General features: G+C 39.9%; 2 protein-coding genes across 2 annotated transcripts; one reads left to right on the top strand and one right to left on the bottom strand.

The window, feature by feature from the left end:
• The first annotated feature begins 12,578 nt into the window (after positions 1-12,578).
• On the top strand, positions 12,579-15,110 carry ATOH7 (atonal bHLH transcription factor 7). The gene has a single exon (XM_027530702.1). It carries the CDS (start codon positions 13,282-13,284, stop codon positions 13,738-13,740), a length of 459 nt encoding a protein of 152 aa, XP_027386503.1. The 5' UTR covers positions 12,579-13,281; the 3' UTR covers positions 13,741-15,110.
• A 9,612-nt stretch (positions 15,111-24,722) lies between these two features.
• On the bottom strand, positions 24,723-112,113 carry MYPN (myopalladin). The gene is made up of 20 exons (XM_027530670.1): positions 111,790-112,113; positions 102,248-103,150; positions 83,097-83,272; positions 79,922-79,973; positions 76,115-76,229; positions 74,849-74,920; positions 66,531-66,672; positions 64,665-64,688; positions 61,681-61,797; positions 60,534-60,903; positions 49,882-50,475; positions 48,961-49,099; positions 39,259-39,480; positions 37,939-38,088; positions 36,845-36,927; positions 35,544-35,670; positions 34,157-34,364; positions 32,312-32,477; positions 29,368-29,501; positions 24,723-26,453 (listed from the first exon to the last, which is right to left on the bottom strand). The coding sequence occupies exons 2-20, from the start codon at positions 103,147-103,149 to the stop codon at positions 26,284-26,286; spliced, it is 3,963 nt and encodes a 1,320-aa protein (XP_027386471.1). The 5' UTR covers position 103,150; positions 111,790-112,113; the 3' UTR covers positions 24,723-26,283.
• Between the last annotated feature and the right edge of the window lie 454 nt (positions 112,114-112,567).

Raw genomic sequence — 112,567 nt, 5'->3', positions numbered from 1 at the left:
CCTCCCTGGGCGGGTTTAATTTTATGGCTGTTTGCACAAACTTACAGCTCCTAATAGGTAGGGCAGAGCTCAGAGCATCCTCCCAGGGTTGTTCTGATGGAGTCTGATGTCTTCACTGCCCATCGATAAGCTAAATTAAAGTCTGTTTACTAGAGGTTAGTTTGGAGCCTGGCTATCAGGCCACTGTTTATTCCAAGTCCTGGAGGTTCCTCTGACAGGAAGGGGGATGGACCCCTTCAGGACTCAAGAGTGGGCTCTTGTCTAACACTCTGAAATGAATTGTCAGAGGAGATACATGTGCTGACAAAGCAAGAGACTTTATTGGAAAGGGCACTGGGCAGAGAGCAGCAGGTTAAGGGAATACAGGAGAACTAATTCAGTATGTGGCTCACAGTCTCAGGTTTTATGGGAATTCGATTCGCTTACAGGTTGTCTTTGGCCAATCCTCTTTCTTGGCCCGTAGTCTGACTCGGGATCCTTCCTTCTTGCACGTGCATCTCTCAGCCAAGATCGATTCCAGTGAGAAAGACTCTGGGAGGTTGATCGTCTCCTCTGTCTTTTCGTCCCTCCTAAATTCTCCTGGTTAGTTTGCTAAGCAGCACCACGTTCCTTATTGGGACCTCCTGTTAGGACACAACTCAGGCAAGTGGGCTGGGCCAAGGTGCTTGGTTTCGCTGCAATTTGAGAAAGCCCATGTGCTCAATGAAGACCCAGCACAGCCAAAAATAAATAATTATTAAGGAAACAGATAGTACGTTAAAAGTTTTTAGTATAGTGTCTGGCACATGGATGTAATTTTACTCCATCTTGGGTATTAAAAATGACAATAAGGATAATAATGACAATTCTGGCCAGATATGAACAGCATGCATGTGTGCATGCTAAGTCACTTCAGTAGTGTCTGACTCTTTATGACCCTGAGGGCTGTAGCTCACCAAGCTCCTCTGTCCGTGGGATTCTCCAGACAAGAATACTAGAGTGGGTTGCCATGTCCTCCTCGAGATCTTCCCAACCCAGGGATCAAACCCGAGTCTCCGGTGTTACACACAGATTCTTTACCACTAGTGCCACCCGGGAAGCCCATAAACAAAATAGACATGTTAAAATAGTCAGGAACAGAAGACTTGAGTGAGCAGTGCTGGTTTTAAAATCTTGAATTTTAACATTTTACCATTGAACTCCACCGTCTTAAAGTTATATGTAAATTCTTTAACTTGCTCATTTCTCTCTTGTTCTGACTCATTAGTCCTTATTTTTTCAAAAAGAGAGATAAAGATCCAAGCACAATGCTATATTTTGGTTCACCCTGAAATGTATGGGTTGTTGCTTTAGAAACATTTTATGCCAATCCTCACTCCTGCTAGGACCAGCACTCCAGGGAACCCAGCAACAGCCATGGCGACGACTTCTGTTGTGTTTCTCATGTGGATCATCCTCAGGAGAGATTTGGATAATCAAGATCAGATGCTGACTCATGTGGGAGAAAAACGTTTGTGTAGCTGAGGATGCAGTTACTTTCTTCAGGGCTGGACACTCTGGTGGTGTAAGAGCCTGCCTGGCCATACGAACCCTAAGCTCTGCTCTCCTGCATCAGAGCCAGTTTTATTACAATAGACAAAAAGGGCACAGGGGCGAGAAGCCCTGCTTCTGAGTGAGGCTGGGTGAGGAGAACAGGGGAGGAAGGGCCAGTTCTCCCTGATGAATAGAGAGCAGTGGTTGGCAGAGAACCGTATAATGGCCAGAATCAAAATTTCCATGAGACACCTGATTCCTTTTTTCCTTCATCTACAGTTTCCTCTGGATCTGCATTATTGGGGGCAGGATGAAAGGGTCACTCTTTATCTAACAGACACAAACTGCAGTGGCTTCTAGCTCACAACCAGTCTCCAAGGGACCATGTTCGTGTCCATCGAAGCAGGACTCGAACATGATGGTGAGGAGAGACAGGAACACACTGTCAAAACTCGTAGACATGCCCGACGAGTTGGTCAGTTCAATTCTCTCTCCCGGGTATTTGGAAACTTGACTGTAATGGACAAGTGAGTTGGAGCAGAGTCATCTCATGATAATGCTCCAGGGCCAAAAGCAACAGCAGCTAAGGTCCCAGGTCACTTTCATTTGCATCCTGCCAGAGAAAGGGTTGTCTAAGCTTTCTTTGATTTAAGCAGGCTTTTTGTTTTGTTTTGGCTATACCTTGTGGGCATGTGGAATCTTAGGTCCCCAACCAGGGATCAAACCTGAGCTGGCAGTGGAAGCTCAGAATCTTAACCACTGGATGGCCAGAGAAGTCCTGCTTCGTTTGATTTAGTGAGCTGCTCCTCATATCAGCTCATACATCCTTTTTGCTTAAAGACTGGTTCCATTTTTTTTTTTTTTCTGCTGCAAGAACCTTAAGTGGTCTTTCCTACTGAAAACTTGAAAAAAAAAAAAAAAGCAGAGAGGGATGAGTTTTGTACAGTAAGGCTGTGATGTTTTCAAATGGTTTAATCCAAAATCTTTGGGTTCTTCAACCTTGAGAATATCATCATAACATAAAATATCCCCCATGAAAGGCATTTTCAGCCACAAGAGCTATAAGGTTGCATGGAGATGTGCATGCCAGGTGGTCAGCCAGCTGGACCTACTTCTTGGCTAAGTGATTTACATCTACATCTAGTAACTTGGGATTTAAATTTGTGCCTACACAAAATGACTAAGTGCACTTTCTTAAGAATAGGTGACACTGGAGTGTTAATTTTTCAAGTGCTAAAATGTCTCTGAAAAAAGGTCCCTGGCTCATCTAAGCTGCACAAACTTGTACATTTGTGCTAAGTACATTAAAAACAAATGAACTATAACATTACCTTCAGTGATTAATTGAAATAACCTCAGCTGTGTGAATCATCTAGTGAAGCAAGCCATGGGTTTCTTACAGTTATTACTAGAAATGGCTTCTTCCATGGGTTGCATGCCTCTGATCCACATTTGGACACTAATTCAGACTAGGAGGGGCTTTCCAGGCGGCACAGTTGGTAAAGAACAGGCCTGCCAATGCAGGAGACACAAGGGACATGCGTTCAATCCCTGTGTCAGGAAGATCCCCTGGAGTAGAAAATAGCAACCCACTCCAGTATTCTTGTGTGGAAAATCCCATAGACAGAGGAGCTTAGCAAGCTATAGTCCATGGGGTGGCAAAGAGTTGGACACAACTGAGCACACACACACACACACACACACACACATACACTCAGACTAGGAAGGCTCTGGTCTCATCTTCTGAAAAAGGCTTCCTCTGAGGATCCACATGTCAGTTTGGGTCCATTTATCAGTGACAACTTTGAAGCTGGCCAAAATCCCTGAGCATGAGATCAGAGCCCCTTTTCTAGCCTCCTCAAATAGGGAGGTTTCCATAGGATGTCACCAAGGGGTGGGTAATTTTGTAACAGAGCTAAAGATATGAGACCTTGTTAGGACCAGTTCAATTTCTCTTCTTTTCTGGCCATAGAGTGCATGACCAGCCTCCTCCCAAAGAGCTTCTCTTGGCACAACCCATCTCACTTCTGCAGGAGCCTCTCAGATCATCAGTGGTCTTACTTTAGCTTATTAGACGTCACATAATTTACCAAAACCTCCACCAACTTTTTGCAGTTTTCATGTTTCCATGTCATAAGTTAGCACTCACAGCCTTCTCTCATGGAGCTTCCTGGTTGAGGACTCCAATGCCTTGCATTTGTCTAAGTCTCCCACTCTTCCTCTCCTCCCCACACAGTAGATAAAGGGCCTGGGATCAGACCATGGGGAAGCAGCTAGGTCTGTCTCTAGGCAGGTCTTGGATAAAACCAGAAAAGGATGGAATTAGCTTATGGGAACTCAGCAGCAGACATGGTAGTTTGACTGAACTGGGTCACCTCCTTGACTCCAGAGCAGTGATGCTACCCACGATCGTCTGAAGACACACACTGCTACTGTTATGAATTATGTCCCCACTTCTTTCTCTTCTTTCTTTTTATAAAAAGATAGCAATAAAACCAGTTTTAAATATTCATGAATGGAGAGATTTTTTTAATGTCGTCAGTTCTTTCTAGGGCCTACAACAGTACCTTGCACATAGTAAGTACAATAAACACATGTTGAATAAATGAATGAAAATTAGTTTGAAACGATGGAATAAGTTGGTATATGGTTGCCAAATGAATAGAAAAAAGTATGTATCATTATGGCTACCAATGTTGGACTCCACTTAAAGCCTAGGGATCTAGGGTACAGATGTCTGGTCAGCGAGGCATGATATCATTTTGCTCCCGACTTGGGATGTCAGAAGCAGGCAGGGAAGCAGGACTCGAACATGATGGTGAGGAGAGACAGGAAAATACTGCCAAAATTCAAGGACCCAGGGGTCTGAACATTTAGAATAACTTGTGCAGCCAAGGTCCTGAAATTGCACAAGGAAACAAAAAATCGGCACCAACTGGAATCAACAGAAATTCGCTTCCCCCTGGGGCAGGGAGCCAGCATCAGCGGCTGGTCTGGGCCAGAAGGGCTTCTGAGCTCTAACTCTGTGCTGACTCAGGTACTGCCTGAAACCTGGGTTGCAGTGAGAGCCACCCTTTGGGGGAGTAAGCCACTTGCTCACTGTGAAACAGCAGATACCACGATTTCAGAGCAGAAACAAAAGCAGCAGGCCTGTGGTCCCTGCCTTTGGACGGCACTGCTGCTGCTGCTGCTAAGTCGCTTCAGTCGTGTCCGACTCTGTGCGACCCCATAGACAGCAGCCCACCAGGCTCCTCCGTCCATGGGATTTGGACGGCACAGTTTCCCCCAAAAGAGTCCTATTAGCAGGAGGAAAAAGGGCTGTGATGCGAGGGGGAAAGTGTCTATTCTCCCTTTGTGTGTGGAGTCCTTCCATACACCTTTTCCTCCTCCCTTCTTCTCCTTGTTTCCTTCAACCAGTATTTATTGAGCATCTATAATATGCTAGACACAATTCATTAAATACTGAGATACAACTAGGAACAGAAGAGAGGAAGCCCCTGAATTCCAGGAATTTCCAAACAAACAACTAAGGACATACAACATGGATAGAACAGGAGCTGGATGATCCAATGGAGCCAGCCAGGGAAGGTCTGGGGCAGTGGCATTTGTGAATGCGGGAGCAACCCGTGAAGAAGCCCCAAGGTGTGGGTGAGTGGGCAGTGGAGGAGGAGCAGCCTTTTGAGGGGCAGCAGTAAGAAGTGATGTCAGAGAGGTGTGGCCACCAGCTGAAATCCTTATCTCCAGAGCACAGTGGCATCTCCTTGCTCTGAGCTCCTAATGGTACTAATTGTGTACTACCCCATGCCTAAAAGGATGAGCCCAATTTTCCCACTCACATGTTCCTATCAGTAAAAATAAAACCATTGGTGTGGTCTTTCCAAGTGACTCAGTGGTAAAGAATCCGTCTGCCAATGCAGGAGACAAAGGTTCAATTTCTGGGTCAGGAAGAGCCCCTGGAAATGGCAACCCACTCCAGTATTCTTGCCTGGAAAATTCCATGGACAGAGGAGCCTGGTGGGCTACAGTCCACGGGGTTGCAGAGTCAGACATGACTGAGTGACTGAGCATGCACCTACACACGGGCTTCCCTGGTGGCTCAGTGGTAAAGAATCTGCCCGACAATGCAGGAGAGAAGGGTTTGATCCCTGATCTGGAAAGATCCTGCCTGCCTCTGAGCAACTAAGCCTGTGTCCCACAACTACTGAGCCTGTGCTCTAGAGCCCATGCTCTGCAACGTGAGAAGCCTGTGCACGGCGACTAGAGAGTGACCCCTGCCTGCCACAACTAGAGAAGAGCCTGAGCAGCAGTGAAGACCCAGCACAGCTAAAAATAAATAAAGTAATTAATTAAAAAATCGGTACATACTCATGTATAAATATATGTATTTATATTTTGTACTCTATAAAACATACCTGGAGATAGAAATGAAAAGAATGACATAAAATGAGGGTCAACAAAATTTCTAATCATTTCCTCTAACTCTAATGGACTATCCTGTGCCCTTCTTGGGGAGCAGGACTCTGGTTTACTACTCAGTGTAGTTTCATTTCTTTCTTTTTTTTTTTAAAGTATTTTTATTTATTTAGGTTGCACCACACAGCATGTGGGATCTTAGTTCCCAGACCAGGGATCAAACCTGTGCCCCCAGCAGTGGAAGCACAGGGTCTTAACCACTGAACCACCAGGGAAGTCCCTCTTTTCATTTCTTTTTAATATTTGTTTGTTTATTTGGCTGCAATAGGTCTTAGTTGTGCTGCACAGGTTCTTGCTTGTGGCGAGCAGGCTTCTCTCTAGTTATGGCTCGAAGGCTCTTGAGCCGCAGGCTTAACAGTTGCAGCTGGCAGGCTTAGCTGCCCCTTAGCATATGGGATCTTAATTCCCCGACCAGGGACGGAACTTGTGTCCCCTGCTCTGCAAGATGAATTCTTAACCACTTAACAGAGAAGTCCCTCAGGATAGTTTCTTGATGTGCATTGGATCTCCACAAGTAGATGTACATTCCTTTAGGCTGAACACTACCTTTTTCTTAATGTTGCGTGGTACAGGGCTGAACAGATGAAAATACTAATTACTGTCCAAGAGTCAAAAGCTCTAATTCTGGTGGACACACAGTGGGGCACCGGCCTGGAGGGTCTCCAATGGGAAGGAGGGATGGGTCCCATGGCCTCTCTGTAGTCAGAGGAAAGATTTCTTGTATTAGTCAAGATTCACCTAGGAAAGTAGAGCCACTGTGTTAGGGAAGAAGAAATTTATTGTAAGGATGAGGCCTTACACAACTGGGGAAGGAGCTAGGGATGTAAAAGTCCAAAAAGGATTGTTGGAGGATGAGAGAACAGTCGTTAAGCAGCCTGGCTGGGCTGAATGAGTCAGAGCTTGCAAGGGAGTCTGGAAGCCAAGTGCCTCTAGCTGCTGGAGTAAGACCAGGTGGGAGCACTGATGCAGAAGTCAGCTTCTCTGTGGCCACCGTCTCTGAGTTCACGTGAAGCATCTGATTGTAGGCCTGAGGCTGCTCTTGGTCAGCAGATCAGGAGATCTTGCTGGTGATCAGGAGGGAGCACTGGATACACAATGAGGAAGAGCAAAGACAAGAGCGAGGTGCTGGAATCTACCGGTACCTTTGTGTCTATCTCTCACAGCCTTTGACCTACAGTGATCTTCAGAGCATGGTGGCTTCACTTCTGCCTCCCAAAGCTCATACAGATTCACTTTTGCCTAACTCAAACCCAGAATCACACAGGGAAAGGCATTATGAGAAACATAGCTTCCTGGCCAAGTTTAACACAGAACAGTCCAGCACATCCCTGAAACTGATTCTCTGGGTTCTGCATCTGCATTCATGAAAAGAAGCATCATGATTATTGATTTGTCTTCTCAAATACCTTAGTGCGAGGAAGGGAAGGACCTGGGGAAGTGAATGCAAATATTTTGTGTTTGTTGTATCAGTCGTATCCGACTCTTTGTGACCACGTGGACTGTAGCCTACCAGGTTCCTCCGTCCATGGAATTTCTCGGGCAAGAATACTGCGTTGCCATTTCCTTCTCCAGGGCATCTTCCCAACCCAGCAATGGAATCTGAATCTCCTGCATCTCCTACATTGGCAGGTGGTGGATTCTTTATCACTGTGCCGCCACCTGGGAAGGCTGAATGCAAATATTTCAGTCAATGGAAAGGTGGAGCATCTCCTGAAAGTTAACACTTTAAAATATGTGTCTGTCAGTGAGAGACTGAGCCTCAAACTACAATGAAACCACAAAATCTGCTACCTAGTAAGGCCTGGGGAGCATTTTTTTGGCTTCTGTCTGTGATATTCAAACTTAGCTGGCTCCAATGTGAAAGGCAGAAGGAACTCCTTTGAATTTACCTTCTTCTCCTTGTCCCTGATCACTCTGTGGGTCAAGCACTGAATATCAGGGAAATAAAGCAAAGATGAGAGAAGGAGAGGTAGCTGGTCCGCATCCTGGATAACTGCAAGAAGTGATTTTATTTATCTAAACAAGCATCTATATCGCATTAAATTGTATGCCAGGCATAGGTCTAAGCGCATTACAAAGGGTAACTAACTCAATTGTCATATCAATTCTGTAAGATCTTTCTATTATTAACCTTCCTTACAGACAAGGTTGTTGTTGAAGCCTGGTGGGCTACAATCCATGGGGCCACAAAAGAGTCAGACACAATTTAGTGACTAAACAACAGCAACAACACAGATAAGGTAAAAGGCTTAGAGAGGTTAGGTAAATTGTTCAAGATCACACAGTTGGAATTCACGTCATGCTTAATTGTAGCTTTATGTGTAAAGGGTTAAAAAATTATTCACTGAAATCAAAAGCTGTAGAAAGTGATTAGTTCATTTTTGTTATCACTTGTAAAAACTATCCAGAATATGTACTATTAGCTGTCATTTAAAGAGTGACCTTTTTTAAAAAAAATATTTACTTATTGGAGCATAATTGCTTTACAGTGTTGTGTTAAGTTTCTGCTGTACACAATGTGAATCAGCTATGTGTATACACATATCCTCTCCCTCTTGAGTCTCCCTCTCACTCTGCCTCCCAAAAGAGTGACTTTCTTAGGGACCAGGCAGAGTTCTTTATTTCATAAAACTTGATTTAATACTCACTGCTGCCCTGTAAGGTACGTATTATGATTCTACTTTGTACTTGGAGAAATCAGAGAAGTGATTTGTGTGAAAGCACATAGTTGAAAGGAGATCCAGGATTCTAAATTGACTTCAAAGAAGCTAAGAGGAGGCTAAGATCCATCATCCAGAGTCCAAACCCTATAAGTCATTCAGCTCCTGGCGACTAGAAACTAAGTCAGGGTCCCAAGCCAGAATTCTCAAACAGTGTGTAAAGTAACTGAGGGTTGGAGAATCAGCTGGTGATTTAGTGAACCTGTATTTTCTGAAGGTAAATGATCATTTCTGGAGTCTAGGACAGAGCATCCCATTTTTTTTTTTTTTTTCAATCTCTCTTTTGGCCGCATGATTTGTCTCTGCCCCTTCTTAGTTTCTGCCCTCCATGAGAAACCTGGGTTTTCTCATCCCTGGATCTTTCAGAGACAAAGGACAGAGATGTAAATCGTTGCCTCTCCTTTCCTTTCTCTAAACATATAAATCCTTTTGCAGGCTTCCCCCACCCCGCCCTTGGTAATTACATAGCACTTTATAAAATAACAAGAATTTTGAAGACCTTGCACTTCTGATTTTTTTTTGAAATATAAGTGGACCTCAACTTCACCATCCATTTGCCTTTGCTGGCTCATCTCTGAAGTTTTTCAGGGCCTCAAAGTCCCCCAGTTGCTACTCTCTCCAGAAGGAAGCCCTATTCCTCATTTTCCTTATTTTGTTTGCAAATTCAGAATGAAAAAGTGTTCTTCTCTCTTCCTTTTAATTGCATGTCTCTTTGGAGAGTGTTTATTTAAAAAATTAACACATAATTTTGGGTAATAAAAGAATGTTTATCCTTTAACCTATTCTATCCATTTTATACAATAATTTCTAATCATTGATCTTTTACTTTTAAAACAATGTTTCTCCTAGCTTTCTATTCCTACTGGTATAAGCTCTTCCTATCATCCCCTCTGTCTCATCTCCATCTGCCAGTTTTGATTTCTGGCCAACTCTAGACATATAGTAACTGCCAATTCACTTGGTAAGATCATGCCCTCAGTATAGAAACACAATAGATATTAGTCTGACAGGCATGTTCTTTTGGCTTAAATGGCTAAGGATGTGTTTTTTGATAAGAAAGAATCAATTATGGATTTAAAATGTGGATCTAGTGTGTGATCTTTACAAAGTAAGGAAATGTAAATTATTTGTCAGAGTCATTTTCAACAGGAATGCACTCATTCTGATTAGCATCTATCTAACTATCATTTAAGTAACTTTTGTTCAGCCATTCAGCCTGGGTTGCTTATTACTTGCTATTTTCTAGGCACTGTGCTAGATACCAGTGTTATGAAATAAATGACACCATCCTTTAAGCACAAAATTTCTAATTCTATTCCTGAAACTTTTACTAGTGACTGCTGACTTTGGGAAAGCATTAGTGGATTTCAACTGCCCCAATATAAGCTGAGGAGCTTGTACTAAGTGATTCTAGTTTTAAAACCTCTGAAATCAGTGGCTACAGGAGATGTGACTTCTCGTTTTAATTCAGTCGTTAAGTTGCTCAGCATCTTTGCACCTATTGTTAGTCTCTGGATTTCAGTCCTCTATAAAATAAATGGAAGGTATTAGAGGAGGTTTAAAAACGTGTATTCCGAGGAACTTTGTTAACAGAACTTCGTAGAAAAAAGGGTTCTGTGTTCAAGAAGGTTTAGGAAACTCTGGAGTCAGAAAGTTTCTTTGCTCCAGCGCTGCTCAGAAATTTTAGTATAGCAATTTTGCTTTATGACTCTCTAAGTAGGTTATGGCAAATGTGTTTCCCAAATTTACTGACAGCAGAATTTTTTCCCCAGAAGCATCTTTGTAGTACTAATAAATTGTCCTTCAAAATACATTTGAGAAATAAATGACTGTATACTTCCTACTGCCCTCTGTTGCAGCAATGCTGTTATTGGATCAATTTCACGTCACGTATCTGTTAGTTTATATTCCAGCATAGCTGAGCTGTGTGCATGCTGCCAGACTTCCTTTTTCTCTTCAAGTTGTGTTTACAATTCTCTTGGTGCACAGGCAATTATATCACCAACCCTGAATACATGGCCTGCAAAATCATACATCTCATTAACGTTTTGGTCAGTAGTGTCCAAAACAGTGTTTTTTAAGGGAAAAGTTCCTAAGAGTAGCATAGAGGAGGCTCCTTGGGGGAAGGATGAGATAAATGAACATGAGAAATAATAGCATTAGTCAGGCTGATTTCCATGAAAACTCCGAGAATTGTATTCGACATTTTGATGACTAAACACAGTCTTTCCTGTCATAGGAGTGCTATTCCTGACCAAGACTGTTAAGAATCAGAGTAATAGAGCTGAGTGGCTCCATGGAAAAGTCTGTGTTCAACATCTGTCATGTTGCAGATCATTAATGTTCAATTGAATTCTATTGTCTTCATGTTACTCAGCTTCATTTCATTGTCATTGCTTCAGCTGGGGATTAATCAACTATTTATGGGAAGACAGGACTTGGAGTCAGGGCAGTCACAAAGGGGTTTTAGTCTCAAGCAATGGTAAGAGAAGACACAGTTAAAAGACTCCTGATTTGTGGGAACTTGTTAATAATTTGATTAAACAAAAATAAATGAGAATAATGCCAACATAATCCATATCTCAAAAGGAGAAAGAACATACTTGGTCTTCCTAAAGAATTCAGAAATGATTCTGGCTTGAATCTATTTGAAACTGGTTTATTTGCCACTTGACTCTTCCTTAAGAGCTAGAAAGAAGCTGAGATAAGAGAATCAAGTTAGCAATTTCTCTACAAATCAGCTCCTCATTAGCAAGAGTGGAAATCATGTTTCATTATTGTTTCTGAGGACAATTGATACAACTGAAACAGGGAAGTAGTATGAGATACTTACAACTTTATGAGGTGGGGGAAAAAGTCTTCCATTAGGAATTATTTTTTAAAACTTCACAAATCAGATTCCCTGGTGTTCCAATGGTTAAGACTCTGCGCTTCCACTGCAGGGGGCATGGGTTTGATCCCTGGTCCATCCCTGGTTGGGGAACTAAGATCCCACATGCCACACGGCATGGGCAAAAAAAAAAAAAAAAAACACTTCACAAACTACTTAGATGTTTTCATTTTGCATATATATGTGCATCATGATTAGTTTTATTAGATTTAAAAGTCAAATGAAATAATTATCATCTCAATATACATCCCCCAAATATTTATAAACCTGTGTTGGGGGAATGTGCTATAAATTCTGAATTTGCCTAAGTATCCAAACTCATGCAATCCAATTATATAGTAAAATAATATACATTTTTACATATATGTTAATCTGTTTTTTAAACCATTTTTGATTGAAGTATAGTTAATTTATAATGTGTTAATTTTAGGTGTGCTGCAAAGTAATTCAGTTCATATATATTTGTATATATACATTCTTTTTCAGATTCTTTTCCACTTAGATTATTCTAAGTTCCCTGTGCTATACAGTAGGTCCTTGTTATTTGTCTGTTTTATATATAATAGTGTGTATATGTTAATTCCAAACTCCTAATTTATCACCCTCCACATCCCCTTTGGTAACCACAAGTTTGTTTTCTGTGTCTGTGAGCACACCAATATCTTTTGATATGCTATACTAAATTATTCTTCAGAAAACAGCCAAATTATTTGCACAGTAAAATTCCATGTCTGAAATAATGTTATGACCTGCTGTCTGTCCCAACTTAGTTAATAACTAAAATAAAATGAGAATATATTCAGTCAGCATTGTGAGAAATTGCCACACATCTTGACAAAGCAAAAATTTCTATCACTGAACGTGTATATATCTTACAATTCCAAGACCAACATATTCACACAAAACCAACATAATCACCAAAGTGATTTCTAATCATTTAAAAACTATGGTTCAATTTTTGATCTGTAAGCTGCACACTGATATGGAAAAAGATGAGCCAAATTCTCCCCCACCCCCACCCTGTTATTCTTTTGGGCACAGACCGGCCACTCCAGATGGTGTGTTAGTTAATGCTGGACATAGCTTTGGAGAAACTTCCAACAGACGAAGCCGGTGATGTCAGGATTTTGCTGTGCGTCGTCCCCCTTCCCCCCTGCGGTTCCCAGGGTAGGAAGGTGCTGAGATGGAAGCCGAGGGACGCCCGCCCACCTGCCACCACCTGTTCCCTCCTTCAGCCTTCTGCTATAAATTCTCCTCCTTCAAAGATTGATCCAGCACTCCCACAGCTACTGCGGAAGAAGCGCTCCTTTCCTATCTGAGCTTCGGAAAAGATTTTGTCTTCCAGAAGTCTCCGGTTTTCCCAGAGACCTTTCTCGAACCAGCCACACCAATTCTGCTGCAGGAAAGTTCCCTTCTCTTTTGCAACTTAACACTGGGAAAATGACTTTCTCTTTTACCTCTCAATTTCCTCTAAATTTTGGCAAGTGAAGAGACATCTATCTGGTTATCCAATAGGACACAAGGCGGAACCCCGGACTCCCCACTGCAAACTTCCATTCCACGTAGTTGCTTTGTGTATGACTTATTTGCTAGGAAGAGCCAAACTGCAGAGCGGGTTCATACAGCAGCCACGCACAACTCGTGAAAGGACCCGAGAGCTCGGCGCCTCCCTCCTGCCGGCGGGGAATGAAGTCCTGCAAGCCCTGCAACACGGCGGCGGGAGCGCGTGCCGCGCCCCCTTGCGCGGGTGGAGCCGAGTGCGCGGGCACGTGCTCCGGGGCCGGGCGACTGGAGAGCGCGGCGCGCAGGCGCCTAGCGGCAAACGCGCGCGAGCGCCGCCGCATGCAGGGGCTCAACACGGCCTTCGACCGCTTGCGCAGGGTGGTGCCCCAGTGGGGCCAGGATAAAAAGTTGTCCAAGTACGAGACCCTGCAGATGGCGCTAAGCTACATCATGGCTCTGACCCGCATCCTGGCCGAGGCTGAACGATTCGGCTCGGAGCGGGACTGGGTCAATCTCCACTGTGAGCACTTCGGCCGAGACCACTACCTTCCGTTTGCGGGCGCGAAGCTGCCGGCAGAGACCGAGCCCTACGGCCAAAGGCTCTTCGGCTTCCAGCCTGAGCCCTTCCAGATGGCCAGTTAGGTCGCGCGGCCCGGTCGGAATGAGACGCCCAGTGATCTGCGCTGTGGAGCCGTAGCCTTCCCCACTCGGCGGCATAGGATGGACACATTCTTAGAATAAAATTAGGAAATTTCCAGGTTACTTTTCGCATCTCTAGTCCTAGGGACGCAATGCTTTTATTGCTTTACTTTTTTCCTCCCTATTATGTTGTAGATTTCATTAATGCATCTTGGAATAGTTTTGATTGATTCCCCCCTTTCTGGGCGACTTTGAGGGAAAACAATGTAAGAAAAAACAGAATTGGGTTATACTTTAGGTTTAGTCCTCACTTCCTTAACCTTAGTAAGTCTGTCCTGTTAGGATGAAGTTACAGTATCTCTTACCTGTGTATGCTTAATACAGAGCTGCCTTCCTGTCTTGTAAATGCGTTTATGCTTAGTGTACTGTGTGTGCATGCATGAAGTAGACTTTCTTTTTTTCTTTGGTAGAATACATGGGTGTGAGTGCTCTGTATTTTTAAAAATTGTGTATACATTATTGTAATATACATTTTGTAAAATAGAATTAAAAACTTGGGTTTGCTTTTCATGCGAGGTGCCCTGCTAGTTTTCTGATGGTGCTAAAGGCCTATTTGTTTGGGGGGTGGTGACATTGAGTGCTTATCTGAGTAAAGATGTATTTAAATCTAACCCCAGCAATTGGCAAAGTGCTGATTTGTAATCATCAAAAAAAAAGACAAGCTGATGAGTGTGCAAGTAATTAATTTGAAAGTTTTCTCTATCAACTTGGAAATATATTTTTCATGGTTTTTAAAACGATTGAATTAATTGAAATAATATTCAACTTTTAAACAGCTAGATACACAGTTCCTTAATCTTTTATTTTCCTTATTAAGCCAGTTGCTAACTACTAATTCCTTACAAGTACTCAAATATATGTATTTGCTCATATATGTATTGAATATATGTATATTTGGCTTTTGGAAGTGATTTGCTTTTAATCAGTACCAGTTGGGCAATAAGGGCTTCACTACCACCAAGGCTAATCAAAAAAGCAGTAATAATAATACAGTAATGTAATAAAAAGCAGTGGTATTGGTTTGAATTACTTTTATAAGTTTGCTTAAGCATTGGGTGAATAAGCCAAGCCTTTAATGTAAAGAATGACTTGGTCAACAGATGCATGTTTTTCGGTGACTGTCTTACTAATAATTGGAAAAAGCAAGACTCTTAAGCCATCTGTGCCTTTGGAACTTGTCGCAAGTTAACAAAACAATGACATTTCCCAAACCCTTTTTATAATATTATGGATTCCAACACCTAATATCAGGCATAGCCACCATTTGCAATTTTTATAGTCTTCTTTAAAATTTTGTTAGTTATCCCTGATTATCAGATTCCTTTTGGTTTATCTTTCCCAGGCCATCATCTAAAATTGACAAAATCACAAGTGTATTGCTAGAAATTCTGACAGTCTAATGCTGCATTTCCCTTTCCTTCTTATCTAATTTTTTTTTGGCTGTGTGCTTCCTTGTGGGACTTTAATCCCCTGAACAGGGATGGACCCTGTGCCCCCTGCAGTGGAAGCTGAGAGTCTAAGCCACTGGACACCAGAGAAGTTTTTCCCCTACCTTCTGATACCTGTAAATAAGAAACTAAGGTGTGCTCAGGATTTTGCTTCCTCAGTGCAAATTAGAGAATAAAATGTTTAACCTCTTGACTTCAACAGCTCTTAGAAGACACAGTAGTCCCAGAAGACAACAGATCTAGAAGGGATTATGTTCAGACCTCTTTCTGGTCATACTCCGCTCTGCAGTGAGTACTTGGGCTCTGGCAAGATTCAGAGCATCTCCCATCCTATTTGAGCACAGTAGTCTACTTATTTAGACTTACATTGCTTCATTAGGAGCCCCAGGGAGTTTGTGGAGTTTGTAGAATGAATAAAATCAGCGCTAAAATAAAATAGGTTAATCAGAGAAAGTCTCACAGATGTATTAAGATTGTTAGTCCTTTTGTTAAGTAGGGTGCACGTTCCTCTCTCTGGACTATAAATACCTTGCAAAAGAGAACTGTACTTTTCATTTTATCTCCGTGGCTTCTAGCACAGAGATAAACATGCAATAAGTATTTCTTTTTTGGTTGTTAACAGGAAATGAAATCAAATGATTTAATTAAAATGTGATTTTAATCCTATGCCTCTTTTCCCCATCCCCATTCCCTGAAAAGAGTAGGAATCTGTTAACTATTATGCTTTAGTGGCTCATTTCTGTTGGAAATCTCTGGAAGCAACTTAGATCTTAGCAAATTCCTAAGATTTCCTAGTACTTGATGTACTTTTTTTTTTTTTCCTGAAAAGACAGTTGAAGGAAGAGTAAATGGGTCTCAGTGATCAAATGCAATCTTTGGTAAAACTCTTCAAACTGTATGTTGAGGAAGCTGTTGTGGCTTATGGATTAGGAGCTTGGATAAAACAAATTAAAATATTTTTGAACTTAAAGTTCATATATTATTATACATAATAGAATTTAAATTACCAAGCAACCTAAAAGTTGCTTTTGTTGTTTAGTCGCTAAGTTGTGTCTGACTTTTTTGTGATCTCATGGGCTGTAGCCCACCAGGCTCCTCTGTCCATGGAATTTCCCAGGCAAGAATTCTGGAGTGGGTTGCCATTTCCTCTTCCAGGGGATCTTCTCAACCCAGGGACTGAATCTGTGTCTCCTGAACTGACAGGCCGGAGAAGGCGATGGCACCCCACTCCAGTACTCTTGCCTGGAAAACCCCATGGACGGAGGAGCCTGGTGGGCTGCCATGGGGTCGCACAGAGTCGGACACGACTGAAGTGACTTAGCAGCAGCAGCAGCAGAACTGACAGGCAGATTCTTTACCACTGAGCCACCAGGGATTTCCTAGTTGCTGCAATATACTATATTGTCTCACCTTTGAAAATCTATGTTCTTTGTAGTTTGATAACAGAACATATTGAAATTTAAAAATATTCTTTAATCCATGACCCCTTTCCTCAGTAAATCACCATACATTATCAAGCATCTATTTATACCCTGGCTTACCGAGCATCATCTTTGTCCTTGAGTAGGCAGTCAAGAACATACATGTACTAATCAGTAAGTAGCCCTAAACAGGGTTTAGCTGAATGCTTCAATGATATGAAGTATCAATGATATGTGCCATAAGAGCTCCTAAGAGAGACATTAAATAATAAAAGAAGACCCACTCCCAGGCATCGTTTGAATTCCGTTAGTTATTTTACGTGGGCTTTCCCTAGGAGCTAGCTACAAGTTGAGGCCAGACACCAGGGTCAGAAGTCTTGAAGAACCATATACAAATGAACAGGGCTATCAAGATGGGGAGGGCCATCCAAGCTAGTGGTTCTCAGCCCAGCCTGCTCATTAGAATCACGTGGGGAATCTTGAAAAATATACCAATTCTCGGGCCCCCAGTTCAAGAACTGATTTAACTGTTCTGAGGTGAGGCCTAGATATTTTTTTTCAGTGTTCTCCCAGTGAGTCCAACTGGCTAATGGGGTTGAGAATTGCTTAATTAAACAATATGTACTATGACACCATTAAACTCATTACTCAAAACTGATTATATTGATGTAGCATTCTTTGTATTTATAGATCTTAAGAAGGATTAGGCTTTCTTAACATCTAGCTACAGCCAATTTCCTAATGAGGTGACCTTTATATTAATGAAGGTCTAAAATTTCCGCTGGATATGAGCCAGATGGGATGTATTTGGGTTGTGGCTGCAGGATTCAACAGTTAAAGCTCAGCTCACTTAATTTTGGTCTTATAGTAAAAGCAAAGTGTTGTTTTGGACTCATTTTGGCTCTGCTCTCTGGTTAGGTTTCACTAAAGATATCCCTTTTTGCTACCTGTGGATAAAAGAAATTTCAAAGCACATAATTACGTGACCAACCTTTTCACATGTATACCCATTCCCTTCTCTGGTCATGAATATACTAGATGGTGCAGGCTTAATGAGTGTTTTATTGAATGAACACAGGACTTTTGGATTGCTATTTCAAACTGGCAGCGAGTCCCCCAAAATACCCAAGCTGAAAAAAAACTACTGAGAGGAAGAACTTACCCATCTCACATACGAAGACTGGAACCAAAACACAACCCAAAACAAACCCCGTAACTAACTGAGAATAAATAAAATTTTATTTAATGAATAAAGAAACAGTCCATCACATTCTCTAAATTGGTTTTTAAAACATCCAGTTTGAATTAAATACTGGTACCATCCAGGTTGAATGAAATACTGGTTTTTAATTTTTCTTTGTTTTCTAATTGCAAAGTTTCCAAGCAAAACACAATCCCCTCAAATCTTCAAGAAAGCACAACTAGAAAACAGCAATGGGTGGCATGGAGACGATGTGGCCTACCCAGATAGAGTACCGTATACTTCTGGACAAAGACAGTGAATGCTCACAAACATTTTGGCTTAAGTGAACACTGGTTTTCAGTTCCAAAGAATACCCAACATGCATGATGCAGAGGAAAGGAATAAAAGCCAAGATCCATTCATTGCTTTCTAGTGATAGAGGCAAAATATACAGTTTATATAGTTCACACGTTTCAAAATGTTTACTATAATAGTTTTTCCATTAGGATTTCAATAACCAAAAAAGTACTTTAGAAATTAAGTTGACTCAAGCTTCCTGAGATGGAAGCATAGCATGTTTGTGAGCCTTCTGGGGCCTGGTGTATTTTTAGGTTAGAAGAAGTCATCATACAGGAAGAGAAAGGAAAAGATAAGATGTGTGTCACTTGACCATGATTGAATTGTTAGGTGTGTGTGTGTGTGTGTGTGTGTGTGTGAGTATTTGTGCTCACGCACACTCCCATAGAGTACATCCTTTGTCAGTCCTCATGGTTACAATGACTCATGAGGGTTGTTTGGGGCTTGATGGAGCTAAGAATTTGAAAACAGAGACCAAAGGTTATGCTCATTTTTGAGGGTCCTTATCTATCTGTTATCCTCAGGTTGATTCATTTAACATAAGGCCAATGATGTGCCAGTATGGAACGTTTCTTCATTAGAGCCTAGAACAGTATAACAGAGTTTTCCTGAACTACTTGAACCAGAAAGGAATACAGGAACTCGCTTGCTATTTCTCCGTGCACTGCGGAGCCATTATTTCCACTAGCTTCAGTCATAGATGCAGGAGTCAGAGTTCCTTAGGTTGTGTTGAAATTAATTTCCCTTGAATCTGCCTATAGAAAGCAGCTAGGATATTTCTTGAATTTATTTGATTTTTCTCCAGATTTTTTTTCAACTGCATAGAATCTTGGAAGAGGAAATTCCCCCATAGTGTATGTAGTACCCTTCTAAGGAAACGACATGGTGGGATAGGGAAGAAATGTGAACTTTTAAAACAAATCAACTACTTACTTTGGAGAAAAATATTCTTACCATTTTATTTGGAATGAAGAAACCCCTGCTATCACTTTTTAAAAGGGTCTGTGCAGTAAACTCTTCATAAATATTTATTTATTTATCCTACCCTTCATCCTGGGAAAGCCTCAAATGTTTTATTTTACAAATAAAGAAACAAAATCCAGAGTTATAGAAAAGTTAGAAAACATGTCTGAAATTTACCTGAATGCTTAAAAAGCCCTTGGAATTCCCCTGAGAATTCCTAGAAATAAGGAGCTCTCTGGATGCTATTAAATATTTTACAGATTTTTATCTTGACAAGAAGGTAATGAGAGAGAAGAGTAGGTCATGAAAAATGCTAAAGCTTGGAAAAAATAAGTGAAATTTAATCAGAAAAGATACAGTATCTCTAAAAACAATACTAAGTAAAAGTTAATTTACCAGTCTGCATTAAAAAAAAAACACAGTTGCACTCAAATTATTTCATTGGAATTATTTCAGGACTTTAACTCTCCTTAAAATACACAGTAAAATCGTTTATACTGTGTGTACATACATTTAGTAATCTTTTGGTAGTGACTGCTATGGGCAGTACTAGAACATATTTCACTGGATTCTTGCACCACTAATGGTGGAGAAATTACAAGAATCAGCCTCCAGTTTGCAGGTAACTCAATGAATCTGTGTAGAAATACCAAGTTCTTTGGAATTTTGGAACATCAAACAATTCTTTCTCACAATACTATGTGAAAATCATTCATGTTTCTTAGTGGGTACTAAAGTACTTCTTATTGTAAGAAAACTATACTTATAACTCCATTAATTTCCAGTTGAAACTGGTCAACCCCCCGCCCCACCCCATCTTTCACATCTTTAAGTCTCATTTTAATGTGTCTCTATTTTCAGTTAGGAGGTAGAATGAATTTTTATCTTAGAAAGTAAAAAACATTCTATGAGAGATTTATTGGGTTTGCTGGATGTTTTAGGAAGATTAAAACCCAGTTACCTTTCTGTTCCTCTAGGGATATCTGACCAGGTTATAGCATATGTGGTAATTTTTTCAATTTGAATAATTTATGACTTCCCTGGTGGCTCAGACAGTAAAGCATCTGCCTGCAATGTGGGAGACTGGTGTTCAATTCCTGGGTTGAGAAGATCCCCTGGAGAAGGAAATGGCAATCCACTCCAGCACTCTTGCCTGGAAAATCCCATGGACAGAGGATCCTGATAGGCTATAGTCCATGGGGTCGCAAAGAATTTGAATAATTTATACAATTGAATAACTTTTAAAAATCACTTTTAAGTATTGAATATTTGTATATTAAAAAATCAGCTTAATCATTAAAAAACAATTGATAAACCTGGAAACTAGCACTGTTTTCTGCATTTTAAAGAAAAATGTTTATGTATTTCAACCTTCAAATATTTATTGTCAAATAATGTTGAAATATTTTAATTTTTATTAGTAGGGGAACATTTTCTACTCACTTGTATGTTAAATCTTCTAGCAAATTAGCGAATATGCCTCTACAGTACAGCCATTTTCTTTATGCTTACTCTCAGCATTTATGGCACAATTCTCAGAGGATTGAAAAGTGAGTTCTTTCTCTATTTCTTGCAATTTCAAGGCTATTGTGTTTGAAGTGGCCATTATTTACATATTAACAAAAAAACATCATGTTTATGGTTTTACAACACCAAGTATGCTAACTAATATAATTAGACAGAAAAAAGAGGCAAACATATTTTTAACAAATATGCATTTTTTTTGCATCGCACAGATTTTTAAAAAACATGGTAGTAGCAACTTTTTTTTTTTAGCATACTGATGACCACTGCATTGTCAAAGTTTAGAAGATGCTAGGCATTCTTCCAGCAATGCTTCAGTAATTAACTTTCTGAAATATTGATCCACTTAAAACAAGGCAAGGCAATTAGTGGTGAAAAGGACTTCGACAAGCTCTATTGCAATCTAAGTAACTGTTCATCTTCCTGGTGAGGCACACTGATTTTCAACTCGACCATCATTGGAAATGCTTTGAGTCCAGGTTACCTGGGAAGAGACCTTGAATAAAGGTCATTATGAGTAAATTTGCCTTTGAGTTTACCACCAAATTATACATAGCCCACATACTCACAGACTCAGGCCAGGATCTCAGTTTCAAAGGTTTTTTGGGAGTTTTGTGGGGAGGAAGAGGACAGGAGGAGTCTGATCAACCAGGATAATTTGGGTGTCGGATTCAGTTTTTAAGACCTCCCCTCCCAACCTGATTTTTTCCCTTTTGCCTGCATTTCTATTAATATCAGAAGTTGATGGGAGTAAGAAAGCAACTGCTTTTAAAGGTGCAGCACCGCCATGAATTTAAAAGGCCCTCAGGCATTCAAGATTTGTTCAGTTTGGACTGGTTTCTTTTGAACACCAAGCCAAGATACATGGGGGCAGCAATTAGGTCATTGAGGAGCACGAAGCATGCTGGGAAAGGGGAAAGGAGGGGTGGGTTACAGCCTAGGGTATTACAGAACAGGGGACACAGGGCGTCTTGGAGAAAAACACAGAATGGGGGATAGATGTAGAAGGGACCATAGACAGTGTAGCTTGGACGTATCATGAACACAAAAATGGAGGAGGAAGTCGTCTTTTTTTGTTAGTTGCTTGGCAGTTCAGGTTTAATGGTGTGTTTTCTTTCTCCATTATCCTTCTCATCCCCATTTCCATGACTCACCAAGTTAGGAAAAGTCCTTCACTTGTTTGGTTAGAAGGGAGCTTATGGGATCGGCATAGCTTTTTGAAGAAAGGGCCAGAAGAATTGTCCCAACTTTCCCTCTTTCCCTGGTCCATTTTTGCAGATTTAGGGCTTCATGAATGCTACATGTCCAACGAGTGTAGTGCAAGACAGTAGGGTCTAATGAGGCCAAAGTGCATGTTTATTTCTGCTTTCCAGGCAGGCATTGCACGTGCAAAAGGGAGGAAGTGCATTCTTCACTGACACCAACACCATAGCCTATGCTATCTGCATCCCTTCCGACCTTCTAGGGTAAGTTCTGTGATCAAGCCATGATAATAAAATGACTCTTCTCAATCTCACTTGCTCACTGGAATCACCTGGGAAGCTTTAAACATACTGATTCCTATGCCAGAACCCCAGAAGTTATGACTTACTGATTGGGGTTGTGGCTTGGATATTGGGATTTATTTTTTCAAATATTTATTTATTTGACTGCACTGGGTATTAGTTGAGGCTTGTGGGATCTAGTTCCCTGACCAGGGATCAAACCCCTGCTGCTTGCATTGGGAGCTCGGAGTCTTAGCCACTGGATCTCCAGGGAAGGACATTTTGGGATTTTTAAAAGCTCCCCAGGAGATTCTAATATGCAGTCAAAGTTAAGAACCACTGCTGTAGACTGACTTCATTTTATATAGAAACATACTGACTTGCATAGAAATTTAAAGTTCAATTTAGATCAATAAATATTTATTAAGTGCCTACTCTGTATAAGACAACATTTTGCCATGGCAAACTTTTGACACAGTCCATACCAACAAGTAGCTAAAATCTAGTGCAGGCAAGACTGACAGGCAGGTATATAGAAGCTATGTTTTATACAAAGTTCTATACAAACTAATCTCTTTTTCCAGACTCAAGAAATTTGCTATAAGATTTCAAATAAAGTCAACTGTATTTTACTGGGGTGGTTGGGGGGACACCAGGAAAATATTTCATAGAGGCAGTAAAGTAGCCTTTGAGATGGCCTTTAAGCAATAGGTAAGATTTTCATTGGGATTGGGGAGAAAGCGTTCCAGGTGGAGGCAGAAAAGAGCCATATGGGTGGAAAGCAGGGGCCTGTGTTAATTTTACTGGTGCACTGGGTGTGTTTTCTGAGTAATGGATGAAAAGCTTTGGGATCATATTGGAGCAAGGCTTGAATAGCATGGGCAGAAGAGCTGGCCTGGGTTGGCTCCAGGGAATCTCTTGGGGTCCAAAAATTAGAGGAATGTTATGAATGAAGCAGTGCATGCTAAGTTGTGTCCAACTCTTGTGACCCCATGGGATGCGGCCTACCAGACTCCTTTGTCCATGGGATTTCCCAGGCAAGAATACTGGCAGGGGTTGCCATTTCCTTCTCCAGGGGATCTTCCTGACTCAGGGATCGAACCTGTGTCTCCTGCATTGGCTGTTAGATTCTTTACCGCTGAGCCACCTGGGAAGCCCAGATAAAACAGTACTTTAGGAAGAATGGTCTGATGCTGAGATCAGGGCTAGACTTGAGTGGGGATAAAAAGCAGGACTAGAGGCAGGAAGACCAGTTAGAAGTCTCTTATTATGGTTAAAGTCAGAAGTATTGAGGGAAATTAAGAAAGTAATGAAAGTCTGAGCTGGGAACCACAAGGGGGATGAAAGGAAGGCCTGAATATAAAAGAAATAAGAGTTAATATGATTTGTCAATTGATCAGATAGAAGAAACAAAAAATGACTTAAATACTCCATTTGGATTACTAGGACTGTGATGGTGCCACTAATAGAAATAATTAAACTAGGATGATGAATGGTTTATAAAAGGGAAGACCATGAATCTGATTTTGGATATGTTGAGTCCAAACTTACTCAGCAGAACTGAAATTTCTTATGTAAGTATTCCTTATTGTAACTGAATTCCAGTAGAATTTGGATTTGTTCAACACAGTAGTTCTTAACAAAGGGGATCCTGCCTCCTAGATAACAAGGCAATATCTGAGGACATTTTCGGTGGCCACAACTTGGGGAGTGGCTGCTCTACTACTGACATCCAGTGGGTAGAGGCCACGGATGCTGCTAAACATCCTACAGTGAGCAGAGGATTCCCCAACAACAACTAATTATCTGGCCCCAAGTGTCAACAGTGTCGAGGTTGAGAAACTTTGCTGTAACATAATCCAAAAGTTAAAATTCGAGGAATTTTAAAGCTTGCTATAGTTTAGGCTCAACAGTGCCATCTAGTGGTTAAATAGAATATTTATCCTAAAATCCTCAGAAAGCTAAGACATATACCCAGAAATGAAGAATATATCCTCTTATGGGAGAACTGTCTAGAGTTTACATTAATAGACGTGATGAGGAGGTTGGGTGTCCAATTGTGGAGAAGCAATCCTGAACTTATAAAGTTCTCTTTGGTCATAAAGAAATTTGATAATAGAAGCCAATATGGAAACAATGTATTCTAAGATGCATTCTGTATGAAATGCATTCTATATCATTACAGTTGCCTATTCCTTTACTATTGTTCCCACATACATAAGAAAGGAAGAAAAATCTAATAATTCTGCTAAATAACTGGCTGAAATCTTTATTTCTTAAGAATTAACCTATGGTATTTATTTAGAAATTAAGATTGAAAATAATTAGATGATTTTTAGAGTCATGAAAAATGTAGGATGAAGAGCACTAGAAAATTCCGTTTGACAAAAGGATTTTTGCTTCAAAGAGCAGAACTTGACATGCCTTTTATCTTACCTTTCCCGCTAGATTCTAAGCTTTCTGCAGGCAGGTACTGTGTCTTATCATATTTGTGTATGGCCCACAATCTCTAGCATAGCATTTTATACAGAGTAGACACACAAAATATTTTTTGAGTGAATGAATTTATTTTTATACTGGAAATCTTTGCCTTAAAGTGAAGGAAATTTCAAGCCTTTCTAAGTAATTACTATTTGTTCACTTGAGTAAGATGCCAGCTGAGGGTGTCTGGCTCAGAGAACACCAAAGACTTGGGCACAGGGAGTTGGTAACAGATACTCCAAATCATTTCCCTAGTGAATCTGGAGCAGACTGTGCCATGACGACCATCCCTAGGGCAATGTTTTGACTGGTTCATGCATTGTAGATTTCTCTAATGTAAAATTCATTCATTCAATGAATATTTATCAAAGATCTATTTTGTGCTAAGCAATCTTCTAGGCACTGGGCTATCACAGTGAATGTAAGTCTAAATATTCCTTAAGTGGAGAGGCAAATTCTGAATTGGTGAGTTAGAATAAAGAGGCACATTCCTTTTCCCTCCCACTTCTTCAGTTAGCATAGTATTTTCTGAATAGAAAATGCAATTTGACTAATGATTTCAAAGCAGTTCACAACTATTAAAGACCTCTCCTTCCACAACCACTGCTTTGCTCGGGGAAATGAAACAACAAAAACCATTCTCTCATCACCTCCTCTCCTTGTTTGCATTTTTTCCTTTCTCATTGCTTCATAGATGTGCAGACTTTGGGGGACGAGGGGAGAAACAGGAGAGTCATTATTCTATGGGCAGATGATGATGATGCCTGTATAGTTTTGCAAGTGGCAACTGAAGCTAGTAGTTTTAAAAGTGACCCCGCAGAAGATTTCCTTCTGGTTGGTTTATTAACAACACTTTAGTTATAGAATCTATGTATATATTCAGAGAGAAAAACCACTCACCATCATATTCAAAAGAAAATGGTGCAGGCAGGCTGGTGGGTCCCTATTTTGGCTATAGAATAAGTGCACTGTGCAATATTGAGCATTCAGTGATTTTTTTTTTTTTTTGGTATCTCAGGCACATTTTGGCACTTTATCATGTGGCTCAATATACCCAGGATAAGCACATCAAAAGTGCTTCTCTAGGTATGTGAGTTGTATAGCACAGTCTCCTAGTGCTAAGTAGAAGCTGATTTAATGAATCCAAAACTTCTGCTATGAATGCAATCAGTGAAAGGTGATGGACACCACCTCCCCCCGACCCCCTTGCCTTTTCCCTTTGCATTGTTTGGTGAGTTAGGATACCTAAGGTCACTACTATCTAACTCCTTTCAGCCCAAGCATCTGGCCCCTCATTGCTCTTAGGAGGGCCTGAACACCCCTAACACAGCAGAGGGCAGAGGAGCATGCTAACTTTTTCCCAAAGCAGTGGACAGCATCTGCGTTATATCTTTGGTTCATCCATATTATCTTCTCATTTTGTTGGAATCTTAAAAGGTACAGCCCTCCATCTCTGCCAGGAGAGATGCAGGAGTCCCCAGCTGACTTACTCAAAGCTCTCCTTGCCACAGGTCCGGCAGCATGGAAACTTACTCAAATCCAGTTGATTGGAAACCACCTTATCTGGTTTGTCCTCCTTCCCCCTCCACAGTCTGCCCCCTTACACAGCAGGCACCCAGACATTCTTAAAGTTCATCACTCTCCACTACACTCCGAGAAGAGCAGGAATACACCATCGTGCTTTCCATGGAGGAGAAAGCAGAGAAAATGTCAAGTCCTTTACTGGTGAGGGATCCATAGCGACTGCCACTGGGCCGGACGGTCATGGGTGGTGGGATCTGGTGATGCCACTGAGCTGGAAAATGGACCAAATCATGTGTTACAATCAAAAGAATACAGTCTAGCAGGTACACAGCAGGGGTGCGCTCTGTCCTCATGCCAGCACTTTGTGTGGGATCTCGGTAAATCATTGAAATATATGAATAGCGGGGTCTGAAATGCCTCATTTGTAAAAAAAGGAAAATAAAATCAATAAAATCTCTCCTGTCCTGCTAGGAATAGGGAAATTGGGCTCGTGATCTTTTGATTTTGTAATACCAACCCCCATGATTCTAATCCAGCAAAATCTGGGACTATAAGAAGGAAGAGTGGGTGATGAGTGTGATATCTCAAAATTATCTCCTGACCTAACATCACTGACCTAGCATGGAGTCTAGAGGGGCTGGGGTCGGGTGTGGGTGTAGAGAGAGTTGTAGGCTCTCAAGGGAGGGCTCCTCAGAAGGAGGAGATGAGATATCTGTGGAAATGGAAGACAAAAGATGAATCCAGACCTCTGACGAGTACTTACTGCTAATCCTAATCACCCTTACTTACCTACCTACTGCCCTAATCATGTTCTAGTTAGTTATAGCCAGAAGACCGAAGAGTAACATATGCAATCAACCAGGGTTGGGGGACAAAAGAGAACGTGTTAGAATTTCCATGTTCACTAAACACTGTCCAAGGGGGATCCTGGTTGCTTAGTCCTGGGCGTTGCCTCTGACTGAGAAATTACCAAGCAGCCCTCTCATCAGGTTTCCAAGAACCTGGTGGTGGCGAACAAGGAGCACCAGGTGGGAAACATTGATGCTCTGGGTCCTGGGGAATCATGGATGCGTGTAGCATTCCCAGTTATAAATGGGCTCTTTGTTGATTTCATTATTTCTAATTAGTTTTTCAGGGTCTAAATGCCTCTAAGTGAACTGATTAAAATCAAATTTGGAAAGCTACAAAACAGGACAAAACTTAATAGCGATTCCACAAGAGAGCAGGTAAGTGAAGCAACTGTGAACTAGTCAAGTCCCTCGCCGCGGCCCCTCTGCCTCTTAGCTTTTCCTCAGCTCTCTCGGCATCTTAACCTGATAGGAGCTACTCTTAGAAGCCCTCCTTTGCGGGCGAGGAGGGATGCCTACTGTCCCGGTTCCTCGGGCAGGTAGGAAGTGGTTGTGGGGGGCGAAGTGGATTGATCTCAGCCTTAGTCTTCTATCCCTTTGCCCACTCCCAGATCTGTGGAATCAGGACCAGAGTCTGGGAGATGTGAGCCGGGATGAACTGAAGTGGGGGCTCCGTCACGGAAGAGCAGGATCTGGACAAGTGTCATCGGTTTCAGGGCTTATTGGTAGCAGTTTCTTGGTTGGAGACTTGTTTCCTTCCGACATGGTGAAGTAGGTAAAATGGTTAAGGCATTAGCTTAGATTAAGAAACATATCAGTGGCTTCTCTTTGTCCAGACCCTTCCAGGGGAAAGTACATTAGAGTCAACTTCCTTCACAGTTGAATTTCAAGTCGACAGATTAGAGAGAATAACCAGAAAGCTATGTATTTCCTCTAAATATTAGATTGAGTGAAAATGGCAGGCCAGGACTCCTATGTGCTGTCAAAAAAAGGGGAATGCATCTGGTGTGTACCTATAAGTAGCAGGGGCCTCAGGATCTATGCATAGTTACTTTTTCTTCTTTGTTATTCTGGTTCATCATGTTAAATCAGTAAGGAATATTAACCCAACCAATTAGTTTTTTTTAAAGAAAAAAAGGATTACTCTTTTGGATTAAGAAATATTTCTTAAAAATGCCAGTTAATGTCAAAATTATAGAGGAGAATAGTAGAGTACACAAATACATTAGTAAATATTAATTTGTTAAATATTTAGAAACATGACTCGAAGGAATGATGTAAAAAATCTGAATTTACTTTCCAGCTGTGGTCACTTAACCTCTCTGAGTCTCTGTGTTTCTTTGGCATTTAAAGGAGGGTAACAACAATTACAGTAATCTCATGGGTTTGGGACTATCTAAGGGTGAAAGTCGGAGAAGGCAATGGCATCCCACTCCAGTACTCTTGCCTGGAAAATCCCATGGATGGAGGAGCCTGGAAGGCTGCAGTCCATGGGGTCGCTAAGAGTCGGACATGACTGAGCGACTTCCCTTTCACTTTTCACTTTCACGCATTGGAGAAGGAAATGGCAACCCACTCCAGTGTTCTTGCCTGGAGAGTCCCAGGGACGGGGGAGCCTGGTGGGCTGCCGTCTCTGGGGTCGCACAGAGTCGGACACGACTGAAGCGACTTAGCAAGGGTGAAAGTTTCCCTTGTGGCTCAGCTGGTAAGGAATCTACCTGCAATGTGGGAGACCTGGGTTCCATCCCTGGATTGGGAAGATACCCTGGAGAAGGGAAAGGCTACCCACTCCAGTATTCTGGCCTGGAGAATTCCATGGGCTGTATAGTCCACGGGCTTGCAAAGACTTGGACCTGTTGAGCGATTATCACTTTCAGGACAGCTCTCTGTTATTAATCTGGTTGTGAGATGAGAGTTAATAAATATTTGTGGAAGAATTAACAAATGAATAGGGTCTGGAAAATTCTGCCATGTGGAGTTATGACTGGGGAATTACAGGCATGGGGAGGGCTTCCTGTGGGTGACCCATGGCAGCAAGGGGATGGCATGAAGATGCTGGGTGATCATAAGTACAAGCCCATGTATGCTCTGAAGTAGCTGTATTAGAAGTACGGAAAAAAACTTCGTCTGGAAGAAGGTTAACCTTATAGTGAAATGGAAAAGTGTACAAAAGCCCTGAGGTGAGTAGAATAAAATGACTTAAAAAAATCCATATCTTAAGCACTAAAATAAAAACCAATTAATTCATTTATGAAAACATATTACACTGATCCTAAAAGAAAAAAAAAAGATTTTTAAGCTGCCTATCACATAGGTCAACCGATGCCTTATACCTACCGTATATATCCAGCCTGGCAGTGCAGGACACGATGCCCGCTTCGTTCTTGGCTGACAGTGTGTACCATCCAGCATCTGATTTCTTGGCTGGCTGAATGAGGAGGCAGACATACCCAGTTGTGTCCTGGTGCATGCTGGAGAAAAGAAAGAGTATATTGCATTGTATCTGGAGAGAGTTCAGGGTTCCCAGAAACTCATTTTTATATATAGTAGTTAATCCTAAGATCCTAGTTTATCCCTCCCCTTACCCTTTCCCTTCAGTAACGATAAGTTTTTCCTATGTCTGTGGATCTTTTTCTATTTTGTAAATAAGTTCACATATAATTTTTTTTAGATTCCACATGTAAATAATATCATATAACATTTCTTTGTTTGACTTACTTCATCTAGTATGGTAATCTCTAGGCCCATCCATGTTACTACAGATGGCATTATTTCATTCTTTTTATGTCTGAGTAATATCCCACTGTATGTAGATGTATGTATGTATCTATATCTATATATGGACACTTAGGTTGCTGCCACGTCTTGGCTTTTGTAGGTAGTGCTGCAGTGTTTCAAATGAGTTTTCATCTTTTCTGGATATATGCCCAGGAGTGGGATTGCTGGATCATATGGTAACTCTGCTTTTGATGTTTAAAGGCACCTCCCTGCTGTTCTCCCTAGTGGTTCCTCCATGGTGGTTGCACCAATTTACATCGCCACCAACAGTGTAGGAGGGTTCCCTTTTCTCCACATCCTCTCTAGCATTTATAATTTGTAGACTCTTTTTGGCTGGGTACCTTGTGGCATGCAGGACTTCCCTGACCTGGAATCAAATGTGTGCTCCGTGGAGTGGAAACACAAAGTCTTAACCACTAGACCACCAGAAAGTCCCTATTATTTGTAGACTTTTTGATGATGGCCATTCTGACTGGTGAGAGATGATAGGTATAACTACCTCATTGTAGTTTTGATCTGCATTTCTTTCATACTTAGCAATGTTGAACATCTTTTCGTGTGACTGATGGCTATTTGGATATGTTTTTTGGAGAAATGTTCATGTAGGTCTTCTGCCTGGGTTTTGGTTCAGTTGTTTGTTTGTTTTGATATTGAGCTGTATGAGCTGCTTGCATATTTTGGAAATTAGGCCTTTATTGGTTATGTTGTTTGCAAATATTTTCTCTCATTCTGTGGATTGTCTTTTCGTTTTGTGGTAGCTTTCTTTGCTGTGCAAAAGCTTATAAGTTTGATTAGGTCCTATTTGTTTATATTTGCTTTTATTTGTTGCCTTGGGAGACTGACCTAAGAAAACATTGCTATGATTTATGTCAGGGAATGCTTAGCCTATGTTCTCTTATGGGAGTTTTATGGTGTCCTGTTTTATATTTAAGTCTTTAATTCATTTTAAATTGATTTTTGTGTATGGTGTGAGGGAGTGTTCTAACTTCATTGGTTTACATGCAGCTGTCCAGCTTTCCCAACACTTGCTGAAGAGACTGTCTTTTCTGCACTGTATATTCTTGCCTCCTTGATCAAAGATTAATTTACTCTAGGTGTGTGGGTTTCTGGGTTCTCTATTCTGTTCCATTGATCCACATCTGTCTGTTTTTGTGCCAGAACCACTCAAGGATATCCAAAAGCATGGGATATCTTTCTATTTCTTTGAAGCATCTTCCTTTATCAATGTTCTGAGCATATAAGTCCTTGACTTCCTTGGTCAGGTTTATTCCTCAGTATTTTATTTTGATGTGATTTTAAAAGGGATTTTTAAAAACTTTCTGATATTTCTTTGTTAGTGTAAAGAAATGCAACATATTTCTGTGTGTTAGTTTTGTATCTTGCTGCTTTGCTGAATTCATTCATCAGTTCTTTTGCAGGGGGAGGATTTTTTTTTTAAGGTTTATATTTTGTATTGGGGCTTCCCTGGTGGCTCAGTTGGCTCAGGCTTGATACCTGAGTTGGGAAGATCCCCTGGAGAAGAAAATGGCAACCCACTCCAGTATTCTTGCCTGGAAAATCCCATGGACAGAGGAGCCCGGCAGGCTACAGTCTGTGGGGTTGCAAGAGTCAGACACGACTTAGTGACTAAATCACCACCAGAGCCAGTTAACAGACAACACTGTGATAATTTCAGGTGAACAACAAAGGGACTCAGCCCCTCCAAACTTGCCTCCTGTCCAAGCTGCCACGTAACACTGAGCAGAGTTTCTTGTGCTATATAGTAGGACCTTGTTGGTTATACATTTAAAATATATGATTCATTAGTTCTAATAGTTTTCTGTGTAGTCCTTAGGGTGGAGGGAGTGTTTCTTAATATAACCAACTAGGCATGGCAGCATTTGACTTAGTTCAGTTCAGGAGGAAATCTGCATGTCCTTTCCTTCTGTTTTCTCTATATCTGTAGTTCTCAACATGCATAGGCATGTAGTGACAGATGGAAAAGGAGTATTGCCATAATGTTTTGTTTTGCCTTTTTTTTTTTTTGCCTTATTTTATTTTCACTTTTTACAGTCAAAAGTTTTTGTCTGGGTACTAATATGACTCATGACATGACACATGACAAAAAGACAAATGACCAAAACATGCAAGATCTTTATAAATCCCTCAAACCTTTTCAAGCTTAAAAATTAAGGTTTTAGAGACTTTCCTGGTGGTCCAGTGATTAAAACTCTGCATGTTGACTGCAGGGGGTGTGGGTTTAATCCCTGGTCAGAGAACTAAGATCCTGCATGCCATGCAGTGCAATAATAATAATAATAATAATAATAAGGTTTTAAAATGGTGGGACATTGTACAATGGACGAACCCTCAGCAATAAAAAGGAATAAATTCTTGATAAGCACAGTTACATGGATAAAGCAAATGCATTATGCAAGTGGAAGGAGCCAGATTCAAAAGGCTGAAGACTTATTTGGGCGGCCTGATGAGCTTTGCTGAACTTGACCAAGTGTGGAGGCTGTACCTGATCCTCTCTCTGGTGAAAGGGATGGTCTCGTTGTCTTTCTTCCAGTAGAACACGGGCGGAGGCATGCCTATCACCCGGCATTCCAGTCTCACGGGGTGGCCTTCTGGAACACCGCTGTTCTGCAGTTTCTCCAGGATTACAGGTGCCTTCTTTACTTCTTTGGCTGAATGAGAGAAGAGCCATGCTAGTTTGAATAGTAAGTGCCTTGGGCTCCATGCCTCAAATTCAGGACAGTTCTGGAATCTGAGGGAGCACCCACCCACCTTTTCTCTTCTTTAGAACACTTTTCAAGCTTCTTAGTGAAGATCACTGCCTTGATAAAAGCTCCAAAAATGATTTTAAAAAGAAATAAGAAAATTGCCTCTGCTTATCTTAAAAAATTTTTTTTAAATTTTATTTTTTCTGCCTATCTTTTGAGAGAGAACGCTCAAGGATTTGGGTAACACACGTGGGATGCAAATGGTAGGTGTGGAATTAAGGGAGTTTCTTTTATTGCTCAGCAGTAAACGCTGAGAAATGATATATTTTATGTACTAAATATATTTTGTTTTCTTTTTTAGAGGAGGTTATTTTGTAGAAGGTATATTGATTTTCCCTCAATATTTTACCTTGAGAAATTTTATTGCTCCATAAAAATTGAAAGAAGTATACTATTTAAAAAAAAAATTATGTTTCATAAGGAGGCATTTTTATTTTCCCCAGCAGAATCAGTTAAGACAAAAACACCTCCTATCTCAGGGTTCCAGAGGCCATACTTTAGCAAAACAGTGGGAAAAAAGTAAAAGCTGCAACCAGTGTATCCTTGCAGAATGAGCTTTTCCTATTCTGTTGGGAGAGGGGATTGAGAGTGGAAAAAAAGAAGATAGTACAGAGGAAACAGCTACTAGCCTAGAGAGAAGGTTAACATTCTGATGCCGTCCTGATTTATTTCAGGGGCCATGCAAGGGAGGTAGCAGGAGAAAGTTCAATGGAAGAATTCATTCATTCTGAAAGCTAATTCTAGCTGGACTAACACCCCAAGGGGCTGACACCTCCCAGGGGATGATGACTGTAGGCATTAGTGTTTGCTGACATCATCTTGTAAGGATTCATTTGTTTAGTTATTGATTGAATGCCTTCCGTGTTCCAGGCACTGAGTCAGACATCAGAAATGCACAGAAGAACAAGCTTCTGTGGCCTCAGAGGCTCATAGTCTCTTCAGGGAGGCAAAGAGAAAATAGTTACACAGAAGCCATGAGTGCTGTAAGAGTGTCTCCTTTCCTGAGTGCTGTGGACATAGAGGAGGATGTGCCTGGTGGGTCTGCTGTGCCTTTGTGGTAGCATATGAAATAAGTCTTAGAGAATGAGTAGGAGGTTGCTAGGCAAAGAAGGGCATTCCATGTAAAGGGACCATTAATGCAAAGGCATAGAAGCTTGGGGTAGGGGGAGACCCTGGAGTGATGAACTGTAGGGCAAGTGACCTGAATTTCAGTTCAGTTCAGTTCAGTCACTCGGTCGTGTCCTATTCTTTGCGACCCCATGAATTGCAGCACGCCAGGCCTCCCTGTCCATCACCAACTCCTGGAGTGATAGTCAAATAATTAGTAATTAATTGATTGATTAATTATTACAATGACTATCATTTATTGCAAGCATGATATACACAAGGTACCGCATTTTGTTTTTGGCTTACTGATATGTTTTCGAGAGCAATGTATGGAACATGGCCCTTACTACAGAGAAGGGGAAACTGAGATGAGGCTCGGTGTGGCAAAGGACAAAGGAATTACGTCAGAGGCTCTGCATATTTGGGCAGTAGCTTTGGAGGGAGTCATGTTTAGGGGTTCCAGCAGCAAGCCTTACCTACTACAGTGAGCTCCAAGCTAAAGGAATTCTGCCCAGTTTTGTTGGTAGCAATGCAGGTGTAGGTCCCCGCGTCGCGTTGAGTGAGCGGGTCAATGAGCAGAGAGTGGACTCCGGTCTCCCTGACCAGCATCTTGTGGGAGGTGTCGGGGAGGACAGGCTGGCCATTGAGCAGCCACGTCAGCTCCGGGGGCGGTAAGCCACTCACCTAATAAACAAAAGGACAGCTGAGGCAAATGACAGACTGATGACAGGCAGATTTATTTGGTGGCTGACTTCTTCATCCTGATCTGGCACCACATAGATAGCGAGGGAATGTCAGTGGTGAGAAACCTCTCCATAACGTCATCAGGACAAGAGGGATCTGGATGGATGGGCGTGTGAATTTGAACTGTATAGTATTTGGACCCCAGTTCGGGTAATGATTATATACTAGATTAAAATGAATAAGAATTAAAAAGCTAAATAGATAAAATAGGCCTGTAGTGTCAGTTTCAGAGATAATATATTGCTTACATACCTAACGACCAAGAGGTGGCCAAGAAAGGGGCAGACATTAAACCAGTGTTCTCAAAGCTGGCTGTGTGTCATCATCACATGGGAATATTTGAAAATCCTGATGCCCATTTACTATATTAAATCAGAATCTTTAGGGAGTGGACCCAGGATGGGTTTCTTTTAGGATTTAGGGTGGAAGAAATTAACAGTCCATCCCAAATATTATTTAGGTAACTAATTTGAGGGCAAGATCCACCTAGAGGAGTGGATTCTATAAATATTTAACCTTAAACCTTTACTAATTTGCATCTTAATCTCCATAGCATTCTGCAGCGTCAGGGCAGAAGGAGAACTTAAGTTTCTGTTCATACTGAGAACTATCCATGCTGTTCAACTGAACCTATTTTCAAGTGGAAAAGTTAGAATATATTATAGACTAGTTAAAGGTGATGGATGTTAGCTAGTATTAGAAACCAGCTTCTGTTTTCATAAACTGCTTTGGAGCCAGTGACTAGAATTTTTTCAAAGGCTGTACCTCATAGCAGTTCATTTCAAGGATGTAAAAATCATCCTTATGTCTTTATGGTAATAAAGACTTTACAGGTACCATACGGAAGATGTCTGAACTACATCACCTCTTTGGTTGTCTTTTACAAACATAGAGTTAACTTGATGCGATACCTTCATCTGGTATTAAATGCTCCAAAAGAACCTTACGAGTGGAAAAAAGTGGTCTCTTTCTCTCTGTGTTCCTCAGTCCCCTTTCACCAAAAAAAAAAAAAGCCCCCCAAACCAACTATAAAACAAATACAAACGAAAATAGGTGCATACAAACAAATAAATACAAAATATGAACAGGTCTGGCGCCAAAGATGGTGCTAGAGGCTACCTTACAGTCCAGGCGGCAGAGGCGCCCCTCGTGAGCCACCATATCCCCAGGAGCCTGCAGGAAATGTGGTCGGAAAAAGCGTTCCTGTAGGGGCTCTTTGTCTCTTTCTTGCACTCGGGACCTTCCTCTAAAACAGCAAGCACGTTCAGGCATTAAACAGTAGAAACCAATTCATAAACATATAACGTATAGGTATTTAGACATGGCTATAGGGCTTGGAGAAAGATTTCTTTGGGGGGTGGGGGTAAGGGTTGCTGAACCATAAAGAAATAATAAGTAATAGCGTGGAGCTGATGTGAAAAAAGAAAGTATTAAGTATCTCACCACTGTAGGATTATCTTGTGAGATCTGTAATTAAATAAGCAGGCTTTAGCTTTTTTTTCTGTGAAGTCATTCTGGGTTTCTGGGTTAAGTGACTCAGCTCCCCTTGCCTTGGGTTTGGCCAGTTGTTCAAAAGTTTCAAAATAAACAAATAAATCAGTATTCAATCTGAACCTCAAATGAGAGCCAAAAGAGAAGTCCTGTTTTATTACTCAGAGCAAGGCAGCTGCGGTCCCTGTGTCTCTGAGTAATAAAATGTAACCTGGCTTATAAATTCTGCCAGACCATTAAAGATGATCATGAACCTAAATTGATTAAGACTGACCAACAGTAACAGCTGTTCTTGAAGAAGGGAAAAAAAAACTGAAGAAGAAGGTATAGTTGTAACGGTAGTGAAATACTGCATCTGAAACGTAGGTCACTATTTTTGTTTCTTTGGTAAGTCTAATTTAATTCATCCATGTCAGCAACTATGAAATGCTTTGCTAAGACTTTGTGGCACCATACTACTCAAGAGAAAGCCAGGCTCTCTCTTCTTAACATTAATAAAGTCAGAGAGGAGGAAAGTTAGTTGCTATGTTGGAGACAATTGTTATGTTGGAGATAATGACAACAACAAAAATCTTTTATTAGTATATATATACTCATTAACAGTTTCTGTTTTTTAAGGAAAAGGTAACTTAGTTCAGTCTGATTTATATATTATATGCACAGGTGCTAGGGATGGTTACAAATTTTGAACATTAAAAATGTGCTGTGAACCAATACTTCTCCAATTTAATACACTTGTGAATCACCTGGGGATCTTAGTAAAATGTACATTCTGATCAGTAGGTCTGGGTGGGGCTTGGAATTATGCACTTGCAACAAGCTCCCAAGTGATGCCAATATTTCAGTTTATAGGCCCCATACTTCAGTGCTCATTGCAGCAGGTACATGCTTGGGAGGGGCTGGAGAAGTGAGGTTCTCACTGTCTTTACCTGTGAGACTGACCAGCAGCTGTTAGTCGACTTCGGATGGGCAAACCTTGTACCATCAAGTGGCCAGAACAACTGATTCTCCCCTGAGAAACAGAACATGAAGGAGATTAAAATAAAAAGAACTCCCTACTTTTTCAATATACGTACATTTCTCTGGACCAAAATTTTATTAGCTTTTGGCTATTACGAGTTTTTTGGAGGGGGGATAAAAACAATATAACTCTTTAAATTGCTGTTAACATTTCAGGGGAAAGGATTTTTAAGCATATTGTGATGCCTTTCATTTTTAAGCTGAAAATGAACAGACACAAATGTAAAAAAATTGAGTTCTTATGCACTTAATATTATTTGCAGGCACATGCAGAGATCATGGCCAAGTGTTTTTATGCTTTCCTCAATAGAGATTATCTTCAAAACTAACATTTTAATAGGAGTTGGTGAGAATAGAAATCATAGTTCTGTACCTCCTAGTCTCATAGTAGTTGGAAATATTTATTCTGCCATATTTTTTTTCAGTTTTATACTTATTTATTTATTTATTGGAGTATAATCACTTTACAATGTTGTATTAGTTTCTGCTATACAACAATGTGAATCAGCTATATGTATACATATTCTGCTAAGGGGGATTTTAAGTCCTGATCTCTTCAGAAAAGGAAAGTGAAATATTATGACTTTCCAACTTTTACCAAAAAAAGAAGAAAAAATTTTATGAGTGAGGGCTATTCACAAGTAATTTGCTTATTCTCTAAAGAACTAAAAATAGCAAATCATTCTTTGATAGATTGATTTATTGACTCTTCAAGAGAGTCAATGAGTTGATAAACACAAGATGTACTCTAGAGGCTGAGGCATATAGTTAGTGAATAGATGGTACTAATGTCCTCTTCAAAGGCTGAAGAGTGGAATGACCCATCAATGGCTGACTAGTCGTGTAAATTGTGATCCTGTGCTCCAGTTACACACAGTCTCAGCGCTCCTCATTCATTTTCCTCAGCAATCCTTAGTAACTTGCACTTCTCAAGGTTTATTCACAATGATATCAACTGCTCCTTCCTCAGAATGCAGCACAGCGTGGAACCCTGAGTCTCCACCTGGGGGTTGGCTGCCATGATGGTATAGTTGCCGTCGTCGTCACTGGAGGTGGAGTTAATGTGCAGAGAGCATGTCCCGTCTCCTTCTCGCTTCATTTTGAAGTGCTCATTTCTCTTTGAAATCTGCTTCCCGTCTTTGAACCAGTAAACCTGAAATGAACAATAGACAAGGAGACTATGCACACTTCTGTACATCTTTAGAGGATCCTGATATAAGGAGTAGGATAAGGCCTGGATGGATTGCCATCTCTACAACTAGTAACCCATCCTTTACAAAACAGAGAAAAATTATCAGATGTATTACAATGACAGTATAATATGCTCCTCCACTTGTACATATAGAATATTTAAGTAAAAAACTACAAATAATTTAGGATGGAGAGAAAGCTTTTGATTATTTTTATTGTACTTTATAATTAAAAAGCCACCCTAAGGGCCAGGCAGGTCTTCAGAGGCAAAGTAATAAAAACTGGAATAGCTCGAAACTTTTCCTGCTAGAAGTCCCAGATCTCAGGGCCTAGAATAGCTGACCTTACTTGAAAGGATAGTATGGTGTGTTATACCAAGTGGAATGAGGCCAGGATTCACTTGCTGAATTCCTCATCTGACTAAAATTTAAGTCTACATGGTTTTCATGTTAAGTTCTGCATGTATCAAGGGGAATCTCTGAAAGACAGGTGAGTTAAAGTACGGTAGCAGTTGACCTTCTCTGCATTTCCTGGTTACCAAACCATACACGCTAATGCCATGTTAATGTTTGTGAAAGCAGAGTGAAGAGATTCCCTGCTGTAGACATTCCGGGTGTAAATCCTCTCTCAGCTGACTGCCAGAAAATCTGGTGACTCATAAGATTTTTCACCAGCCAGTGATAACGATATGACATTTTCTGCATTTACCAACCTAATAGTAATGATACAAATATAGCTCGCTTTGTTTAACAGGTTGGCTGTGGATATTCAGTAGATAATAAATAGAAAAAAAAAGTATCAGATTGGTGAATTTGATGGTTGAGAGGATCAATAACTCCAAAGAGAGGATTGTGACTAAGAAAATTTATTTTCAACTTTTACAAAAATTTTAACATGCCCATAAGTAATCTGATTTGTTTTGCCCATAAGTAATCTGATTTGTTTTCTGCCTACTTAATGATTCTATTCCTAACTGTATCTTTTTAGTCAGATTATCTGGCCTTTGTTAATTTTCTGGTATTGGTTTGTATTCTCTGTATGGATATTTCACTAGAGTCAGATAAGGCTTTCTTGAGGGCACTGAGTCTACAGATTTGTACTGTTGGTTGACTGGCTGTTCATCTTCCCCTACCTTTGGGACAGGTATCCCAACAATTTTGCAGGTGAATGTCACCGGAGAGCCTTCGGTGACCCGGAAGTGCTTGAGTCTTTTGTCAAAGATGGGAGCTATACACTTGCCCGTGGGGATCTCATCATGTTGGATTTCATCGTCTGATTCATCAACAGGGGTGCGTTCCAAGCGAAACTCTATTTCATTCATCAGCCTCTGCTCAAAGCTTGAGATTTTGTACTCCTGTCAAAATGGCAAACATGTTTTAATGTCAGTTTCTGTGGGTGAGGAAGAACGTGTTCATCAGTATAATTTGAGGATGAAACTTTTTAAGATTCAAATGTTAGGTTCATATCATGGAACCTCCATAAACTAGGCACGTTCCATTTCCACTTCCTCACGATAGAGCACTGAAGGAGATTTGGGTCTCTACTGCAATCCCAAAATGTCCTGATTCCTCACCTTCATCATGGAGTCCCAGTAGAATCTTGTAGGGAATGGAATGAAGATGGAATGTAATTTCCATAGCTACTAAAAGTGTCCATCTTGATATACAGAACTATCTGTATGGTGTTTTGGCAAAATTATTCTGAACTGCATTCTAGTACTTGCCTGCATCACCAACTTCCTGTCTCTACTGGGTTTTGCCATCAGAAAACCTGTCTTCATAACTCTCCTTTGACCCCATGCTTGCCTTCACAGTATCTCTGCAGCCCTCACAACAAAACTATTTGAGATAATTTTCTCTCTTATAGCTTCATTCCCTTGTCACCTTTTCTTTCACTAACACACTCCAGTTAAGTTTCTGTTCTCACAGTTCTCCTGACATTGCTGCTCTCAGGGTCTTCTTATTTGCCAAATCCAGTTGTCACTTATCTGTTCTTGCCTTACCTGACTTCTGAGCAGCATTAACACAGATGACTACTTTCTCCATTAAAAAAAAAAAAAATTATTTATTTGGCTGTGCCAGGTCTTAGTTGCAGCAGGCAGGATCTTTGATCTTCGTTGTGGTATGTGGGAGCTAGTTCCTTGACCAGGGATCGAACCCGGCCCCCTAACCTCTGGACTACCAAAGAAGTCCTTACTTTCTCCTTTGTAAAACATTTTTTTGTTGTTGTTGATTTCCATGACACTGTACTGGTTTTCCTTCCCTTTTCTCTAGCTGTTCCTTATCAGTTTCCTCTGCTAGCTCTTCCTTCTCTGTCCTGGATTGTCTCATCCAGTCCCACAGCTTTACCTGCCTCCTGTGTGCTGATGACTCCACATCCATGTCTCTCAGTCTGGTTTCTCTCCAGAGCTCATATACCCAATCATCTACTCTATAGCGTGAAAGTCATAAACCCATCAATTTATTCTGTGTCATAGCTTGGGCACCTCATGGACACTTGAAACGTAGCCAGGTCCAAACGATACACACTTGGTTTCTGTTCCCCAGAGAATATACTCCTACCCTGCTCGTTTCCATTTTAGGAACCGGCACCAGTATTCATCCACTTGGTTAAGTAGTTAAACTGGTGTTTCTCACATTAGCTATGGTGAAAACTAAATTTTAAAAATGGGTATTTTTCAACCTGTTCTTCTTGTAAAATAAAAATGAATTACTAGAAAAATGAAATATTAAAAGCATGCAAGATTATGTTTGATAGACATAAAATTTCTCTGTCAAATGCTATAGAAATTTCTTATTGGTTACTTTCAATTTCCATAGTTATCTCAAGGTGGAGAGATAACAGCTTGCAAATTGGCATAGGTTTCAGACCATGCTTTGAGTGCACCAAGTTAACTTAAATCTAGAACTTATCCTGGATTCTTGTCATTCCCTCTCCTGCCCTGTTCTATCAAGCTTAAATGTCACCTCTGTAAAACAGCCTTCCCAGGCATTTCATCTAAAGTAACTCCCTATTGTAATTCTCTACAGAGCATTTCTTGCCATCCAGTATTATTCTTTTTAAAAAACTTTTGAAAGATTTATTTTTATTTATTGATTTGGCTGTACCAGGTCTTAGTTGTGGCACGTGGGTTCTAGTTCCCTGACCAGGGATCAGAACCTGGGCCCCCTGATTGGGATCACAGCGTCTTAGTCACTGGACCTCCAGGGAAGTCCCTCTAGTATTATTCTTGCTTGTTTGTTTATTGGTTAAATGATTGACTCTCTCTAAGCATGTTAGTATCAAAAGAGCAGAATTCTTGTTTGTCTTGCTTCCCACAATGTCAACAGTACATATAATAGTGAGTGTGTGTCTCATGGCAGGTGCTCCTTGAGTACCCAAAGGATGGAAGAATACATGAGTGACCTGGAGGCTGTCATTTGTTCCTGCGCCACTGTATCTCTGAGGAATCCAGAGCCAGGTGCCTGGGGTGAGGGTGAGACCTTTGGTTACACTTGTGACTCTAGTTAACCATAATTTTATGATTCAGGTAGGTTCCCTGCGGATGATACTGGCATGCCCCTGAAGTGAATTTGGGAGCACCAGGCTGATTTGCATCTGCCCCTATTCATAGGCAGAATAATTGAGTTCAGGACTCATGAGATGTAATCTCAAGCTATTAAATCACATCACTCATGTCTTCTAGTTATTGTTTTATATATATCACTGCCTGAATTTGTGTAGAATTGGCACTTAGGAAACACAGAAACCAAATATTTCTTGGTTTTAATTTCTCAGAACCAATTTTAAATCTTTCTTCTCAGCCTCATCTTAGACTGGGTAAACAAAATAAATCTACAGCAGCTCTTTCAGAGTAGGAAAAAATTATGACTCTCCAGTTAAGTGTATTCATTTTTCATCAGATAACTCAAACCAATTAAAGTAAAAGATTGTTCACTTCTAATTTGAAACCTAATTTAGTTTAAAAGTATTATGACTATTTTCTACATTTGGGGAGTTTTTTTTATAGTTAATACTTAAAACTTCCAGCTATCTACCTATTAGTTTGAACCATATGAAATTGCCATTTTTTGAGGATTAAAAGTGGTAGAATATCAGCAATTTCAAATTATTCTCCCTAATACTATACAATGAGCATATTTTCCATAAATACCTTAACTAATCTTACAAATTTGAAATATTTCCTATTCTTCACAATTTAAAAATCCCACAAGGAGTTCATTTTTCATCTTTGTTGAATTGCATTCATGCTCCCAAATAGGTATTATTTTTCCTTTTAACAGATATGTTTGTTTTTTGGATGCTTAGGAATAAAAACAGTGAGTTATTTTATTCCCTTACTATGTGAGGTTGGTACTAAGTTGTTTTATTATTTTAAAAATAATAGTCAGATGAATGATTCTCATAGTTTGCAAACCTCACATGAGATCCTGGAGTTCAGGATAACCCAGGCTTTTTGTGAGGGTGGCAAGAGGTCTCAGGTTCTATGGCAGCTCATCTTGTTTTGTTTAAGTCCCCAGATGCCCAATCCATTCCATGCCACCTGTAGCCACTATTTTAGTGGAGTCCTTGATCCAAGCTAAAGAACCTTCTCTGCAGCTTCTCCTACTGCATAATGAGTGAGGGCTGGTCAGTTCCTGGCTTTCTATATTGAAAGTATGAACTAATTTTTCCAAACAAGTATTATTGTGCATGGTGGTAAGTGTTGATTATGTGTATACTTCAGGGACAAATAGGTGATAGATAAGGCTTTTAGTACTTGCCTGAGAATATAAAAACTGCATTGTCTCCATGCATTCCAATCTTTAGGAACTTGATTTTACCCAGTTGGGACCTGATTTTATGGAATTCTTAATGTTTGAATTGATTTAACCAAAGGAACCATGGAAACAACATAATGAAAATATGCACATTTTGTTTTGCTATAAAAGTACACTTATTGGTTATATATTTACTATTTTACCAGTGCTACAAATTGGGAGGTAATGAAAACAGATCACTCAGTGAGTTATCTAAATATACTATTTGTTACTTTGTACTGAGGATACAGTTGTAACCAGATCTTAACTGTAAGTTTCTCCTGAGGTAACAGAAATTTCAAAGCAGGTGTTCAAGGACAGGTTAGATAATTGAGATTCTTCATCAGAAATACAAAACAGTCAGGAAGGAGAATATCCAGTGAGATGACTTTGGAGAGAGCTAATAATGTTTGTCTCATACCTCCAGTCCCAGAGTACCTGCGTTTCACCTCCAGGCTATTGAGGGAGATTAAATAGACCCATCTGTAGCACTTACTGTTCCTCCAGTGGGTGGTATCTGACTCCTGCCTAAGGAATCTAGGGTGAGAAACAAGGTGGGTTATTGTTGATGGGCAAGTGATGGCTGCTTTCAGTGGCCCGCACTCCTGCATGGTGTCAGGTCAGAGGACTGTGATGATTCCTGTCATGCACATGCGGACCGCTATGAGAGAAAGCCAGCATGGGCTCAGCTTTTGTCCCCCTGTGGCTGGGAAAGGAAGAAGTCAGGAACAGCAGTTAGTGAAATGGGGGATGGAGGGAGCAAAAAAGAGAGAAGTTGGCCATACTTCCTTCCTAGTTCTAGATGTCCCCATTTGTAGGGGGGTCCCTGGCTGTGGGGTGTTTGTGTGTGGGGTCTTATTCTTGAATAAGGATTAGGGTGTTAGTTACTACAGGAATTGGACATTGCATGTTTCTGGATCAAGATTGTATTTTGCAACAAAGAAAACATAGAACCTTATGTGAACTAAAAGTGGTCAAAATAGTTTTGCCATTACCTCATATTTGAGGTGGCCAGGAGCAGGAGAAGGATTAGCCCCACTGAATAAATTTAAAAGGAGAAAGGGAGAAAAAATAAAATTGCATTTAAGATACAATTGTTTAAGGTGCCAGTTATATGATGTATGAGTCACAGATGCACAACCAAATAAGAATACTGTAGGTCAAGGCATTTCTATGAAAGATTTCATAAAATATGTGGGGAGTTGATTCTTAGGGAAAAGAAAACTATGCAACTGTGTGGCAGGAGTATGTGGCCTGTTTCTACAGCAGCATATCTTTACAACTGGGATGTTTACAAAGATGCATACCATGTCCAAAGCAGGAATTGGTGTAGGGTGTTTTTTTTTTTTTTTTTTGAGGAGAGGAGGGGTGCTTTGCTCCTGAGAGGTGGTTATCCCAGGAATAACTACTCCTCTTATACATAAATCAAGGTTGTCATTCCAAATTGTGACCGATGAGATTCAGGTTTTCTAAGGACATTTGCAAATAAGCAATATGTTTAAGTTAAATTTGAATGTGCTTTCTGCACTGTTCTGCACAAAGGTTGTGCTACTGACACACTGTGGGTGGCTGTGCACTTTGAATTTCCAGGACTGGATTTGTGCTGTGGTCTCCATTTTCCCTTGCCCTGTCCCCTCTGTGAGAAGAAGCAGGAGTTTCTGTGAAGGCTGCTTGTAGGTGATGTCTGTGCTCAAAGGAGAGAATATTTTTCTGTGTAAATCTGGTCTGTGTGGCCAGCAAGTCAATGACATATGGCCCATCCTTTCCAGGCTTATGTTAAAGACCTTAAGTGGAAATGAATTGCACAGAATTTCAGTTGCTCTATGAAAGAAAATGAAAAGCCAAAATATTACTTCAGAAGAATATGCCACTTGAAAATATAGGTTCTTTTTTTTTTTTTTTCTTTAAAGATAATCCTCTTTAGGCTGATAGTTTGACAACTTGAGGCATTTGGTTTCTGGGACACATCTGCAGAAATTTCCTTCAAATTGTCAGAGTGGTGGAGAGTACTTTCCTTCTGCTGAGAACCACAGTGTCATGACATACTCTAATCAGATATGTCATTGCCAAGGTTCCGGATTTCCAAAACATGGGGCATGATCTGACACTCAGTGCCCTGAGCTGGGTTCTGAGTCTGGGCTTCGGGGCAAATAACCAAGTAGGATCAAACCAGCTGGAAGAGCCTGCTCAAAGGGCTCCCAACCAACTCTGGGTACAGTGTGTGCTAAAGGAAGTTGTATGCGTTAGAGAAGGCATTCTCCTTTGTTCCTGGGACAGCCCACAGTATGGGCAGCAGATCAAAGATTCCTAGATAAACTTTAACATACACAGAGGATGTCTTCTTTTACCATGTATCTAATACTACATGCCACCTTCAGTAGAAATAACCAGGCTTCATAGCCCCCCGCCCTATCCTTATTGCCAGATTCTTAGAATACTATAATAGGCACTGGTGGTACAGCATTCTATAAAACAGACTCTCCTGTGGAGGAGGCAGACCTCCTTTTAAAGTATTTAAAAATACTTTAAATTCAAATTTTGTCTTTAAGAATAAATAATCACTAAATGATTCACAGATTTACCTTTACAGCTTCAGTTAATGCCAGAGCTTTGCTTAATTTTGCTATTTTTTAAAGTTTTCATCTCTTTAGTCAGTTGATTTGGAGAAGGCAATGGCACCCCACTCCAGTACCCTTGCCTGGAAAATCCCATGGATGGAGGAGCCTGGTAGGCTGCAGTCCATGGTGTTGCTAAGAGTCAGACATGACTGAGTGACTTCACTTTCACTTTTCACTTTCATGCATTGGAGAAGGAAATGGCAACCCACTCCAGTGTTCTTGCCTGGAGACTCCCAGGGATGGGGGAGCCTAGTGGGCTGCTGTCTATGGGGTCACACAGAGTGGGATACGACTGAAGCGACTTAGAGCAGCAGCAGCAGTCAGTTGATTAAAATAGAATATTATCATGGTGATAGTATCTATAATTAGGTATAATCAGAATCAGAATCAGAATAAGTTTCATTATCCTATCTGAAACTCATATAAATCCCAGAGTTGTGACTTAATTCAACAGATATTCCCTGGGCACCTACTCTGGGCCAGACACAGCAGGGGTGCAGCAATGAGCAAGACCCTCCTCCCCCGACTCCAGCTCTCAGGGAGCTTGTGACTAGTACATCCTGGGTGAACCCACAGCAGATGACATGGGACACTTCATTGTTCCATCACTCAGGGTCCTACCATGCCCACAGTGAAAAATGTAAGGCCAGTGACACATGGTACTTTTATTAGAAAAGAAATAGATGGCAAGATTATTTATTTGCACTCAAGGGAGAATTTTCATGAAGAATTCATGGTAAGAGATGAAAGAGGTAAGATTTAAATAGAAGAAATGACTAAGGCGCTTAGAGAAGAAGGAGATTAGAGGAAAAAAAGGCAGAGCAAGAATTAGGTACTTATATTTTTTCCTCCTTGTCATACAGGAGAGTATCTGGGAGCCACACTTTTAAAAGTTTTCATTTGAAAAATGGGAGGGAGGATCAGAATAAAGAGATGGGGAGGTTTCCAGAGAAATGAGGTCAAGGATGAAAGTTGAAATAAGACATTAAATGTCTAAAGCTAATGTGGGAGTAAAAAAATAGATCATCTATATTCCCATGTACCTAGAATGCAGGTATAGACAGCTGTCAATACTCATGTTTCTTTATGATTCTTTTCCACTTTTTCTAAACAAATTTTCTTCTTAACTTCATCAGTGGGCCACAGCACATTTAAACAGTTCTTCATGACTTTTCCCCTATTGTTTCCCAAGACAGCAGTGAACAAAACAGTATTGTAATATGGCCTCAAAACTTCCTCAGATCAACATCTACCAACCTAATGCAAGCATTCCATCTCAGATAGCTCCTTAGTTTCCTGAATTGCATTATGTAGCTTGGCTTTCATTTCATTTCATTGGCACAGAATGCTGTGTAAGATCAATTCTGTAATTAACATACTGTAGTAACTCTAAGAATAATAATCGTCAGAAGAACACTGACATGTGTCACAGTTTTCAGATGGGAAGGCTTGAGATACTTTTTGAGACTCCAGGTTCCTGCTGTTAGCCTTGAATTTAATTCATGATGGAGGCTTAATAGAGTTCTACTGGATTTATAGCACTCTACTCATGGAAATTCATGTTTACATGTACTCACAGTTCATATTAGAGAAAAACCCTACTTTCCCTTTAGTTGGGCAATGGATTAGCATGAATCTCCCTACAGAGTAACCATAAAGGTAAAACCAGACAGACCCTGTGCTGACTTAGTATCGTTTTTACAGGGTTCTAATCGCTCCCTGTCTGAGTTGTAAAAGACAGTCTGAACACAGCTCTGATTTCAGTGATACTTAGAAGGATTAACAACCACAACTGTGATGACAGTATTATAGGAAAACAAATCTGTGCTAGACAGAGCAACGTTTATGGGGTTTGGAGGTAATTGTTGTAAACTGCAGAAGACTGCAGAGGTTCAGGGAAAATGTGTGAATGTCTTGGAAACCAGGCCTCTGGTTCCTGTTCTACCACTGACCTGACAGGTTGACAACTGTGCCTCAGTTTCTCTATCTAGAAGATGGAAAAGAAGCATAGTTGCCTTGGTATTTGCCTCCCAGATATGTATGAATTTGATGAAATGATATATGAAAAGTGTACTTGATTATGGCAAGCTTCAATATTTCCAATTGCTTCAAGTCAATAATTTAAAGTCAATTTTAAAAAACATTTTAAAGCATTATTTTGAGCATTTTAAAAAAGGTATTACTTGATGTGAACCATTTTTAAAGTCTTTATTGAATTTGTTGCAATATTGCCTGTTTCATGTTTTGGTTTCTTGGCCCTGAGGCACGTGAATCTCCCCTACCAGGGATTGAACTCACACCCCCTGCATTGGAAGGCAAAGTCTTAACCATTGGACCACCAGGGAAGTTCCAATTTTGAGTACTGTAGACACTATATTCAAAAGAATCCACTCAGTAAGAATTTCCCAACATATAACACACTAGTAAAATACTGTATATCAGTGGCTCCACTGGAAGTAAGATTTAAAAACATGAAGGAAAGCAGCATATGGTCAGGGGAGTGTCAGATCTTGTTTCCAGGGTCACTTATATCACAGACTGCACAATATTTGACATACAGTTTTCACTAAAATTTTATGTTCTATTTGAAAATCAATTTTAATCAGTTCCTACCTGAGGAAATAAACCAAGAGTTAAATTATTAAAATATATATCTGCATTTAAAAAATAACCACCGTACAGAAAGCAAAGGTAAATGGCTCAGGACTTCCCTGGTGATCTAGTGGTTTAAACTCCATGCTTCCACTGTAGGGGGCATGGGTTTGATCCTTGATCAGGGAACTAAGATCCTGCATGCTATGTGGCACAGATGAAAAAGAAAAACTAGTTCAAATAAAATAGTGTTTCTTTCATATAATGCTTGCATATGACTTTCCTTTTTCTCCTTCAGTGTAAACTAGAAAGCAGGGGGTCGTACAGGTTGAACCACAGGATATTGGCTAATGGCTGTTTCACACAAACTTTAACCTAATGTAAAGATTGAGAGGAACTGGTGAGCAATCCCCAGGCACATTAGGGTTGAAGGAATCAGATAAGAGACAGCTTGGAACTCCAGAGTTCCTTTAAGTCCAGATCACCTCAAGGCTCAGATATTGAAATGTCTCAAAGATGTGATGGTGTTTGCCAATACTGAGCAGAGGATTGCTGGAATGGAAAGCAGACTATCTAGTCCCTCTCAACCGACTCTATTCTAGGTAAACGCATGTAAACAAGTAAACTGAATTAGCTATTGGGCTAATCAAGAACTGTGGGTCCATGTGGACAAGTTTCCTGCACAAACCATGGTCAGTCTGGACTCTGCCTTCCAAAGCTGCAGTGTCAGTTTCACTGAGGTCAGGTGACCTAAGGACTGAATTAAGCAAACTTACATTCCTTACAATGAAATTCCAATAAATCATCTGAACCCAACAGTCTTACCTGCTGGTTTGATCTGACATCACTGAAATTCATCTTTTTTCCCAAGTCTAGAATCACCGCATTCTTAGTTTCACGGATGTAATCATCACTCACTGGGTGGGAAGACTTTGTATTTTTCTTCATTAGTCCCTGGGATGGCCTGTAAAATTAATTCACCCCTAAGTCACTCATGAAAAGCCCTGGTCAGGGTACAAAGGCCTAGGAATCAGAGTGATTGGAATGACAACCATACACCAGGAGTCATCAAGCACTTATGTAGGGCATCTTGTGTGCAAAAGTTGAGCGCTGAGCAAAGAATCTGCGTATAGAGGTGTTTTCAGTATTTAAATTATAAAAATATATTTAAAATGCCTGCATGCTAAGTCACTTCATTCATGTCTGATTCTTTGTGACCCCATAGACTGTAGCCCCCCAGGCTCTTCTGTCCATGGGATTCTCCAGGCAGGAATACTGGAGTGGGTTGCCATGCCCTCTTCCAGGGGATCTTCCCAACTTGGATCTCCTGCATTCACGTGGATTCTTTACCATCTGAGCCACCAGGGAAGCCCATATTTAAAATAATCACGTACTTTTGTCCTAAGGTGTTCAATATCCATTTTGTCTATGAGATAGGATTATAAAGGATAAATGATAGTGATAATATAGGATAAATAATAGTGATAAGTGACAGGCCTATCCTAGACTAAGCTATTCTTATGCAGACCCCTTCTTAAATGACATCTTTTACATCAAGAAACCTCAATGAGGGACTTCCCTGGTGGTCCACTTGTTAAGACATAACCTTCCAATTCAGGAGGTGGGGGTTCAATCCCTGGTCAGAGAGCTAAGGTCCCACATGCCTTTTGGCCAAAAACCCAAAACATAAAACAGAAGCAGTGTTGTAACCAATTTAATAAAGACTCAAATTTCAGAGATACTTACATGGATGGTGCACTTTTAGGCAGCCCCATGGCATTGGTGGGTGGGATGGCAGGGAGAGAAGGCAGAACGGAGCTGAGGAAAGCCACTGGGTTCTGAATCCGGCCAGTGGGAGAGACAGGAGCTGGGGACACACAGCGGGGCTGAAACTGGTTTCCGCTGGAGATGGAAAACGTGAGTGGCAGTTGCGCTGGCTCCGTTGGAGCTGGAGTGGGGAGCGGCTCATTTTGGATGGAGGCCCCTCCTAGAGATTTGGTTTGAGCCGAGGGGTGAGTAACTAAGAGGCTTTCTTTGCTCATTGTCCTCTGCATGGCTTGAGGAGTGCTGCTCAGGGTGAACACTGGAGAGCTGGAAGGGGACACGGAGGCCACAGTGGTACTTGTAGAGGGGAAGAAGTGCTTTGGCCGGGCCAAGCTGAATGTCTGTGATGGAGGGGCCTTCGCATGCTTGCTGGACACCGTCACTGCCGGAACAGTAGTGGAGTTCAAAACACTCATGTTGAAAGGAAATTCCTTAGGAGATGAAGGAGATGGGTTTTGCAAATGGTGTTGTTCCAGTAAAACTTGGTTGTGAAGCTGTTGTAGCTGACTGGAGTCACTGCACACAAAACAAGAGTCGGGGGAGAGAAGAGAAACTGTCACCATCACCTCACCCATCAGAAAGTGTCCAGACAGGCTCTTTATTGTTGGGTTGGTCAAAAAGTTCTTTCAGAAATCAGAATGAACTTTTTGGTCAACCCAGTATCTGCTAAAAACGCACAGCCAGAGCGGCCAGCAATCAGCCAATCAGTTTCTTGTGAGCTCTCTCCTTCTTTCCAGATCTGTTTGATTGCCAGGAAGAAGGGAAAGGCCACCACAATGCACAACTCCATGAGGCATCATTTATTGACATTTTGTGCTTTGTCTTGTGACCCTGGTGTTGGGCAACATAGCAGCCCCATTTTAGAATGTTTATAAATTAGGAAGAAGAAATAGAAACAATGGCCCTCTTGTTGGGAATGCTTAAAGTTCCAAGATGAGTGGATAGTATCTGGGTTAGGGGTAGGTAGGCCATGAAATTAAAAGACGCTCCTTGGAAGGAAAGTTATGACCAACCTAGACAGCATATTAAAAAGCAGAAAAATAAATAAATAAATAAAAAGCAGAGACATTACTTTACCAACAAAGGTCCGTCTAGTCAAAGCTATGGTTTTTCTGGTAGTCACATATGGATGTGAGAGTTGGACTACAAAGAAAGCTGAGCACCGAAGAATTGATGCTTCTGAACTGTGATGCTGGAGAAGACTCTTGAGAGTCCCTTGGACTGCAAGGAGATCCAACCAGTCCATCCTAAAGGAAATCAGTCCTGAATGTTCATTGGAGGGACTGATGCTGAAGCTGAAACTCCAATACTTTGGCTACCTGTTGGGAAGAACTGACTCATTTGAAAAGACCCTGATGCTGGGAAAGATTGAAGGCGGGAGGAGAAGGGGACGACAGAGGATGAGATGGCTGGATGACATCATCGAGTCAATGGATGTGAGTTTGAGTAAATTCTGGGAGTTGGTGATGGACAGGGAGGCCTAGTGTGCTGCAGTCCATGGGGTTGCAAAGACTCAGACATGACTCAGTGACTGAACTGAACTGAACTAGGGTTAGGGTTAGGGTTGGGCTCCTGGACAGAAGGTGTTGAGCTACACACTGATGTTAGTTACTAACACTAAAGAGGGCTGAGTTCCCCACAAAATGTGCTGGATTCATCACTCTGCCTCATTTTAGAGCAAACCTTAGCAAAGCAGCTGGATATGTCTTGGTGTTTCTCATCCTCTTCTAACAACAAAGCTTTATAGATAAGGTAACCATATGTTTCGATGCATTCTAGACCATCCTCCTTTATGCCTGTTTTCCTGCCATAATTACTGCTGGTGCTCTTTTGCTCTCAAAAATGTCATGGTTTCAATGCTAGATTATATGGTCACCATAATTATAAATGTTGCCTTAGACTTGGCTTGTGCCTAAAAAAAGGAAGATGATCAAGCTGGGAGCACTTTCTCTAGTTAAAGAAATCTGACTCACAGAATCGTATGATTTGCCTTAAGTCCCACAGTCTAATACTTTCTCTTAAAATAGTTAATTATTTTTTAATAAATAAAATGGAAAATGTCTAAATACTATGCTGCTGCTGCTGCTGCTAAGTCACTTCAGTCGTGTCCGACTCTGTGCGACCCCATGGACTGCAGCCTACCAGGCTTCTCTGTCCCTGGGATTCTCCAGGCAAGAACACTGGAGTGGGTTGCCATTTCCTTCTCCAATGCAGGAAAGTGAAAAGTGAGAGTGAAGTCGCTCAGTTGTGTCTGACTTTTAGCGACCCCATGGACTGCAGCCAACCAGGCTCCTCCATCCATGGGATTTTCCATCCATCCAAGAGCACTGGAGTGGGGTGCCATCGCCTTCTCCACTAAATACTATATATGCATCAAATTGTCAGGGCTGTCAAGTTTTGCTGTTTAGGAGACTCTCCTCTTGAGAAAATAACCATAGGAGGAGCCACAAGTGAGCCCACAGTGCTTCAACCACCATGGTTTTATGTTCTCTGAAAGTATACCTGGAACATAGAAGATGATCTGCTGAACATGAGATCTATTAAAAATGAAAGGTTCTACATTTTCATACCATGGGGAAAGTCAACACCAACAATATCAAGTCAGGGGCTTCTCTGGAGGCTCAGTGATAAAGAATCCTGCTGATGCAGGACACATGGATTCGATCTCTGATCTGGGAGGATTCCATATGCTGTGGAGCAACTGAACTCGTGGGCAACAACTATTGAGCCTGTGCTCTGGACCCTGGAGCCACAACTGCTGTAGCCTGTGTGTCCTAGAGCCAGTGCTCTGCAACAACAACAAAAGCCCCACCCCCCACCCCTCCTGCAATGAGAAGCCTGCGCAGGGCAACTAGAGAAAAGCCTGCACAGTAGCGAAGACCCAGTACAATAAAAACTAAATAATAAGTGAAACTATACATTTTTTAAAAAAGATTGAGTCAGAAGGCTCTCCAAACCTTGATTTAAAAAAATCATTGGAGTTTAAGGCAGTTTTCCTTCCCTTCGTTGACATTTTTGATACACAATATATGGAAGAGTAACTTCACAAAGTAGAGACCAATCTCTGCTTTCATTAAAGTACTTTCTCCTGTCAAATGCTACATACTGTATGATCCTTTGTTAAACTATGAAAACTCTCATCTTGGATTACACTAAGAATTTAGAAGTACTAGCCCCACTTGGCAGAGTAACTTTCTTCCCCCCTTTTAGAAATTAGTATTTAAGCTGAGAGAATAAAGTAAAATTAATTAAACCTTTTCATTTTATTTAGCAATCAAGAGAAGTAGAAATATCTTTCTTAGATATCCTTAGAAAAATGTACACAATTAACATTATTTCAGCTGGTGTTAACTTTCCCAATGGCATGAAAATATAAGACCTTTACACTGTTAATGGATCTCATATTTGGCAGGTCCCATTCTGTGAATCCTATAGCATAAAGACAATGTTGTGTGATTTTTAGGACAGGTCTGTATTGTATTCTTGAGGAAATTTTAATCTGATGATGATGCAGAAATATTTTCTTGTGGTTTGGAAGTAGAAAAAGTAGTATATGAAAACTAAGTGATCTTAGAAAGCTAGGGATGAAAAAAAGGGGCCAGGAAGTCACTTGATATTGATTCTGATTTTCTTTTAGTTCCCATTGAATGAAAACCAAGAACTAGCTTTTAACTTTAAGTCAGACTTTAAATAGCATCTTGGCCCTTATAATTTAATGCAGTATATTGGAGGGTCACAAACCTTAAACATAATGATATATGAGATACAGCATCAAATTGTTTTGATTATCTAAGATTCTGGAAGAATTCATTTGAGAATAATGTGTCTTTTTGATTGATAGGCTTCCCTGATGGCTCAGATGATGAATCTGCTGCAATGCAGGAGACCTGGGTTTGATCCCTGGGTCAGGAAGGTCCCCTGGAGAAGGGAATTGCAACCCACTCCAGTATTTTTGCCTGGAGAATCCCATGGACAGTGGAGCCTGGCGGGCTACAGTCCATGGTGTCACAAAGAGTTGGACATGACTTTTTTTCTCCAAATGTTACTAAGCTCTATCTTGTTTCAGAAGGGATTTAAAACACCTGTTTCAATTTGCTTATTCATTACAACAGGGCAAGGTGTCAATTCTAGTAGTCAACAAACTTTTATTGAATCTTCTGTATGTTTACTTTGCTAGGTGCTATAGGATATACAAATATGCCTCAGATAGTATGAACTATTCAGGGCTTAAAAAAATCTTTCTATATATGCATGTAACACAAATAACGAGTGGTTATTTACATATGACATATTTGTTGTTGTCATTCAATTCAGTTATAGAATTTACTATTTAATAATGATACACATTGCAGTGAAAGAAGAAAGGAAAAGTTAATTACAAAGCATACAAAACCCTAAACCTTTCTAATTCAAAATAACAGCCTATCATAAATTGCTATACGCTCAGCTGTTCACATCTTGTTGCTGTGAGGATTTCTGAAATTAGGGTTATACCCAAGCTTTCTTTCTGTAGATTATCAACTCTCTCGGGTTATCTGAAAGTATCTTTTCTTTTGTCACAACTTAGTTAAAGCATAATGCTCAAGAATATGGCCTCCGCAGAAAGACTTAGATCCTAATCCTGGCTCTGCCACTGATTATGTGTGTGGTTTGGGGTGGTTTCTAGGTTTTTTCGACCTCGATTTCTTCATAAGTAAAATAGGAGTAAGTAATTTCTCTTCACATTGTTGTGAGAATTGGTAGATGAATCACCTAAATCGAGTGATCAACAAATTGTGGCTATTATATTTTTCAGTTTCTGAACTACGGATACCAATTTTAAGATTTGTAAGAATGAACATGGGTTTCAAAAATGTTAAGGTTGCTTCTTATTGTGGTTCTGGAATATGAAAGAATTTCTTAGGGGTTTTAAGTGGTTGAGATAAAATGTCAAGGCTTCATGATAAGCACTGCAGAACAAACTTGGGCTATTGTATCAAGTACCTTTGAAAGCAGTTTTGGCGACAACAGTTGGGGCGGTGTGCTCTGGAGCCAGCTCTCATTGGCTCTGGAGAGGAGATTGTGCACACCTCATCCCAATTCCCAGTTCAACGATCTTTCTTTAGTAACTTGAAATCATCCCTGGTGGGAGGAAGTTGGCAAGTGCTGCAAGTCAGGGCTTCCCTGCCTCTGTTGGTAATTAAAACATTTGCCAGTGCACCACTGATTAAGATAACTAATTCTGGGTAAATGTGTCCTTGCAATCAGATTTAGCTGTGGTTTTAGCAGTGGTAATCATGCTGGCTGTGCAGGGAGCATAAAAGGCAAAGAAACCTCACTAATTTAGGCACCACTGGCTAGAGAGTCAATTGGCCTGGGAAAGGATCCAGGCATAGTTTTTAAGTGTAGGTGAATTGTTCTTAAACTTCAGCGAGCTTCAGAATCCTCTGTTGGGCTTGTTAAAAAGATAGATTTCTGGGTCCCACGCCCAGGGCTTCTGGTTCAGTAGGTCTTAGTGGAATACTAGAGCTTGTATTAGTTCTATCAGGCCCCAAGGGGATGCCAGTGCTTTGAACAGCAGGCCTCTAGGTGATTCTTGCCTGCATCCAAGACTGAGAACCGCTGCTCTAGAGAAACACTTGTCCCCAAAGCATACGTTTTCCCAGTACATTCTCATTTTGTTTCTGACATTTTATCCACTTTAAATGTTTATTCTTGTTTTTCTGGCCATGGAGGAATGTGTGTATGGGGCTGGGTGGGGTGACAATGGGTTGTAAGTCAGGTTCACCAACTTTTACACTCGTAGTTTCCAACTGGCTGTACCTAAGAATAATCTGTGGAGAGATTATGATTCAGCTGGGGTGCAAGGCATAAATATTTTTCAGAAGCTCTACATTTTATTCTAGGGTGTAGCCAGGATGAAGAATCACTTCTTTAGATAGCTTAATATTCAAGTTGAAAATTTCAAAGTCTAAATTATCTAGGTTTTGATGATAGTGTTTAAAAATGACAGTTTCCCTTTGCAGTTTTAAGATCTATAAGAATTCTATTTTCTATATGAATGGCAAATTGAAGAACAAGCAGAAAATGGTATCCTCAAGATTACTGAGTCAATATGTTTTAATGTAAAAACCTAAAAGATTAACATCAATAAGGTTAAAACCAGTAAGAAAGTGTGTAAGCATGTGGATTCACAAAGGGAGTATGTGTGTGTATAAGAGAGAGAGAGGGAGGAAGGAAAAACGGAGGAAGCGGGGAGCATCCGCATGCATATTCTTGTCTTTAATACAAAATTTAAGGAAGGCAAGACATATTAAAGAATTATATAGTGCTGAGGACTGGATTTTTAGAAGGTGTCACTACATAACTTAGTAGAATTTGTATATTCATTGAAAATTTCATGTGGTAGCTACTGCTGGCTGACTACTTAATTCTCCCCTTTGTAAAGGGACTTGATTTTACCCATGGAGCCAACCTGTGCAGCTAAAGACTACACTTCCCAGCTTCCTTTGTTAGTATGCCATGTGACTAAGTTCTGGCCAGTGAAATATAAGCAGGTGATTTGGAGTGAGTCCTTAGAAGACTCCTTTAAAAGACAGTAATATCACGACTTCTACCCATTTGTTCTTTCTGCTGCTTGAAACGCAGACGTGATGACTAGACCACTGTCTAGTCAAGTACCCTCTTGGACCATGAGGGTACTTGGAGAAGAAGCCAGTGCTAAAATGGCAGAGCAGAAGATAAAAGACTGGGTTCTCAATGACTATAGAGCCCTGATAAGAGCCCCAGCAGCCCCTCTAATTCCTTTATTTCATAGAAAAATAAACCCTCATGTATTTAACTCACTGTTACTTTGGACTTTCTGCAACATGAAGGTAAATCTAATAGTAAGTGGAGGCTCTACAAAATGGCAAATGGATTGTCTGGGGTTACCTGTTCCCACAACTCGCTTCTCTGGGAATTGCCTTCACACACAGTTGTGATTTGATCCGTTTGGCTCTTCTTCCCTGTAAACCTAAATCCTCTGCACCTGACAAGGATGGGCTGATTGGTATTTGGAACGGAGCTGCTGAGAACGATGTAGTTAGCAGTGAAAACAAAGTGAAAGTGAAAGTCCCTCAGTGGTGTCTGACTCTTTGCGACCCCATGGACTATAGAGTCCATGGAATTCTCCAGGCCAGAATACTGGAGTGGGTAGCCTTTCCGTTCTCCAGGGGATCTTCCCAACGCCCCAGGATCGAACCCAAGTCTCCTGCATTGCAGGCAGATTCTTTACTAGCTGAGCCACAGGGAAGCCCAGTTAAGTGTGGAACTTGACACAAATCGTGAAAGGACATGTCACTATGGGCTGGATATGAGTTGATGAGGCTTCCAAGAGAGAAGAGTGGAGAGGATATGCAAAGAGGAAGCAAGGGGGTGCTCAGGACGGAGCATGAACAGCAGATAGAAGCTGGACTGACCATGTATGTGATCCTAGCTCCTAATGAGAGAGTCAGTCCCTAGGCAGGTTGATAAGAAGTCTGGGGTCCCTGAGGAGGAGAGAGAGGGATCTGGGGCTCTTGAGGAGGAGATAGGGGTCTGGAATTCTCAAGGAGGAAAAAAGGACAAATGTCTTTTTTTTTTTTCTCTACATTCCTTAGTTTTAGTCTCATAAAATATTTGTTTCTTTAAGCCCAGAACTGATGATTACGCAACAAAGAACTCAGTTTAAACTCTGTACTAAGGATTATATAACAACAATGTATCCTGTTTGAGGACAGTTTCTCTTTGAAAACCTTCTGACTAATCCTGTTATTTTAGAATGTTTATTATGGGAGTGGGTCTGGTAAGATCTTTCTATTGTTAGTTCTAATCCTGTCATCTTAAAAGTAAATTGTGGGAGTGGGCCTAGTAAGATCTTTACAACTTTGAGAAATTCTTTTGATTTACTATAATAACCAGTTGAAAAAGTATATAACTCCCTTGCTAACACTAGCGAAGGGGGCACTCTCCATCCCCCTTCTGACGTCTATGTCAGAAGCTTTCTCTGTCCCTTCTCACTTTAATAAAACTCTGCTACACGAAAGCTCTTGAGTGATCAAGCCTGGTCCCTGGTCCCAGGTCCCAAAGCTAAATCTTCTTCGGAGATCACAAATCCGACATTGTTCACTGTAAGCTATCACTGACTCCCTACTCTCCTTCTCTATGCAGGGCCTGGCTGTGTTTTGTTTCCCATTCCTCCTTATATCCCTACAATAACCTCTTCCCTTCTTTTTACTTCAAGTAATTCCTCTTTCCTGTGACTGGCAGAACTTTGAGGGGACAGAAGTTTAATTTATATGCAGAGTACATCATGAGAAACACTGGGCTGGATGAAGCACAAGCTGGAATCAAGATTACAGGGAGAAATATCAATAACCTCAGATATGCAGATGACACCACCTTTCACACAGAAAGTGAAGAACCACTAAAGAACCTCTAGATGAAAGCAAAAGAGGAGAGTACAAAAAGTTGGCTTAAAGCCCAACATTCAGAATACTAAGATCATGGCATCTAGTCCCATCACTTCATGGCAAATAGATGGGGAAACAGTGGAAACAGTGACAGACTTTATTTTTGGGGGCCCCAAAATCACTGAAGATGGTGACTGCAGCCATAAAATTAAAAGACACTTGCTCCTTGGAAGAAAAGCTATGACCAACCTAGACAATCTATTAAAAAGCAGAGACATTACTTTGCCAACAAATGTCCATCTAGTCAAAGCTATGGTTTCTCCAGTAGTCATGTATGGATGTGAGAGTTGGACTATAAAGAAAGCTGAGCACCGAAGAATTGATGCTTTTGAACTGTGGTGTTGGAGAAGACTCTTGAGGGTCCCTTGGACTGCAAGGAGATCCAACCAGTCCATCCTAAAGGAAATCAATCCTGAATGTTCATTGGAGGGACTGATGCTGAAGCTGAAACTCCAATACTTTGGCTACCTGATGGGAAGAACTGACTCATTTGAAAAGACCCTGATGCTGGGAAAGATTGAAGGCAGGAGGAGAAGGGGACAACAGAGGATGAGATGGTTGGATGGCATCACCAACTCAATGGACTTGAGTTTGAGTAAATTCTAGGAGTTGGTGATGGACAGGGAGGCCTGGTGTGCTGCAGTCCATGGGGTCACAAAGAATCAGACAAGACAGAGTGACTACACTGAAGTATTTCTGGCTGTGACTTGTATGTTTTGTAACATTTAATTTTATGCCCAAAATTTGTGTGGTAGGGAGAAAAATATAAAACTAAGCAACATGAGCTGCTTCCAGTGAGTACCTTGTGGTCAGCACCAAGGAACACATGATGAGAGTCCTATTACTGTAGATTTCATTGTTGATATTTAAAGGTCTGTGTACTTATCAATGTAACTTTTATCACTTTGATGTGTGGATCAAACAGAACATAATAGTACTGTCACGTTCAATGTTTGCTTTACTGTGGATGCACGTTAAATATTGCAACAGGACGCTGATGGAAGCTCTGAAGAGGGTTTGGGCCACAAGTGCATCAGATCCAGAGGTGCCTGAATTTTTATGACTTCTTTCATCCCATTACATTTATATGAAGCCTACTGTGGTTACCACAGCATATCTAGCCATACCAAGGAACTATCTGAAAAACAGTTGATATCTTTTCTATAATGAGTATGAAAACTTAAGCTGAAGTAGAAACAGGAAATAGAGAGATGAAATTATAGGCTGTAAAGATTATTAGACCTAAGAAAGGGCTTTGTAAGAAGCGTATAGAGGTGGGAGGAAGGTTCAGGTGGGCGGCACCTAGGATCTGTGTATATCTATGGCTGATTCATGTTGATGTATGGCAGAAACCAACACAAAAATTATAAAGCAATTATCCTTCAATTAAAAAAAATTAATTGAAAAAACAGACCAATAGACACAAAGATATTTATAACATCCCAGAAGTGGCAAATTTGGGTTTTAAAATCCAGCCAGTTTTAGTACAGAGGACTATATTCAATATTTTGTAATAACTTACAAGAAAAAAGAATCTGAAAAGGAATACATATGTATAACTAAATCACTTTGCTGTCCATCAGAAACTAGCACAACATTGTAAGTCAACTATATCCTCGTTTTTTTAAAAAAGGAAAAAATTCAGGTGCAAAAAATACTGAAGGATGTGGAGGGACTTCCCTGACACTACAGAGGTTAAGACTGTGCTTCCACTTTAGGGGACACAGTTCGATCTTTGGTTGGGGAATTAAGATTGTGCAAGCTGCTCAGTGCAGCCAAAAAGTAAAATGGCTCAAGAAGCTGAGTCAAAAAAAATTTATTAAAACAGAAAAGTGCAGAAGTGCTTCACCTGAAGCCGCCTAGTATAGAAGAAACATTTTTTGGAGCCAGTTTAGATGCAGCATTTCTTGGAAGTAGGATATGAATAGTAAGGGGTGGTAGTGAGAGCACGTTTGCACTGATGTGAGGACATATGACTTGCAAAGCACTTAATGTGTGTCCTCTCATTTCATAATCCTCCTTTTCAGCTTCTTCATTTTTAAGAAGGGCAGACTCAGAGCAGGTCACAGGCACTCTTGGTTATCCATTCTCATTTTTACTTACAGTTTGGGTTTGGCCAGAACTGGAGGGGGCTCTTTGACGGGTGAGGAAGGCTCAGAGATTTTTGCTGACTGTCCATTGAATCTCTCCTGGAAGGAATCTGGCCTGGTCTGGTGGGTGGTCACCATGCCACCCTCGGAGGATTCTTCGCTTCCTTTGTCATCTTCAGGCAGGTTGAAGTGCACACGGAGCCCGATCCTCGAGCTGGACCGGGGCTCATTGTGGTTCACCAGCACCCCTTCCAGTTTGGGTTTAGGGGGTTGTTCCACAGGAGGCTCTGGGTTGGGTGGGGATGGCTGTTGCTCAGTAAGAGCCAGGTTGGTGGTGGAGTTGGCTGAGTGAAGAGACCCATTGTTTCTGAGATCTTCATTTCCTGAAAGGATGATAACAGGACGTGAGCCATTAGCCTTACTCAACAAGACTGAGAAAGGACTGTACACCTGAGTTGGGGCCGGAATCCAACTTAGGCGAATGTGCTAATGAGAGATGCTTGTCAAAAACAGAAAACACAATCTGAGGCATTAATGAATGGTAAGGATACCGGGGGGGGGAAAAAACTCAAAAAAATCTAAGTAGCATTTTGGAAAGAATTTTAGAAGTCTGTGTAAGACCAAGGAGATGTTTTTTAGGGAATATCAAAAATAACAGCAGGATAAATGAGATGGTGGTGATAAATGCGATAAGAAATTAGAAATTGAATTCTGTTCAGAAACACTTTCCTCAATAATTCAAAAAAATTTTAGGAGAGCTACACTAGCTTCATATAAAAAGCAGTAAGAAAGGGTAAAGTATACTCCTCATACTCATATTCAAAATCTTAGTCTAAACCAATGGTTCCCAACCTGTTTGGCACCAGCGACTGGTTTTGTGGAAGACAATTTTTCCATGGACTGGGGTTGGGGAGGTTGGTTTCAGGATGATTCATTCAAGTGCATTACATTTATTATGCCGCTGCTGATCTGACAGGAGGTGGAACTCAAACAGTAAAGAGAGATGGGGAGCAGCTGTAAATACAGAGGAAGCTTCACTTGCTCATCTGCCACTCACCTCCTGCTGCATGGCCTAGTTCCTAACAGGCCATGGACTGGTACTGATCTGGTGGTTAGGGAATCCCTGGTCTAGACGGTTATGGCATTGAAAGAATCCTTACCTCTCACATCTAGCTGTGCAATGCTTGACACTGTGCCGTATTTGTTGCTTGCAGTACATGTGAAGCACCCAGAGTCTTCTGCAAATACCTCAGCAATGACCAAAGTACAGATCTCCTCTAAAGTCAATAAAGCAGAGATGGTTACTGACTTTTTATGGAAATGGAATTATGGAATTTTCTGATATTAGATAGTGATTCTATAAAAATCAATAGAAGAAGATAATTATATCGTGTGAAAATAATTAGTCCAATTATTTGATTGAATTGACTGGTTAGCAGACCAAATGAGCCAAAGGATGTAAAATGAATAACTCCATGCAGACACTCAGCAAGAGAATTTAATAATAATATAATCAGATTATGAATTCATAAATATGTTTTTATGTCATCAGTCCAGAAAACAAAAGTAGAACCAAGAAACAATAAGCTTAAAATCACAAAAACAAAGGATTTAAAGCAAAAGGAGGCTATGGCTGATTCATGCTGATGTATAGCAGAAACCAACACAATATTGTAAAGCAATTATCCTTCAATTAAAATTAAATAAATTTTTTTAAAAAGCAAAAGGAGTTCTGTGTGAACTAAAAGGACTGAAAAAACGATTTTTAAGCCCAGATCTCACTATTTCCATGGAGAACTATTTTCTTCTTTTTTGGTGACCTATTCTGTGGGGAACTTTTGTCATGAGGTAATTTTAAATGAAGGCCATAATTTAAAACTGGACAATAATATTTTGCTTAGCTACTGGTAATTAGCTGGTAGAGCAACTTAGAATTCTGGGTGAAAGAAAAGCACCTTTTCTTTTGTGATACTATGGTAATTCTTATAAGATTACTCCAATACAGAGCATGAACCCCCTTTGAGTAACTGCTGAAGCGATTCCCAGATAGAATCATATGATTACAGCCTTAAGTTATTATAGTTAGGTGTTCCTTGGCAACTAATGAAGAGAGATATAAGATGGTAACATAAACCTCCAGTTATCACTTACTGGAACTGACATTAAAAACAAAATTAACAAAAGCAGAGTTGTATTAGAAACTTGGCATCTCAGTGTTTCATGATAACTGGATTGAATTAGCTGGATAATTTCTAGGAAAACAGGACAGGAGGCCATGGCAGACAGTGTTGAGTACCTGCTCAGTTAACTCTTCATCTTCCTTACTCCTTATTAATAGAATCCTGGCTTTGTCCACCCTCCTTGAAGTGATCATAGGCTTCAAGGCAGACTGGCCTCTCTCAGCCTTGGTTGGTGAATCATGATTGGTCATGCTAACCAGTCATGCTAACTCTGTTCTTGCTTAGGTGGTGGCATGTGACACACAATTTTGATCAATAAGATATTAGGGGAAGTCTCCTGAGGAGTTTCTGGGAAAGTTTTCTTTGCTCTTTAAAAGGAATAACAGAGAGCATTATTCCCTATTTTTGCCTCTGGACGTTGTCATCTGCATGTAATACCCAGAACTGTGGCTGCTGTCTTAGGTATATGAGTAGAACCAGCTTAAGAGGATACTCTGAAGGTGACGAATGAGGGGAGGAAAAAAAGCTTGGTTCTTGATGATCTGAGATGCAAAATTAAGCAGTCTCAAGACTGCCATTTCTTAGGGCATTTTACAATGTGACAAGATAGATTTTTCTTGTTGCTTAAGCCACGTTTGGTTAGGTTTTCTTTGCTTGCTGCCCAAAGAATCTTAAATGATGGAGAGGCGAAGTTTGGTTTTTGGTACCTCTCTGTCCTTTTTCTGAGGCTTATGCTTCCTTCTCTCTGTTCCCCTTCCCAAACATTTGCTCTCTCAGCTTTCAGGAACCTGCATTCAGAAAATGATCTGATAAATTTATTCAGACTACACTATACCTGCCTGATAAAATATTCTGTCTCCAAAGGGTATTTGCATTATACAAGGTGGAAGGAAGAACTCTCTGCACATGGAATTTTAGGTTGTGGAGCTTGAGCTTAGTTTTGGGCATGGACCTCTTTAGGGTAACTCTGAAATTATTTTGTGTATGAGACTACCTAGTGAAAAAGCTTGTTCTGGTTGAAAGTATCAAAAGACTGAAATATATTCAAGGGGAGAAATGTTTCTCCACTGCAAGCAATGCTAGAGTAAGACCACTGTGGTCTTTACTGTATCCCCAAGGGCCTACTTACTGCATAATCCAAGGTTATGCAACATGGATTATTGTTGTTCAGTTGCTAAGTCATGTCTGATTCTTTGCGACCACGTGGACTGCAGCACACCAGGCTCCCCTGTCCTTCACTGTCTCCTGGAGTTTGCTCAGATTTATGTCCATTGAGTTGGTGATGCTATCTAACCATCTCATGCTCTGCCACCCTCTTCTGTTCAGTGTCTGTATTGGGAATGCTTTTCCATTCAGTTTTTGGGAGAAAGAATTATAATGAAATTCCAAACCATGATTCTTATCCATGGACACAAATACAATCTTATATTTCAGGGTGATCACAGAGAGGACATTCAGATGTTTACGCTGTGGTTTGTGAATGACTTGTATTTTCTAGAGGTAAGAGCTTCTATGTCATCTTAATATCCTCCCAACCTCATCTAATAACACCACTAACATTGTATTGATTCTGAATTGATTCTGTGAATTTCAAAATATGATGCATAACTTTTGAGAAACATAGGCTGTAGAATTGGAATTGCTCTAGCATCATGGAAATTGCTCAGCCCAGTTGAAGGAAATCATAAGTAGGAAAATATTCCTAAGAATATTCCTAAGAGGGAAAATATTCCTAAGAAACATTCCTCAACAACCCAGAACTAACTGTATTCACAATAGGTATTGAATATATATTTCAAATTTGTACATGCTCCTCATTTCCTTCTCCTACAGTAATAGCTAGAGTTGGCTTCGATCTTCTTTCTAAAACTTTTTTTTTCTTGACACCAGTATAACTGCAATATGTTTTATTACATATTTCAAATCACTGATCACATAAAAATGAAAGTTAAAATGATCTTTACCTGGCTCTGCCATGGATCGAGGTTCTAAAAGGAAAAAAAATAAAAGATTCTGAGCATTCATTTTGCTGAGAGGTGATATTTTCATCAGAAGCTTCCCACTGAATTTCACAATTTTTTTCTGCATATTCATGAGCAATTTGACAAAGCTAATCTGTAAATGTTAAGCACCGATGACCTTGATGGGGATAGGATATTTATCATAGAAGAGCAGCAAGAGAGAACTACTGCTTAAATGATGTGGCTGCATCTTGGGACATACCTGGGTTCCACCTGAGACATGCAAACCTTAGGTTGGGAAAAGTTACTGAATTAGCTGGTACTCAGGATGATTTATTTTTATTGTTTTCATTCAGCCTGACCTGAAAAATTTTGTGAAGACTGAGAGATCCTTCTTGGCTTTGGGCTATCACATCTTGATATAATGTAGAATATACCTCCTGCCCTAAGGTTTCTAATGTTAAGAGCCTCAGGATAGATGACAGATTCCTCAAGAGCAGTTTTTATTTTAAAATTCTTTGGCATTTCTGAAAGTGCCTGATTGGTACTTAAAACAGGTGCTCAACTAATGTTTATGGAATTGCAGTCATGCAGAACAGTCTTTACCACTGATAAAACTAGTGAGGGTTTTTCTTTCTTTTCTCAGCTTAAATGGTGTTCAGAATATTATTGTTCCTGCTGCTGCTGTTAAACCTGATAGTAATTTGATTCATATATCTAATCTATTTTGTGACAGGAAAAAATGAACAAATTTCAGCATATTTATGACTGAAATGTGTCAAGCTGAAAGCACTGCATGACAAGAAAAGAAGAATTAACCACTTGGATACACACACACACATACATATATGTTTATTACAATAAAAAATAAAACCTAAATAAATAACGAACAAATGATATGAATAGGTAATTTTAAAAATAAATTTAAAGACCTAATAAATATGAAAAAGAAGTTCCTTCCCACATCTAATTAGTGAAGTGCAGATCAAAACAAGTGTTCTCATTTTGGACCTAGAAAATGAGTGAAGATTAAAAAATATTTAATATCCATTGTTAGTGAAGGTATTAAGACAAAGGAATTTCCCATGTATTTCTGGTTGTAGTAGAATATAACTGGAACAGCATGTGTCCCAGTTTGGCTGGGACAGATATCTATCTGGTTTATTCTGGGATCTCTGTATAATGATTAAGAGTACCCTCTTTTACTCTCCAAAATTAGATGATCAATTATATGATCATTGTAAATTCAGTTCAACCTTTTTGGAGGGTACTTTGGTAATTTATATTAAAGGCTTAAAAATTGTGAATTTACAGTAAAAATTCTGGTTCTCAAATTTATTCATAGATATTCTCTGTTAACATGCTTTGAGATATAGTTTATGATAGTAAAAATTTTTGGACATTCTACATTTTCAACAACAGGTGATTAAGTAAATATGAAATTGAATTGATTTATTTTTAAAGGTAAAAAAGATCTGTATTAATATGGAAAGATATGAAATGTTGAATGAAAAATCAATTTACAAAAAATGATTTATTTTTACTTAAAAAACATGCATGTTCAAGAGGGAGGGGACATATATCTGGACTTATGTCTGGTTCATTTTGATGTCTGACAGAAAAGAACAAAATTCTGTAAGCAATTTTTCTTCAATTAAAAAATAAGTAAATTAAAAAAAATGCATGGAAAAAGTTTTGGAGAATGTACACCAAAATATTAACACGGCTTAGTTTGATGGATTATGATTATAAGTGATTTTTATTTTATTCTTTTTTTAATTACATTTTAATTAGCTGTTGTTATAAAAATAATGTACACAATAAATTTATAAAAATTATTTTAAAAATTATTTTAAAGCATTGACTTACTTTTCTGTAAAATTCTAAAATCTGGAGAATCTTCTATCAAGGTCCCTTCTCTATACCACTCAACTTTAGGAGATGGGGCTCCTTTTACTCTGCATTCAAAGACAACTAGCTGACCCTCAGAGGCTGATAAATTTTGTAACATCTGTAATGAGAAGAATATTGTTAGAACCAAAAAGTATCTATTTTTGGAATCTACTTCCAGTGCTGAGTTTTCCAAAAAGGCACTATTGCTTCCAGGTTTGGGTTTTCTTCAAATCTTGTACATTTTCAGCAGCTTCAATTCGGTGGATCTACATCAAATCTATTTTTAAAGATACACGCATCTGTGCCCATAGGATACTTTTTCCTCACTATCTTCTTCCTTCTCTGTTGTAGTGCCAGACAAATACTAGGCAAAATGTTTTGAGGGTTTGCAAAAATACTAATTTTCAGTAAAGTCATTCTGCTTCCTTTGAGAAAATGCCCAAGTAGAGTTTGGTTTTCAGAAATAATAACAATTTAAAAAATCTGCAGTGAGTATATACTAGGTGTATTCAGCATGAAAGTAATGTATTTCGGGGGGCTTCCCTGGTGGCTCAGTGGTAGAAGAATCTGCCTGGCAATGCAGAAGGCCTGGGTTCAATCCCTGGTCTGGGACGATCCCACATGCTGCAGAGCAACTAAGCCCGAGCGCCGCAGCTATTGAGCCTGTTCTCCACAGCCCGGGAGCCACAACTGCAGAACCTGCTCTCTACAGCCCGGGAGCCACAACTGCAGGACCTGCTCTCTACAGCCCGGGAGCCACAACTGCAGGACCTGCTCTCTACAGCCCGGGAGCCACAACTGCAGGACCTGCTCTCTACAGCCCGGGAGCCACAACTGCAGGACCTGCTCTCTACAGCCCGGGAGCCACAGCTGCAGGACCTGCTCTCTACAGCCTGGGAGCCACAACTGCAGGACCTGCTCTCTACAGCCCGGGAGCCACAACTACTGAAGCCCCAGTGTTCTGGAGTCTGTGCTCCGAAACAAGAGAAGCCACTACAAAAAGAAGCCCCTGCACCGCAACCAGAGAGTAGCTGTCACTTGCCATAATTGGAGAAAAGCCTGAACAGCAATAAAGACCCAGGGCAGCCAAAAAATAAATAAATAAAACCTTTTTAAAAAAGAAAGTAATGTATTTTTCCACATAAGAATGTTCCATGAGGTGGGAAATCTTTGTGGCTCAACGCTGACTATTTTCTTGGCTTGCTTGTCAACTTTCTGTAGACCTGGAAATTGATGTTTGTTTTGCTATTTTGTTTTCTGTATGTGTTCTTTACAGTATAGCCTCAGAGTCTGTTGAGGGATATATAGAATGGCAATCTCTATATAATCATAATTGCATGTGAAGTTTTGGGTCATGGTAAAATATGTCATAATTTTGTGAAGGCATCGTTAAATGCTCTTCCAAACTTCCACAAAAAAATAAGTTTACAAAAATCACTTTCAACTGTAAAATATCAGTCTATTCTGTAACAGACTCTATGGGAGAATAGAACTCACATTTTCCTTTCATAACTTGTCTTTCACTCATCGTGCTTTGTGAGCTTAAAGTCACACGTTCATTTGTGTTATTGGTACTTCATTTGATTGTGAAAAGCTCTGTTGGCATGTGTGTGGGCATATTTTTACCATAGACTAAAAGATTACAAACATGGGAAAGGTTATGATTATCTTCCTCTACAAGCTCTATTAGCAATAAATAATTCAGGCTTTCCTATTATTACAATTTTGGGGTCTGCATTTAGGTATTGGCTCTTGCTTCAGAAGGGGGTGGGAGACTTGGATTTGATCCTTGGGTCAGGAAGATCCCCTGGAGTAGGAAATGGCAACCCACCCCAGTATTCTTGCCTGGAGAATTCCATGGACAGAGAAACCTGGTGGGCTGCGGTACCTGGGATTGCAAAGGGCTGGACACTTTCACTTTACACTGAGCAACTTTCACTTACATTTCACTTTGGAGAAGGATGGGCCAGTAGTCTTTTTCGCTTTTGTCATTCACTCTGATAAATATTTTATGATTGTTTACAGCTCTTGTCTTAACAATATATGGTATTTTGTGCATGGACCCATCATATTCACAACATCTGTCTAAGGAATAACAGGGTGAGGAGAACCACATGGCTTTAGCTACCATAGGAGATTTTTACCTGAGAAGGGTGTGTAAGTTGATATTGTGACTGCCAGGGGGCGCCACAGACAAAAGTTAGTGGGTTTGGTGGTGTTTTTTTTTTTTTTTTTTGCATTCCCAAATTTGTTTGCTGAAGGAGTTCAGGATGGAATTTGCAGAGTGGTTTCTGAAGTAATGAGGAACCATTTGATTAAAAACCTGGTTTTTCCTTGTCTACTCGCAAACAGTGGCTTCTAGTGATAAGAATGTTCTCAATAAGTAGGGAACATCAATGAGTTTTGGGTGCTCCTGGTAGGCTGGTGAATATGCCCTTCACTTTGATATCTGAGCCAATTCTGTGCGAAAATGATAGTTTGGGAGTCTATCGAAAACTTTAATGGCAATCAGACATCTCCCTGGGATTCATACATAATGAAGTCTCTTTCTTCTTGAGGCAAAATAAATTAAAAAAAAAAAAAAGCAAACCAAAAAAAAAAAAAGTGGCAGCTGCAGAAGGGATTGAATAAAAAAAGCGTGGCACATTTAAAGAATGAATGTAAGCAGAATGAGGTCGATCTGTTCATTCTGACCTGACTTGCAGTTCGGATATACGAACCAAGTCTCAATCTGGCAGCGCTGTGTGTACGTGCTAAGTTGGTTCAGTCGTGTCAGACTCTGTGATGCTGTGGACTGTAGCCCACCAGGCTCTTCTGTCCCTGGGCTTCTCCAGGCAAGAGTACTGGAGTGGGTTGCCATTTCCTGCTCCAGAGAATCTTCCTGACCCAGGGATTGAACCTTTCTTTCTTACGTCTCCTAAACTGGCAGGAGGGTTCTTTACCACTAGGGCCACCTGGGAAGCCCCAGTCCTGTTTGCAGAAGGACCTCCTTGAGAGAATATGTTACTCATAGTTGAGACCACTGTTAGCTTGTTGTAAGTACTTACTTGACATTGAAAGCCGAGACCTGTGTTCTATTGGAGACAATAGCCAAGACACTTGAATTACTACAGTTACAGAATATGCCTGTTAAGTGTCTGTGATATGAGATGGAAGCTTGTTCCGGTGTAACACATCATCAATACTCAGTAAAGGAGTGGCCATGGGTCATCTTACAAGCCACTTAGAAAAGGTTGTTGAAGGTCATGATTTGAAGGACAATGATAGTTGTTACTGCTAAAAGCTGTGCTTTTCTACAAAAGTCTCATGACAAGAAATTGGTTCACATCACTGTCCAAATCAGTTACACCGTTTGCACGTTTTGTAAATGGGGCCATGTTCAACACAGCAGTAGGTCTTAGGCTGTTACTAACGGCACATTGTATAAGACTTGATCATACTTACCTTGACTTCACTGAAGATGAATAAGACGTGAAACATTTCCCAACAAGCAAAGATTAAGTTAGTCTTAACTAGGAATTACCGATTTGAATTAAAGTCCCTATAATGAAAAGTCTACAACCTGCTGAGGTAAACAGTATCCAAAGTGCACATCTGTCTGTGTGTCATCACCGTACTGATCATCCAGGAAGACGTTCTTTGTGTGGTAAGTTGACAACACAACCCTAAGAAGCATGTCTTCCACAGCCATTTGCTATTGGATTTTTTTTTTCTCTGTTCCTGCTAAAGACACTCCGAAGCCACAAAGTGAGGAAAGCAGCAACTCCTTCTTAGCTGAAATGGAAGTGATTCACCACAGAATAAATATTATTGGGTGCCTGCTTTGTACCAAGTGCTGTGTGCAGGTGCTGTAAATGTGACTTGAAAGGACACAGTTCCTGCTCAGTAGATCCCACAGATATAGTGCAAGGACATCCTTGAGAAAAGGTGTCTCCCTTACTGGTTGAAAAGATGTCAGCTACAAGGTTCATATTGTCACTTTATTCTCTTTGTTAATTCTAGTGGCTGCTTTTGCACTTTGGGAGATGCTGTAAATGAATGCTGTCATGCCTTAGGCTGGAGTTGGATCAGAGCAGTTTTTACTGATAAAGAACCCTTTTTGCTCCAAGATAGTCACAAGTGTCCAGGGCAACAGTTGAGCCAGAGAAGTCTCTGGAATTGTCAGGTTGGGGAGAGGGGCCCATGTAGTCTTTAGCAGTCTCGAGCCAACCACCAGCCCAGTTATTTCAGGGCTTCCTGCCTCTGCTATTATATAATGAAGTGCCGTTCTTCAAATTTTCACTTCCCCTGCCCCCTTGCACTCTTCAAATTACTGCTGAAGCAGCTGGAGCCAGTGCTGCTGCAGCCTTGAAAGCCCGCCTGAGCAGCTGCTGTTGGAGTGGGCGCAGTGATAGGAGTAAGATTCTAATTTGATCATCTACCTCCCTTCATGTTCAAGGAGTGTGAGCACTGTTTTCCCCCCATAAACAGAGTGAAAGCGTTTTTGATACAATATAGAGGATGGAGGATAGTCTGTTTCGTAAAGTATTTAAAAATATAGGTATCCTTCATAAGAGCTTATTTACAAAACAGAGACAGACTCACAGACTTGGAGAAAGAACGTTATGGTTACCAGGGGGAAAGAATGAGGGAAAGGGATAGTTAAGGAGTTTGGGATTGACATGTACATGCTGCTGTATTTAGAATGGGTAACCAACAAGGACCTATTGTACAGCACAGGGACCTCTACTCAGTGTTATGTGACAGCCTGGATGGAGGGGAGTTTGGGGAAGAATGGATACATGTATATACGTGGCTGAGTCCCTTTGCTGTCCACCTGAAACTACCACAACATTGCTAATCAGCTATGAAAAGTGAAAGTGAAAGTCGCTCAGTTGTGTCCGACTCTTTGTGACCCCATAGACTATACAGTCCATGGACTCCAGGCCAGAATACTGGAGTGGGTAGCCTTTCCCTTCTCCAAGGGGTCTTCCCAATCCAGGGATCGAACCCAGGTCTTCCGCATTGCGGGCGGCTTCTTTACCAACTGAGCCACAAGGGAAGCCCATACTATATTCAGCTATACTCCAATATAAAATAAGAAGGTTAAAAAAAAAGTTATCCTCTATAAGTAGAGCAATGAACTAGCATATGGGACCCCACACTTCTTTTAAATTCTACCACTGTTTTGCTGGGCAATCCTCCTTTTCATTTTAACCTTCTCTAAAGAGAAGATAATACCAGTACTTCCCCATCACCAAAGGAGGTAGAAGGGGTTAAATAAAACTTTGCCCTCAAATTGCTTGCCATTCCCTTCTTCAGGGGATCTTCCCAACCCAGAGATTGAACCCAAGTCTTCTGAATTGCAGGCAGATGCTCTACTGTTTGAGCCACCAGGGAAGCCCCTTTTAAAAATGGCTTCTTGCCATTATTGGCAGAGAAATGCTTTGTTGGGCAGTATAGAAGTGAATCATAGGGACTGGAATGCCAGAAGTTCCTAAAGAAGTAAATAGAACAAGGAAAAACCCAAGCAAACATATGCCAATGATCGGTTATCATGGCTCACGCCACGTGGTTACCATCATCAGTGGCTCTGATTCAGAAATTTTCTAATGACACTGGCAGTGACAATGACCTCAGTTCTGCCCTCACTCATGGAAACTAACGCAAGCACACTGTTGCTGATAAGTCCCTCTGGAATCTGAGCCACAGGCTATGCTAGAGCCCTACATCTGAACAACCCTGATCCCATTTATGGAGACAAAAGCACACTTTCCGAGGACTGATAAAGCCTCACCAAAGTTTGAATCTCTGTATTAGAGATTGCTTTCCCACCATGGAGCTAACATTTTTGGAGATTTATCTGATAAACAGCATACACTGATGACTAATTCACTTTCTCATTTTTATTTATCAAAGCATATATATCATCTGCAAATCAGAGCATATAATTAGAGGGAGGTAATCAGTCACCACACAAAAACAGCTAACTTGTGACTAACCAGTCCATGAAAATTAAATGTAAAGAATAGTTTTTAAAGTCTTATTAGGCTTTTGGGAATAACAAAGATAGTTTTGGACCTATTATAATCATGGTGGACTCCTATCTAGATATTAGAGAGAAGCTTCTAGGTGCTTGGGGAGAGACAGAAAAGTAAACCTTTTTATTATTGTGCTAAATGTTATATCAGAGATATGTACCAGATGATATAGATGCAGAGAAGACAGCACCCCCAAAGGATCTGGAAGTGTGGAGGGAGGTAAGGACACATCTCTGCTGTTTGGTTGGGCAGATGGTGGTGAGGAGAAGAGTGGGAGGAGACTTCAGTTTGGGACAGAATAAATTATTCTGTGATTTCGTTACCTTTGAAGAATCAGCCCTACCTGACAAAGGTAGTGTTATGACAAATCGGCACGACAAAGTGTTCAGATTTCTCAGCATTTAAAGGTCTGTTTTAAGGCTAGGTGACTTAGCAGTGAACTAAGACAAATAGCCTGGTAGGCTACAGTCCATGGGGTCGCAGAGAGTCGGACACGACTGATCGACTTCAGTTTCACTTTCACTTTCAAGACAAATAGAGATAGCTGTGTTAGCTGTATTACACACACACACACACACACACACACACACACACACACACACAGGTCCACTTAAAAATCTTCAGTAAAGTCTGCTGCTGCTGCGGCTAAGTCGCTTCAGTCGTGTCCGACTCTGTGCGACCCCATAGACGGCAGCCCACCAGGCTTCCCTGTCCCTGGGATTCTCCAGGCAAGAACACTGGAGTGGGTTGCCATTTCCTTCTCTAATGCATGAAAGTGAAAAGTGAAAGTGAAGTCGCTCAGTTGTGTCCGACTCTTAGTGACCCCATGGACTGCAGCCCATCAAGCTCCTCCATCTATGGGATCCTCCAGGCAAAAGTACTGGAGTGGGGTGCCATTGCCTTCTCTGTCATTAAAGTCTGGTAGTCACCAAATCAGAACACATTGCTTTCCTACTGCTAGTCTTTGAAAATAGCAAAACTTAAATTCTGAAAGCAGGTTACAGGAAACATCTGAAAAATCAAGATGCATCTTGTTTCACATAAGAATGTTTGCCTACCTGATACGGTCATGGATAAACATGTCTCACTCAGACTCTGCTTAATTTTGGAAAACCATCTTGGATGAGCTAATACGGTAGAACTTCTCTTAAAACTGATGTTTCTGTGGAAGTTGTGAATTTAGCTCCTCTTTAGGATCAGTACTTATTGGAAAAGACACCTTTTTTTTTTTTTTTACATTTTTCTCTAATTCATGATTTTTCAACCCCAGGATTAACTGGCATTTTGGACTGAATAATTCTTTGTTGCAGAAGGCTGTCATCTTGTGTATTACAGAAAGTTTAGCAGTATCTCTGGATGCCAACTCCTGTTGTGAAAATCAAAAAGTGTCTCCAGACATTGTTAAATGTCCTTTGAGGAGCAAAATTAACTCTGATCGAGAACCATTGCTCTAAAACATACTTCTGAGAGGATAAGATCTCTTTGGGTTTAAGTTTGGTATTCATATAAAGAACAAATTATAAATCCATAATTTATAAACTCCATTCATGTAGTCTTCATGATACCAAAACAAATTCAGTGTGACTCAGTTTTTCACCTTTGAATTTACTGTCCTGGGCAACATATAAACAAAGTATGTTATATAATAGAAAGAACAACAGACAGAAATGAGAGAACTTGTTTCTAGTCCTGATTCTACCAAGGTCTGTGACATTGGATACATTGTTTAATCTCTCTGCCTACCCTTGTTTTTTTTTTTTTTTTTTCATTTGTAAAGAAAGTTCCTGAGTAAAATTTCCAGTTCTAAAGACAAAGATTATGAGACTCAGAATTTGATGCCGCTACAATAGTTGACACTATGGATTAGAAAAAGAATGCTCTTTGTCCTTGAGTGACAAAGTCTATATTAAGCCTTCTGAGAGCATGTAACTGCATCTCCTTGAGCACCAAAGACATCCAGAGAAAACTGTGGAGTGCTTAGAAACCTTAACACCTGACCCGTCGGTGTGGCTACCGTGTTTAAAGCAATAGGATGGCCATAGAGATCAGTGTGGTGAATGCGGATGGGGATGACCTCTACTTTATTACACAAACTGTTATTAGACATCTCCGACTGCAGGAGGCATGGTAACAACTACCACAAAAACCCAAACCCTATAGTGTATTTATAAGAGAACAAAATCCTGAGATAAAATCAGTGAATCTTGGATCCTGCAGCTTTGGGTATTGTGTTGTGTTTAAAGCCATGGCAGAAAGAAGTAACATTTTGATTACCTTTGTAAACACAGGAGCTGCAATGATAGGTTTTCCATCCAATCCTTGCAGATAATTTGTAGGGCTCTGACACTGTTAGAAGGGAACCAACAATAGATTCATCGTCACTAGAATTATCAGGTAGGTAGGTAGATAGATGATAGATACGTATAACAAGCTAAAGAATTTGGTGTATGAAATTAATCTAAAACCAAAGACTGACATTTTCTATGTCATGATTCACAGACACCAAGTTTTATGCTGAACTGGTTGTATTACTATTTCTTCCTACATCACAGTGGCTGTAAATACATGCCACCCGTCACCAGCCCCTTACATAAGAGCTAAGTAATGAACCTTAACCCCTTGTAGAGGTTCCATAGACTCTTGAGGCTTCACAGATCACAGTTTGAAAACTACTGGATTAGAACTAAAATATGACCCCTCTGCGTTACTAACTGGGTCAGAGAAGTATGCTGAAGAAAATTAAAAAAAATTTTTTTAAGGTTTTAGATCTTTATATACATCACTATTTATATTTAAATATACAACACATTACAAGTATTTTATATTAATATGATTTCATATTTTAATGTATATGCATTGCTGTTCAGTCACTAAGTTGTGTCTGACTCTTTGTGACTCCATGGAGTGCAGCACACCAGGCTTCCCTGTCCTTCACTATCTCCTGGAGTTTGCAAAGATATGCATATAGATATGCAAAGAAAATGCCTGAAACTGATAGAAAGTATTAACAGGAGGTACCTCTGAAGAGTGGGAGCAGAGAAGTAGAATGTTGATTAAGTTTTTACTTAGTATGCTTTTTGTATTTTTTAAATGTTTTTACAATAAGCATGTACTATCATCATCATCATAATCAACCTGAAGGATGAGAGACTTTAAGTTTTCTGAAAGTTATTTTAATGGTTACTCTATCTTAGAAAAACTGAGGTTCAAGGGAGTCCTGGGCCAGTGGGAGAGCTGGCAGCTCATTGTATATGTAATCCATGCCCTTCAAAAGCTGGGGTATCAGAGACTAATTTGTAGAGTTTCTTTTCCTATGAAACTTGCCTATGAAGTTACAGAACATGTTCCCAAAGCCAGGGGAACTACTGATATCATATACCGGCAGTACAAAGTGATTATCATGACTATAGAAGTGTGTCGCCCAAGGTCATTATGAAGTTGCACCAGAGGAGAACACGATCGTGCCATACAAGAGGGTCATGGTCACAGTGCCTGCTTGACACAGTTCATGGCACTTGTGTTTCACTTAGACTCTTGTACCTGCTGGATGGTTGACACCCTGGGCTGGACCACCACATGCTGGGTTTGGGGTACTGCTGAAGGAATGGCTGCAGAAGTAGTGGGAGGCGATGACACCTCATTTGGCTTCTGGATTCTGAGAAATGATTAAAATACAGATTATAAAACAGACCTATCATTCTTGTGAAAATTCTTTCAGCAAAGCTTTCAGCACTGCTTACAAAACTTTTTGTTCAACATTATCGCACAAACGTTTATTGAGGGCTTCTCTGCTGTACACTCTGTTAGGCAATGTAAACAGGAAGATGATAAGACGCCAGTTCTGTCCTTGAGTTCACTGCCGTTCGCAGAGCTGGGGACTCAAACGTGTTCATTGCTGAGATTCAAGACAAGGGCTATGACAGTGCACGTGCAAAAACTTTTTTGAGGTTTGTTTTGTTGTTGCTCTCTGTGTTTGTCTTCCCCCTCCCATTCCAAGGAGGAGGCCAGGCTTTGTACATTTTTGCTTCTGGGATTTTGATGTGGCAAACAGCAGAAATCGCCCAAGACAACGAGCTCTTCATGTTTACACAAATTAAATTAAAGAGATTGTTTGAAGGGCAGGGGAGCCAGAAAGTATTCTTGAGAAGTCTGCAGAGGGGAGATTATTTCAGTTTTGTTGTGGGAAAGAGAGAGGTCTGGGTATCTTACCAGAGAACCTAACAAGAGAGAGAACCTGAGTCCAGACAGAATGGCAATCCTTTGATTAAAGGCTCCCAGTCTTGCTAACCATATCAGTCCCTAAGCATGTCAGGACTTGAAGGGACCTTGAGATCTGGGACATAGGCTTCTCACCCTAATCTGTGGGGGTAGATGACCGATGTCAGGATAGGCTCCTCTTTTGTCTGTATGTTACCTCTCTTTGCCTTAGCTTCCACATATATAAAATGAGGAAATAATAATTCTTACCTCACAGGGTAAAATAAGGTAATTCATGTAAGATGCTTAGTGTGTGTGTTAGTTGCTCAGTTGTGTCCGACCCTTTGTGACCCCATGGACTGTATAGCCTGCCAGGCTCCTCTGTCTATGGGATTTCCCAGGCAAGAACACTAGAGTGGGCTGCTGTTCCCTTCTCCATGGTATCTTCCCGACCCAGGGATTGAACCTGGGTCTCCTGCATTGCAGGCAGATTCTTTACCATCTGAGTCACCAGAGAAGATGCTTAGAGCAATGTTTAATACCACACTATATATCTGTATCTATGTCTGTGTCTGTATCTGTCTATATCTCAGGAATCTTTGCTCAATGTTGGAGGCAAAACTGAAAGTGAAACTGCAAGTTGTGTCCGACTCTTTGTGACCCGGTAGACTGTACAGTCCATGGAATTCTCCAGGCCAGGATCCTGGAGTGGGTAGCCTTTCCCTTCTCCAGGGGATCTTCCCAACCCAGGGATTGAATCCAGGTCTCCCGCATTGCAGGTGCATTCTTTACCAGCTGAGCCACAAGAGAAGCTTTGGCAGCAAAAGGGACACCAATAATGACTGAATATTTTCCCAGAGCCAGGTAGAGTGGGGTCTCAGAAGCAGAATCATTTTATGGTGTAGAGGCTATTAGTTTTCCTGAAGCATCCATTTTCTTCTTCTACAATAACAGAATCCCTGATTTCTTTCCATGGCTACTCCAAAAAAAGATTGCATTTCCCAACCCTCCTTGATGCTAACTGTGGCCACATTCTGGTCATGGGAAATGAAGGATAGTGCTGTATGTAATTTAAGAGAGATGACCTTAAAAAGGAGGTTAGGTATGTCCTTTATTCCTTTCAATCTTAGACTGAGAAGATGAGGCTGCATCTTGGAAGGAGGCAGAAAGCTGGAAGCAGACTGGAGTCCAGTGCAAGGTGGAGCTGTTTTACCAGCCAAATTCATATTTTTTATGTAAAGGAGAAAAATATTTGTCTTATTTAAGTTACTGTTATTTGGGGTCTCTATTTATACCCAACTGGAGCTAAATCCTAACTACCACAAGTAGATTTAAAGAAAATGAACAAATGAGATATTTCTTATTTAAGTTTGTATGTCAAATTCATACCCATTAGGCTTGCAAGCCGTGTTATGAGAGCCTTGAGGAACGAGTGATGTGCAGTGGAGAAGGAGCTTATTATGTGACTTGACTGGGTTTTGGAGGATAAATAAGAGTTTGCCAGGCAGAAGTGATAGAGCAATCTTAGCAAAGTGAACAGAATGAAATGGCAGCTGTGTAGAGAGCCTGAGGCGGGAGAATGGTTGAGGAGGGGCAGGAAAGCCTGACTGATACTCTAGTGAATAAAGTTTTGTATGCCCGTGTTGAGATTTTTTTTTAATGTTTTTGCTTGTTTTGTTTGATTTTTATTTTCCAATAGACAATACTTTTTTAAGTCAAGAAAATGATAAGCTCAGAATGATCTTTTAACTGGGTAGTTTGGAAACTATAAAAGAGAGAAAAAGATTGGAGCACCTATAAAGAGGTGATTGGCATAAAGGGAGAGGAATGAAGAAAAAACTGAACTGAAGCCATGGGAATGACAAGGAAGAAGGTTAAAGGGAGAAATAATTTACTCTGGTTATAAGTTTTCATATGTGAACAAAAGCTAAAAGCAGTTTACCATTCCAAAGTAGACATGTGTGTGTTAGTTGCTTAGTCATGTCCGACTCTGTGACCCCATGGACTGTAGCCCACCAGGCTCCTCTGTCCACGGGATTCTCCATGCAAGAATACTGGAGTGGATAGCCATTTCCTTCTCCAGAGGATCTTCCCGACCCAGGGACTGAACCTGGATCTCCTACTTTGCAGGCAGATTCTTTAGCATCTGAGTCACGAGGGAAGCCTAAGATAGGCATACTCCCTACCCCCACCACCACTCCCCAGTTTGAAGAATAAGTCATGATTTCTACCCTTAAGGAGCTTGCCCTCTGTGGAAGAGGATAGAATATGCAAATTCAGTTAACAACTCCTTACTCTTTCAGACATTGCCTATGTTTCAGAAAGTCTCAAGAGACGGCTGTTTCTAGTTCCTATGCTTTCTGTCCACAATTTCCTCTGCCTGAAACACCCTTTCCTCTCTTGTTTGGGAATCTCCACCTACTGTTCTTTTAAGAGCCAGCTTAGGGTCCCCAGCTCTGTGACACCTTTCCTGATCTCCTTCCCTCCCCAAGCAATAAGGGGTCCTTTGTGTCAAATCCTTAAACCCTGCACATGGGTCTGTCACAGTCTATTATACTTTATTACTCTTAATGTCTATATACATGGTGTACATTTTTTGCTATATTTGCTATATGTATATTTCTTTCTACTAGGCTGTGAGCTTCTTGAAGGCAGGAAGCATCTGATTTTTCTTAGTACCCAGTGTATCTAGTGAAGCACTTGATACAGTGCTCCTCTATAGGTACAGAGTAGGTGCTTAGCCAACGGTTGTGGAAAGTAATGTAACTTTGTTCAGTACCCAATACTTTAGCAAAAAGGTTATGACTTGCCCAGATAACTTATACATATATTTTTGGTTCACCAGATTGTGTGTTATTTTGAGTACTATTCTTTAGTCAGAAAACACGATTTTTTTTGGACCACTGAGTTATTTGTTCTTATTCTTTAGATATAAGTATGATGGTGTTTTATAGGTGATATTTCATTTTTAAAACATTGGGAACACTAATCTTTTAAGCAACAACAAGCAAAGAAATAGCTTTTTACCCAAAGTCACTCATTTTTTTTTTCTGATGTCATACCCTGCAGCCCCACTCTTCAAGTTCTACTAAACAATTAGCAGTTTTCTCAGGACCTGAGGATGCTAAATAAGATAGAAAATGGAATTACCGATTCATTTCGTCCTTATTAGGGTCCCCTTCTGAGTCTGAAGAAGAAACCCCTGGAAAAATAAAAACAAGTCATGTAATTGTAAAGATAATTTCTTAAACCAGCTCCTAGGCATTTGAAGATTTATGGAAGTTTAGACCTAGAAATAAACTCAGTGATTCCCTGAACTAACACCCATTTTACAGATAAGAAACTATACCCTAAGTAGTTGAAGTGCTTGCTCAGGTCACATGCCTAGTTAGTGACAGAATTCAAATTAACTGGTCCGGGGATTTCCCTGGCAGTCTAGTGGTTAAGATGCTGTGATTCCATTGCAGTTAGGCACCAGTTCAATCCCTGGTCAGGGAACTAAGATCCCACATGCCATGAGGTGTGGCCAAAAAATAAAAGAAAAACAAATTAACTGGCCCAAATTCTGTGGGTTCTTTTATATAAAACACCTGCTGACACCTTTAGCTTAACAGAGCAGTGTTTGCAGACATTCTGTATTGTCCATAAATCCTCTTGCTCTTGGCCTACACAGATTAAATAAAAGAAGGGATTACATTAGATTCCAAACATTGTAGGTGTAGGTGGATGCCCTTCCGTCCAGTACTAATATTAACAAGTCACTCTTCATCTTGGGAGATGGGAATATTTGAAGCTCTGCTGCCAAAAATTTTTAAAAATCAGCAATCGAATCTCAGCACTGCTAGCAGAGCTTTGATCCCTGATTTGTTTCTTAATATAGTGAATTCTAGGAAGATATCACAAAACTAAATCTGGAGGTATTTATGTACTCCAAAAATTTGAGGATGAAAAAATATAACATCTATTTATGTATTATTCATTTTTAGTATCATTATTCATATATCTATTCAATAAGTGAAGTGAGGTGAAGTGAAGTCGCTCAGTCGTGTCTGACTCTTTGCGACCCCATGGACTGTAGCCTACCAGGCTCCATCCATGAGATTTTCCAGGCAAGAATACTGGAATGGGTTGCCATTTCCTTCTCCAATCTATTCAATAAAAGTTTATTAAATAACCACTATGTACCTGGTACTACATAAGATATTAGAGATATAAAGAAGAATGAGACAGTTCTAACCTTAATATCATAAGAACACAATATTTAAGTGCTAAAAGCAAGGCATGCATAAGGTATAATAGATGATAAAAGTACTGAAGAGTGGCTCCCAGGAAAAACACAGAAGATGAGAGGAAACAGGATCAAAAACTTAGGTTGATATATAAGGTACATAAATTGATTCCTCCCTAAAATTAGTCATATAAGTTTGGTACTGATATTAATGCCTTTCCAAGGCTCCGAGATGGTCTTCCTGCTTCTATGTTTGACTCCTTTTGGTATATTTTCAGCTGGGAGCCAGAGTGACCCTGTTAAAAACTAAGTCAGATCATATTACAACTCTGCCTGGAATCCTTCAGAGCCTCCTATCTCAGAGGAAAAGCCAGGTCCTTGCAGTGACCCGTGAGGACCTACGTGATCTTCTCACTGCCTCCTCCCACCTCCACCCCATCCTGAACTTCTGACCTGCTCATCTCTGTACCTAAGACATGCACACTCCCTCTTCTGAGCCACTACGTTGGCTGATTTCACTCCCTAGAGTACTCTTCCTTTGAATATCCCTGTGACTCACTCCCTCACTTCCTTCAGGTCTTCATTTATATGTCATAGGGTAAGTTCGGTCTTGTACTGCACTCTGTACACACACGCGCACACACACAGGCATGTGTGCATTCACACACTTCCTATCCCTTCTACTTCCTGTCATAGTGCTCATATATACTGTAAGATAACAGAAAACATAAATTTTCCTCTCTGCCCCTGATTCCTGGCACAGAGCTCCTAAAACCCGTATAATCCCCTAAGTGATGAGCACTTAAGAGCATCTCTTGCTCTAATATTTGTCTTTAACCCTGTCTCTGACTCAGGGCTTCTAAAACTCTAATAAATTCCTAAGTGATGAGAGCACTGGGAGCACCTTCGTTCCAATGAGGTGACTTTGGGTGGTTTCTGGATGGGGGCTGGTCACCCAGAAGACCAAGCTGTGATTGTATGTGTGTGTGCTAAGCTGTGTTATGTCCGCCTCTCTGTGATCCTGTGGACTGTAACCCAGCAGGTTCGTCTGTCCAAAGGATTCTCCAGGCAAGAATACCAGAGTGGGTTGCCATGCCCTCTTCCAGGAGATCTTTCCAACCCAGGGATTGAACCAATGTCTCTTTTATCTTCTGCACTGGCAGACGGGTTCTCTACCATTGGCACCACCTGGAAATCCCTACGGTGATTAGAAGCTTGGAATTTTCAATTCTACCACATCGTACTCCAGAGAAGGGAGGAGGGCCAGAAATGGAGTTAAGAGTTGATCATGCCTGTGTGAGAACACCTCCTTAAAGTCCCAGTAGTGTGGGGTTTGGAGAACTTCCAGGTTGATGAACACAAGCACACTAGGAGGACCGCACACGGCGACTTCCCAGTGGCAGAACCCCTGTGCTCAGGAGCCTCCCACACCTCTCCCTGTGTATCACTTCACCTGGCTGATCACGTGTATCCTTTATCACACCCTATAGTAAACTGGCAAACGTAAGTAAGTGTTTCCCTGAGTTCTGTGAGCAACTCTAACAAATTAATTGAACCTGAAAAGGGGGTTGTGAGAACCTCGGATTTGTAGCCAAGTCAGACAGATGTTGTGGGTGACCTGGGCACCTACTCCCTGTGATTGGCATCTGAAGTGGGGTAGGAGCAGTCCTGTGGGACTGAGCTCTTAACTTGTTGGATCTGACCCTATCTCCAGGTAGCTGGGTCAGAACTGAGTTAAATTGTAGGAAACCAAATTGGTGCCATGAAAAATTGTTTGTTGGTGTGAGAACCATCTTCCTTATCATACACACACACACACACACACACACATTGAATTTGTATTAGAACTATTTCATGTATCTCACATAAGTATATATTTTGTTTATCTCATTTATTTTCTCTCCTATGACAGTGTTATTGCCATCTGTCCATGAACCTGGGGATTTTTGTCTATTTGTCTCACTGCTGTTTTCCTCACTGAAGAGTGTGTGGTAGAGAAAGCCCTTAATAAATATTTATTATGTATGTATTTAACTTATTTATTATAACTATATATCTTATTAGTAAGTACCATGCTCCAAGAGTATTTTGCTTTACCTTCTATGTAAATCTCAGCGGAAGTTGAATCTGTCCCATAGATGTTAGAAGCAAAGCAGGAATAACGTCCAGTGTCCTCTTCAAAGGCTTCAGCAATGGTCAGTGAGTGCAGATTTCCTGCCTGGATGATGTGAATGTCTGGGGAATTTTCAAGCTCCTTGCCTTCACAGTACCACCTGCAAGGAAGAATATCGGCATGATTGAAATGTGAGAAGTAATAACATAAATGGCTCCAGATGTTCCCTAAGAAGAAAATTGCGGCAAACTTGGAGTCAAAACATTAAACGACCCAGTATTATGGTATAATTTGGTTGTAACAATGAGAAGAGCTGGCAGGATTCAAGTCACGGTGACATTATATTCAGGAAATTAGAAAGCAGCTCCTATTAAGAATGATACAACCAAAAGAAGATGAAGAGATTTCGAACACTGCCAACCACGGAGAGCAGGGTCTTTGATGTGGAACTTCACCTACAGCATTCTATAGTATGCATTCAGTAAGTGCTACTTTAGCTTATTTGGAAGGAATCTAAGGAATATTAAAGGTTTGTGAAGTTAAAGTTGAACACTCATTCCCTACTACAAAATTGCATCAGACCTAGCTAAATGAAAGTTATTTTGATTGGTTACTTGAATCATCAGATAAGGGGGCTGGCTCGTATTTTCCTAGGAGTGACCCAACTCTGGCAAATAACCTAAGTTAAATGTATTTCTATATGTTAAGGTATTTTATTGTGATGTATATACTTGAGGTTAGAAATTTTTATTATGAAAGTTTTTCACCAGAAGTTTGCACTATTACTACTGCAAGTCGAGTCAGTCGTGTCCGACTCTGTGCGACCCCGTGGACTGCAGCCCACCAAGCTTCTCCGTCCATGGGACTCTCCAGGCAAGAACACTGGAGTGGGTTGCCATTTCCTTCTCCAATGCATGAAAGTCGAAAATGAAAGTGAAGTTGCTCAGTCGTGTCCGACTCTTAGCGACTCCATGGACTGCAGCCTACCAGGCTCCTCCATCCATGGGATTTTCTGGGCAACAGTACTGGAGTGAGGTGCCATTGCTAAGTAATGCATAAAATAATGTTTAAGATGTGAAGGTACATAATAAGAGGAAAAGACATTAAAATCACATGGAGATAGGGGTTTCACTGGTGGCTCAGTGATAATGAATCCACCAGCCAATGCAGGAGACAGGGGCTCCATCCCTGGTCCAGGAAGATCCCACATGCCATTGGGTTATTAAAGTCTGGGTGCCACAACTACTGAGCCTGTGTTCTAGAACCCAGGAGCCCCAACTGTTTTGAGCCCACATGCCGCAGCTGCTGAAGTCTGAATGCTCTAAAGCCTGTGCTCTGCAGCAAAAGAAGCCACCAAAATGAGTAGCCTCCACTCACCACAACTAGAGAAAAGCCTCCATAGCAATGAAGATGCAGCACAGTCAAATAATAAATAAACTACATGGAAATATCATTGTTCATGATATTGATTGGCAAAAGCCTGAAAGTTTAACCACTCCCCATACACTGCTAGTAGGAATGCAATACAACCCCTATGAAAATATGGCAGTGTCTACCAAATTTACAGATTACATTTATCCTTTGACTCAATAGTCCCACTTGTGGAATCTGTCATACAGTTACACTTGTTGTTTATTCGCAAAGTCGTATCCAACTCTTTTGTGACCCAATGGACTGTAGCCTGTCAGGCTCCCCTGTCCATGGCATTTCCTGGGCAAGAATACTGAAGTGGGTTTCCATTTCCTTCTCCAGGGCCTCTTCCTGACCCAGGGTTCAAACCTGTGTCTTCTGTATTGGCAGGCCGATTCTTTACCACTGAGCCACCAAAAAAGCCTACAGATACACTTGCATACATACAAAATGACAAATGTGTAGGTTACTTATTTAAATAGCATAAGGTTGGAAACGACCCAAGTGTCTATCACTAGGGGACTGATGAAACTCTGGAACAGCCTCGTAATAGAGCGCTATGCAGCTCTAGAAAGAGAATGGAAAAGATCACTATGTACTCATATGGAAAGAACCTGAAGATACATAGTTAAGAATTTAACAGTAAGGTATGAAATAGTACATGGAGAGGGTTAGCTTTTGTATAAGAATTGTGGGTTGTTATGCATTGAATTATTCCCCCACCGAAAGATATGTTGAAGTCCTAAGTACTTGGGAATATGGCCTTATTTGGAAATAAGGTCTTTGCAGATAAAATCAAGTTATGAAGAAGTTATTAGCATAGCCCTAATCCAATATGAGTGGAGTTCTTCAAGAAGAGAACAACTTCAAGTGAGGACAGTGACATATAGGGAGAATGACATGATAACACAGGTAGAAACTGGAGTGATGCAGCTGCAAGTCAAGGAATGCCAAGGAACGCCAAGGAACGCCGCCACCAGAAGCTAGAAAAGACTAGGAAGGAGTCCACTTGGAATCTCAGATGGAGCACGGCCCTGCTGATGTTTTGATTCCAGACGCCTAGCCTCTAGAGCTGTGAGACAGTACATTTCTGCTGTGAAAGCCATCTAGTTTGTGGTGCTCTGTTACAGTAGCACAAGGATGTCAACCCAGGGGCAAAAAATCAGATATAGCCATGTTGTTTGCATATACATAAAGAAAACTAAAAGAATAAAGTGAAAATCAAAGTGGCTTCCTATTGGGGTGAGGGGAAACAAGATGAATGAAGACAAATGTGAGATGTCTCAGTGTACCCCTTTTATAATTGTTTCCATATTTAAGTAATAATTATTAATCAGCATCATCATAAGAAGTAATTGGGGAGGAGGCATTACCATTATTTAATGGCAAGAATGAAGGAGTCCTGGCAATTGCTAATCTTTCTTGTAATTTCAGATCTAACCATTCAATGCCTGAACCTTTCCCTCCCACTGTTTGTAAAGCAAGATTCTAAAGCACGTTTAAGAAAACTCACCTATTCAATGACTTCTCAAGAGATAAACTTTCCTCTGCTGTTCAATAAATACATTATATTCACCTCTACATTCAAGCCTCTATTCATGTTTGTCTCTTTCTGAGATTCTCTTCCTCACCTTTCAGCTACTGTAAATATAACTCATCCATTAGTTTGGCTCAGATATCACCTCCTATGCAAAGCACCTTTTACCGTCAATTCTCAGTGATTGTTACCTTACCTTTTTTTTTTTTTTGTCACTTTACTTTTTTAAAAAACCTATATTATGTCATGCAAGTCTTGATTATACACTGTCTTTGATTATTCTTAGCCATGAAATTAAAAGACACTTACTCCTTGGAAGGAAAGTTATGACCAACCTAGATAGTATATTCAAAAGCAGAGACATTACTTTGCCAACAAAGGTTCGTCTAGTCAAGACTACGGTTTTTCCTGTGGTCATGTATGGATGTGAGAGTTGGACTGTGAAGAAGGCTGAGCGCCGAAGAATTGATGCTTTTGAACTGTGTGTTGGAGAAGACTCTTGAGAGTCCCTTGGACTGCAAGGAGATCCAACCAGTCCATTCTGAAGGAGATCAGCCCTGGGATTTCTTTGGAAGGAATGATGCTGAAGCTGAAACTCCAGTACTTTGGCCACCTCATGTGAAGAGTTGACTCATTGGAAAAGACTCTGATGCTGGGAGGGATTGGAGGCAGGAGGAGAAGGGGACGCCAGAGGATGAGATGGCTGGATGGCATCACTGACTTGATGGACGTGAGTCTGGGTGAACTCCGGGAGTTGGTGATGGACAGGGAGGCCTGGTGTGCTGCGATTCATGGGGTCGCAAAGAGTCAGACACGACTGAGCGACTGATCTGATCTGATCTGATCTTGATTATTCTTGATTTGGGAGAATTTGTCTCACCAGTTTCACTAAATTTTAAGCTCCTTTGTGTGTAGAGATGGTACCTGACAAGCTCGGACAGTTTTCTATACATTCTCTCTTTTGGCCATTGTCTCATCCCTTAGTTTCAATTAACACTTCTACTTGGGATAATATCCAAACCTGCCTTCTTTTACTTCTGGATCTCCTCTCCCATCATTCTCCCTTCACTATGTTGCAACCACACTGGTCTTTTTCCTATTCTCTGAACATATTAAACTACTCTCCATATTAGGATATTTGTACTTCCTAAAATCCTTATCCCCCAGTCTTTATAAAAACAGGCCCTTCTCATCAGTCAGGCCTCAGTTCAAATGTCATATTCTCTTCCTAATGTAGCTTCTTTATCCTCAGACACCATCACATTATTCTCTTGTGTTATCCTCACAGCACTTATTATCATCTGAAATTATCTTACATACTTGCTTATTTTGTTATCGTTTGCTTCTCCTACTAAGCTGTAAAGTCCATTAGAGGATCTTATCAGTCTTATGAATATAATCCCACACCTATGACAACATCTTAGCACATAGTAGTAGGTATGCAGAAAATACGTGTTGGATTAGTTGAAAGAACAAATGATGGAAATAATTGATCATTAATATTTTGTGAGTACTTTATTTGCTTTCATTAAATCCTATGCCAGTGTTTGCTCTGTTGTGGCAGCAGAGGTGCATGCAGCTGCTGAAATGGGTCCCTAAGTCTCCCAGAGCATCAGTCTCAGCAAGACCCCATGGAACTTGTAGGAGCACACCCTCAGAGTATGTGTAGTTGTAAATACAAATAGTGAGCATCCAGACAAACATTTCCACTGACAATGACCCTAACATGAGAATAAAGGAGATTTTTAAAGGGATTTAAAAAAATCACAAGGACCAAAAGAATGAGGAGGGAGACAAGAGCAGACCTGAGGCCTCAATCACTTTTGAAAGGTGGAAAGCAGAATGAGAAGCCAGGAGAGGTGAAAAATCTGAATACCAGGTGCCTGCTTGGGGATGTCATTGAGAAGAAGGCGATTTGTGCAGTAGAACCCCAGAAAGTTACAGGATTTGAAGATGCAAGTTTGGTGGAAACACTAAGAATAGGGGAGGAGATACAGAGCTTAAAATAGGGTCACTGATTTCAGGTTGAAAAAATGAGTATTTATATTCCCACAGCAGGCCGCATCCTTTCCTCTGAGCAGTTAAGAGATGCCCTAGGATGAAGGCTGAGTTGTTGGCTGCATGAGCAGCTGCTCCATATTGGAGCAAGAGGAAAAGGGGTTTCAGGCAGAGTTTCTCCAGGGAAAAAACAAATGGGCTTGGTGGCTTAACTGCATGGAACAGACTATTTGTTAATAGGACATGTTTTACAAAGGTATTGGAAAACTGAGACAAATTGTGACAAGACCAGAGAGCCAAGCACATAAAAACAATAGTCATCAACTCCAGGTGAAAAAAGTTGTACAGGCAAGAAAACAGTCACTTCTCCCTATTGGATTTGGCAGAAAATGATACTTACATAGTGACAAGAAGTTATACATTAAAAATTTTTAAAACAACAGTGTGATATGAGGCAATGAAGGAAGGAACAACGGAAGTTCTGGTTTGGTGAAGGGGTGCTAACCCACCATCTTCTGGAACAGGAAGTCAAGAAAAAATAGCATTAACATACCAAGCAATTGTGGTTTATAAGCATATTACAGTGGTTCTTTTCACTTTCTATGAAGACAAAACTATTTTCATATAATACTAAGATACTATTTGCCTTTTCACTGTGTTGATATTTACACTGATGGTGCAAAAGCCACAATGGGTAAAATTGTTGGTGCTTTAGCAGCATAAAGCTGATGAGTGGTCACTGTGTTTTCCATTGTCACACTTGCAGTTTAAAAAAAAAATCCAGGTTCACTTAAAAATGTCATTGATTAAGCAGTAAAAGTCATCTCAACCTTGAGTCCACATCTTTTTAGCATTCTGAGTGGTGAAATGGGAGGTATCACACAGCATTTCTACTGAATATGGAAGAGCAACCGTGAGCTTCCTCATGTTCAAGCTGGTTTTAGAAAAGGCAGAGGAACCAGAGATCAAATTGCCAACATCCGCTGGATCATGGAAAAAGCAAGAGAGTTCCAGAAAAACATCTATTTCTGCTTTATTGACTATGCCAAAGCCTTTGACTGTGTGGATCACAAGAAACTGTGGAAAATTCTGAAAGAGATGGGAATACCAGACCACCTGATCTGCCTCTTGAGAAATTTGTATGCAGGTCAGGAAGCAACAGTTAGAACTGGACATGGAACAACAGACTGGTTCCAAATAGGAAAAGGAGTACGTCAAGGCTGTATATTGTCACCCTGTTTATTTAACTTATATGCAGAGTACATCATGAGAAATCCTCGACTGGAAGAAACACAAGCTGGAATCCAGATTGCCGGGAGAAATATCAATAACCTCAGATATGCAGATGACACCACCCTTGTGGCAGAAAGTGAAGAAGAACTCAAAAGCCTCTTGATGAAAGTGAAAGTGGAGAGTGAAAAAGTTGGCTTAAAGCTCAACATTCAGAAAACGAAGATCATGGCATCCGGTCCCATCACTTCATGGGAAATAGATGGGGAAACAGTGGAAACAGTGTCAGACTTTATTTTTCTGGGCTCCAAAATCACTACAGATGGTGACTGCAGCCATGAAATTAAAAGACGCTTACTCCTTGGAAGGAAAGTTATGACCAACCTAGATAGCATATTCAAAAGCAGAGACATTACTTTGCCAACAAAGGTTCGTCTAGTCAAGACTATGGTTTTTCCTATGGTCATGTATGGATGTGAGAGTTGGACTGTGAAGAAGGCTGAGCGCCGAAGAATTGATGCTTTTGAACTGTGGTGTTGGAGAAGACTCTTGAGAGTCCCTTGGACTGCAAGGAGATCCAACCATTCCATTCTGAAGGAGATCAGCCCTGGGATTTCTTTGGAAGGAGTGATGCTGAAGCTGAAACTCCAGTACTTTGGCTACCTCATGCGAAAAGCTGACTCATTGGAAAAGACTCTGATGCTGGGAGGGATTGGGGGCAGGAGGAGAAGGGGACGCCAGAGGATGAGATGGCTGGATGGCATCACTGACTTGATGGACGTGAGTCTGGGTGAACTCCGGGAGTTGGTGATGGACAGGGAGGCCTGGTGTGCTGTGATTCATGGGGTCACAAAGAGTCGGACACGACTGAGCGACTGATCTGATCTGAGAGGAGCCTAGTGGGCTGCCTTCTATGGGGTCGGACACGACTGAAGTGACTTAGCAGTAGCAGCAGCAGGCACCTAATGCATGAAACGATATCTTGAAAGAACAGCTGACAAATTATGGTTATTTAGATTTGGGTATTTGGCAGACATTTTCTCAAAAAATGAAGGAGGTAAGCCTGTTCTTTCAAGCAAAAATAACTGATAACATTTGTTGTCAAGAAAAAAAACTGGAACTTTTAAGGAAAAATTAGAGTTTTGGAAAGCTTGTATCTCCCACAGTGAGTTTAGGACTTCCCAATACACAAAGAGATTTTTGGTGAAATCAGTGATGATATTAACAAATATGATTTAAAAATATATAATAAAATGTGTCAAAATTTGGAAGACTTTGTTTTCCAAATGACCAATGCATGATGTTATCCATTCGAAGTTCAAGACAGACAAAGGGTTTTATTATAGCAGGGTACAAAAGTTCATTGGTATGGTTTCAGATTTCATACTGCAACTAACCTTTAAGAAACTACTCCTAGTTGAATTTTCATGTAATATCAAGTTAGAATAGCCACATTATCTGAAAAGTCTATTAAAATATCCCTCCTGTTTCTAACTACATACGTGTACAATGCCATATTTAAAAAATTAACTTCAACCCAAACATATCACAACAAACCAAATGCAGAAGCAAATACGAGAATCCAATTGTTCTCTATTAAGCCTGACTTTAAAAGAGATTTGCAAAAAACATAAAACAATGCCACTCTTGTAACTCAAAATCTGAGGGGAAATACGGTTATTTTTTCATAAAATTATTTATGTGAGCATGTTTATCATAGTTTTTTCTTATTCATTTCAAAATAACAGTTTAAAATATTTCTCAATTTTAACTTATGATAATCATGGATATAATTCACATAGATAAAACCTCTTTTGGGTCTCAATAACTTTCAGATCGTAAAGGGGTCCTGAGAACAAAAAGTTTGAGAACCACTGGCATATTGTTTAGAAATTCATAGACGAATAAATAGGAAACTGCCAAAGGAGTCGAAAGTGGTCTTTTTTCAAAAAAATATTATTTGACTTTTTAAGCAATGTACCTTTATTCATTTGAGAAGGCAAATATGAATAACTATTTCAAACAGATATACAAATACCTTCCCTTATATAAACGTTACAAGGTTGTGTTGTTTCTTTAGATAACGTTTCTCTTCTTTACCAAAATGAGAGTGGAAACATCTGTGAGCAATTGGACAGCCTGAAGGTGATAAGTGGAGTGATTCAAATGCCCAAACTCTCCGTCAGAAGCATTTTTGTCTTTACTCAGATGCCCAGGATGGCTTCAGCCAGCCCCAAAGGACAGCCAGTAACCGTCGTCACCCCTACTTTAACACCATGACCCACTCAGAAATAATGCACTGGTCAGGCTACCTTCTGAGAAACATATTAAAATGTACCCAGCGATGCTGAAGACGTTTGAGGGTCAGGAGGAAACATGCTCTCCTCCAACGTCTATCTATGTTAGGGAATGCTTTCATATAAGTACCCTGCCCGGCTGCATGTTTTTAGAACTCCAAATCTTCATGACACTTAGAGAGTAGCAGTGGGTGCCAGGCGTGATTCATGGCTCAGCGGAACTGAGTCAGTGATCTGGGGAAATGGGACAAATCCAAATGATAAAGAAGGATCCATCTTTAATGCACTAAGGACAGCTTGCCAGACCTGGTCATTTGGGTAGTTACCAAGCCTGGAAATGAAGACACTGAAGAGACACATGTTTCGGATTTATCTGGCCTTTTAAGCTGCAGATCACCATTCGGCTCTTAGGGTACTGTTTTGTCTAAAATATGGTGTGGCTCAATATCATGACTCATTGTTTTAGCACATTATCAACTCCTAAACATAATTTGAATGTGTTTTTCTGACTTACCAGTAATAATGCTCTTTAAAAGAATGATTACTCAGACTCTTCCTTTAACCCTGCCCTAGCCTTTCCAGTGTCCCTGTCATACCTCTTTTTACTCCCTCTTCTAATACCCTGTTTGTTTACTTCACAGAACCTACATATCACTTATAATTATAAGCTTACTTATTGGTTTATTTGTTTAATATCTCTCCCCCTTACTGGACAATAAACACCACAGGGCAGAGATTATCACACATGTTTGGTTTACCACTTGTTTATCTGGTTCCTTGCCCAGGGTATGACACATCAGAGCTGTTCCCAAAAATGTTTGTTGTATAGATGTTAAATGAATGAATTCAAATTAGGATTATTATAGCTTTAAGTCTGTTTTATTTTCATTTTTCAAGAAGGCTTGGGGACTAGATGCCTGATCTATTTTTATCTACTTATTTATGGCTGTGCTGGGTCTTCACTAAGGATGCCTGATCTCTTGGGTAAAGAGTGTAAGGTCTCAAACAGCTAAATGGTAGTTTACTTTTGGGGTTGGCCAAAAAGTTCATTTAAGTTTTTCCATAAGATGTTATAGAAAAACTGGATTCCATTTTTTGGCCAAGCCAATTCTTAATGACATCTTCACTCTCTCCATGCATCACTTCATATAGAAAGTGCAACTGGAGTACATTGGACAGTAAAATAACAGTAGATACTTTTTACCAGGACTCAAAGTTATGTCAGATTTTGTAAAACAATTAAATGTTTTGTATGTCCTGTTTGACCACTACCGAGGTAACAAACTTAAGTCTTCATGTCCATTGGCTATGTTTCACACATGGCAGTATGGAGGTACAAGTTGGGAGGGTATGTCTATGCTTTAAATTTTATTAACATTTATTGAGTTCTTTGAGGTGGAACATCTATTTCTGCTTTATTGACTATGCCAAAGCCTTTGACTGTGTGGATCACAATAAACTGTGGGAAATTCTGAAAGAGATGGGAATACCAGACCACCTGATCTGCCTCTTGAGAAATTTGTATGCAGGTCAGGAAGCAACAGTTAGAACTGGACATGGAACAACAGACTGGTTCCAAATGGGAAAAGGAGTACGTCAAGGCTGTATATTGTCACCCTGCTTATTTAACTTATATGCAGAGTATATCATGAGAAACGCTGGACTGGAAGAAACACAAGCTGGAATCCAGATTGCCAGGAGAAATATCAATAACCTCAGATATGCAGATGACACCACCCTTGTGGCAGAAAGTGAAGAGGAACTCAAAAGCTTCTTGATGAAAGTGAAAGTGGAGAGTGAAAAAGTTGGCTTAAAGCTCAACATTCAGAAAACGAAGATCATGGCATCCGTCCCATCACTTCATGGGAAATAGATGGGGAAACAGTGTCAGACTTTATTTTTCTGGGCTCCAAAATCACTACAGATGGTGACTGCAGCCATGAAATTAAAAGACGCTTACTCCTTGGAAGGAAAGTTATGACCAACCTAGATAGCATATTCAAAAGCAGAGACATTACTTTGCCAACAAAGGTCCGCCTAGTCAAGACTATGGTTTTTCCTGTGGTCATGTATGGATGTGAGAGTTGGACTGTGAAGAAGGCTGAGCGCCGAAGAATTGATGCTTTTGAACTGTGGTGTTGGAGAAGACTCTTGAGAGTCCCTTGGACTGCAAGGAGATCCAACCATTCCATTCTGAAGGAGATCAGCCCTGGGATTTCTTTGGAAGGAATGATGCTGAAGCTGAAACTCCAGTACTTTGGCTACCTCATGCGAAAAGTTGACTCATTGGAAAAGACTCTGATGCTGGGAGGGATTGGGGGCAGGAAGAGAAGGGGACGACAGAGGATGAGATGGCTGGATGGCATCACTGACTCGATGGACGTGAGTCTGGGTGAACTCCGGGAGTTGGTGATGGACAGGGAGGCCTGACGTGCTGTGATTCATGGGGTCGCAAAGAGCTGGACACGACTGAGTGACTGAACTGAACTGAACTGAACTCGAGGTGGAAAATTCTTGGTAAACTAGGCACAAGCTATAAAAACTAAAAACCATGAAGGAGACTTTGATACTAAAGTTAAAAATATCTAATTATCAAATGATACCTTAAATAAAAAGACAAATCAAACTGAGAGAGAATATTTTCATAACACATAATGTCATCTAGTTAGTCTCCTAATCTTATTTTTAAAATTCTTACAGATCAATAAGAAAATAACAAACTGATAGAAAAAGCGAGTGACAGATGTAAACAGGCCCTTCATAGAAAATGAACCCTAAATGTTCAATAAACATATTTTTGAAATTTTCAACCTCATTAGTAACTGTGGAAATGAAAATTTAAATCACAACAAAAAACCTTCATACTCATCAGATACCATACCCATCAGATCTGCAAAATTAAAAGGTCTGATAAATCCATGTTGGCAATGATGTAGAACTACCAGAACTCTTATATAACATTGGTGGGAATGTAAATTGAAATAATTCCTTTGGAAAATAATTTGGTGTAATTATAAAGTGAAATTGTATACACTCTGCCAGCAGTTCCATACCTAAACATACTCATGCACCAGGAGAATATACTAGACCATTTATAATAACATTGTTCATATTAGGGAAAAAGCTGATAGCCACCCAAATGTACATTAATAATACTGTTCTCTAGCCTTACAGTAAAATATTGTATAGTAATGAAAATGAATGAACTAGAGTTACACACATCATGGATATACTTTTTAGAAAAAAATTCAAGTACCAGAATAATACATACATTATGATTCTACTCACATAAACACGTTACAACATGTAAAATTTACTATTTTTTAAAAACTTTATTATGCATGCATGCATGCTAAGTCACTTCAGCTGTGTCTGACTCTGTGATCCTATGGACCCTGTCAGGCTCCTCTGTCCATGGGATTCTCCAGGCAAGAATACTGGAGTGGATTGCCATGCCCTCCTCCAGCGGGTCTTCCCAACCCAGGGATTGAACTTGCATCTCTTAGTTCTCCTGCATTGGCAGGTAGAACCCAAAACTTTATTATGGGAACTTAAAAACTTCCACAAAGTAGAAAGACTATATAATGAACCCCTACGTGCATATCACTTAGCTTCAACAAATTATCAACAGATAGCAAATGTGTTTTTTATATATTCTACTGTGTCCCACCTTGACTTATTTTAATGTAAATATAGGCTTTTCGGTCCCTGATGCTGGGAAAGATTGAGGGCAGAAGAAAAGGCCTCAGAAGATGAGATGGCTGGATGGCATCACTGATGCAATGGATGTGAACTTGGGCAAACTTTGGGAGATGGTGAGAGGCAGGGAGGCCTGGCGTGCTGCAGTCCTTGGGGTTGCAAAGAGTTGGACATGACTGGGTGACTGAACAACAACAATAACAATGTAGGATTTTCTGTCATTCCACCAGTAAATACTTCTGTTCCAGTATTGGTTAGGAACATAAGGATATGTTGTTAAACTGAAGAAAAACTGTTAAGGAAAATTTAAAGAGAAAACACAAGATTTGGGCTATTGGTTACCTCTAAGGGGAGGAGGAAGGGACAGGATCAGGAAGACACTCAACTTAAACATAATACTAATGTGGGCATATAGATAGATGTGCCATTACTCTTATACCGTATCTGTACTTCTAGATATTCTTCAGTATTTATTTAAAAATGCACTTCTAAAGCAATTCAGAAAGTTCAGTCTGGTGATCCTTGTCCATTTTGGGAGTAGAGATGAGGAGGTTGGGAGATTGATTAGAGAAGGTCAGTGGCCACATGACAGGGCCTTCTACGGAATTCCTTGGAGATCTTCTATTGTAGCCCCTGGAGTTGGTGGCAGCACAGAGGCTTCACCCAACTCTTGCCTTGGAAACTTTCAAAGTGAAATGATATTTAGCATTGCCCAAGAGGGAAGAGGGCTTCTCTGGTGGCTCAGATAGTAAAGAATCTGCCCACAATGTGGGAGACGTGGGTTTGATCCCTGGGTCAGGAAGATCCCCTGGAGAAAGGCGTGGCAACCCACTCCAGTATTCTTGCCTGGAGAATCCCTAAGGACAGAGGAACCTGGCGGGCTACAGTCTATGGGGTCACAAAGAGCCAGACACAACTGAGAAAGTAAGCACAGCACAAGAGGGAAGAGCAAGAGGAGAGGGTTGCCCTGGAAGCAGCCTACATTGCCGAAGTTTGCGAGGGCAGAGGTGCGGTTTTCCCAGGGGCCAAATGGATACCACACAAGGTAGCTTGGTTTTCTGTCTGACGACGGATCCTACCTCAAAGAATGACCAGCTCGGGTGAGGTGACATCAACAGAAAGAGGCTGTGAGGAGTGTACTGAGGAGTGGGACTGAGAATCAGGTGTTACAACCTTAAGTAGAGATTGCAACATCTGGGTTAAGGAATAGAATCAAGGGCCGGTCCCCCTGGGGGAGGAGGTCTCCAAAGAGACTGCAAAAGTTCTTAGCACAGAAACAAATAGCAGTTTGGTTAAAACACAAATGTCCGGGCCTGCCCTTTAGAGAGCTTAATTCAGTAGGTCTGACATAGAAGCTGCAAATTTGCACATCCACCAAGATTCCAAGTGATGCTGACCTGTTGGTCCAGGGACCCACTTTGAGTAGCTTGTTCTGGGAGGCTTTTGAAATCTAGTCTCTATCCCTGTTCTCTGAACTTACCCCAAACCATTTCCTCCTTACTCTTCATATTCTGGTGGCATTAGTTCCTTCAGTTCCGTAAAGTCAATCATTGTCTCACTGACTCATGTACGTTATTTCTTCACCCGGCAACAGTTTTCTGTAAACCCCGCTTTGCTAGGCTAACCTCTCATCATCTTTTCTGTCTCAGCTCTAATACTTTTAGGAAAACCTTCCCTAGTCCATTCACAAGGTTTAGTCCCTTTGCTATATGCGCCCTCCTTTATAATATTTACCACAATTATGATAATGTAATACTGTGGGATTTTTGCCTGTGATCTTTACTAGACCCTAAGATACAGGACTCCCCTGGTGGCTCAGACGGTAAAGCGTCTGTCTATAATGTGGGAGACCTGGGTTCAATCCCTGGGTTGGGAAGATCCCCTGGAGAAGGAAATGGCAATCCACTCCAGTACTATTGCGTGGAAAATCCCAAGGACAGAGGAGCCTGGTAGGCTGCAGTCCATGGGGTCACAAAGAGTTGGACACAATTGAGCGACTTCACTTTTCTTTCAAGATACATGAAGGCAAGGGATTTTCCTTGTTCACTGCTATAATCTTATTGGCTCTAGGAGTACATGGCACATAACAGACACTTCACATTTGTTGCGTGAATGAGTAAATGAAGGTATCTAGATTGTCCCAAAAGGTAGAAGAAAAAGCCCCTAAATAATGTAGCATTTAAAAATACTTATATAATATTTTACATTACATATCATATATAATTATTTATACTATTTTATATAATTTAAAATATCCTTTGTTTTTATAACTAATTTATTTCCTTTTTATTCCTCAGCATGGCACTCATAGGCAAACGTCCAGAAGTAGCAATAGCAAAACTTAACAGCCAAATCAGACATCAGCATCTATAAAAGGTAAGTTTTTACTGCTTCAGAGGGCTATGTACAAGCAAACATACTTAGTGTGACCCAGCTGTACATTCCTGGGAAAAGAATTTCGAGTCAGGATACAAAAAGGGATCATGGCCATTTGCTGTGAATTCCTGCAGACTCTTTCATCTGTGGGTAACGCATGAGTGTATTTCAGCTCCTCCAATGAAGCTATGTCCAAAATTAACAAGCTATCAAAAACAGCTAGCTTTAATGATACAGGATCCTACCCTTACAAAACAATTTCTTCCCAGTCAACTTGGAAATCAACAAATATAGGCCAAAAGCATTTTTCAGTTTGCTAAACTAGAATTATAGAAACATGGGTAAAATATGGAGAACACACCGAGGCACATACATACAAGGTTAGACCTCAGTTGCCAGGTATATGCGTTATATTTTCTTGCAAAAATAGAAAAAAGGATACTTTTCCTTTGGGCTGTACTGTTTTCCTTTATGGCAAACCAAAGCACCTCATTCTTGTAATGCATTTTTAAAGGCATTCTTTCAATCAAAATCTGTGCTCTTGGGTTCTATGGAGATGCTTTAGGAGTTTCAGCGGTGAGCAAGCAGGCAGGACTGCATGCTTCCTCCACCCCAATCCTCTTCAATCCCAGAAACACTAATCTCATCTTTAAGAAATCTGTGTGTGTGTGTGTGTGTGTGTGTGTGTGTGTAAAGTATGTATTGGGGTAACGTAACATATTCATTGTGAGGAGAAAAATGGGAGGAGGAATTACTGCCAAAAGAAGGTTGGAAAAAACCGTGCCCCAGCCTAGCATAACTGGATGTTAGTTCCACACGTTACCTGTATTTATAGTCCCTTTGTAATGCCAGAGATACTGCATCCAAATCTCCCAGTGTCCAGGGCATTCCTTGGAATGTCTCCAGTTCCACTACCCCCTCGTTTGCCCTTCAGTCCTACGTTTCTGGCTATCTATTTGATATGGTCCCTCCATCTCCTCAGACTCAAATCATCCACCTCCTCCAGTTTCTCAGACCTTGACAGTGACCCCAGGGTTCTCTGAGGTGCCCAGCTTCAAATTTGTGGAATCAGTCTTTTACTCATGTCCTTCCTATCTAGTCAGTCACCAAGTTCAGCTTGGTTTCATTTCTTCTAAATATTGCTCCCTCACAGCTTTTCTGTGCTTTCCCACAGCCCCTACCCCAGTCTGATATCAGAGTGTCTGATGCCTGGAATACCTTTCACAGCCTCCAAAGTGCCCTTGGGGCTCTATTTGTTTGGGGTCTAACTCATTCATCCAGACCTATTCTACTTAAATTCTCCCTTTTATCTTAGTATGTCCTTATACACAACCTTAAATGCTTTCCACTTGATTTTGAAACCAAGTCGGAACTCTTCTACTTTGCTTTCAAGGCTTTTCGAAATCATCTGGCTCCACTCTTGTCCAGTTAGGTCAGTCTCTTCACTGTCATCTAAAAATATTACTCCGCCAGCATCTGTACTTTTATATAAACATATTGAGTTGACCTGGCCTAAAAGGACCCGTCCCTCTGCCTACTTCTTCTGTCTTTTCTCTTATCTTTCCTCACCTGTTATCCCATGTTCCTCACATAGCCAAGTATCTGCAGTTCCCTGAAAACATTTGTCTCTGGGCCTTTCCACCTGCTTTCCTCTTCCACCTTAAGTTTTCTCAACTGAAGTGGCACCTCCAGCATTAACACTTCCTTCATCCTGCCCTTCAGGCCAAATATCAATCTTCCTTTGAGCTGCCATTGCATTCCATGCATACTTCTGTTACAGCCCTTATTACACAGTATTGCAATGTTTTGATCATATGTCTGTCTGACTGCTCTATTAGACTGTGAGCTACCCTCTTAGAATAGTTTTACCCTTGGTTTCAAAACAAGGTCCCTGACCTCCAGTAGCTCCCAATTGTTTTGTACTCTCAATGAGTCACTTTAGTAACTCAGTAGGTATTTGTTGAATGAATAAATGATTTACATTTCTACTTAATTCTCTTCTTTCTTCAAGGTTCAGCTAAAATTCCCTTATGTCTCTGAAGTCTTCTTTGACCTATCTAGTCCTCCAGCCCTTCATTGTCCTATAAAAATTAGGGTGAATTCTTTATTATCATTTTTATTGTAATATAGTATATTTACATGTAATGTTAGTTTCAGGTGTACAGCAAAGTGAATCAGTTTATCTATATCTATATCTATCTATATCTCCACTCTTTTTTTTAGATTCTCTTTCCATATAAGCCGTTACAGAGTATTGAGTAGAGTTAGGATGATTTCTTTAATTGAGGTTGCAAGTTCCTTGAGAGCAGGGACACATGTTTATATTGCCTCTGTCACTGTATTGGTCACAGTGCTGAGTTTAAAGTAAAAGCTAGGTGTGTATACTTGGTTTCTGATTAGAGTTATATACATTTATATGTAGGAAAATAATTTTCATTGAATATTCAAAGTAATATTCCTTGAATATTCATTGGAAGGACTGATGCTGAAGCTCCAATACTTTGGCCACCTGATGCAAAGAGCTGACTCATTGGAAAAGACCTTCATGCTGAGAAAAATTGAAGTCAAAATGAGGAGGGGATGGCAGAGGATGAGATGGTTAGATAGCATCACTGACTCAATGGACATGAGTTTGAACAGTGAAGGACAGGGAAGCCTGGCATGCTGCAGTCCATGGGGTTGCAAAGAGTTGGACACAACTTAGCGACTGAACAACAACATCAAAAACAATCTATTTAGACAATCCTAAGTTTTTTTTTAATATTAATATGATTACTGTGATGAATTCAGAAAATACTTAGTGAATACATATTAATTTCCTGCCATCAAACCAGTGGCTGGGATATAGGCATGAATGCTATCACTAAAGAAATTCTTTCCAGGTAAAAATGAGTATTGCTGCGTGGTAGTTGTGTATATTTCTTTCACTCTTAAATTTGTAAATATTTAATTAGTTGACTAAGTTGTTTCTGAGTAACCACCATATTACTTTGTTTTTTGGGGGAATGAGTATTTTATAATTCTCCTGAGTGATTTTTCTCACAAGAGCCCCAAGTCTTTTTTGTGTTTGAGATTGTCATGATTAAGAATGGGGAGGATGAGTCTTGAGTGACCTGGTCTAATTTTTTTGAAAGGGTCCAATCTATGTCCAGAAACTAGTGGAATGGATAGAACTAGTCTAAGTAAGCCGTATCTGTGCCATAACTTGAGTGCTCACCAGCTTACTTAGACTGACCAGATGCCACTGAGTAGTATCCATCATGGTGCTATGATGACATCTTGCCAGCATCACTGACCAGAGTCCCAGGGAGTGTCATCAGGTATGCGTAGAGAAGGGTAGACACTTCCCTTTGTTATGCTGTTCCAACCCTTTGCCACGTCTTAGGCCAATTGTCTCACTCCTGATTGAAATCTAAGTCGAGTTTCTTGTTTTCCTGTTTCTTTATCCATTAGTATACTCATAATCTAGCGACTAATGTATTATGCATGACTACTATAGGCTAGGAGCTATGCCTGGTGCTCGAGACACTCCTTTCCTCAAGGAGCTCAGTTGTTTAACTAGATAGTAACATGTATATGCCATTGTAGAAATAGTATTGAGTATTGCCTTATGTTGACTCTGAAAAGCAGAATTCAATATATAAATTTGCTTTTAGACTAGAATTCCTTTAATCAATAAGCGTACATAATTTAAAATATTATTATTAATACAAGTGCTATTACTGCCCTATAATATTATTTTGCAAAAAAGATGACGCCCTGCTTACATACCTAGAATAAATCAAAAAGTATATAATAAATACGTGTAAAATAAACTTTAAATTGATCTTTACCAATTTTATTGTATCTTTATCTTATCACACTTTTTCTATTATTCGGCTTTTTTTTAAATTAAAAACTACCATAGGTATTTGTTGAGTATAGATCATAAAGACTTTTTTTTAAGCTATAGGCTGTAGGCCTGTGCTAATACCATGGTCATTAGCCACATGTGGACACTTGGAATGTGGCCAGTGCAACTGAGGAACTGAATTCTTAATTTTATTTAACCTTAATTAATTTAAATGTAAAAGCTGATACTCAATTCAGTTCTGATAGACCTTTCAAATATGTTTGGAACAACTTGGATCTTACAGTGTAGTTTTTCAACTGTATATTTTATGAACTCTAAATGCACATTAAGTATTTCCTAGAAAAATTTAGCATCCATACTGAGATGTGCTGTCAGTGCAAAATTCACATTAGATTTTGAAGTCCTAGTGTGACAAAAGGAATATAAAATGTCTTATTAATAATTTTCATATTGATTACATGTTGAAATGGTAGTTTTTTTTAATATATTGGTTGAATAATATAGTTTTAAAAGTCAATTTCACCCCGTTATTTTATTTTTTAAAAATGTGACTATTAGAAAATTTTACATTGCACATGTGTCTAATATTATACTTCCGTTGGACAGTTTGCTTTAAACTCTGTTTTTCTCAAAGGGAGCATATAATCTTTGAAACCACATACTTGAAAGATAAAATTAGAAGGATCACAATAGATGGAAAGTAATTACCAAGCATTACTAATGGGACATTTTTACCTTACTTGAGGTGGTGGAATTCCTACCACTATGCAATCCAACTGTACTCTGGTTCCTTCTGGAACTTCTCTGCTCCGTAACTTTTGTGTGAACCGGGGAGGTTGCCCCAGAGGTTCTTCATAGTACAAAGAAGAAGGAGAGGACCCTGGGGTGGTGTCTCCACTGGCCGCCTCACCAGCAGCCTGCTCAGCTTCACGCCTCTTAGCTTCCTGCTGTTCCAGCGCATGGTTCACTTCATTATCCCTGGTATCTGCAGGGATAGGTATGGGAACTGAAGATCTTTCTCTTCTTTCTGATAAATCAGGGAAACTGGAGCTGTTTTCCTGCATAACTTGGTTTTGCGATTCCAGTTTACTCTTGTGGTTTTTGCAGGCACGAGGTCTAATCCTTTTGGAGCTATGGGCTTTGAAAAGGGATGAGAGCTCTTCGATGAAATCGGCAGCCTTATTTAAGAATACTTTTTTGGACTGGGCTTCAGAACTGTACTGTGGCCTTTTTGTCTCCTGGAGGCTCTCTTTAGAGTTGGTAGGGCTTTGAGAGTTATCCTGGCAGAAGTTAGGGTCAAAACTTGATATAGATGAGTGTTTCGTCTGATCAGAAGAAAAACGTTTTCTAGCTTGAGCTTCATCTGCTTTCTCCAGAGGGTCATAATTGATTGCCAATCTTGCCAGATTGACACTTTCATCTAATTCTTCTTGGCTCAGAAAGGCTGAAAGATCTGGAAGGTCATCTTGGCCTCCTCCACCTTCAGCAGCTCCAGAAGAACCCCCAAAATGGAAAGGGTTGGAGGAAGGCTCTGCTCGACTCCTCTCATTATTTCCCCGATGCCTAGTTTCAGCCAAATAGCTTTCTCTCAGAAGTTGAGATATGGAAGTAGAAGCTTCTAGGCTGTCGTCTTGCATGCTGTCACAAAATAGCAATAATGACAAAATGTTTAGATTATTTCTACAGAATAATAGGTCTGTGTTGATTATAGCATGATAGATACTTAAGAACTTAAACCTTAAAATTAAAGTTACCTAATTTTGATAACTTTCACAAAGTTTAAAGACTTCTCAAATTGTAAAATGGAGAGGAACTGAATGAGGTTTCCCTGAAACTGGAAATAAAAGCATGGGTGATTATCACTTTATTAAATTAATCTTTAAATATGAGTTCAATGTTGAAAGCTATGCTATAACTATGGAGACATTAAATATAGTTTCTAAGCACAATTTTGATAATATCTATAAAGGGCTTTTAGTTTTAGAGGAGTTTCTCATATACAGAGATTTTCTCTCCATTCTTTCCCCTTCCCCCTGAATGTAATAAAATAACAGAAATTAAGAGATTTTGATAAAATAATCTTGTTACTGAAAAATAAAAACTTGATCTAGCTCATGAAAATAAATAATGCTTTTATGACTAGAAACTAATTGTTTAAATTCAATATTGTTTGTAGGCTCAATCTGCTCTTGAAAACTGTAGTGATTTAGCTTTTTCAAATAAGGTATAATTAATTAATTTCTATAAAAGTGTGAGTACACCTAGGTTTAAAAAAAAAATCTCTTAAATTAACATTGGTGAAGAGATATGGAAGACAGGGAAGTGGGGTTCAATACAGGACACTTTTTACTGTATACCATTTTCTCACTTTTAAATCATAATTATATGAATATCTTATAATCAATTATATAGTCACATAAGTTATATGAATATATTTATTCAAAAAATAAATAATTTGTAAAGTCTTATAAAAATAGTATGGTAACTTTCATTCAGTATAGTAACTTTAGCTCAGTCCCCTGGACTAGAAGTTTGGGTAATGCAAACCACTGTCGTATTATTGTCACATCCATTTTATTCACTCAGACATTTACTAGAGGGCTAGCAAGCTTGTGACCCTTAGGCTGTTACTCCTCTCTTTCCCCCTTTAGAGATGTAGCCAACTAATTACAGTATTCTTCCCACTGACCTTCACTTTTTTAAGTCTCCATTCCCTCAGCCACCACCAGCCAATCAGAGCTGGTAATGGAGATGAAGGCTGTTTGCCATTCTTGGCTACTGTGTGCCTTGTGCTGGAAAGGTGGAGAGGAAAGTAATATCCTGAATATTTTCGGGCTTTAACATTCTATGACAAATTTTATTTCAGTTAATTTCTCTTCCTTCTTTTGTATGACAGCCTCACTTATAAGTAAAAATATTTGTAATACCACAATGTATCACAAGTAGAGCTTCCTAGGGACTGCCCTACTTCTCATACTTTTAGAATGCTACTTAAAACTAACTTCTAAATTGACAAGGTAGGCAATCACCTTGAGAGGACAATTAGAGATGGCTGAAAGGATGACCTACAGCAAAATATTTTTCCGTCTGCTAACCACAGGCTGAGATTGACACCACTGGAGCCACTTGTTTGGGTAAAGTTTATTGTGCCTCAAAAAAAGATTGATTGAGGGACTTCCCTGGTGGTCCAGCAGCTAAGATTCCATGCTCCCAATGCAGGGGACCCGGGTTTGATCCCTGGTCAAGGAACTAGATCCCACATGCTGCAGCCAAGAGCCGGCACAGTCAAATAAATGAATATGTACTTTAAAAAAGATTAACTGAAAATGCAGAGGGGTTGGATGGGTGTGAAGATTTATCTACAAAGATATTCATCATAGTATGGATGATAATATTAAAAGAGTGGAACCATGTCCAATAAAAATTAGTTAAATTATGATATACTCATTAAATAGAACTATATGACTGTATTAAATTTTGAAGAACACTGAAGGATATACAAAATAGTACATAATAATGTAATTGAGAGCCCAGCAGAAAATTTGTCACTTTGTACATTTACTTTGTAGAGGAACAGTTAAAGATATTAAAATAAGGTGCAAAATGCTATTTGAAAAATGTGATTAATATACTGATTGAAAATCCTTTCCATTTGTAAATCAACTGTCCCATTAACCTAGTTTGAGTTTATGTATATATTTAAATGTGAGAAGAAAAATTAAGTGATTTATAAATCAGGATGTCCCCTCTATTAGTTGGACATTACTGTATATTGTGTTTTACTTATTTATTATTTTTTTTGTGTAATAAAGTTTTATTAAAGTATAAAGGAGATAGAAAAAGCTTCTGACATAGGCATCAGAAGGGGGCAGAAAGAGTACCTTGTGTATTGTGTTTTAATGTGACTTTGTCTTTAATTGTTTAGTTTAAGATGGCTTTTATCTTGGGGCAACATGGAGTGAGCATTGGGTTTGGAATCAGATAAATCTGTTTTCATATTCTGGCTTCATCTCTTAGGAGTTGTGTGACTTTGAGAAAATTACCTAACTTCTCATCTGTGAAACATGGATAATATCTATTTCCCAGGGGAGTGAGGATTAATAACATTATGAATGCAAATCTCTTAACAGGGCCAACCACTATAGTGAGAGCTCAACTGATGTTAGTAAAAAGATAATATTTAGGTAAAAGGTGATGTTAGTGTTGAAGAACTTCCAGAAAGTTTATATTTATGGTGCAAATACAGAATAAAATACTCATATAAGTAATTACTGCTCTCTACAAATATTTTTTTTCTTTTTTTAAAGAAAAGGAGCCAATTGAGGTATAAATGTGTACCTGTTCTGATGCTTAGTCATGAGAAATTATTTTAACAAAAATTCCAGGTGTTCAAAATTAAGGATTTCTTTAATGTTTGAATGTAGCATTTGTTAACACTTTGGTTCAAAGCCTAATCCTGACAGTTCCTAGCTGTATAAACTTAAGAAAATTACTTAACCTCTATAAGCCTCAGTTTGCTTGTTTGTAAAACAGGGATAATAATGTAGCCATCTCATAGGCTGAAGGGTTATTAAATGTGCTTGGCATTTAGTAAACAGTCAATATAGGGTAGGTACTATTATTTATTATTATTTAACAACTGTGGCCACATACCATGATAAGAAATGGAAGTAGAACTAGTGACATGACTTGATGCAAGGACACATTTTGAAGAGAAATCGAACTCTAATTTTAGCATATCTATACTCCATTGAAATAGTCTTGTGAACAAACTATGCTCCCTGCAGATCTTTGTACATATCTTTGCTCAGGCTGCTCCCTCTCTTCATGTATTTTTGCTATCTTATTGGCCCAAGTCCTGTACAGTCTTTAGCTCTTAGCTGACACTTGGCCCTGGAATTTCTTCTTTTTCCTGAATTGGGTCCCTGTCCAATATGCTCCCCAAATTCACTGTCTTAACCCTCAAACACAGCCCTTATTTCAGTATATATTTGCCTATTTACTATTACCTCACTTTGTTTTGTATACCATCATCTCTGTGCAAGCACAGCATATAGAAGGTAATCAAAAAGTATCTGTTGAATTATTTTGTTCATTAGAACTTCCTACTAAATCTATTGTTTTTAAGTTGCAGGCTAAAGTAAGACAGATACATAGAAATATTTACAGAGGAAATTTATAGACACAAAGAAAAAATATAAACTGGTAAAAGTAGTAGGAAATTCAAAGTAACTTTCAAATAAAAATGTATTTATGGTGGATAAAATAACTAGAATTATGTGTTTTTTTCATACCAGAAGTATCAAAGAACACCTGATTGTAATTAAAAAAACTGGGTTTGAATCTCAAGTCCAACACTAAATAATTTTGCTTCTTGAGCAAGTCATTTAATGCATCTGAATCTCAATTATCCTCATCTATCAAATGGGGTAATAACAATTTCATCTCAGTTAGTTCTTAGGTGGAAATGCATATATAAATTGCTAAACTGATAGATACTACCTAAAATAGGAAATATGAACATATATTACTTTCTGTTTCAAGCATTAATTTAAAAACTATCTGTATAAAATTTATACTTTTAAAAAACTAAGAGCTATTATGGATAACCCTGCTTGCATTTATTCATCCAATAAATATTAATTGAGCATTTACTATGTGCCAGGCACTGTTCTAGGCCCCGAGGATTCATCAGTGAACAAAAGACAAAGTCCTTGCCCTCATGGAGCTGACATTCTAGTGGAGAATATATAAATGTTAAGAAGAAAAATAAAGTAGGGCAAGGGAATAGAGAATGATGGGGTAGAGAAGAAGACGTGCTATTTAGGCTAGGGATATCAGGCAAAGCTTCTCATGCAGTGGAGACGTTAGCCATGTGACCATCTGGGAGGAAGAATATTCCTGACTGAGGAAGCAGTAAGTGTCAAGGCCAGGGAAGGTGAATGTTTGGTGTGTTTGAGTCAAGCCCAGTGTTCCAGGAGGTGAGTGAAAAAGAAGAGTAGAGGGCTAGGGCATGTGAAGGCTTTCAGACCATAGGAAAGACTTTGAATTTTATTAAACATGTGAATGGGAAACCATCTAAAGTTTTTTGAAGCAGATAACATGGTTTTGAAAAAGTTCAACTGTGGCTGCTATGCAAAGAATGCAAGAAATGATGCTAGTTGGGATCAATGAGTGGTATCAGTGGGAGGTAGCGAGAAATGGCCAGATTTGAGGTATCTTTTGAAAATAGAGCTAGTATGATCTGCTGATGGATTGAAAGTGGAATACAAGAGAAAGAGCAGAGTCAAGAGTGATTCTAGTATTTGTAACCTAAACAACTAGGTGAATGGTGGAATTATTTACTGGGATGAGGCAGAAGCAGGTTTTAAGAAGTGTTCTCTTAGACATTTCATTTGACAGATGTCAAAGTTCTCTTAGACATTTCAAGTGGTGTGTTCACAGTGCTAAACATTGGACATTGCTTCCTTCTTTCTGCTGCTTATAAAATTGAAACAGATATTCTGCCATTTTCAAAATAAGAATCAGTAAATATCCTTGGAAACAGATTATGGTTTTGATGAAATGGTCTTAGGTTTGAAATGAGGCAATTAATGTGGCATCAAGACCAACTTCAGTAAATCATGTAAATTAATTTAGCCACATAGAATGCTTACTGAATGTTCTTCACTTTATTTTGCTAAATATCTCTATTTTTTTTCCCCCATGAATTTTCCTGAAAAAGAGATCTCACCTCAGGACTTGCTTAAAATTTAAGAGTCTGGTTTATAAAAACAAAACTTAATGCTGATACCTTTGGACATATTTCTCAAGTCTTATTAACACAACAATATTCTTCTGTAGGTTCTAAGACTACCTTATCATTAGAAATATCATGAGTTATTAACTCATCTTTTGGTTGTAATATGGATGTTTTACAAAATGTTATATGAAGTAATTTAAATTCAAACATGATTACTGAAGTTTTCTGGCTATGAAGTATCCTTAGGTATTAAGTGAAAAAGCAAATCTGGTGCTAAAAGAAAGAAAGAAAGTGAAGTCGCTCAGTCGTGTCCGACTCTTTGCGACCCCGTGGACTGTAGCCTACCAGGCTCCTCCGTCCATGGGATTCTCCAGGCAAGAGTACTGGAGTGGGTTGCCATTTCCTTCTCCAGGGGATCTTCCCAACCCATAGATCGAACCCAGGTCTCCCACATTGCAGGCAGACGCTTTACCCTCTAGATCAACACAAAGACAACCTAATATGTAATAGTTAACTTTGCCTAGAACAGGAAAAGATAGATGTCTTTAAGTAACTCATAACTCACCTCTAAATGGAGGATGAACAGAATTACCCCGCTTACTTCATAGGGTTTGTGAAAGAACTTTATTTTTTTTTTAAGTTATTTTTAATTTTTATTTTAAAAGTCTGTATTGACTTTGTTACAATATTGCTTCTGTTTTATGTTTTGTGTTTTTTTGGCCACAAGGCATGTGGGATCTGAGCTCCCTGACCAGGAACTGAACCCACACTCACTGTGTTGGAAGGTGAAATCTTAACCACTGGACTACCAGGGAATTCTCTGTGAAAGAACTTTAGACATGTAGAACACTATACAAAATTAAGGTAATCCTTTGCACTAGTATAAAGGATGCTGGAACCAGAGCCCAAAGTTAGTATTTAATCTGAAATATTGAAAAAAAGTAGTGTAGAAGTAAAGTCTATGACCCATGAAAAGGTTAATGGAAGCCAAGTAAGAAGCCTTCAGGATTCTAGGGTGACTACCAAACCCTTCACAAAAATGAAGTTTTATTTCACTCTCAATTCACCATTCATGATGAACTTAGTTCTTATACAGGAAGTCCCAAATAAGAAAACTTTGTCAATTCTCATTAACTCAAAGATTCATTTTAAGTAAGAAAAATAAGAAAAAAATTTAAACATTTTCAACTTTCTTCATTCTCCTAATACTCGTGTCAATTTCCCTTAGGTGGTTAAGGATTTGAAAAGTGATAACTTCCTTAACTGACATATTCGCTAGATTGGGAAAGGAACAAGTACCCCAAATAGGTTTGTGATCTCAAGATCTAGTTGGAATTCAAGCCCTTGGTGGGAAGGCTCTGCTGGGCCCATCCCAGACTGTGGGGTGCACTGTGACTCTAAGTAGAGGTCTATGTAACACACATAGTCTGTACAGAGCTTGTCAAGGTGACTCTAATTATACATGAGCTCTAAGAGCTCTTCAGTAATTGCAGGTAAACAGTCACACCAACTTTTGTGCCCACCAAAAATGTAGCTGCTAAACACATGTTCCTAAATTACTCAACAGACCATTTTGTCGGTGCCTGGGTTGCTCCCTTTCAGCAAAAGCACAGTGCCATAGCAGTTCTAAAGCTCTCTGTTAGCTGTAAAGCACCATAGAAATTTAAGAAAATATCTCTGTGGTGTTTGATCCTTCTGTATCTCTTAAGAGAGGGAAAAAGTTAAAAAAAATCTTTTCCTTTTTTGTCTTGTTATAGGCAATAACACCATCCAATAAGCAATGCCTTTGTCAAATCTCAATGTCAATGAAGGAAACTAATTATTCTGGGGTTGGCAGTCTCATTCATTTTATATTTTCAGGTTAATGAGCTGAGTTCATTACTCCTATTGCGTATATGAGTTAACTGTTAAAAAAATCTAGCTGTCACCTTTTCATATATTAACTTTAGTCCATTAAAGATCTTTCACAGTGAAACCCAATTTACCTGCAGTCTCATTTCTTCAAAAGTAAATTTGAAAATTCAGCTCTATAAATTCCCAAATCTAGTCAGGGTACAAACTCATTCAATTTCTTGTGTCTGTGAATTGTGGTTCTGAGTCTGTTCTGCTGAATATGTGCCTTTGTAAGCACCTTGAGCTGGAAAGTGTATTCTGTTATACAATAGATGTATTAGAGTCTGGAATAGAGTCTTATTCAAAATTATAGACATATAGAACACTAGGGCTTTGATACATTGTCTCAAGTTCCAATAGCATTAGCCATATTCTATAAGTGGGAATAGAGACAAACCTCCAGAATTTGGATAATGTCCAACTGTTTGTTTCATAGTCCATTATTATAAGATTCTGTAATGTTTATAATTTTGTCTCCTGACAAAGTTAGTGTGCATATATTTCAGATTTCATGAGATGGTCTTGATTTGAAATAGTTTATATATTGTCAAATTGTGTATCAGATAGCTTATATTAATTTTTGTTTAAAAATATGTTTATTACAGCTTTAAGTCTGGATATTCTAGTTTTGTAGAAAAGGATTATATGTATTTTATGTGAAGTTAAGAGTTATTATTAAGGAGAGGCTAAAAAGTTATAACAAATTTTTAATTTAGACCTTGTAGAATTAATTTTATCATTACCAGTATGAAAGTAGTTGAATCATAATTTTTTGAGAAAGGAAACTGGTTATCTGTTTTATTTCTATCAAATAGATTGATGCTAGTATCTTTAACAAGTATGAGTAAAAAGAAAAAATCTGTTGATAAGATAGTAAAATTTCTTAGCACTCTTACTGTAATGTTCACTTTTGGGAAATGGAAATACAGATTTACTCATGTTCTCTTTTTCTTTGCTTATATGATCATTAAAAAAATAATTCAAGTTGTGCATCTAATTACTGCTAATAGTGCAATGTACCAGGCCAAACACTTGCCACTGACTGTCAAGCGTCTTTCTGCTGCAGCTGAAAAGGGAGGGAGGGAGGGAGAGAGAGAGAGAGAGAGAGAAAGGAGAGAAAGAAAGAGCAATGTCCTTTGAGCAAGACTTTCTGCAGCTGTTGTGTACATTAATCCAGGGAGCAGATCTCCCAGCACTAAATATAGCAAGCATATCCTTTTACATGATAAAAAAATGTTAAATGAAAGTCTTTAACTATGGAGTCATATTATTTTAGGTTTGATTTCCATTAAAAAGGAAATAGGCATTGCACACATATTCTCCATATAAACACCATTATTTTAATAAAAGAATGTATGGAAAATGCCAATGATACACACAGGTCATGACTTCCTCTGTTGAGATATTTTCCCTTAGGACCTGAGTAGGCTGTGATCTCTGAGGGTCTCATCAACCCCCCTGTAAAATCTGACCATGTAGAAAACTTTATTTTTCATGTAATTTTGTGTCCCATCATACATAATTAGGAAGTTAGCCTCGGTTTCATTCCACACAACAGAAATTAGGTCTCCGAAATCCCCCCTTTCCCATTGTCAGTTTCTTGTTATCAAAATACACTCGAGAACTTAAATCTGGATATTACCTTTCTTTTTTCAGTTGACCCAGATGAGGATGTCCAACCCAGGCACTCCACTGTGATGATAATTATCCAAGGAGAATGCTTAGATGAAAGCCCAGGAGAAAAAGAAAATTCTTCACGCCCTTGGAAATAGAGAGTAGCCGTCCATAGAGAGTGAGGAGTTAACCTTAGTTTCAGTGAAGATGGCTGTTAGAAGCTGGACAACCTGTCACCACCGGAGCCAGAGCATTTGTCAGCTCACAGGTCCCAAGTTATTTTGAGCTGTATAAACCATGTGCCTGTGAAACATTCCACCTGATTGGATAGGAGAACACTGAGCAAAGGGATTCCACGGCAGGACAGCACCTATGGGCGGTGGGGGTCAGTCAGTTTTCCCACCTATAGAATTTCACTTACAGCTTAGAGGCCCAAGTTGTTTATTGATTTATGTTTAGAATTAATACTGGATTCATGATAGCACATTCAAAGAAAACGGCATTATTTTTGAAATATTTCAAAATTCTTAATTTTTATGAGAATTAATCTTAATTCATGGGAAATTTACTCTCATTTAATCACTGATCCATTTTAGGAAATTTGGCTGTGAAAAGCCAGCATGAAGGTGAGCTCTAACATCTTAAAGCTGAGAGATCTTTTTTTGTTGTTTGTCCAAAAGCTTAGCAAAAGCAGACGATAACTAACATTAAAAGTTGGTAACTAGAGATCACAGAAAAAATGGAGAGGAAAAAGCCATCAGTCTGAGAATAAACCTGGTAACAAATTAGTTTGAACAAACTTTTTC

The sequence above is a fragment of the Bos indicus x Bos taurus genome, chromosome 28, assembly GCF_003369695.1.
Source record: "Bos indicus x Bos taurus breed Angus x Brahman F1 hybrid chromosome 28, Bos_hybrid_MaternalHap_v2.0, whole genome shotgun sequence".
Taxonomy (NCBI): domain Eukaryota; kingdom Metazoa; phylum Chordata; class Mammalia; order Artiodactyla; family Bovidae; genus Bos; species Bos indicus x Bos taurus.
This window is presented reverse-complemented; position numbering and strand designations above follow the sequence as displayed.

Bases quoted from the DNA above. Each gene is read 5' to 3' on its own strand.
- ATOH7 (XM_027530702.1), top strand. From the start codon at position 13,282: ATGAAGTCCTGCAAGCCCTGCAACACGGCGGCGGGAGCGCGTGCCGCG.
- MYPN (XM_027530670.1), bottom strand. From the start codon at position 103,149: ATGCAAGACGACAGCCTAGAAGCTTCTACTTCCATATCTCAACTTCTG. The intron at 66,673-74,848 runs GTAATCAAAATG...TTCTCATTACAG, and splicing joins CAGCTCCTGTGTTTACAAAG to ATGTTACAAAATTTATCAGC. The intron at 36,928-37,938 runs GTGGAGACTCAG...TCTGTTTCTCAG, and splicing joins TCATGGCAGCCAACCCCCAG to GGGAGAATCAGTTGTTCTGG.